Source organism: Eretmochelys imbricata, chromosome 2 (assembly GCF_965152235.1).
Source record: "Eretmochelys imbricata isolate rEreImb1 chromosome 2, rEreImb1.hap1, whole genome shotgun sequence".
Lineage (NCBI taxonomy): Eukaryota > Metazoa > Chordata > Testudines > Cheloniidae > Eretmochelys > Eretmochelys imbricata.
The window spans coordinates 181,005,778-181,127,673 of NC_135573.1; the positions used below are offsets into that span (position 1 = coordinate 181,005,778).

Here is a 121,896-nt window from a genome sequence, read left to right on the forward strand (position 1 = left end):
TGTGGTGCACCGATGCTGGGGCCTTGCCTCCCCACCCCAAGCCGTCTGGTGCTGGGGCTGGGGTGGGGGGGCGCAGTGGGGTTGCTTGGGGCTCTTGTGGGGGAGGGGGAGGGAGGAAAGCGGGCAGAAGGGGAGGGGCCGGGGGTTAGGTTCCCCAGGCGGCGGGGTCACCAGCTGCCCATGGAAGAGGGCAATAATTGAGTGATCCATCCTATGTTGTCCAGTCCTGGCTTCTAGCATTCAGAGTTTTAGGGACACCCAGAGCATGAGGTTGCGTGTCTCACCATCTTGGCTAGTCGCCATTGATGAACCTATCCTCCATAAATGTATCTAATGCTTTTTTGAACTCAGTTATGCTTTTGCTCTTCACAGCATGTTTGGCAACATGTTTCACAGGTTGACTCTGCATTGTGTGAAGAGATTTTTGTTTTGTTTTAAACTTGCTGTCTATTCATTTCTTTGGGTGATCCCTGGTCCTTGTGCTATGTAAATGGGTAAATAACACTCTCCAATTCATGTTCTGCACATCATGGCAGGGATACCCACCTGGGAGTCGACCTCCTTACCTTTCTCTCCTATGCCACATACAAAGTTCCTATTGGAGATTCTGGCTGAATGGTTAGGAGATAATGTTGAGGTGTCCAGACCATGGATGCTTTGAAAACCCACACCTAACCCCTACAATGGAAGGTGCCAGCTAACATGACCAGCAACAAGGAAATATGAATAGGAGCAACTTTTCCCCAAATTTTATGAAATTTTCCGTGTTTCACAAGAAGCTTCTCATGTTTCTTCCTGCAGCAAAACTACTACAAGATTTTGTTAGCCTCAGCAGGAGATACACACCACCTTTGTGTCACGTAACCCAGCCCCATAGAGGATCCCATGCAGGCATTCAACAGCTATTTGAGGACCTGGGTAGGCAAGTGGCTGTGCCCGTGGACCTATTATTGCATTTGGAGAGCTCCTGTGCAGCTGAGCTTCAGTGGAAAGAGCAGGCTTTGCCCTTAATGCAAAGAATCAGCATATAGTCCAGACACTGAAGATTATTTTAATTATTCTTTGGTTCTTTGGGCCATTTCATAATTTCTATCTGAGGTTTCTAGAGTCAGCTAGATACTCACCAAAATCACCTTCATGTACCAGGGCATCTGTGGATTTTCAGGTTGGTTTATTTTTTTAAGACACCATTTGCATCTGACTCACCAAAGTACAGCTATAGAAAAAATATTTAATAACTACACGTAGTAACATTTTAAAAAAAGGAATGAAGTGAACTCTATATTCAAGTCCTGAGTCAGTGAATCACTTAATCATGCCTCAGGGCTTAATGTGAGCCATACTCCTTCCTCAGACAAAACTCACACTGAAGATATGGGAAGAGTTTCAATCATATTGGTTGTTTTTTAAAATCTAAACTTCAGAGCAAATTTGTTAAAACAATATTTCACAAAAAGGGAAGTCTTGTTTGTAAAAGAAGATGTGAAAAAATGAATTGAGAGTTTTTTAAACTTGAGTTACTGGAAAAATGAGTCACCAATGTGAATCTCACGAATGGAGACTTTCACCAAAATGGAAAAAATAGGCAAAAGTCCCCAACTGAGAGAAGGAAAAACCCAGATTTTTACCATACCACTATGGAAATAAATCAGAAACACAGCATCAGAGCCAGTGTTTAGTGTGAATGTAGGTGTAGATACTAAATTAAGCAAATAACATGCCATTCCCACAGGAATACTTTTGCATGCCAACAGCACATAAATGTGTACTCAGGGAAACTGGAAGGCAATGGAGACATTTATGTAACAGAGTCATAAGAAAACAGTGGGAAGAAGAAAAATTACAGAAGCCACATGATTATAAACAAATTGTAAGTTGTCTAAAGAAGACAACAGTAGCCCAGCAAGAAGACTTTTATAATAATGTAACCTGAGAAGAACCAGGGCATGCAACAAAATTTTAGTTGCACCAGTTATCATGGCTCTGATTCAGCAAAGTACTTAGGTTCATGCTTAAGCTGACTCAAGACTCAAAGGCAGGAAAAACTAACCTTTACGAACCTGATTCTGAAAGTTACAGTGTGCTGGTGGATCCCTATTGATTTCATTGGGATGCTGCACAGATGCAGGGGTCTGCCTGCATGGAGTTATTTGCAGGACTGCAGCCGAAATCAATGATTCAAACACACAAAGATAATTAATGGGGCCAAAATAATGGCTTTCTATCACATCCATGTTTCACAACATGAGATGAGCACGCATCCAGTGGAGAGATCATTCATACAGACAGAAATACAAAGAGCCCCAGAAAAGGAAGTAGAGAACTGTATATCATCTTAGTTTAAATAATGAAAACCATAAGAATTAATAAGTGCAACAAGATGTTGCAGATATGCAGAGAAAAGAAACAGACCCCTGCAAAACATCCACTAGCAGAGTACATGAAATAAATAAGTTTAAAACAAATAATGACTTCACTTTTGTTCTGTTCTAAATGTCACTGATGTTGAATTAATGGCATATTTTTGTAAATAGATTTCTCACGTGAAATGACTTTGCAAACACAGTGCTTACAAGAGCATATGGAAGTAGTGAGGAGATTCTAAGTGTTTTGTAAAAATCTTACAGACCATGCTGCACTTAATTAGGGAAAATAATTCTTAAAGAATAAAGACACTTTGACAGAGAAGACAGCAACCTGATTCTCAATGAAGAAATTGTTCTTTGTTTATGTAAGACAAAAGTACAGCTTAAAAGGTCTCTCAGTGTCTTTTCTGCAGCAAGGAAACCTGTTCATGAAAAGTAAGTGTAGCTTCAGCTCTTCTTACTGGGCTTCCAGCATAACAATTCAAAGAGCATATGAGTTGGTTGATTTACTTTGCTTGACCCATGGTCACATGACTCTGTGATCCTCTATAGTTCTGAACTGTTGTGACACAGGAAGCTAATTTTAAATCTGAATTTGAGATGGCTACAATAATCTAAATCTAATCTATAAACCAAAACGTTTCATTTCAGAATTAAAGCAACATTTTCAAAAGCACCCAGTGTTTCCAACTCTTGTGATTTTTTTCCCAAGTCTTGTGATATTTGGTATGTTTTCTTAAAGCTGCAGCTGCTGGAACCAAGACTTTCAGTTTTCATTAAAAACTAAATTTCTAGCCTCACAGGTGCAGAGAAAGCTGGAAAATGTGGACCACATGCACCCTAAATGTTCAGAAATGAGAAGGCAAATAAAAGTACCCCCAATTTATTATTTTTTAAATCTTGTAATTAAGATAATCTCATGATTTTTGGAGGGCCCTGACTCATAAGTTTTGAATGCTTGGGATGCCAGTGCTGAAGTAGAAAGGGTTTGCTGATATAGTTCAAACCAGTTTCCTGAACAAAATAAGCTATATCAGCAAAAGAATTTTTTCTCTTACATGTCTACATCACTTTTGAAAATGGGGTGGTAAGCTCCTAAGTCACTTAGCCAAGTTTGAAAAATTTGCGTGTAGTCTGCATAGTAACAGTTTCTTTATAATATTGCGATATACAATATAATACAAAAATTATACTAAACTACAATTTTGTTTTTTGCAATATGTGTCACAATAAATGACTGTTTTAGTGTTCTTGTTTGTAATTCTAAAACTTATAAACAGTAGGAAATAAAATCTTGGTATGGCATTTTTCCTTGCCTACTAATGTTTTCAAATTAACAAGTGCCCCCTGAAAAAGAATGAATACATCCTTTTAAATTACTATATTGTGTTTATGCAGTGTAATTGTAGCTGTGTCAGTCCCTGGATATTAGAGAGACAAGCTGGATGAGGTAGTAGTAGCTTTTATTGGACTAACTTCTGTTGGTGAGAGAGAGAAGCTTAGAGCTCTTCTTCAGGACTATTTATTTAACAGACTCCCAGTGCCATCTGCTGGTTGCATAATGCCATTTTCACATGTAATGATTACTGACAGACCTACAGAGGCAGTGGAGCATATATTATGTGAGCTCCATCCACAGGGGATTAGGTGTGCAACTCCTATTTTTATTTTAAATTTTATTGTACACTGTTCAAGGAGGAGAGTGGGTAAAATGTGTGCAAATAGGGGTGTTCCTGCACCTGAGCTCACCAGTTTATTACTTTAAAGACTAACAGATTTATTTGGGCATAAGATTTTGTGAGTAAAAAACCCACTGCTTCAGATGTATGGTACCATGCAAGGCACTGAATTTAGCCGTATGAAGTGGAAATCCATCAACTTCATGAAAAAACTCACACAGATACAGACAGACATGTTTTGGAGACTGTAAACAAGCAAAGAAGGCAAAACATTTTTTTCCAGACAAAGGGGAAGGCAAAGACCACTTTGACTCAGGTGTAAACCGAGCCAGGTGTGACCAGACACAGAAAATGGGCTATTCAATTGTATCAGAGACTTCAGGATGATCATTTGCATCGAAGACTGCAGGACAATCATTTGCAATGTAAATCACAGGAGACTGCAATATTAACATGGCGTCAGCTCCCTGGTGGGCAGAGCAAGCTGAGCTGAGCTGAGTCCCCAGGAGAGCGTCCTGATTTTGAAGTCAAAGATAAACTTTGGGCGTATAAGGAACTTTGGGGCTCCATCTCCTGAGGGAACAAAGAAATCAGCTCTTTGATTTTGTGATGGCTGGATCCTGGCTGGAATAGCCAGTCATGCTGGAGAATGCTAGTGACTTGGTATGAGAAAGCAGTTATGTTAGGTAAAGCTATATCGTGCTATAATTGTTTTAGGCTCTGGAAAGTGTGTTTGATGCTGGTGATCAGGTGCCAGCTCATGTGCTTCTAAGCCCCCTGAGTTTAGGTAGTGACTGATCACTGTTCCTAGCTCTAAGGGTCTCAGGCTCACTCCCAGCTGCAGGCCCCATGCCTGACACCTTTGTTGGGCAGGGGGACCATGCAGTCCAGCCAGCTAGACCTGGTACCCATGCCTCAGCCTTCCTAAGACCCCCAGTTGATTAAAGCCATTCTCCCAGAGTGATGGAAAGTGGGTCAAGTTGTTTTCAATAATGAATGTAATAAATGGGGGCAAGAAAACCAGACAAAGAAACTAAATTAGTCCACCGGGGGGAGGGATAGCCCAGTGGTTTGAGCATTGGCCTGCTAAACCTAGGGTTGTGAGTTCAATCCTTGAGGGGGGCGATTTAGCGATCTGGGCCAAAAATTGGGGCTTGGTCCTGCTTTGAGCAGGGGGTTGGACTAGATGACCTCCTGAGGTCCCTTCCAACCCTGATGATCTATGAATCTAGTCTCACAAACAAAAAGACACATTGATATAATTCAAGGACTATGCTGAAATCATGCTTAGCAAAAACAGAAGATGTGGAACCAGCAATTAATGAATGAAAATTAGTGTGTCAAATATGAGGCCTAATTGATGAACAAAATAATAAGAGAATGGGCTATTGAAACCATCACTCCCATTTTTGGGTCCTTACAGAAGGAGACTTTGGGGGGATTATTCAGAAGAACACATGGAGACTAGTAGAGCGAGTTTTACCCTCAGGGCTGCCACCCTCACCATTTCCTGGGACTCCAGACCTTCTTCTTCTTAATCCAGAGAGATATCCTGACCAGATCAAGCTAGAAAGAGGGACCCAGATGACATCACCACCCTTATCAGCTCCCGCTGAATCCCAAACAGCACCTGAAATGAACTGGGATCAGACTTTAACAGCAGCAGCAACAACAGCTTCAGCTCATCTCAACTAACTTCTCTTTTACCCAAAAGGAGAGTTATTACCATCTTTGACACCATCTAAGAGACTGTCTAACAAGGGGGCTTTTTCCTTCTAAAATTCTCTGAGCAGTGTAGTTAAGCCAACTTAAGTCCCTGTGCAGACAGTGGTAGGCTGACAGAAGAATTCTTCTGTAGGCCTAGCTACTGCCTCTCAGGGAGATGGATTACCTACATCAACAGGAGAATCCCTTCTGTCAGCATAGGTAGTGTCTATACTGAAGTGCTGTAGCATTTTAAGTGTAGATAACACCTAAGTAAATGAGATGTAGGTCTGACATATTTGAGATCTGACTTCTATCCCAGCAGTGCTTTATATAATGTCTCAGCTATTTTCTTTATAAAAGCTGTACAATGTTAATTCCCTGCCATTGAAGTTGAGGTATGAAGTTTAGTCAATTATAATTGCTATGAGTGAGGTGCGTACAAATACTCAAAGAAGTCAGATGAGTATTTTCCTTAAATATTTTCCTTTGTTGGTTTAATTTAAAGTAGCTGCAATTCTGGCAAAGCATTCTTACTAGGTAGCAAATAATCTCCCCCCCAACATCCCATTTTCTGGACAGTAAAAAATTGATAATGCTCTTCAAGTCAGGTACATAGTCGCATGTAAATGTGTCTTGAGACAGATATGGATGTTTTGTCCTAGAAAATTTTGTATGCTCCTACCTAATTTTCTTTATTGAGTACATTGTCTCAAAAGCTGCAGCACTCTGTTTTACTTGTAAAATGATGTATAACACAGTCTCAGAAATAAAGAGGATGCCTTTATCAGGAAAGGGCACTCTAACTTCAAAAGAGCCCCTAGAAAGCAGCCAAAAGGCTCTTTGTGATAGTTTAACAGTTCTGTCTGTCAGAGCTCATCTGCTGAGGCATTGACAGAGATTATCTCTGCTAAAAGAAAACAATAGATGTTTGGTTCCCTGTGGTTCAAGAAATTGCTTTATTGGTGGGAGAAAAAGAGAAAAGGCTGAATAGGCAGTAAATTGGCAGACATTTGGACTTCATAAGGATAATAAGTAAGCTAATTGTTCCATTTAGATACCATAATGAAAGTGACAAAAGTGAAAATAGAAATGTTGTTCAGACAGCTTTTTAAGTATATGGGCATAATAATTTTTGCAACCTGGCTCTAAGGGTTTGAATTTTTCAGGTCATGGGACCCATAATGAAATAATCAGCAAGACAATCCAGACACAGACTACCAGACTAGTGAAAAAGATAGAGGGTATTTGTGGTGATGATGGATGAAACTGCTGACATTAATCATCAAGAACAAGAGTTCAATGTGTGTTTGATTTGCAAATAATGAATGGAAGGTAGAAAAAGTATTGTCTGTAGTCATAGTAACTGAGGCAAAAGCAGCTGCACTTTGCAATGCCTGGATCAATGTTCTTGGAAGGCCAAGATTATGATAGAATCATAGAAATATAGGGCTGGAAGGGAGATTGAGGGGTCATCTCATCCTTCTCCCCATGCTGAGGCAGGACCAAGTATACCCAGAGCATCCCTAACAGGTGTTTGTCTAACCTAGTCTTAAAACCCTCCAATGCCACAGGGATGCCACAGTCTCCCTTACTAACCTATTTTAGTAATTAAGTATCCTTATAGTTAGAAAGTTTTTCTTAATATCAAACCTCAATCTCCTTTGTTGCAGATTATGATGATTACTTCTTATCCTACCTTCAGTGGACATAAAGATCATTAGACCATGGTTCTCTGTATAACAGCCCTTAACATAGTCAAAGACTGTTATCAGTCCCACTTCAGTCTTCTCTTCTCAAGACTGAAAATGTCCAGATTTTTTAACCTTTCCTCATTGGTCAGGTTTTTAAATTTTTTTAAATCATTTTTGTTGCTCTCCATTGGACTCTCTCCAATTTGTCCACATCTTTCCTAAAGTGTGTTGCCCAGAACTGGACACAATATTTCATCTGAGGCCTCACAAGTGCTGCGTAGAGTGAAATAATTACTGCTTACTTATGACATTCCTGTTGATATACCCCAGAATGATGATAACCTTTTTTGCAACTGTATCACATTGTGCTGCAATGAAAGAACAATGTGCAACTTTTAAAAGTTGCATATACAGCATAGAAAATAAGAATACATAACAAATGTATATAACAGTTGTACAGATTTAGATTGTTTCCCCCTACTCTGTCCTTAATTTGTTGATTGTCTTAGCTGCCACTCAGTTCTCCCCCACAAACAAATGGAATTGAGAGTACTGGTGCCTATTCATCTCCCTGTGATGGTCTGACAATATCCTGAATAAATTTTACTGAATTAAGTTAAACCTTATTGAATTAAGTTTAATACCTTTGGGGTCCATTGTATTAAAAATGTAATTGTGTATGTGTTATCGTATGTACCTTCTCTAGCAAGCGGGGATGCTAATATAATTTCTCCAGTGTGAACACTTTGAGGCTACTCCCCACCCATGGAGAGGTGTGCATATATTAGTTCAAACTGGATTCTCCATGGACCAACAGATAAAGAAAGGATATTTGGATAAATAGCATGGTATTAAACTGGTTCAGAGCTGCCTTCTTGACCCAGCAAATGGACAAGACCCCTAATCCTTAGAGAAGGATTGGAAGGATTTGCCCTACAGAGGCCCATAAGACTGCGTGTTTTTTCTGAGCTGTGGCTATGATGAACTTGTGACCACAAAAGAAACCTCTTGAAAGGGGTTTGGAAGGACTGTTCCAGCCAGAGCCCATGTTAGGGTTGGCGTGATCTCTGGTAGGCTTATTAGCATGTAGGTCTTTTACTGTTTTTAATATGTTTTCTCTGGAGAGCTTTTACCTTAATAAAATAGGCTTGTATAGAAGAACTGTGTGGTATTTATAACTGTTGACAATCCCTCTGTTACCAGTTTATGAAGAGAAAGCAAGCAGGTGTGCTTGCTTAGCCTGTCTCTCTGCTGGGAATGACACGATGAAGACCGGGAACTGTGCAGGATGGAAATACTCTGGCCGGAAGGGAGTGAGGTGCCAAGAAAGGTAACAGTTGAGGAGCTGGAAGCCTGGAGCGGGTGCCCTTGCTGGCCCACCAAGGGGAAATACAGGTGCAGTTGCCCTGAACTGTGATACTCCCAGACTACTTTACTTGTGTGTTGTATCCTACTCTGCATCTTTTTGTTGATTCCTTGTTCGTTGTAGATTGTAAACCCTTTGGGGTATGGACTATGCCTTATGATGTACTGTGCCTAGCACATTGGAGCCCCAATCTTAATTAGGGTCACCAGTAACCCCCACAGTTCAGATAAATAATATCTTCTTATCTTTTGTATCCATGGAGCTTCAATGAAGCTCAGTGAAGCTACTCGATGACTTAAATGAAGTTCCTCCTGATTTGTACTGGTGTATGTGAGTGAAGGGACAAGTGTGTTCCCCCTTATTCTAGGTATGTTGTTGGATTTTTATAGTTTAAATTGTTTTGAAATCAGCTTAGCTAAAGGACCATGTGGCTCTTATTAGCCTTTTGGACCATTTGTATTTGCTGGAATCACTATTTTTAAAAAATCAACTTTGGATTAAAAAAAAAAAAAGAGGTTCCGTCCAACATTACTTCTTGGGAATCCCAGAAAAAACATGTAATGATTGGTAAGCCGTTTCAAGACAATAAGATGCAGCAGGCATTGGATCAGGTACAGGAGCAGTACAGTACAGGTGCTGCTCAATTTCGACTGTATAGAAGAATGACAAAAATGTCATCTTGCTCAGATCTCTAGAGTCTAGCTGTTGTAACTTGCACAGTTCCCCACTGTAGATTATTATATACAATGGCCTTGAGTCTGCTGGTTATATCTGCTTAATGTGAATACAATTTTAGCAAGCTGACTATTACTAAGACCAGGTTTTAATGGTGTCAGTCGAGCATTAGAAAGACAAAGTGGGTGAGGTAATAAATTTTATTGGACCAACTTCTGTTGGCGAAAGAGATAAGCTTTAGAGCTACACAGAGCTCTTCTTTAGGCTAGTAGAGCATGACATTTCTACAAATTTGGATACTTAATGCACTCACAGATCCATTCAAACCCTGAAAACCTGACGCTAAATAATATTTTAATATATAAAGAGCTTAAATGTAGAAAATTCATTGACACGTATTTCAGTCAGTTTCATTTCCAGCTTTCATCCATTAGACTTGATTTACTACTGCAGGTTAGGGTGCAAATTACACCTGCAGTAGTAAATCAAGAGGGGGATTCACCCTCCAGGGAAAGATGCTAATACAGGGAAATACAGTAAGTGGTATTTTCCCCAGTTACTCTTTTCTTGACTACAATGGGCTGAATTCATTCCTGGTATAACTCTCTATTGATCAGTGTGGTTGCACCTGGGAAGAATTTGACCTAAATTCTATAATAGCTGGAAAATCTGTGACTCAGTGGATTTTCATGCTAAAGGTTAAGCCTGTTTTATTTACTCATTAATTGAGAAAAACATCAGCTGCAACCCACAGATGAATTGTTCTTGCAGCTCCGGTTTCAAAAAGGTTGGAAGTCTGGATCAGGAAGAGCACAGCTGGGTGGAGGATCCCCACACAGAAGAACTAGGGACCACTCAACTTCTAAGCCAGGTAAAATCGGTACAGCCATCTTTGTTATTATTATTAAGGATATTACAAGATAATTGGGTAGGTTTAGCCTATCACTCATAGATTCATAGAATTTAAGGCCAGAAGGGACTATCAGATCATCTGGTCTGATCACCTGTATATCACAGGCAATTAAATTTCACCCTGTTACTCCTGTATTAAGCCCAAGAACTTGTATGACTAAAGCAAATTTTCCAGAAAGGCATCCAGTTTTGATATGAAGACATCAAGATATGGAGAATCCACCATTTCCCTTGGTAGTTTCTTCCAGTGGTTAATCACCCTCACTGTTAACATTTAGTGCAGTGATATGCAAACTGAGGCTCAGGAGTTGCAAGTGATTCTTAAATGTGTCTCCTGCAGCTCATGATATTAAAACACTGATTTAATTATTAGCTAATCTAAGTTATTAACCATCTACTATGTTATTAAGCAACTGTAGAATTTTTGGTCTGTCATTTTGCTGTGAGAATATATATATGTATGTAAATGAAGCAATGAATTCCTGAGACTATGGCTCTTTTAGGTAATGTTGATAGCTAGTTTGGCTCCTGAACCACTGAGGTCTGAGTATCACTGATTTAGTGCCTTATTTTCAATTTGAATTTGTCTGGCTTCAGCTTCCAGTGATAGGCTCTTGTTATGCCTTTCTCTGCTAGGTTAAAGAGACCCTATAGTACCTGGTATTTTCACTTTGTTAAGGTACTTATACACTGTAATTAAGTCACCTACAAATTTTCTTTTTGATAAGCTAAACAGATCAAACTCATGAAGTCTCCTTTCTCCAACTCTCATTTGTGACTCTTTCCTGCACCTTCTCCAATTTTCAACATTGCTCCTTAAACCATAGACAACAGAACTGTAAATCATGTGCCAGTATCAGTCTCTCCAAAGCTGGATATAGAAGTAAAATTACCTCCCTCCACCTGCCCTTTTTGCCACAGCATTGGATTGGGAGCACATATTGATTTACTTGTCCACTATGATCCTGTGGGACAGTGCATCAGTGCAATGACTCTTCCTCTGGACAAGCATGGCACAGCCCTTAGGCTCACATAGCCTAGCAGGACTGTCAGTCTATTCGTGGTTCTCAGGAATCTAAAAACTCGTTCTTCACTCCCAAGTCCATCAGGGGGTTAGATGAAGAACTCAGGCCCACCCACTCCATTGCCTTCCAGCTCAAGACCCTCAAGCTAGATAAGTAGGTTCAGTGTTCTTCGACTCTGACAGTGCCCTAAGCATCTTTCTACATTCCCCTGAGTTTCTGCAGACTCTCCAGCCTGTCTGTCAGTTCACTCCCTTCTGGGCAGCTCTTTAGTAGCTTGCTGGCAGGGGCTCCTTTCTCAAACCTGCTCACTCCTCTGGTAGCCACCCATAGATGGCCGGTGACCCAGCGGTTGAGGGAGGCTAGCCCCTGTCCCCACTCCTTGTGTCCGATGCCCTGCCCCTTCCCCTCCCATTCTGTCCCCCTCACCCGCAGGAGCCCAGAGCACCCTCCAACCCCAGTCCAGCACTGGGCAGCCAGGTAGTGCGGTGTAGCACCCCCAGCCCTGGTGCACCGGGTGGCCAGCTCCAGAGCACCGGGCAGTAGCCCCGGAGTGCCGGGTGTCAGCGCCCCCACCCCCAAAGCACCGGGCAGCATGGTACGAGTGCTGGGCAGGCAGTGCGGCCCCAGCGCCAGCAGCCCCGAGTTCCTGAGGGAGGCAGCCCAGCCAGCCCAGCCCCAGCCAGCCTGGGCCAGGGCAGAACGCCAGGAACTACAGGAGGAGGTCTGGGGGCGGAGTGTGGGCAGGGCCACACCAGGCTGTTTGGGGAGGCACAGCTTCCCCCAGCCTATGATACCCGCTGCCCACGTAGCCACCCCATCTGTCTGCTTCCCAGCCCTTTTTTTCCCCTCCCAGCTGCTGTGAGACTGCCAATCGGCAGTGTCTCACAATGTCTGTATTAACTCTTTGGTTGCTGGGCTAATGTAGGGTACATACACCCCCTGACAGACCCCTTAAAAGCTTTTTAGAATCGCTGCTTTCTGGATACACTCCCCCTACTCTGTAGATGTATAATTTTGTAATTTGTCTATATTAAACACATTTTGTTTGAATTGGTCCAACTTAACAAATGATCCAGATTGCTCTGTGTAACTCATCCTCATCATTATTTATCATTCTGACAATCTTTGTGTCATTTACAAAATTTATTAGCGGTGATTTTATCTTTATTTCCAGATAATGTTGTACAGTGTGAGGCCTGGTACTGATCCCTGTGAAACCCCATTAGAAACAGCCCCATCTTATAAGGATTCCCTAATGACAGCTACTTTGGGATGTCATTTAATGTTTGCTTTATTGCTATTGTATAGTGCTAATTTTAAAATCAGAATATTGTGCATTGCTAAGACAAACACCTTACAAAAGTCTATTGCATCTAAGTAATTTCCTTTATCATCCAAACTTGTAACCTCAAAGAATGAAATCAGTAATTGACAAGACCTATTTTCCATAAAATTATATTGACCAAAATTAATTATATACCGTTCTTTTAATTCTTTATCAACTGAATCCTATATCAGCATTTGAGTACTTTGATGTCAGGACTGATTTGAGACTGATGTCAGGCTAACCAGCTCATAGTTACTTGGGTCATCCTACTCTTCCTTTTTGAATATTTGCACATTACATGCTTCCAGTCTACTGGAATTTCCCCCAGTATTCAAAGATTTATTAACAATTAACACCAGCAGGCCAGCGATCTCTTCAGCCAACTCTTAGGTCTTGCATGTAAGCAGAGGTGATGGATTCTTCCTAAAAGTGTGTGTGTGGGGGGGGGATGTATCCTGCTCCCTCTGTGGCCCCACACCTGTCCTGCCTCTTCCATGGAGGCCCATCCCCCAGCCAAGCCAGAAGGCGGACCTGGAGCCAGGTCATGCAGTCCAGGCCCCTCCACCTGCCTGGGGGGCCAAAGACCAGCCCCCACCCCTCCCAGGACAGGTGAAGTGTCTGCAGCTCCCCACAGCTGCCTGCACGGCTCTTACCTTGACCTGGCTCCAGCTTCTGGCCTGGGAGTGGGGCCTTGGGGGCCAAAGAGCCATAGCTGGGCCATGGTAAGAGCTGCCAGAGCAACTGTGTGGAGCTGCAGATCTCCACCTGCCCTGTGTGGGGACTTGGGGGGTGGAGACATGGGCTGGGGGGCTGCTTTTGGGCCATTTCACTCCCTTCAGGATATGAACAATTCCAATTGATTTAAAGAGGAGTTATTTGTATCCTGAAGGGGAGAATTGAACCCCAGGTGAATATGTAAGAGTGTTCTGATCTCTGCTGTCACAAATATACATAAAAATTGCATCTCTCTCCTATCACTTTTTAAATAATAATTGTGGTTAGATCTATCGACAGATGGCTATTACTTTATTTAAAAAAAATCTGGCTCCCATTAGAAGCTGATGGAATAGTGAGAGTGAGTGTATGCCAGCAGGCTGACTCAGAACACCCTCCAGCTAGAGGATTCCAGTCCTCTTTTTATCATGACTTCAATTTTAATTCTTCAGAATAGCACAATGTCAATTGTATCAGACATGTCCTTTTCCCTTTGACCTAGTCAGTCTTATATAAACTGGGCTCTATCCCCTGACCTAGGAACTCCCGCAGGAGTTTGCTCCTCCCTACAGTTCAACTGAGCTACTTGCTGGTTTTTATGAGGACCAGGTGATCTGGTCAATAGACAAACATAGCTATGGTTTAAGGCAAACCAGGATGACAAAAATCAGATGACAGGAAGAGTAGAATAGAATTTCACAATATTCTTTTTAGCTGTTTGGTCTCATAAATAGCCTTGTTTTTATTTCAGACAAATCAAAATGCTTTAATTATTTTTCTTTTGTATAAGCTTCATATCTAATAAGATGCAGCCAAAGGGCAGAGAAATCTATCTTTTGTGTTTGATTACCACAAGTACAATTTGGAGAAGAGTTTATTTAAAATCTTAGGCTTTAAATAAGAGAAATCATTTAAAAGTCCTGGATTCCCATTTCTTGTTCCCCATCTCCTATGGTATACACTGCATAGCATATAACCCATATTAGTAGTTATCAATGGACAGATAAATGCATGTGCGCAGAGCTAAGACTACTAGAACAAACAAGAAGTGGACAGAGATATAGGGAAGAAAGGACACAAGGATTGCTGCAATCGTCCAGGAGGATTTTTACCCCCTCTTCGGATACCCCTTACGGCACAAGAAACGTAAGTCCTTAGCACTATCTAGGTACAAATTTAAGAATAAAGAGCCAGGTTGTTATTCTGGGATCTACTATGGCCCCATAGACTGCTGTGGCAGTGCATAGGAGCTGTAAAGGGCCTGGAGCGAGCAAACAGAGAGTTACCCCAGGACAGACATTGCATACGGAAGCTGCAGATTCTCTATGTTGCCTTTCCCGTAAGCTCCAGTGATGGGTTTGTTGGGGGCCACAACTCTAAGGTAATTCTGGGTCGTACTGTTGCTCCTAGGCTGGGCTGCTTAAGTTACATTGTGGGCCTAGAGCAGTCCAGAATTGGATGTGCATATATCCGCCTTTGCTGCCTCTTCCCTTTGGGCAGGAAAGTTCATGTTGTGCCTCTAAATGCTGCAGCAGAAAACTGCACTCCCAGCTGGTAAGTAAACTGGTGGTCTCCAATGGTAGGGTCTGACATAGTGTATGGCTGGAATTGGGGTGAGGGTGTGAAAACAGGTTGCATGGGAGAATGGAATGATGGGAGGGAGGGAATGGAGTGGAGCTGAGGCTGGAGGCCCAGGTGTGGGGGACTGAAGCAGACAAGAGAGCTAGAAACACCACAGAGCTAGGCAGGAGGTCCAGAGTCTGACATGGAGAGGCATGGGTTAGATCAAAGAGTTGCAGAGCAGAGTGAATTACTGCACCCCTTTGATGTTCAGATGAGCGAGGGGTCCAGGAGGGCCCAACACAGGGAAGACTCCAGTTGGCATTTGCCCACTATTAAATCTGCTGCTGCCCATACTCCATCTTTTCCTTCTCTTTGAGTCAGACCCACTGTCTTTTCAATTGTCATGGAAACCTCTGGTCCCATGTTCCTTTACTTATTAAAAAAACATTGCTACCCTCCCTCTCCCAAATATTTACCTGCTATACAAGAAAAGAGTTGTTCAAAGTGTGGATGCAGGGAGTGTGTGATTTTGAAATTGACACACAGGACTACGAACCAGGAGAGCTGGAGTTCTGGCTCTGTGATGGATTTCCTGTTTGACCTTGTGTAAATCACATAACTTCCTGAGGCCTCACTTCACCCAGCTTCTCATCTTAATCTTTTTACTATTTTTATTGTCTTATATATTTTTTTAACTTACATTATCATTGTATCTTTTATAATTTACCCTTTACCTTGGTAGCTGAGCCTGAGATGCAATTGTTTACTCATGCTGCTGATATTATCATGCATTGATGGAACTTATTGATGAACAATATGATGTTGAAACTCTGAATTCCAACATTAAGATTCCTAAAAGATACTCAGGAAACAGGAGAAGCACATGAAAATTGCAACTGTTTTGTAAGTTTTAGGTTGCAAAGCTGCTGATGTGGAAGGAGAGAAGTGCAGGAACCCATGAACAATGTAGGAAGAGAATCAAGAGGAAAGACAAATGCAGAGAAAATTTAGAAAACCCAGAAGCAGAAGGATACAGTAGAGAGAGAAAGAGGGGACTGGAAGATAGACTGAACAGAGATAACATACAGAACAGGACCAAGGAGTGTAAGTGGTTGGAGTAGACGTAAGTTACAGGACAGACAATAATCAGGGACCAGAGAAAAACAATGAAAGGAATCTGGGGGAGAAGCTACAGTAAAGGGATATGTATTCGTGGGTGGGGGCCCTGCCCTGTGTTCTAATTAATTATTCTAAAAATGTAAATTAAACAATATAGATTTTAACATTGTTTTCAGATCTGATACAATTTGGCCTCAGTAGTCCCCTGGTCAGATAAGCACAGTTGGGATGTAGAAGGAGAGTTATGCTGCAACACAGTCTCCTATGACAGTGGTGTCGTATTTGCGCCTCTAGAGAAAGAGGAATTGTAATTCTTCCTAATTGTAATTATTGGTGTAGGAGGTGCAGTGCTAGCTGTTGTGATTTACTTAAGAAGACTGATTTAGAAAGCTGTGAATTAGTATTTCAGGTTCCAGAGGTACACATACACAACAACCAGACAGACATTATGTGGGATTATCCCTGTTTCCATGCAATCAGTTATACTGTGTGCCGCTGTTATGCTACTCTCGCCATCCCCTACAAAATGAAGGAGTCAGACTGCTTAGTAAAAAAGCCTAGAACTCAGATATTCTTTAATACAGTCTTCTGGTACCCCAACAAGTGTCCCAGTCCTACAGCACAGTACAGGCTATAAAGCGTTCTCTAGATGTGACAATTTGCATGAGTGAGATTTTTTTTTTAAGAGAGTGAAGCTTAAAATGACTCACTGAAACCCATTTGAAAAAAAAAAATCCTTTGCCATGAAAGCCAGAGACTTTAAATCCTGGTCCAAACTCTTAGCTGGTGTAGCTCTACTGATTTCTTTGGAGCTGTGCATATTTACACCAGTTGAGCCTTTGGCCCTCAGAAACCGCACAAAGATCTCAAAGCTGTGGGAGGACATAACTAGGCTGTTGCAATCGCTGTAACAAATGATCACGTAAACCACAGCCAGCCCCGCAGCGGAGGGCCAGGGGAGCCATCTCCGTTGGCTGGGGAGCAATTGACAATTTAGCTCCAGGGAACAAAGCGAGACTGCCCGCCCCCAGGTGACATTTAAAAGCAACCTAAAGCCTAAACCGTCCCAGTTTATTGAATCAAAGAAAAGGGTTTAACGAAATCCACCAAGCAAGAGGGAGCCAGGAAGAGGGGTGGGGCAGGAGGAGAGGGGCAGCCCCGAGGAGGGGCTCATGGCAGCCAGGGGACCTGGAGAAGCTTCCCAGCAGCCCGAGTGAGGCAGGAGGCTCAGGGGAGCAGAAGGGGCAAAGGCAGGAAGAGCCGCACGGGCTGGGGGAGGGGGGCTGTCAGGGTCAGAGCAGCGGGGGGTGGAGCGAGAGGAAGGCGGGGCAGAGCCGTTGGCCTCGAGGGCGGCGCGCGGGCGGGCCCGGCGTCCGGCCGTTGCGGTGACAGTTCCCCGCAGAACGCCCGGTGCCCGTTGCCTGGGAGGGAGCGAGACTCGGCCCCGGCGCCCCGCCTGCTCCACGTGGCCTCCGGGGCGGAGCCGGCGGCGCGGCCCGGGCCAGCGCCAGCGATTGCGATTCGGCAGGGCAGGAGCGGCGGGTGACCGCCCCGGGGCGTCGCCCGTAGCCCGTCCCGCCCCCGCTCGCGGGGACTATGCGGAGATGGTCGTGCAAACCCGAGGCAGACACAAAGAGTCGCCGCTCAAGCCGACCGGCGCTCAGCCGCCCCCGCCCCAAGCCGCTGGGGCGCCCCAGCCCGGAGCGAGCCCCGGGAGCGGCCGCGGGCTGCAGCAAAAGCAGCCAGGCAGGCAGCTGTCCTACGGGGCCGGCGCTATGCGGAAGGGAGGAGCCGGGAGGAAAGGGGCCAAGAGCGAGCCCCAGAAGCCCAGCCGCCCCCTGGCCCAGAGGGTGAGGGCGATGCTGGGCCTGGGCCAAGAGGGGTCGCTCCGGGACTGGAGACACGGGCTCCAAGGTGAGCGGGATCGCGGGTGGGGTGGGGCGGGGGGGGCTGTGCACAAAGCCGCTTCCATCTTGTGCCCCCGTTGGGAAGCGGGGTTAACGGGATTTGCTCCCCTCAGGGGGCATCAGCCTCGGGGCCCCTCTCCCAGCCACGTCTCCGTGCTCCTGTCCCCAGCACACTGGGGTGCTGCTGGGCCGCTGCTGCCACAGCCACCCTCCCCGACAGGCAGCGCAGCCCCTGGGGCAGGAGAGGCTTTCACCCCCCCCCCCCACATGCCCTGCTCGGGGAGTGCTCCCCGCTGCCCAGGGGCCGCTGGCAGGGTGGAAACCAGTTTGCCTGAAAATTGTGTTTCAGGGTAACCCTCTAATTGAAAAAGTAGGGGGGAAACGTTTCTATCCCCCCCCCCCCGTATATTTAACGGGAGTTGACAGCAGTCAGAGGTGTGTGGTCAGTTTCACTGTTCCAGCTCTAGATAGAGTCAATTGCCCAAGGAGAAAGGACCCTGAAAGTAGTCGTGAGGAAGCAGGAGAAAAAAACCTTATAAAGTTGAAGGTTTTTATGAAAACAATACAGGACATCACACACCATTTATACAGCATCAGAAACTACATCTTTTTTTTAAAAAAACGTTAATTTTATTTAGCCTCATTGCTGTTGGGATAATCTACCTGGCACTTGACTGTGCCTTGATGAAGGACTGGGGGGTTGGTTGGTTCAAAAGAAAAAAAGTCAAAACTTTATGCTAGAAAGTTGTACAATTCAAATGTAAAGCTATTTTGTTAAGTATTCTCTCTTTTGTCCAAAGTGTTTTTAAGGCACTCTATAGAAATAAAATATTTATTGTAGTCTTGATTTTTGTTTTTAAATAGGTTTGGTCACTCTGTATCCAGTTTATCTCAGCTGTTTTGAAGCTAAGTCAAGGTGGCTGTAGAATATTAATGGTGCAGCCTGAGAACAGTCTCTTTAAATGAGATTGCTTTTCATTGTTTGAAGTTTAAAACTAAATACTGCTAAGACAGTTATTTTCTTTTTACAGTATTTATTGAAGGAAAAGGGGCCTTCATCATGAGAGCAGATAGCAAGATATGGTTCACTTTTATCCTAGGTAAGGAGACAAACATACCAGTTCTTAAGGTCTCACTGCTTTATAAAAATGTACTATATCAGAGTTTGTCTGGAATGTAATTTAGGGGGGAAACCCTCATGCTTCTTTGCATGTTAGTTATCATTCCTATTGCATTGTGTGTGTGTGTATCTCTGGTGCCTGTGCACGCACAACCGCTCACTCTCACAAATAAACATCTAGGATGGGATTTGCAATAATGTTTAGTGGTAAAGAGTCCTGTGGCACCTTATAGACTAACAGATGTATTGGAGCATAAGCTTTCGTGGGTGAATACGCGCTTCGTAGGATGCCACAGGACTCTTTACCGCTTCTGCAGATCCAGACTAACACAGCTACCTCTCTGATGCTTGACAGTAATGTTTAGTGTTGACTTAAATGAGAGCACAGTTAAGCCAATAATAAAATCCTTTATGCAAGCTAAAATACAAATAAAAAAAAAATGTATTTGTATTTGACTGATACTTGTTACTTTTTATTAGGTGTGCATATGTGTGTACACTTCTGATTTTTCATAATTCCCTAGAAATGCACCTGGAACTTGTAATATATTACTAATTATTCAGTCAGTTAGATCTTTTGATTCTTAACATACAAACATTCTCTTCCCCTAACAACTTACACAAATTATTACTCTGTTAGTGTACGAGTTCAGTATGTAACTTTGGAAAAGGAGGGGGAAATAGCCCCATATTTTTCAAATTTTTTAATTTACTTTATTTATAACGCCATTGTCCCAGGACACTTGTGGGAGAAATTAATAACTGGCTGAGGTTAATGGTCTAAGATGGAAGTTTAGGGTGATCAGCTTTCTTTTAGCCAGTCATTATTTTCCAAGAAATGCCCTGGCTTGTGACCTTTATTGCTTCAATACCGTAATCTGTGGAACACTTTGTTAGTTAGCATTATTAGCTTAAGAGCATTTAAATATATGTGGATATAATATCAAACTTCTTATATTTTGGGGGAGGAGAGGAAGATGATTCCTTGACATACTATGCTTATGAGACAAAAATTAAATTTATTGCCACACTACTGGAAATCATTGTAAAATACCTGTTTGCTATGTTAAATGAAAATGCTGGATCTTAAAGTTAAAGTAAAATCAACAAACATCAAATTATTTATCTGTTAAATATCTTTAATCTTATTTTAAATAACTTCAGTGTATTGTAAAATTTTGGGTGATATTTACTGATATCTCCTAAACCTGGCTAGATTCTAGAAGAAATTGTATCAGAGAAATAGGAAGAAATTTGCTATTTTTATAAGTTATTACGATGTAATTGATAAGTAAATTGTCAATAAATCGTTTCATTCACCAGTGACATACAGCATCCTCTTAGACTGAAACACAACTGTTGTTTAAAAGGCTAAACAACACTAAACAACCAGTTTCAGGCAGGAATCGAATACTTTGTTCAGCTGAAATTTCAGAGGGGATTTAGGTAGGCAGAATATTATTTCCAGAGCTGAAATTTGGCCGTGACGCCAGGGCTAACAAGTGAATGGGTCCAAGTATAAATGTCATACCCATTTATTCCTACAGAATATAAATCCATACTAATGTAAATATGTGAGGTCTACTTCAAAATCTGATTTAAAATGTGAACATTTGACAAAAGCTTGGTTTACAGTTTTGTTGCTTTAATTTTGTAATCTTAATCTTGAAAGGGCCAGACTTTCAAAAGTACTGAGCACCGACTATTGGAGTGAGATTTTTCACAAGAGCTCAGCTCCTATTTAGGCACCTAAATGAAGTTGCAGGACTTCTAAAAGTGCTCAGCATCCTGCAGCTTCAATTGTCCTTTCTTTGGAAAATCTGGTCATTTCATTTAGATGCCTCACTGGGAGCTGAACTCTTGGAAAACCTCACCCAGTTGAATTTTCAATAAATCTTTATATAGTGAGCCTGAAAAATAGTTCACCCTTATTCTTTTGTCATAATTAAGTTTCAAGACAGAATATAACAAATTACAATATGATTGCTATTCCTTCTTGAGTTCTTGAAAGCATAAGTCATTTACCAGTACATTTTGACACTTGTATGAAGAAATCTCAGCCTCTGTTCTGGAGGCAGATCTGTGCCAAATGTTGTGACTTAAGAATGGCTTCCCTTTTCAATAGTACTTCATTCCCAAATCATATTTATGCTTGGATGCTAACATGTTTATGCTTGAATGCTAGTATGCCATTCAAGTTCTGCTGCAATAGAGTCCTTTTACATAATTATTTCTAAATCTTGAAAAAATGTGTATATGTGCTTACCGTTAAGTATGGATGTTGTCCCATTAAGCAACCAAATAGTTCTGTTGGGCTCAAAGATTTAGTATGTGCATAAATCTTTGAAGAATGGAGCATGGGGTGTTTTTTTAATATTCCAAATAAGAGCATTAAAAGCACTACAACAGGAGAACATAAAAATGGCCATACTGGGTCAGACCAAAGTCCATCTAGCCCAGTATCCGGTCTTCCAACAGTGGCCCATGCCAGGTGCTTCAGAGGGAATGAACAGAACAGGTAATCATTAATGGTTTACCCCTGTCACCTATTCGCAGCTTCTGGCAAAACAGAAACTAGGGACAGCATCCCTGCCCATCCTGGCTGGTACCCATTGATGGACCTATCCCCCATGAACTTCTTTCTTTTTTTTAACCCAATTATAGTTTTGGCCTTCACAACATCCTCTGGCAAAGAGTTCCACAAGTTGACTGCATTGTGTGAACAAATACTTTCTTTTGTTTGTTTAACCTGCAGCTTTTTAATTTCATTTGGTGACCCCTAGTTCTTGTGTTATGAGAAGGAATAAATAACACTTCCTTATTTACTTTCTCCACACAATTCACTATTTTATAGATCTCTATCTTATCCCCCCTTAGTCGTCTCTTTTCCAAGCTGAAAAGTCCCAGTCTTAAATCTCTTCTCATATGGAAGCTGTTCCATATCCCTAATATTTTTGTTGCCCTTTTCTTATCCCATGACAGCTTACTTTGCTTAAGAGCCTTTGATGAGGGACCTTGTCAAAGGCTTTCTGAAAATCCCCACACACTATATCCAGTGGATCACCCTTGTCCATATGCTTGTTGACTCACTCAAAGAATTCTGGTAGATTGATGGGGCACTATTTCTCTTTACAAAAACCATATTAACTCTTCACCCACAAATAGTATCAGAGCGGTAGCTGTGTTAGTCTGGATCTGTAAAAGCGGCAGAGTCCTGTGGCACCTTATAGACTAACAGACGTATTGGAGCGTAAGCTTTTGTGGGTGAATACCCACTTCGTCAAATGCAACAAATAGTGTTCATCTATGTGTCTGATAATTCTGTTCTTTACTATAGTTTCAACAAGTTTTCCTGGTATTGAAGTTAGGCTTACTGGCCTGTAATGGCAGGGATTGCCTCTAGAGCTTTTTTTAAAAAAAATTGGCATCACATTAGCTATGCTCCGCTGATCTGCTACAGAAGCAGATTTAAATGATAGGTTACATACCACAATTAGTAGTTCTGAAGGAACTCAAATGTGAAATTGTAGAACTCTTAGGTGAATACCATCTGATATTGGTCACTTATTACTGTTTAATTTATCCAATTGTTCCAAAACCACCTCTAATGACACCTCAATCTTGGACAGTTCCTCATATTTGTCACCTAAAAAGAATGGCTCAGGTTGAGGAATCTCCCTTACATCTTCAGCTGTGAAGACCAATGCAAAAAATTCCTTTAGTTTCTCCGTAATGGCTTTTCAGTGCTCCTTTAGCATCTCGATCGTCCAGTGGCCCCACTGGTTGTTTAGCAGGCTTCCTGCTTCTGATGTATTTAATTTTTTTGCTGTTACTTTTTGAGTCTTCGGCTAACTGTTCTTCAAATTCTTTTTTGGCCTTCTTAATTATATATTTACACTTCATTTGTTAGAGTTTATGCTCCTTTCTATTTTCCTCGAGAGGATTTAACTTCCACTTTTTAAAGGATGCCTTTTTGCCTCTAACTACTTCTTTTACTTCATTGTTTAGCCACAGTGACACTTTTTTTGGTCCTCATATTCTGCTTTTTAATTTGAGGTATACATTTAATTTCAGCCTCTATTAGGGTGTGTAGAGAGGTTAGTCGGGGCTTGTCTCTCTCCGGGGCGGCAGGGAACCCCACCGCCTCACCAAATTGGGGAATAGGTCTTGCCGGGAATTAGTCCGACTACATGAGCCTTCCTCCGTGGCCTTTGTGAAGGTGGAAATACAACAGTAAGCCCAGGCCCTGGGTCAGGGCAGGGCACTGGTGAGTCAGGCGCTCAGGCAGGGCTGAGCAACAACAGTATATAAACAGTAGGCCCAGGCCCTACGTTCCAAAGGGCCTGGGAGAAGGGGAGACTGCCACCCACGATTTGGGTGGCCGGGGGACACAGGCCCTCCCAGTCCACTGCATCCCAGCCCGGTGCCCTAGCAGCGGCAGAAGACCCGCTGGTGTGTCACTGGGGATCCTGGCCGCAACACGCTGACATGGGTTCTGGCAGTGCTGCAGCCAGACTAGGGTCGGCTGCCCCCAGGCTACTTCCAGACTCCCCCTCTTGAGGTACCTGGGTCAGGATGAGGTCCTCAGGGGGGTCCAGCACCATGGGATCCTCGGGATAGCTGGCCAGGGGTAGACTTGGCAACTCCTCTGGGTAGCTGGCGTGGGGCAGGTTGGGCCAGTCCTTGGGCTTTCTGCAGGCCGCTGGGCTTTCCCATTTGCGAGCTAGGCTGGAGGTGTCTGGCCTCCCTGCCAGCTGCCTCCCCAGTGAGCCCTGAGGTTGGGCTTTTATCTTTCCGGGGCAACGCCTGACCCTCTGGGGTGTGGGTTCAGAGCTCCCTGGCTCCACCCACTCTGGTGTCCGGAGGGGCTTGTTTCTCTCCGGGGCGGCAGGGAACCACACCGCCTCACCACATGGTGTCTTTAAAAAGTTTCCGTGCAGCTTCCAGGGATTTCACTTTTGGCACTGTACCTTTTAATTTCTGTTGAGCTAGCTTCCTCATTTTTGTGTAGTTCCCTTTTCTGAAGTTAAACGCTACCATGGTGGACTGGTGTGGTGTTTCCCCCCTCGACAGGTATGGTAAATTTTATTATGTTATGGTCACTATTACCAAGTGGTTCAGCTATATTCACCTCTTGGGTCAGATCCTGTGCTCCACTTAGGACTAAATCAAGAATTGCTTCTCATCTTGTGGGTTCCAGGACAAGCTGCTTCAAGAAGCAGTCATTTAAGGCATCAAGAAACTTGTCTCTATATCCTGCCCTGAGCCTGAGGTGACATGTACCCAGTCAATATGGGGATAGTTGAAATCTCCCATTGTTGAGTTTTTTATTTTTATAGCCTCTCTAATCTCCTTGAACTTCTCACAAGTTACACTAAGGTGACCTTTTTTATAAATATACTAAGTATATATTTCTGATGTAATTTAAAATATCCTGGGCCAGATCTGTAAATGGAAAACATTTGTGTAAATCTGGAATAATTCCACTAAAGTCAAGGAAGCTACTCAAGTTACAATGGTGTAAGAGAGCAAAATTGCTCTCACCATCTTTTGAAATGCAGATATGGAGGTAATGACTGCAAGCAAGCATGATATTATTGACATAGTTTCATCATAAACACACAATAAAGAATGGCATTTGTGAAGTTGAAAAAAAGAGCTATAAGAAATTATTGTAAAACCTAATGTGAGTGAATGTATTTTTTCTGCTGAATTAAAGAATATGCTTCTGTATGAAATATATGTAGTACCTTTGATGGAAGTGAAACACAAGTTCAGTGCTTTGTTTTAATATGTAATTAATTTCAGTTTTAAAATTGAAATACTGTAAAATTGGCTTTAATGCATTGTGAAAAACAATTACAGGATGTATGTAACTATGTGAATCTTTTCTCTTTACACTGCTCATTGTAGATGTATGTAAGGTTAAGTTAGTGGGTCTAATTATATTCAAAAACCTTTGCATTCTGCAGCGTCACGGAATCTACTCTTTGTAATAGCTTAGATTCTGAAACAAAATTTTCTTGCCATCGTGGTTGAGGAGAAAACATGTTAAGGTTAACTGAATATACAATAATGCAGTGTTGTCTTACTGAGTTTGCAAACAGACTGATGTAGTAGCTTGTGGAGTTTTGAACTGCCCCATTCCTCTTAGCATAATTAACTCTAAAACATACTGTTGGTGATTTAAATATTAGCTGTTACATTGCTGACACACCTTATGTATAGCTTCCCTTGCAATCAAAACTTCCAGTTTTCCACTAGAATGCATGTAAACATTGTCAGTACAAAAATCTGTGACAAGCTGAAACTGTAAAATTGAATTTAATTCAAAAATAAGACCGGGACTACTAGATTACCCTTATATGTAATTTATTCCAGAAATATTTGTAAAAATATTCTAAATTTAAGGATGGAGTGTAAATTTTATATGAGCAAACATTTAAGTTTTTATTAAAAGCTGCATGTAACGTCATTGTCAGATAAATGTTTTTTCAGCTGCATTTTGTTTGCTGGGGAAGGATTTTTTTTCTGTGACATTTATATTACAGATTTTCATAGTAATTGTAAGTAACATTTTTCTTCAACATAAAACAAGCACAATGTATATGTATTTTCCTTTAGTCATACAGCCTGTTTTGCCTCTAGTTTTTGTTCAATGCAAGATATTTTGTGACATACAAGATGCTAACAGTAGAATATATTACTTTAAAAAAATCTGACTAGTATTGCTGTTTTAGATGTATAAAGTGTACTGTGTCAGCAAGTTAGATGTGACATTTGGCTTTTACAGCTTATTATTTTTCTTTCTTGCCTTTTGAAGTAAATGGCTTGAATTCTAATTGGTCCATTTGAATGATCCATGGTATGTATTGAAGTATTATGTATTAATACTGTCCATTTAATTCCAGATGCTTAAGTGTTGGCCAAAAAAGTTCATCTCAAAAGCAGCACAGGTTACTCCTATCCTTCCTTCTCCTAGAAGCCGAGTTGAGCACAGTCTGCAGGCCCATGATAACTGTTCTGTAATTATTTTAAAGAACATTTTTTAAGTTTAAATGTTTGATAATGAAGACACTTACCTCCTTTTTTTTTTTTTTTTAAACAGCTGCTTTAGCAGGAGTTTTACACTGGTAAGATTATTTTTATTGGCTTAAGGTTGATATAAGTAATTAGAAATATTACCGTTTTAAAACAACGGGAAGCATCATATATATGGATGAATGGATAGATAAATAAGCCACTGGGGTGACTAATTTATCCATTATCTTCATATCTTTCAGTGAAAGTCATCATCTTTAACATAGAGTTGTTCTGTTTTTGTGATTCTGGACTTGAAAGATTTCCCCCTAAACTTTTTGCCCAAGGGCAAAGTCTACTGTCTGGGTGAAAAATACCTATATGGCTGTGACCCTCAAAGCCATGCATATTTTCACTGGTACTCCTTCCTATCCTCCAGTCAGTTATGAGGGCCCCCAAATAAATCTGTTCCCTATTTAATTCTGCCCATTAATAAATGTACTAATTCTGTATCCCATTTTGCCTCTTGTCAGGGCTTCTCTGGTTCTTCTTGCTCTCTTGTGTGCACAGTAGGCTCTTGGCCTCCCAGTTACTACTGTTTTTCCTAAGACCTCAGCTCCAGGTCTCACTCCCCACTTTTAAAAGGAGCAATATCTGTGAAAGGATCAATGACTGCTTTTCTACGTATCTGTGGAAAAAAATTTAGCAACTCCAGCCATTCTGCTCCCCTAGCCCTCCTTCTTCCCTCCTCCAAAAAAAAAACCAAAACAAAAAACAAAAAAAACCAGTCCACCAAAACCCATAACAACCCCCCCGAAACTAAAAGTATCTAATGCTGTGTTTCTTGCAACCCCCCTCCTCCTAATAAAGGGATAGAGTCACTTGGCTGTTCTGTTCCTTTTTTCTCCCCTCTCTTCCAGAGAAGGAGCCAACCCTACTCAGCATGCTTGCAGAGGCAAAATATATATTTCGTCTGGCAAGTGGTTTTTTTTTTTTTTTCCCCCTCACGATCTGTATCCTTTTTTAAGATTAAAATCACCATTTGATATCCTCATACTGGTACATAATTGTACTTTAGTAAAAAGCATTGAGCAGGGAAAACTTCCCTGGGCAAATATAAAGTACTTCCATTTAATTGCAGCATTTGCTCCACTTTTTTAATCTTTCACTGATTTGGTAGGCATACATCAGAATTTCCTTCCCTGAAGTCAGATTTGCTCATTCTAAGAGCACTTAGCTTTCAATCCACGTGTCTCTTGCACTTTATTATAAAATATTTTTTATATATGCATTTGATTTTTTTAAAAAAATCCCTTTTTAATGGTATTGCAAGAGACCCTTGTAGATTCACATTCTCTTTATTTTAGTTAACTCACTTAAAATGGATAGTGTGAAGAGAGGAGAGTGGAAAGTAATCATCAGTACAACAGCAGACTGAATTACAGTAGCTGCATTAGGTCTGCTGTGTTTTCTGATGTGAAAATATTTACTAAAAGTTTCCTAGTGTGTATAAATCAGTACTGGTTTCAAAACCTGAAAATTGAAACTGAATAGGTTTTGTTCATGCAGGTGTCATATTACAACTCTTTTTGAAAATGACCGTCATTTTTCTCACCTTTCAACGCTGGAAAGAGAGATGGCTTTTCGCACTGAAATGGTTAGATCTTTTTTTCTTCTAAATAATTTAAATAAAAAGCGACACTGTAGTCTTTAAAACTTGTCTGGAATAATTGATCTTATAATTTCCAAAATTCCACAGCAAGAAAAAATAACACATACAAATACTTTATAAGTAACATATATTTATATGTTAATTTTGAGGTACCAATTTCATATATAAATTGAGTTCCCTTTCAAATGGGTTTCAAATATATTTTATTTTAAACATGATATTGTGACCTAATGTACAAAAATATATGTAAAATTTTAAATACCCTATTTCATAACTTTATAAAGTTACTAATTTAATGAAGCACACATTTAAAAAGTGAACATTTACCCCCATTTACCAGTTTCTCTGTCACTTTGTTAATGAAACATATGTCCTAACTGCATGGAATATTTTTAACTACCTTTCTCTATAGTATTTCATGCTTCTTTTGAGACAAAATGGAAGTTCTCTGGGTGTTTTGCCCAACTGAGTTTCGAAATGGTACTAACATGAAGAAACTTGGAAAATTGTGTAGTTGTGCTGACTAGCTTTGTCTGAGTCTTATAATAATGAATTCTGCTTAAAAGAAGGAATCTTATGTAGGACAATACAAATGGTACTACCTGATTAATTTCTGCTAAATTATGCATCCTTTTAGGGCCTTTATTATTCCTATTTCAAGACGATTGTTGAAGCACCATCATTTTGGAATGGAATGTGGATGATTATGAATGATAAACTAACTGAATATCCTCTGGTGATTAACACGTTAAAAAGGTTCAATCTTTATCCAGAGGTAAGCCATATTTTGAAAGGAGTAGCTATTTCTGTGAAAACTCTGGTTAATGTCCTAGTGATCAGCAACCTTTGGCATGCGGCCTGCCAGGGCAAGCCCCTGGCGAGCCGGGCCGGTTTGCCAAAGGTTGCCGCATGCCAAAGGTTGCCGATCCCTGTCCTAGTGTTTTATTTAGAAAGTAAAAATTGTGCTGAAAAGAGTGATACTGCTATAGGGCAGAAAGAAATCTTCCCTGAACTATACAGTTAATTATATTGTAACTGAATTTAAGTATTGTATGGTAACTTCTTCGTTTAAATTAGGTAGCTATTATATGTTTCTATGATTTGGTTTCCTCTGGGGTGTACCCCCTAACTGATTTCAAGCAGGCAGCAGTCAATCAAACTGTAGGCATTTTTCACACCTTAATTTTCCACTCTTCAGTTGCAATCTGTTTTCATTCTTCCCTTGTTTTCTTCCCTCTCCTGAAGACTGGCAGGTTGGTGATGCTGCTTAACTTCAGGGTAACCTGTTTCTTTCACATCACCAACAGTTTCTTTAAGAAACCGTTTAGGAGGCACTGTTGGTGAGCAGGTTGTGCATGTGAACAACATATCTCAAAGGACCACAGTTACTGTAGAGTAAATAACAATTCTTTATTGGCTTGATGCAGAGATCACCGAGTGAGGATTTTTGGCTGGTGGTACGCAGGAGGTTAGATTAGATTCTGACCTTGATCTATGAATCATAGTTTGACTTCTGTGTTGAGAAATAAATGCAAAACATGGATCTCTTAGGGCATACTGCCTGCTATTACTTTGTATTTACTAATATTTGAGACTATTTCATCAGCTGACTAAATCAAGTTTTTTATGAATCTAGCTTATATACAGAATAGGAACCTTATTCCTCATACATTTTTTCCCCTCCTTTGAAAATATGCCAGTGTATAACATTTATACACTGTTCTGCTTGAGTGATACAAAGTTCCTTTCATTCTGAAGCAGTAGAGAATTTTGAATTCAGCTAAAGAGTGACCTAGCAAAGTTGAGCCTACCCGATCAAATGTGTATACTTAATCTGCAATTAGTGGTTAAAATGAAAGATGGCAAATAAGTATCATAAATGAGGACATCAAGACCAGGGTCAATCAGATACACGGTGGCCATGCTATAAGAGCATGAATAGGCTACAGTTCAAGAAATGTAGATCCTTTTGGAATCTTGTTGGCATAACCCAGATTCCAAGCTTTCATTGACGAAGTATTTGAATGTGGTCCAGGTAGCTAAGAGGCTATAGATGTGTGATTGACACAGCAGTTTTCCTGCATCTAATTTTCCTCCATTTACATCAATCATAAGTAATGCTGCGAGTTTGTCACAGATTCCGTGACCTCCATGACTTTTGCAGCAGCCAATGTGCCTGGCTCAGGGGCAGTTCAGGCAGTACCTGCGTCAGTCACACCAGTCTTGCCCCCCTCCCCCCAGTAGCAGAGTTTGGGTGTGGGAGGGGGTTGGGGCACGGGACGGTGTGAGGTGGGCTCTGAACGGCCCCCCCAGGTAAGCGCCACCCAGAGTGCGCCTCACCCTGTCCCGTGCCCCAACCCCCTGCTCTCTTCCCACACCCAAACTCTGCTGCTGTTGGGAGGGGAGAGGCACAGAGCCAGGTACGGAGCCTGCAGGCCCCGCCAGCCCCCACCCCACTCCCAGCACCAGTTGGGGTCCCAGGCCGAGCACCACTGCGCCCCCTCTCCCTCCAGCACCAGCAAGGGTCCCGGCCATGCGCCGCCTGATCTCCCCCCCCCCCCCCAGCACCTGGGCTGCCCTCCCGTGGCACCCATGGGAAGCCTCTTGCTGCCCCCCCCCCCCCCCCCCCAAAAAAAAAAAAGTTCTAGTCAGGGGTGTATAGTGAAAGTCATGGACAGGTCATGGGCCGTGAATTTTTGTTTATTGCCCATGACCTGTCCATGACTTTTACTAAAAATACCAGTGACTAAAATGTAGCCTTAATCATTCGGCATGTCATCTAAGGAAGCCTTTGACAAGAATATTGTTAGTGTTTAGTACCAGGTACATGAGTAGCTGTGTCTAATAATTAAAACTAGTGCAGCCCTTGAATGGACTCAAGAGTTTATTCCTGATAAAGGTCACTTACAACTTAAATAGAATTTCTTGTGAAGTATTGATGAAACAGCAGGGTCTGTCAGACAGAATTTTCAAAGGAGCCTAACTAAGATACTTACCTCACCAAGGGTGTTTGAGAATCTCCTCTGTAGTATTTATTGAGTGTGCAGTGGCACTCAGTAACATTAGCGGATGACGTGCTTCATGACAAAAGTATATCAGTGGCTCTTTAAGGTCTGGTCGACCATTTAGTCCTTTGAGAGACATTAGAGTTGGTAGCTAAGGAATCTAATTCCCACAAGCCTCAGGTTTCTGCAAGGAGGGCTGAAAAAGAGAAATGTCCTTTTTAAGAATGTAAGTTGATTTGTTTCTTCTGGTGCATACAAAGGAGATACAAAAGGGGAACCTGTGCTAAAATCCTATCTCCTCTAAAGTCAGTGGCAGAACTCCTCTTCACGTCAGTGGGGCCAGGATTCATCCCTGAAGTGCAACTTTCTTTCAACTACCTCTTATGTTAGGTCACAGTTCTCATTGTTTGGAACTTTAATTATGAGTGTGCCTGACATTCTTGAACTTCAGAATTTGCTTTTCCTCTAGTCAGTTTAGATGTTCTTTGTGATGGCAATTGGATAAATGATAGCCTTGTGATTAAAGGTCACTTGTAATTAAAGCACAGATCTCAGTGATGAGTAGCCTAGGTTCTATTCTCAGTTCAGCCAGACTTTCTGTCTTGCCTTGACTTTTGTGCCTTAGTATTATCCCCATTTTACAGATAGGAAATCTATTTCCTATCTCTCAGGAGTGTTGAGGCTTAATTCATTCTTGGTTGTAAAATGCATTAAGATCTTTGAATGGAAGGCAGCACTATGGAAGTGTGGTGGTATTGCAAATTCTGAGGTCCTTAGTAAGATAAATTCCAATTCACTCTATAGGAATTAGCTTGAGTAAGAAGGGAGTAAAAACTAATACAAAACTTAGGATTTGTCCATTACTGTTATTCTGGCCATGCCAAGAGGTAGCCTTATCGTGTTCTCCTTACTTAGTATCCATAAAGAACATTATGCAGTTCTTCATGTCTGTGTGATTATTTTTCCTAAAGAGATGTCTCAGTTTCATGTTAACCATCTCTCTGTATCAGATATCTAGAGGTATCCTGGTCAGATGAATTTGATCTTGTATTAGAGGGGTGTAAATAGGGTATTTGGATACTTTGTTGTTTGACAGCTTGCTCTATGCGTACTTTGCCAACTTTGTGGGAAAAATTTGGGACCATCTGAGAGACATCTGCTAAGCAAAGTTGGCTCATAGAGCTCCTTCCATAAAATGTTCAAATATACCAATTCCTACATGGTTCTGAATACAGTGGTTCCCAACCAGGGGTATGTAAAGATCTTCCCGGAGATGTATCCACTCATCTCGATATTTGCCTAGTTTTACTACAGCCTACATAGAAAGCACTAGCGAAATCGGTATAAACTAAAATGTCATACATACAGACAATGGCTTGTTTATACTGCTCTGTATGCTGTGCACTGAAATGTAAGTACAATATTTATACTCCAACTGATTTTTATAGTTACGTGGTACAAATGAGAAAGTAAGCAATTATTCAGCAATAGTGTGCTGCGACACTTGCGTATTTTTAATTGAGGTGAAACTTTGGGGTACGGAAGACAAATCAGACTCCTGAAAGGGGTACAGTAGTCTGGAAAAGTTGAGAAGCACTGCCTTAGGTTGATGGGGTATATAGACTTCTGATGTTAAGCAGGTATAGTGTTAAGACTAATGCTGAGCAATAGAGCTATGTTGGGTATTCAGAGTGAATCATCTCAAAAATCCTTAGTTTTGTAGAAATTAAAAATGTAGAGTCTTGGAAACACTTTCATGGCATTTTACTAGTTCCTGGCTGTTTGAAAGGCTGCCGTAGGTATTGAGATAATCTGTAAATCTAAGTTCCTACTTAGAAACTTCAAATCCTATTTTCTACACAGGTGGTCCTCGCCAGCTGGTACCGCATATACACAGGGGTAATGGATTTTATTGGTCTTCAGACCAAGACATGCTGGACTGTAAACAGAGGAGAAGGGCTTAGTCCTGTTGAAAGCTGTGAAGGCAAGTTTTTTTCCCCTAGTATATTCTTGTGGTTTTGCATGTGTTTTGGTTAATGTGTGTTCATCATTGGCTCATTTTCATTTAGTTAAGCCTGTGTTTTAGCTAATTTTGCAACACAGTATGTGAAATACATGGAAAAGGAGGGATTTTGTGCTGTGCCTCGTAGAGGTATAGCACAGAACTTGTAATCCAGGTGGTGAGGACTAGGGGCTTGTCTTCACTGCAGCACTAGCTTGAGCTATAACTTGAGTTTTGCCCCTAACCCAACTCTCGTCCATGTGCAAAAATGTCTAGCTTGAGCGAATTGCCTGTTGAAGAGGATGAGTTGAAGCTGCAATGCTGCGGACATGGGAGTTGGTAATATAGTGGTCATGCAGCAGCTCGAATTGTAATTCCTCAGCTGCTAACCAAATTAGATTGTGTAAATGGAATGTGTCGCATTTCGGTCCATCTCACTTGAGCTAGGCTAGCTTGAGTGCAGTAAATCAAGTGTACTAACTCAAGCAACTGTTGTAGTGGCAAGCCTAAATTGGTTTTAAGCCATCTTTGAGCCCTCCCAATCCTGGGTTGCTCTGAGGGCCACAGTGGCCCCTGGCATAATTTAGACAAGCCCTTGGGGCTGTGTAAGTTTGGCAGCCTCCCTGGGTTGCCGTCTGAATGACAGTGCTACTCAAATATCTGCAGTGCTGCGGCCCTGCCCTCTACATGTTCCATACACCAGAGCTTGTGAGGGAATTTCAGAAGGCAGCCTTCCATAGTGTCTTCCATAGTGATTGCACTGGGGGAATCCTCCCCTGGGGTAATCTGGATCTTTCACCCAGTTTAAATGGGCTGGAATGGATGTGAGGATCTTGTATCTGATCTTTAGTTCCCAGAGCTCAGGCATGACCAAGTGCTATTTCAGATGTGGAGGAACGTGCTTGATAATGTGTGATAAAGCTTTTTATAATACCTTAAGTATAAAAGGTGTCTTGTAAAACAACCTTTTCATTTTGTCTTTTGAAATTTAGAAATATGCTATAATTTAACTGAGCTGTATAAATCAGATTCACATTTAATTAAAAAAATCTTTAAAAACTTTTATGGAACAGACTTTAAATCCAATTTTACCTTAAGAGGTGTATTCTTTGTTTTTAAAATAAATGTAAAGGTTAAAACTACTGGTAATGGAATAAAAAGTTAATGGATTAGTTTGAATTGTAAATATATATTATGGGATTTGTGCACGTATGAACTGCCCTATATTAAGAGAAACCTAATTCACTTTTGCTGTAACTGTTTTAATGCTTCATTATTCTTAAGCTACCCAAAAAATAAGGGCTCTGTTCAGAGTCTGCACAGTTCACTTTTTATCTAACTTAATCAAAAGCAAGATATTTTGAATTATTCTCCTAACTTCTTTAAGAGGCAGTATATTGATGCTTATCAGGGCTTCCATACATGCCAGCCAATTCATCCTCAGTTTTGAAGAAATTCCCTCCTATGTTTTCAGCATGTAGGGAATAATGTCTGCAGACCCGAGTGTCATCTTTTCCTTGCCACCCCTTATGGATTGAACATGGCTCTTTTTTAAATTGCCTTTATTGTGGGAGAAAAGAGCTCACTTTTTATTTTTGAATGCCTGGAGATTGCATCTGATTCACACGTTTTCTGGTGGTGCATTACTCTTCCCTACTCCCTGTGTTAGCTTGGATATATCAAAAGATAAATTATTTTTATTTTTCTCGATATACATGTAGTAAGGTTACATGCTATATAACGTGTTATTCTGACTTTTTGTTGCTAGAATATACACATATAAAATCTGTCCTATTAGTATATTTTTGTCAATATCTGTATGTTAATTGCTGTTTGTTAGGATTGGGAGACCCTGCTTCCTTTTATGTTGCTGTGATCTTTCTTTTAAATGGAGTAATGATGTCATTGTTCTTCATATATGGCACATACCTCAGGTAAGACAGTTGAGCAGCAAGTAATTTCAATGGTAACAAGTTTTTTTGTAAAATTATAGTGTTTGTAAACATTTTAATAACTCTTTAAAGTAAAAATGTGTTTTTTGGGATACTCAGTGAAGCAATTATATTGGGGCATTATTTACATGTTAGTATTAAACATATACTGTTTTTGTAGAGGAGCTTGTTAATCCCTTAATTTGGATGACAACTAAGCAAATATGAGAAGATAAAAATATCAAGGAGGTAGCATTTGGAAATCAGTAAGCAGGATAGTATACATTTTTAATAATATTTAACATCATGACCTCAGTTACTAATGTAACACATTTTCTTTTAAAATGTAGTTGTTCAGTTATGCCTCTAACCAAACCCAGAGTTTTATAGTGCTTTGGCTGCAGCTATACCTTGCTCCTTTGATTTAGGCTTCTTATCTAAAAACCTTAAGACTGAGGTTTCTTTCCTTCTCAGTTGGTGCAATCTTACAGAAACAAAGAGTTGCATACATTTCCTCTTGTTGTGAATTTCTGTATTTATTTACAGTATCTGTACTCAATTCAGGAACCAAAATGGACTTGGTTTTGCTTCTGTTTTTTCTGTTGAAAATGATGTTCTTCCCTTTATTCTTATAAGACTGTGGTGCAAAAACAAATAATTGAGCGGGAGATGGATGAATTGGTCTCTTACTTCACAGATACCATACTTCTCTGCTCTTTGCTTCCCTCCTCCTCTCCTTCTGTACTCTTCTGAATATGGGATGGTGGTATAGAGATAATGACTTGTTACACTCTGGGCACTCCCAACTACAAGTAGCTGCAATGAAGAACAACATTGGGATAAAACCGAACATAGTAGTGAAAATGGGAAGTTGCCTAGTTCAGCTAACAAATTTCAGGAGTGATATTGTGTCTCCTCTGCTACAGTGGGTTCATCTGATTTTTGGTGTGTATATTTGATATTGTAATGGATGAATGCAGCATGTTCTAAGACAACAGATAACCTTTACGTACAGGGGAGGCCTGTCAGGTTGAGGATACTGCAGGCAGTTTAAAGTGAAATCCACATTTTATGTTAATGTCACTCAAAGCTCATTATTGTCTTTTAAGTTCTCAATATTTTGTCTCCTGAGTTGGACTGTGCTGGATGTAAATTCTCAAATTAGAGATTTAGTAGTGAAATTAAATAGTTTAATTTAAACACAAGCCATCTGCAGTTCAAGTTGTATAGAAGTTTATATTTCTGAAGTGTTTTCTATTGAGACACAAGATAGGGCAGGTAATATCTTTTATTGGACCAAGTGCTGCTTTTGAGCTTCAAAAAGCTGATCCTCTAGACTTTCCATTGTCATCTGTAAAGGAAGGTGGTATATCATCAGTGTTAAAATAATGCAAGAGAGAAAATACGATGCTCCTATTTTCCCTCTCCCATAATATAAGAACAGGAGATCATCCAATGAAATAAAAAAGCAACACACTTAAAACTGGTGAAAGGATTTTTTAAAACCTTCCCCTTTCCCTAATCAACCAACCAATTGAATTCATTGCTACAAGATATAGAAGCTAATAACTTGGTAGGATTCAACATTTTTATTGAGTATGAGAGCATTCATACTCTCATATATACATTTACACATACAAATAAAAAAAATTAAAGGTAAAGATGAATAAGGAAATTAAACCCTTGTTTCAAGGCATAAGCCAACCAGTAGCTGCTAGGGATTATGAAAAAAAATTCCCCATGGCAAATGATTTCATAAATGTCCATTAGGGGTTTCTTGTTTTTTTTCCCTGAACCATTTGTTGTTGCCCATTCTCAGAGATAGTATACTGGACTAGAAAAACCATTGGTAATCTAGTATGGCTATAATTTTTGACTACCTGGAGATTGAGGGGGCTTAGACATCTGCATGAGACATGAAAAAACAAAGGGAATCATGACCATTTTGAAGTGATTAGACTAGGTTGGATGAGGTAATATCTTTTATTGGACCAGCTTCTGTTGGTGAGAGACACAAGCTTTCATGCCCCACAAAACTCTTCTTCAGGTCTGTGTGGCATGAAAGCTTGTCTCTCTCACCAACAGAAGTTGGTTCAGTAAAAGATATTACCTCACCCACCTTGTCGTCCTAATATCCTAGGACTAGGGATGGCTACAACTACACTGCATAGAATTAGCAGTTTTGGCTAATCAGTGATGGAGGAAGTGAGAGCAGAAGATCACTTAATCACCAGAAAAAGCTTATCAATCTTCCTCCATGCTAAGTTCTGTTCATGAAATAGTTCGCAGGAATCTTCTGGTTGTAGGATGCAAATGATTCTATTTGTAGGGTGTTCCAGAACATGAAGAACCTGGAAGAAACCTGTTGATTTTGTTCCCGCTGCCCCAGCAGTGAGGTCTTGGCTGTCTATCTTTGCCGCTCTTTCAGTTGACTGAAGAGTTGCTTTAGGATAATAAAAAGTATCTACTCTAGTGCCTGTGCAGTTTGTGGGGGTTTCAGTCCATCTACACCTCTAGCCAAAGTGCTGAAGAACAATAAATTTAGGCCTTGTGTTGTACCTCGGAGAGCTACCACTGTTTGCTCTACTCCCTCCGCTACCTCTAAACTACAGCTTATCTTTATGTTCTTTATGTACCTTGAATAATTAAATAATTTTTCTTTAATTAAATGTGTCTGTACTTCAGCGTAATGTATCTAGGAAGTCAAAATAGCAATCCCTTCATTGCTTTAGTGCTGGCTCTGCCAGCAAGTGGCCAGTTGAAACTTACCTAATTAGGTCTTCATTATTTCAGTACAGAACACTCATAAATATGACTTACTTAATTAAACTAAAATTTCTAGGTTTCAGAAGCCTGGAGTATGCAGCTTCCAGCTGAAGGGCCTATTTTTAAAAGTCAGAAAAAACTTAATTTTGTGTCTCTGCTCCTTCAACACTAGCCCAGTGTTTGGTCAAGAGATCCACAGTGTGTATAGTTCCTACCCTTTTCTATGTGCATGTGTGTGCTGTTCCCCTTCTGCAACTTGTGTGTAGTAGTATGACATCGTTATCATCAAACCACCAAGTTAGCAAAGTCTTTAGTATAAACTTCCTTCTCTTCCTCCAATAAACACCCCCAACGCTCTCCCCAAACAAACCCTGTAGTAACTTTTTCCAGGAAATGATTATGCTTACCAGCAGTTCAATAGTATTCTGTGCTTCAGTATTCTAAACTGTCTTCTCATGTGTTAAGCTAATGCTCCCTTTAGGCATATATAATGCTACAGCATGCATAATGCAATTAGGAGTTGGTACTTACACTGCAGTATTATATCATGGATTGTTTACCTTCAGTATATTCCTTAAACTATATTTATCTTTACTTTGCATAGTTCTTACTTTTAATTTGTTTTTTGAAGGCAGCACAATTGTTTCTTTGTTAACCATGTGTTTTTGATCTTGAAATTTTTAGTATTAATGTAACAGAAAGGTTACATCTTAGATGCAGCATTGTGTAGTTCTGTAAGAGATTTATTTTTGTGACTGTTTCAGCACCCCGTTGATTTGTTTAATCCTCCTCACAGAGTTGTACCCGGAACTCATTGACTCTGCATGACTTGTGGTTTTTGGTGGCTGCAGGATCTTTGAATATTTATCTGATTTTTTTTTTTTAACCCCTAACTGCTTCTACAGAAGTTTTTTTTTTTTTAACTGCATTATTTTATTGATTTTTATTGTAAAAGAAAATAAACTAGGATTTATCCTTTGGTCAGCATAATTAGTTTTTGTATTTTAAAAATGTATATTGCATAACTTAAGAGCTAGTTAACAATTGGACAGAAAGTATGCAAACTGAAAACACAAAGGAACATACTTTTACAGTTCTTGACCACAGTTCATGCTTTAAATGTTTAATATCCTGACCATTTTTACAATAATTTCCCAAGACATAAGTCCATGTTGTGGACCAATTTTGCAGTTTGCAAAATTTCATTTTTAAAATCCGCAATTTTTTGAGCTGTTTAAAGACAAAATGATTTCAAAATAACCACAGTTTATTCTTGGGCAGGTTTTATACTCTTGTAACTTCAAAACTCCCAAACTAATATAAATAGTACTGGTTTAAAAAAACATTACTCCAGAGCTAAACCTTCCTGTCTCTCTTTTGACCCACAACACAATTATATTTCTGAATTATAACGCAGTAAACCCTATTTTTTAGCATAATGAAGACCTTATTACTGTACGGCCCCACAAGAGGGCACTGCTGTAGTACTTCCATAATTTCCGGAAAAACAGATCGTACTATCTAGCTGCTTAACACTGTTTTTGTCCACATCAGATTATTTTTTAGTCAGTCTGTTTCAGTACTAGATTTAGTACTAAAGTTTTGGTGTAACAGTGTCCTACTTTAAAACAAATTTGTTTGGTCTTTAGGTTTGTTCAAGTGGTTTAATGTGAAGATGATTTTTGACAAACAATACCAAGCTAACAGAGTAATCAAAAATGAGCAATGTTAGTATGGTGTTTATTTGCAACAACTTTGGTTTTTTGGGGGGGAAATAATAGAGGGAGTATAGAGTAACAAAATTATAACATAAAAGCAACAAGTATGGGGACCATTCGTGGTCCAGATGAAGATACTGGCAACAACTCACATTGACCTCAATGAAGGAGGCCTGGGCTTCTGTCACCAAAAAGTTTGATCTAGGCATTACGACGCTACTGTAACTCACTGTTCATATTAATATAATACATTCACATATTAGTCAATTTATGAGGAAATTCAGTGATCTGTGTGAGAAATTTCTTTGTTTTTCAGCTCAACTTTGTGACACTGAAAGTATTGGTATCAGGAGTCCATTTCAACACCCAGAAGGAAGTTTCCATCTTAGTTGAAACATTGTTCATGTTTGGAGACACAATACTCCTTTCCTTTCTGACTATTCTGCATTAGCAATTTTCTTTTGAAATATTAGTGTTCTGTTGGACCCTGGCAGTTCTCTGGGATATAGCAGATAGGAGATACATTGTTCTTGGTGCATCAGTGAACTGGGTGTTGCTCTGTGAGTACAGTTTCACTTCAGTTAAACGCTGCTGTTACTCCAAATAAACCACTGGATTTTATTTCAATCGAGTTACTTTGATGTAAAACTGGAGTAGTGAATCAGGCCCTTAAGTTCTTCTGTTGAACAAATGAAACTCTAGAGCCAACAAAAGTCAGTTCAGTCAGTTATAGGCCCCTTCTAAATGGTTAATCACAAAATGTAACTTCCATCTTAGCCTCAAGTTTTCAAGATGCAACATCTAAGAATTCCAAATGTACGTTGTGTACAAGAAATGTAAAAACTAATATGTCAAGACCTTAATTATAATATTGGCTATTTCTCCTTAAGAGTGAAAATTAGGTACCAGAATCCTAGATTAGGTATAAGAAATCATTGACACAAAAATGCTAATATTGAAATGTAGTTGGTTGTGTTAAACAGAGAAGTTTAATTTTTTTATTATTGTTCCTTTTACCTCCTAGAAGGCAATGTTTGAAAATTATTTGGTGGCTTACTTTCAGATAAGTACTCAGAAAAACTGTGGCCTTTCAAATTTTTTTGCTTTCCCTTTCAAATTGGTAATTCATCAGTTCAATTTAGAACACAAAACTAATATTTCAGTTTCTATCCCAGTTTTATAGGATATAAAATAAGGTATCAGATATTTGTCAAAACATTTAAAAGCTGAACTTGCATACACTTATTCCCCATAGATAGTTTGTACCCTTCCCCTTAAATTTTTCTAATGTTTGCCTTGTAAGAATAGAATATTAAGGATAGGAAAGTGGTGGTGGTGGGGTGGAAAGGAAGAAGGGTTTTTTCTGTTGTATGCATGTTCTAGCAATATTCAGTTGTGGATATGACAAAATCTGAAGAGCACACACTCAGGTGTTGCATGAGAAGAAAGTGAAGGGTGAACATTTAAAATATTGTAGAAAAAGCATATTTAAGTAGCTCAAATGCCATTTTGTGTTTGGACATTCCATTACCAAATTTAAAAGAAAAATACACTTTCAGACAGCCTTTAATATTTTGGTTATAGTCTTTTTATATTTTATTAATTGATTTGTTTTCATTTACTTAAACTTCACATTATAACAGCAAGTACCCCCAGGTGTTAGGATATGTCAGACTAATGCTGATGGGATTGAAAAATTCACTCACCTATTCACAGCTGGTTAATAGAAGGCTTTTCTGAATGAAGAGGAGGATCATTGCCACCCCCTTTGCAGATTTATGTAAAGCTTTCATTAAAAATAATGTCTTTGCCTTCTGGTTGCAAAGATAACTTTGGAAATATTAACTGACTGAATATATACTTTATCATGCATCTGCAGCCTCCATACTTCTGCTACTGCTCATAGTTCTACTAAGTGAAACCTAATCAAAACCTTATGTGCAGCGCTAGCAGTGATAATCATGTCAGTTTCACTCTGCTGCTTATCCTTGGCAGAGCAATGACGAAAGGCAGGTGCTGGAGCTGTTCTTTGGTGAGAAAGATGCAAAATGGGGATTGGAAAAGTCCTGTATAGTGATGTGGACATGCCCCTTGTAACTGCCAGGCTGCTGTGGAAGAAAGGGTAGAGTTGTAAGACAGTGCCTTGGAGAAGTTGGGAATCTCTGATGTGGAGAACAGAAATGGAGTTTATTCTCTCAATCAGAAGCAGCTGTGCTCCCCCACCATATTTGTCCTACTTACTAGGCAGAGGCTGATATCAGAGATAGACAGCATCCTCCTCCTTCCCAAGAGGTAGGGAGAAGGCGTGTGTGTGAGAGGGGGAGACTGACAGATTTACTATTTTTTTGTATGTGTATTCATAAATGTTTCTTTTCTATTTTCATATAGAGAAGCCCAACAGTCTAGAGAAGAGTGTCATGATTTCATTAACCATCTTTCCCTGTGACAAGGTGCTCCACTCGCTACTAGGCTTGAATGCCTTTGTCCTAGCACCTCTGGGAATTAGCTCATGTGTTCGATGACCCTTCCTACAGTTTCACACTGTCACTCCATCTCTCTCTCTGGTCTGTAGCTCGTTCCTGGAACCACAGTGTCCTGTTCATGACTTGGCCCTCCTGCCAGCTCACTCAGTGTTTTCCCCCCTTCTTGGATATAGTCCTTCATAGTCTCTGTCACTCCAACAATGACTGAGGGAGTCTTCCAGTTCGCTGCCACACCAGTGCCGCTTCCCTAGCAGAGGGTAAGGGAACCCAGGCCTGCCCTCTGCACCAGGTTACAGCCCAGGGTCCCTACAACACACAGCCAAGGTCTGCTCAGTCCCCAACCATGCTGTTTAGTCCCTGGTCTGAATCCTTACCTCCAGGCCCTCCCCACTCTTCTGGGTTTACTTGCTTCTCGACACCCTCCTCCCAGGGAGCAACCATGGGCTACTTCTCTCTCTAGCCCCCAAACCTACCTCCCTTCTCCCAGGCAGTGACTGCTGACTACCTCCCTGTTGCCTCCTTCCTGCTATCAGCTTCCTGGTTTTATAGAAGCCCTGCCTGTTCCCTCACAGGTGACCTTCCCCTAATTAGGGCTTTCCTCTCAACCTTCAGCCTAATAGGTTAATTGGCTCATCTGGCCTCCATTAACCCCTTCAGGGTGAGTGTGGGGTGGATACCCCATCACATTCCCCAAAAACTTACACACACACGAATGTACAGTGTAGTATGTACTTAAAATATTGTATACAGGGTGTTACTTCTGTGCCCAGTATAGAGTTGTGGAAAACTTAGATTTTCCTATTTATATTAAATACGTATGGGAATATGCAAAAACAAAAGGAGTACTTGTGGCACCTTAGAGACTAGCAAATGTATTTGAGCATAAGCTTTCGTGAGCTACAGCTCACTTCATCGGATGCATTCATATTGGAATATGGTGACTTAAGTATCCTCAGATGCCACTGCTTTCTCTTGTTTGTCTTGTTTCCTTTAATCTTCTTTCATTATTCCTTTAACTGGTGAGAGAGAATTTAGCACTAATGAAAAGTACAGAAATGATGGTCCTGAAAACTGAATCCTCTATATAAGAGGTACAGCTAAAGCATTAACAGTACAAGATCCTTAACTGCCCTGTCAGCTTGCTTCAACTCTGATTGGGACAGATTGCCTTGTGATTGAGAGGGTTATTCTGTCTCCATGACCATTCAAACTTTAATCTTTCAGTTGAGACTAGTATCAAGGAGGTTTTTTTGTTTTTTTTATTGTGGTGGTATTTTCTGAAACTGATACATTTGTGTCAGAATAGGTTGTGACCACAAAATAAGTTTTGTGAAGGCCAATAAACAGGTCTTGGTGAAGTGGCAACATACAGCTGGTGTGTTGCAAAGTTCCTATCTCCCATTAACGTTCCTCAGAACCATGCATTGCTTCATCCCATCACTACTGGCTATGCTATAAAATGTGAATGTCTGTGCACATGGCTCAGTTACAAAATCCTAGGATTATTCTTTGCTTCAGTGCTATTGCTAGTTTTTCCTTTGTTTTAATCTTTTACTCATGCTCTATATATCACGAATGACAACACACTTTCTTTCTCATTTCTGCTTGTATACCTTGTTTCACAGAAAACCATATGGTTTAGTTAACTTTGGAAAGCCAGAATTCAGTGTTAATATCTCCTGAATTACACAATTTTTCCACAAGAAGTTTGCAAAAAAAACATATATTTTTTCATAGTGTTGGTAAAGTGCACATTCTAATTTCCATTTCTGCTAATTTAGAAATTGTAAACATGTTACTCAGGTTCTCGTTAAAGCAGTTTTTATTATGAATGGAAAATTACTCACCATTTTCAACCAGTTAGCTAGGAAAGTGGGGCCAGATCCTTCAGCTGGTATAAATCATCATAACTCCGCTGAAGTCAATGGAGCCACACCACTTGTACCTACTCAGCTGGACACTGCTTTCAGTCATAAATCCTGATGGCAAATCTTGTTGGTTTTTCAGATGAAGTCTTTGCTTTTTAGCGTCTGACTTAAAATATTAAGCAATTGACAGGTTTTGACTAGTATTCTTTCTCAAAATATATCCAGATGCCTTTACAAAGACATGCTATTATTAACTGTAGCACAAATTTAGTGTGGAAGATATTAATGTAATTTATAGATATTCAGCACTGTTAATGTTGTCTTTGTGCTGACTTCTATACCTTTTTAGTGTTTTGTTTGGATACATGTTTGTGAATGAAACTTTGAAGTCATTTAGGTCTTCTGTGAGCATTTATCATGTTCTATGAACTCTCAAATCTGTCTTCAAAGGAAAACTGTTTCCACTTTGCTCAGTTTAGCAGTCTCAATTTTCAGAAGGTAAGCAATGCTTTGTACCATGAATGAACCTGTGAAATAATTTTCAATATAATTTCAATTGGCAGGTGTTCCAGAACCTATGACTGGTGGGTGGGCATCAAGCTAAAAATGTGGTCTTATTTTTGACAATAGCATTTGGGGTCTTATTTTTGACAGTAGCACAATAGCTCCATTTTCTCTTCTCTCTCCTCTTCAATATTTGTTTATAACAGTCCCAGAAATAATTTTGTTTAAAAGTAAGATTTTATTTTCAATACAAGTTTAAACTTAATTTTTGGCAAGTAGGAGAACTTGTGCACCTACTTTGCATGTATGGTTGCAAATACAAATAGTATGTAGGTATATTTACACATGCCAATCCCTGATTTGTGGTAAATGAACATGCAAAGTAGCCACAAATATTTGTGGACCTTAGATCTCAGACTTCTGAGTTTGACATATTAGGCTAGTGTCATATCACTCTGTTATCAAAATGATGACTAACTGAAGCAGGTATAATTATTTATATTATAACTAGAAACTTTTAAAAAAATAAATACATTGTTTATTTATGCAGGCAAGACTTTTCTTATTACCTGAATTTTGACTACTGGATTGTGCAAAACAGTGCAATTTTTAAGGCATCTGCATTTCTTCAAGAGCCTCTGTGCATTACCATGTGGGATTTGGTAACCCTCCTCTGGAGCTGCTTCCAAGTGCTGTGTCTGAGTGGTTTGGAAATGTTCTCATGAAAGGATGACAGTAGCACGCTACTGTGTATGAGGAAGCACCCCCCTGCCCCCCACCCATCTGCCTCATTTTCTTTGCTGCTGCTGTAGGATTAATCCTCCTGATCCTAGTGACCAGATCTTTAATCTTTTTTTGGAAATAATAGTTTAGTGTAGATAGTTTAGGTAGTTAACAGATAAATGTCATTCCCCTTTTCCCTTGGGAGCCTCCAGGTTCCTTTCCTGGGACTGTGCTGGTCCTTGAGCCCCATAAGGTCTTCCAGAGGGTACCTCATGCCTTCCTATTTTACTGGAATCTGACTCCCATGTCTGATACCTGTTGTACCTGCATGAATTGCAGTCTGCTGTGCCTTTATTGCCCAAACTAGTAAGCAAGGGATGAGGCTCCGGGCTCTTTTGACATCAATGGCTGTAGCCTGGGACTCTGACAGTTCCATTGCTGGCAATGAGACCATTTCAGTGCTGAGATCCTCAACAATGGGACCCAAGACATACCCCCCTGCTTTGGTTTAGCACCACTTCTATCAATGGCTCCAGTCCTGAATCCCTCAGCTGTGTACAAGCTGTTGGTTGTGTGCCTCAGTAAATCTCCCTGAAAGAGACATGAGATTGAGCACTGGAGCAGAAACTGTTGCCACTTGAAGTTGCCATCTCAGTACCAAACTAACAACAATTGACATGGCCACCCTCTGGACAGGTTGCAGGGCCCACAACTGCAGTCTGGAAGACCCATCAAAGGTTTGGCCAGGCAAGAAGAAGAGGAAACAAGGTCTTCCCAAAAAGGGACCCAAACAAAAGAGAGAACACTATCTATTCCCTCTCTACTACTGCTCAAATCCTCTGTCAATGGAATATTGACAGTTTTAAAGAATTGTTCATCCTGGATATCTTTTGAGGCTTCAAGTGTTGTATTTTGTTGAACCTTCTCTTGCTACTTTAAGAACTTGCAAATAAAAAAAGGAGGGACTTAATGTAGGATGATGTTGCTGCAACCCCATAAACATTCTTCACCCGTATTTAGTAAGACTCTCGTTCTACTATATAACACACTAGTTGGGTCATTTAGTAATTTTGAATGCTAAAATGTAAAAGTATACTACTGATTTCAAGTAAGGAATGTGGGTGAAGCTAAGCAGCAACAATTAAGATGTTTGTACACCAATGCAAAGAGCCTGGGTAACAAAGTGGAGGAACTAGATCTACTGTTGCAGGAAGTGAAACTAGATGTTATAGGTATAACAGAAACATTGTGGAATAGTAGTCATGACTGGAGTACAGATATTGAAGGGTATATGCTGTTCAGGAAAGACAGAAATAAAGGTAAAGGTGGTAGAGTAGCATTGTATGTTAATGATGAGATAGACTGTAAAGAAAATAGAAGTGATGGAATGGATAAGACAGAGTCTGTTTGGGCCAAAATCATGTTGGGGAAGAAAGCTAGTAGAGGTTCCCCTGATGTAGTGCTTGGGGTATATTAAAGATCACAAGGATCTGATTTGGTTATGGATAGAGACCTCTTTAATGTTTTTAATGAAATAAATACTACTGGGAATTGTGTGATTATGGGAGACTTTAACTTGGCAGATACAGATTGGAGGACAAATGCTAATAATAAGAGTAGGGCCCAGATTTTCCTGGATGTGATAGCTGACAGATTTCTTCACCAAACAGTTGCTGAACCAACAAGAGTTGATACCATTTTAGATTTGGTATTGGTGAGTAGTGAAGACCTCCAAGAAGAACTGGTTGTAGAGGACAGCCAAAAGCAAGGAGTGTGCTAATAAAATGTGGATAACACGAAGTTGGGAGGTATTGCCAATACAGAGGAGGTCTGGAATATCCTACAAGAAGGTCTGGATGACCTTGTAAACTGGAGTAATAGAAATAGGATGAAATTTAATAGTGCAAAGTGTAAGGTCATGAATTTAGGAACTAACAACAATAATTTTTGCTATAAGCTGGGGACGTATCAATTGGAAGTGACAGAGGAGGAGAAAGACCTGGGTGTTTTGATTGATCACAGGATGACTGAGCCATCAGTGTGATGTGGCCAAGAAAAAGGCTAATGCAGTCCTAGAATGCATCAGGCAAAGTATTTCCAGTAGAGAGAGAGGAGTGTTAGTACCATTTTATAGGGTACTGATGAGACCACATCTGGAATAATGTGTGCAATTCTTGTCTCCTAGTTAGACATAATCTTTCTTAAACATGGAACAGGTGCAGAGAAGGGAACAGATATGATCCAAGGAAAGGAAAACCTACATTATGAGAGAAGACTCAAAGAGCTTGGTTTGTTTAACCTAAACAAAAGAAGGCTGAGGGGAGATATGATTGCTCTCTATAAATACATCAGAGGGACAAATACCAGGGAGGGAGAGAAATTATTTAACATAAGTGCTCATGTGAACACAAGAACAAATGGATATAAACTGGCCATTGAGCAAGTGTAGGCTCGAAATTAGGTGAAGATTTCTAACCAATAGAGGAGTGAAGTTCTGAAACAGTCCTCCAAGAGGAGCAGTGGGGGCAAAAATCCTAACTTGCTTCAAGACTGACCTTGATAAGTTTATGGAGGGCATGGTCTGATGGGACTGCTTACAATGGCATGTGGCCCATCGGCGACTGCCAGTAGCAAAAATCCCCAACAGCTGGAGATGGGACACTAAATGTGGAGGGCTCTGAGTTACTACACAGAATTCTTTTCTAGGTGTCTGGCTGGTGAGTCTTGCCTACGTGCTCGGCAGTCTAACTGATCGCCATATTTGTGGTTGGGAAGGAATTTTCCCCCAGGTCAGATTGGCAGAGACCCTGGGTTTTTTGGCCTTCCACTGCAGCGTGGGACTAGGATCCCCTACGGACGAATGGCTAGGCAGCAGTTCTGCAGAAAAGGACCTAGGGGTTACAGTGGACGAGAAGCTGGACATGAGTCAACAGTGTGCCCTTGTTGCCAAGAGGGCCAATGGCATTTTGGGATGTATAAGTAGGGGCATTGCCAGCAGATCGTGATCATTCCCCTCTATTCGACATTGGTGAGGCCTCCTCTGGAGCACCGTGTCCAGTTTTGGGCCCCACACTACAAGAAGGATGTGAAAAAATTGGAAAATGTCCAGCGGAGGGCAACAAAAATGATTAGGTGACTGGAACACATGGCTTATGAGGAGAGGCTGTGGGAACTGGGATTGTTTAGTCTGTGGAAAAGAAGAATGAGGGGGGATTTGATAGCTGCTTTCAACTACCTGAAAGGGGGTTCCAAAGAGGATGGATCTAGACTGTTCTCAGTGGTAGCAGATGACAGAACAAGGAGTAATGGTCTCAAGTTGCAGTGGGGGAGGTTTAGGTTGAATATTAGGAAAAACTTTTTCACTAGGAGGGTGGTGAAGCACTGGAATGGGTTACCTAGGGAGGTGGTGGAATCTCCTTCCTTAGAAGTTTTTAAGGCCAGGCTTGACAAAGCCCTGGGTGGGATGATTTAGTTGGGGATTGGTCCTGCTTTGAGCAGCGGGTTAGACTAGATGACCTCCTGAGGTCCCTTCCAACCCTGATATTCTATGGGGCGCAGGACACTTGCACGTTTAAAATAGTGTAGATGGTGAATTCTCTGTAACTTGACGTCTTTAAATCATGATTTCAGGACTTCAGTAACTCAGCCAGAGGTCAGGGGTCTTTTACAGGAGTGAGTGGGTGAGGTTCTGTGCTCTGCAAAGGAGGTCAGACTAGATGATCATGATGGCCTGACTGAGCTTTTGGTACAGTAATTTCTCGCTTAACTTCGTAATTATGTTCCTGAAAAATGCTACTTAAGTGAAATGATGTTAAGCAAATCCAATTTTCCCATAAGAATTAATGTAAATGTTGGGGTTAGGTTACAGGGAATGTTTTTTCTCCAGACGAAATACTTATATATATATATACACACACACAGTATAAGTTTTAAACAATTTAATACTGTACACATCAATGGTGATTGTGAAGCTTGGCTGAGGTGGTGGAGTTAGAGGGTGGGATATTTCCCAGGGAATGCCTTACTGCTAAATGATGAACTAGCACTGGGCTGAGCCCTCAATAGTTAGCACATTCTTGTTAATGTAGCCTCACGCTCTACAAGGCAGCACGAATGGAGGGAGGAGACACAGCATGGCAGAGCAAGATGGAGACGCAGCAAGATGGAGACACCGTGTGTGTGTGTGTGTGTGTGTGTGAGAAAGAAAGAGAGAGATGCACATTGTCCCTTCAAGTTGAGACAGCAGCTGCTGCCAGAAAGTTCCCTCTGTCCTGAGCCCTGTCGAGTTTCCCCCTGCCGCCCCCGCTCTGTGGAGATGGGATATAGGAGCGGAAGGAGGGGGACACCCTGTCAATAGCACCCCTCTTACCATCCTCCTCTGCACAGCAAGCAGGAGGCTCCTTGGAGCAGCTCCAAGGCAGAGGGCAGGAGCAGCAGACGGCAGTGGGGGATGGGACAGCTGAACTGCCAGGCAATTGATAGCCTGCTGGGTGGCTGCCGCACAGGGAACTTAGGGGAGCTGATGTCCACTCTGGTTCCAAGCCCCCACCAGCTAGCTCCAACGGGCTGCTCTTTCTGCAAGCAGTGGACAAAGCAGGTGGCTGCCAAATAACGTTATAAGGGAGCATTGAACAACTTTAAACAAGCATGTTCTCTAATGGATCAGCAACGTAACAACTAAACAACATTAACCGGGAGGACATTAAGTGAGGAGTTACCGTACAGGTTTTCAGTTAGGTTTTCCTACAATCTGTCATTGCTGAGGAAAGATGTAATTTAGCTTATAGGCTGATGGTTTTCACATGACTCCACTCCCATGGAGCTCTGTGTGTAGTATATTCCATTTTGAAAAAATGTGAAAGAATGATGGGAAGGCTGCAAAGTCAAGCACTCAAAAGTTAGAAAATATCAGTTTTCATGTAGTCAGTGCAATCTTAATTCTGCCCCTTGTTCATTGTGGCAATCTAATTACATCATGAGACCCCTGTCTCTTTCAAGGCACAGGATGTACTGTGCTTAGCAAAGGAGGCAGCTGTTAACGATTTATCCTCAACATTCAGTGTGTGGATCCCATGCCTTATTTACTTCACACCATCCAAATGCTGCAATGAATCTGACATCGATTTTTTTTCATGAACTTTTCTGTGGTGCCCATTAGCGTGGCCACCTGAGTGCCTCCTACACATTAATGAATTTATCATCTTAATACCTCTGAAGTAGGGGAAGTATTATCCCTCATTTTACAAATGGGAAAATGAGGCATGTGATGTCCTAGCAAGTGCCACTCATGAGGGCTGCTGTGAGTGAAATCCAAGCCTCTGCTGCTCTGGATTCTTAACAGGTGTTTCAGGCTTCCCTCAATCTCAATAGGCTGCAGCCCTGTTTCCTCCTTTGGCTCCTCTGGCACATTTCCTGGGCACAGGCTCAGTCTGCTATGCTTTCATGGAAAGGGAGCATCTCAGCTCATCTGCCCTAGACCCCCCAGGATGAATGCTGGCCCCTGAGATAATCCAGTTACTTAAACATACCTTTCTCCAAGGACTCCACCCAAAAGATGTGAAGCTTCTAGTTACATTTTAACTCTCAGGAACGTGCAGCAGTTGTGAAACAGTGAACACACACACACATACACTGCACAGGGTGTAATACATTTATGCTCTTTACTTAATCATGTAAAGCACCAGAGAATACAGATCATACAAAATAATAAACATCTGAAACCACAATATTCCTCACTAGCTCTCCCTTCCTTTGTGAGCCCTTGGGGAACCATGCGGGTCCAGAAGGCAGCAGGCTTTCTAGAAGGGCCCTCCACAGACTATCCATATGCAACAGCCTGCATTTCTCTTGTATACCCAGCCTGTGCAACCGTCCTCATTCCCCAGGCTTCCTCTTCCTGTCACGCTCTTTGTTCCTGTGTGTGTATGTTTAAACCTTCCTGGTCATCTGGCCTGTTCTACTCCTGGTAAGTTTGCACTGCTTCTCCCTTCCCCTTCCCTTCTGAGGAGTCAGCTAACATGTTTTTTCTAAGGGTGCAGCTTTCCCATTGTCCCAGGTGTTTGCACCTGAATAGGGTCATTGATAAGGCTAAGATTTAGTCATGGGTGGGTATATGTAGCAAAAGTCATGAACAGGTCACGGGCAATAAACAAAAATTCACAACCTGTGACCTGTCCATGACTTGTACTATATACCCCTGACTAAATCTTGGGTGCCCTGGAGAGGGGGCGCTGCAGGTCATCGGGGACAGGGGGTAGCCTAGGGGCACCGTGGGTGCTCAGCGGTGGCCCAGGGACACTGCAGATGCTCCGGGGTAGGGGGGCAGCCTGTGCTGGGGGGTGGGAGAGGAGGGAAGCGTGGCCTGAGCCTGCCCCAGTAGTGGCTAGTTAGTCACACTGGTCACTGCAGAAGTCATGGAGGTCCAGGAAAGCCACAGAATCCATGACTTCTGTGAATGACTCGCAGCCTTAGTCATTGAGTCCTAAGCACTCTTCATGGAATCTGTCTTGTGTGTACCTGCTGCAGGACCTGTCAGCAATGGTAGATCTACATACATATAGGTACTAATAATACATCAGTTTTTTGTAACAGAACTTCACAATATCAACCGGTTTCAGAGTAACAGCCGTGTTAGTCTGTATTCGCAAAAAGAAAATGAGTACTTGTGGCACCTTAGAGACTAACCAATTTATTTTGAGCATAAGCTTTCATGCATTCGATGAAGTGAGCTGTAGTTCACGAAAGCTTATGCTCAAATAAATTGGTTAGTCTCTAAGGTGCCCCAAGTACTCCTTTTCTTTTTACAATATCAACCAGAATTCATAAGTTGTACAGAGAGAGCCCCAATTCATCACAAGGCACAGATTCAGACCAAAATTTGCAAAAGTGTCCACCAACTTTGAGTGCCCATTTTTTGGGTGCCCAAACTCAGACACCTAGGACCTAATTTTTTTTTCCAGAGGTGCTGAGAATCTGCAGCTCCTATTGACATCAGCTGAAGTTGCAAATGCCCAGCAGTTCTGAAAAGCAGGCTCTGGCTGGATCAAGTTTTGGGCACTCAGAAAATGAGGAACACCTAATTAGTTGCTGCCTCTAAAAATGTTGGTCTAAGAGGGAAGCCTGCAGCAGAGCTAGGTAACCAGATTATTCCACTGGATGTATATTAAAGGAAAATTCAGAGGAGTTCTGCAGGGAAGACATACAATACAAGGGTGCAGAAGAAGGGCGGACTGTTCTAAAACTAATATTGTTTGCCTATCTAGACTCTTAACTGGTTTACATTGTAATTCTCTCTTCTACCTCCTCCCCTCAAAATAAATAAACAAATAAAAATGTCTGTCACAATGTCTGTTTAAAAGTGAAAGATTAAATATTCTGGGGTGTGGACAAATCTTGTGAATTTGGGTTTCAGAAGATATTACTTGAATATTATGAAATTCTGTTGCACTCACTTTTCTTTTTCTTTTCACAGTGGGAGCCGTCTAGGAGGCCTAGTTACGGTATCATGCTACTTTTTCAATCATGGGGAGGTAGGTCTTTTAGACTTCGAAATTTTTGATTGTTTTAGACTAAATCAGGTGTGTGACTTTTCTCTTAAAAATAGAGAATGCCTGTAGTTTACATCTCAACATGTGCTTAAAGGTAAGAAAACATTATTGAAAAGAAAAAAATGTAGTATTTTGAAAGTACCTCTGAATGTAAACTTTTTGTGGTATTTAAGATGCCATTATAGATAGAGCTTTTTTTCACTGAATTTCAGTTTTCATTTCCCATATACCTACTTGTGGATGAACTCTTAATAGAAATCCCCTACTTTAAACTCCTTCGTTACGAAACATCAATCTCAGTAACTAATATTGTGCACTGATGTCATTTATCTTTCAGCTAACTATTTTTAATGAGGGAAGGTAGAACATATAAGAAATGTTGGAACCTACAAACATAAATACTATTTAGTCATTTCTTGTTTTCTTGGCTTAGCATTCTTGGTTGGTTTTGTTCTACTAATGCCCTTAGACTGAATTTAGATGAACAGCATTCTTATTGTCTAATAATATAATCCAAGGTTTCAGAGTGGCAGCCGTGTTAGTCTGTATTCGCAAAAAGAAAAGGAGTACTTGTGGCACCTTAGAGACTAACCAATTTATTTGAGCATAAGCTTTCGTGAGCTACAGCTCACTTCATTGGATGCATAAAGTGAAAAGTACAGTGAGCAGATTTTATATATACACACAGACCATGAAAAAATATACATTGTAAGGAGAGTGATCACTGAAGATGAGCTATTACTAATATAATCCAAGTTTATTTGAATATAATTATGAGAGCTTTCCATCAAAGTGTAGTTGGTGGTTTTTATTTGAATAATAATCTTCTGGCTTCGCTTTTCTTCCCCTTAAATATAAAAGAGATGGTATTGGAAGTGGATTGTGGAGAAACGTAGTCTGATGTATATGTCAGGTTGAGATTTTAATTGCACAAAAATCAGGAAATTAAAAACTGATTTCCATCTCCACCCAAGAAGTAAATTGGTTACTGTATATACACTGTATATTATGCATAACTCTGTATTCAGAAGACAATACTATGTGTGAAATCCTAGCCCCAGTGAAGTCAGTGGGAAAATTCCCACTTCTCAGGGGCCAGGATTTCAAACTATGTTTGCATAGTTATTGTTGCTGTAAGAATGAAAACTGTAGCTTTGAACACCATCACTGGCGCTATTAAAATGTGTCCCTAATGTTGCATTAACTTTCTTGTGCCGAACATAGTTGTTTAATGTATATTCATACGGTTGTATTATTCTATAAGGCACTTAGACCACATTTTCAAAGGTATTTAGGTGCCTAAGGATGCAGGTAGGCACCTGGTAGAATTTTCAAAAGCGTGTGAGTAGGTGAGGTGCCTCACCAGCATAGGTGCTTTTGAAAATTTCACTAGGAACCTGCATCTTTAGGTACCTTAACACCTTGGAAATGTGGCTTTGACCCCTCTGGTCAGTAGACATTTCACAAATAAATGTGTTCATTCTGATGTCTAGAATATTTATTTCTCCAATTTGTAAAACTGCACCTTTCAATCTCGAGGTGCATGTACAAACCTCTAAAAATCACACTATCCCTGACACAATGAGAGTGAGTTTGTTTGACAGCCACCACTGTTGCTCATCAGTATCCTTTCAGATTCCTCTTCTAACAATCCCTCATAGTTTTAGAAAACACAATATATCGTTCTTAAGAAACACACAAATGGAGCAAGTTTTATATAGATTACAATATCATTTTAGTTTTTGAAAGTAGATAATGAATACTTAATAGATAATTCAGGTTCAGATAGCCACAGTTGAACTGTATTTTCTGTCAGTATACTGATGTTTAGTCTACTATAGCCTCTATCAGGCTACACATCATGTAGAAACTGTCTACGTCTATGCAGAAAAATAATGCTAAGCTTTTGAAAAAAAGCTTTATTCCTTTAGAAAATAAACATGGGATTTTTTTTCCACCACTATTGTCATCTCTCTTGTGTTTTGAAAGAATAAATGATTTGAAGTGCCCTTTGGCTGTGTGTTCTGGTTTTTTACTGAGAAATGTGTGTTCTTCTTCGAGTGATTGCACGTATGCGTACCGCTGTAGGTGTGTGCACCCTGAGCACAGTCACCAGAGATTTTTCCCTTAGTGGTACCCATCAGGGCAGCTCAAGTGTCCTCTGGTGCCGTGCGCACATAGTGCAGGTATAAAGCGGCCAGCCGATCTTACGCCCCCTCAGATCCTTCTTACTGGCCATGACAATCGCTGGGGCTATTCTTGCTTCGGCAAGCTTTCTCAGTGGTCTTCCTTTTCCTATAGTTGTATATAGTTGTAAATAGTCAGTTTTTAGTCAGTTTAGTGTAGTTTGTGTATCTCATTTAGGTAGCAGAGTTTGGTCTGTTACCTGGTGCCGAGGCATGTCTGGTCGCTGGGCTTCAAGCCCTGTGCTTCCTGCAACAATGCTATATCTCCAACTGATTTGTACGCTACTTGCCTGAAGTGCTGGGGAGAGGCTCGCATCAGGGACCACTGCCAGATCTGCTGGGACTTTGTGTGAGACAAAGAAGGACCAGGAGGCCAGGGTGAAGTTTTTACTCATGGAGACAGTGTTGAGACCTTCCTCCAAACTGAGGAAGTCAGATTTGGCACTGAGTACCTTTTTGAACCTGTGGGGGTTTCCTCTCAATTACGGGATTGTATTCAAGATCCTGCTATTTGGTGGCCTCCGAAAGAAGAGCACTACCTCCCCGTCAGGCAATACCCAATCCAGACTTGGATGCTGAACCCAGTGCTGAGTTCCACAAACTGGTTCTGCAGGACCCTCCAATGTGGAAAGGGAGGAAGAGTGTCCTCAGCCGGTGCTGGCCGCCTCCTCCTCTGTGAGGCTGTGTCAGGAGCGGGCATGTCACCTCTCCAGGATGACTATAGGGCTCACCAAGAGGTAGTGAAGGAGTCCTCCCATAATCTGGTTGACATTTTAGTGGTGGCAGGCCCATCAGAAGTAGCCCTGCCTCTTAATGAGGCCATTTTGGACCCTGTTAAAGCCCTGTGGCAGACTCCTGCTTCCCTTCCCCCTACATTAAAAAGAGCTGAATAGAAATATTTGTGCCTGCCCATAGCTATGAGTTCTTGTGCACTCATCTTCCCCCTCCGCACCCGGCTCCCTGGTGGTACCCGCTGCCAATGGAAGAGAAAGGCAGGGTCATCAAGGTACAACACCAAAAGCAAAGGACCCCAAGAAATTGGATTTATTTGGTAAGAAAGGTTTATTCTACTGGGGGGGTTGCAGCTCTAGGATTGCAAACCAGGAGGCCTGCTGGCCAGATATGACTTCAAGATGTGCAACACATCTTGAAGAACAGCAGGTACGGAAGGTTAGTAATTGTTTTTTGCCTGACTTACCTTTGTGTCTTGTTGTTCAGATTGAATCTAGTTGCCATATGGCTCCATCCTGAGTTGAAACTAGTTTTGCCTTTTCCAGTTTGCTCAGCTGAGCTTGGTAAAGGTCTTTGAATATGTTCAACTACATTTAATTTCATTAGCGCTTCTTTAACTACTTGATAATGGATGTCAGATCTTATTGAAACAGTCTTGGTTTTTAAGATTAATTAAAAACCTGATGAGCTAAATGGCTAATACAATATCTTTCAAATGGAAGTTCAAAAATAATTATTCTCTGAAGATACCATTTGTGCAGGATTCTCACTTGTGTGGGACAGGCACAACTTCTCAAGTTCTAAAAATGTCTGATTCCTAAGGGTAGCAGACAGGTATAAATGTGCTGCACCCCACCATGCAAGTTAACCATTGTCCTTTGATTTTTCCAATTAGTTCCTTCTACAGAGGTGCACACAGAAATTTTTCACATAGTTCATAAAACCAAACCCCTTTGTGTCTGCCCCATCCAGGCCTCCCCACCACTCTTCTCCTGGCCAGCTCTCCTATGTGGGCACTCACCACATCTCCCTGTACTAGCAGATCTTGAGGCTGTCACTAGTGAGTCCTGCAGGCAGAGCAGAGGGGACACAGCTGCTGGAAGTGGGACAAGGCTAAGCAGGCCCCTGGCGAGGGAGCCCTGATCAGGAGCCAGCCCCATGGCTGTAGTGAGGAGGAGCAGTGCTGATTGCTCCACTGCCCACTCAGTTTTGGCCCTGAGGCCCGTCTGTCATGACAGAGGAGCCATGGGTCAAACCTCAGTGGCACTGTAACCCCCATGCACCAGATTGCAATGCTGCTCACTCAGTATTGGTCTGATAGTCTGCCTCCCTGTCATGACAGGGGCTGCAGGGCCAAACCTGAGTGGGCATTGAGACAGCCAACACTGCTCCTTCTTGCTGCTGCAGTGGGCCTGGCTTCGGTGCCAGGGCTCCCCACTGGCACCTTGCCCAGCCGCACCTTCCAGCAGCCTGAGCCCTGGGTGCCCTGCCAATGGTATGCACCGTGTGTGACATGCATACAGCTGTGGGCATCACTGTCCTTGACCACAGATTAACACTGTTATAGCTTCAACAAAATGCTAAAGGAGTCACATACGTGTGTGTGTGGTGTCTGCGTGTTATATCAAATAACTTTTGGCATAAAATAAAATATTAATATGCTGCTTTGGGCTATCTTGAAAAAGAAACATTTACCTTACAGCGATATTACATTTCAAGCATTGGAAAATGGCATAACTCATGGTAAAGTCAATATAGCAATAAGGTAAATGCTCCCTTTTTTTGGTTGCTCATCCTATGTATCGCTTTTTGCTTTTACAGCTTTTTTCCTTTTTCCTTTCTATATCTTGCAGGTTAGGTACATTTTAAGTGTGGCTGTACTCTGAAAAATAACTAAAAAATGAAAGCACTTAACAGTATTTGTGCTTTTAACATAATATCTACTTACTTCACCAAAAAATAAGCATTTACATGTTTGTGCTGCAGAGCCAATACAGCTGAGCATGAGCGTGATTCAGTTCCTGCTTGCTAATTCTTAAAAGAATTGTTTACTAAGTTCCAGTTGATTACACCTGTTAAAAATCATTTGAAGACTAATGGGGTTATACAGATATTACTGAGGGTTTAATTTGAAGATAATCTGGATGAATAGTTGTAAACTGGGGAAATAATTTGCTCTAAAGATCCTTTTTATTACTTTGGTGATACAAGAGTAAGAGAAAATCCAGGCTGACCCTGATCAGGAGTTGTTTGCATGGCTGACAGTTAAAATAAATAAAAGGGCGAGAAAAAAATAAATCTGTCAATTGAACACATTTGATTTGGAAATTAAGGACAAACATGGAGCAGCACAGTATTGTGTTTAGTCGCTATGCTGAGTGAAACTGCACTTTAAAATGTTTTTCTTTTCTTCATATCTTTTCAATAAACTGTTTCTTATTTTCTAGTTTTGCCTCCGTTTCAACAGCTTGTTCCTATCGCTCCATCTGTGTGTGGTTCCTTTTTTCAGCTGATGTTTTAATATTTCATAATCATTTTCATTCCTTAAATCTGGGTTTTGTTCTCTTCCCTTGATTAAACCACTTCCTCTGTTTAAATTCTCTACCTCTCTCCTTCCTCCTTTGTACAGCATCTGTCCCTTGAACTCTGTGTCTTCCTGTCTTGCGTGTTAGCAGGGGACATCTAACAACTTAAATTTGTTCCTCCACATTCTGCCAAGTTTGAGCTGCCTTTGGGCTCGTACTCTGTTTCACTGTTTTCTCTGATATTGGGAATTGCTGCTGTGTGAGAGCACAGCATATTCAGCACTAATTGGCCTCTTAAGTATGATTGGAAAGTAATATGTCAAATTTAGGCGGGAGCTTAGGCCCTTGTTGGTTGCGATACACATGCTCTTGCTGCAGATTAAATACTACCATAATCTGTGCAGTCTAATCAGTTATTAATCAAGACAGACATAGGTGGGGGTAGAGAGAAAATGTTGCTGATACCTAAGTTAACGTGAGAATAAAATTCCATAGAAGCCCTTTGATTGCTACCAGCAGTTCCTCAGTAAAAGTCTCGGTACTAGTAAAAGTCCAGCAAAGTCATTCCCCTTCCATTGCCACAGTAAATGCATACAAAGGAGAAATGTTTGTCTGTTCAAGATTACTTTTAAAAATGTTGGATGGGAAAATACATACCTGATAGGTTTAATTACCGACAGACAGCTTTCTTCTAGCTTTGCTTGTATATTTCATGTAGTTATTAAAAGGTTTTATATTTAGATACTGTATTGAATTTGTAGTACATCTTACAGCAGGTTCTTTTCAAACAAAATTTTCTCACACAGTTAAATTGCTAATGTATAGGAAGGAACATCTTTCAAAAGTTAAAGTAATGTGAAGCCTGTTGTGTATAATCGCACAATAACATTAATTTGAAATGGAAAAATGCTGCAAAGAAATATTCAAGTTATATAAAGTTTTAGTTAACTCCTGGGTGGAATTGAATTTTGAAAACCAAGGATCTCATTTCTGCAAATCCTTGTGTAGGACTGAGCCTAAAGGCTCAACCTAGCCCATATGCGGTGGCACAGCTACATGCTTTGCTACCCCAAAAGCATTCTGGGAAGAAATTGTGGTTCAATCACAATTGGTTTGCCTTCTCATCATTTGCTCAGCGATGTGGGGGAGTAATTTACAGCAGCCATGTAACAGGTACACTTAGTTTCAGCTGCTCAATGTTACTGGCTTGTGTGTTGGTGAACAGAGCCAAGTTTCTGTACATTCCACACAGCTGTTGGGTGCACAGTCTCTGCTTTCTTCTCTCCATGCTTAAACCACAGTGTGGGAGACCTAACAAAGGCACACAAGTGTGTTGGCTTTTCCCTCACGCTGCTCGCCTTATGTGTACTCTTATGTGTAACTGCATTAGCTAGTCACAATCTTGCTGTTTGAGTAGTCCTTATTCACATGCATAATTCATTGATTTCAGCGAAGACTGTTTTTGTAAATAAGGGATTGCAAGATAGGAGAACCTGTGCTACTTTGGCATCTTTGTTCTTGGTGGACAAAACTGCTCCCAAGCTGTCAGATTTTTGTTATTGCAAGAGTAAGATATTGTTCTTGCTTTAGTTCTCTCATGTCAAGAGGAGGAGCCAGTAGTAGTGGTTAAACCCCCCAAACCCTCGCCCCCAACTGTTAGAGACCCGAAGCTGCATCTTCACTCAAGCATGCATGCTCCTTCCTTCCATCTCTTGTGTTTTGTCTTGTGACACACTATTTTATTGACTTATGACTGAGTCTTCATCTAGTTTGTTTTTGTACAATTTCAGTTTCCGTAGTTGATCATTTTAAATCATAAATGCATTGCTTTGTGGGGAAAAAATGAAAATGTAGCAGAACATACTATGAACTAATTTAATTCTTATTTTCAGTGCACACGTGTGATGTGGACTCCACCCCTCCGTGAAAGTTTCTCATACCCATTCCTTGTGCTTCAGATGTTGCTTTTGACCTACATTCTCAGGTACCAAGTATCAGAGGGGTAGCCGTGTTAGTCTGTATCTACAAAAACAACGCGGAGTCTGGTGGCACCTTAAAGACTAACAGATTTATTTGGGCATAAGATTTTATGGGTATAAAAACCCACTTCTTCAGATGCACGGAGTGAAAATTACAGATACAGGCATAAATATATATTGGCACATGAAGAGAAGGGAATTACCTTACAAGTGGAGAACCAATGTTGAAGGCCAATTTAGTCAGGGTGGATGTAGTCCACTCCCAATAATTGATGAGGAGGACCCAACCACACCAGCCACACCATCAGAGGCTCATTCATTTGTACATCTACTAATGTGATATATGACATTGTGTGCCAGCAATGCCGCTCTGCCGTGTACATTGGCCAGATTGGACAGTCTCTACGTAAAAGGATAAATGGACACAAATCAGACATCAGGAATGGTAACATACACAAGCCAGTAGGAGGACACTTCAATCTCCCTAGACACTCAATAACAGATTTAAAAGTAGCCATACTTCAACAAAAAAAACCCCTTCAAAACCAGATTTCAAAGAGAAACTGCTGAGCTACCATTCATTTGCAAACTTAACACCATCAATTTGGGCTTGAATATGGACTGGGAGTGGTTGGCTCACTACAAAAGCAATTTTCACTCTCTTCATATTGACACCTCCTCATCAATTATTGGGAGTGGACTACATCCATCCTGACTAAGGGCTTGTCTACCTTGGCAATTTACAGCACTGAAACTTTCTCGCTGAGGGGTGTGAAAAAATACTCCCCTGAGTGCAGCAAGTTGCAGCGCTGCAAAGCGCCAATGTAGACAGTGCACCAGCGCTGGGAGCCACACCTCGCGTGTGTGTGTGTGGTTTTTTTTAGAGCGCTGGGAGAGCTCTCTCCCAGTGCTGCACCGTGACCACACAAGGCATGTTAAAGTGCTGCCAGTGTAGACTAGCCATGCATTGGCCTTCAGCACTGGTTCTCCACTTGTAACTCCCTTCTCTTCATGTGCCAATATACATTTATGCCTGTATCTGTAATTTTCTCTCCATTCATCTGAAGAAGTGGGTTTTTTTTTACCCACGAAAGCTTATGCCCAAATAAATCTGTTAGTCTTTAAGGTGCCACCGGACTCCTCGTTATTCTCAGGTAGCTTCCAATTTATGTGTGGTTATTAAGAGCGAAGAGTTAAAAAACAAAATCCCTGAGACAGTGCATTCATTTATAGGCTATGGTCTTGTACGTACTAGTTTTTTCCCCTCAGACATTACCCATTATTGCTAACACTAATGGGTCTCCACCATTGGTAGCAGAGGTGATACTACTGGTGTAGACCAGGCTCCCATAATCACAACATTTTTAACACTGGGCTAGTGGAGCTACATTGGTGTTAGCAACATTGGCAATGAAATAAACTCATAGTTTAGACACAGCCTTACTGTACAAACAAGAAATCATATATATGATTCTTTCAGTGATTGCCCTTGTCATTCCACACTAGATGTGTGGGCACCAGTGCATCAGAGTTGGATAACTTTTTCCCATAGCAATACCCTTTGTGGGGGCTCATGAGCCTGCCATGTGCTTTTGCTAATCACAAGAGCATAAAGGGGCCGGGGGGGGGGCAGAGCTGCCCTGCCCCCCCGCCTTCTCCGCCCATCATCAGTAGTCATAACAAGTCTGAATGCCTCACACTTCCCCTTTGTGCTTTAGAGACCTAAATTTCAGAACAAGTGGATAAAGTGAACAAGGAATTTAAGGTTTTTATAGTGAGAGTTGTTTGCCCACTCCTCTTCGGGGGCTGTGGTGGATGAAACAGACTCAGCGACTCGTGACAGCTATCACTATGCACCCTGTTTCATGGCTGCAGGTATCGAGCATACCAGCTGAAGTCCCACACCCTCTGAAGGTTCATATTTGTTTTGGGGAAAAACAGAGGAAGCTCTGAACACTAAAAGATTCCAGGATAACCCTGAAATCAATTGGTATTTATACCCCTGCTATAATAAAGAAGCAGTTTTGGCCTCAGGCCCAGCAGAGGTATCCATACTACCCAGTGAGACAGCCCAAAAGCTCTAGAAGGCATTCTAGGTCTCAAAAGAAGAGACCCCTGTCTTCACCTCCTTCAACTTCTGCGACCTTGAGACAACTTTAAACTTCCAAGCAGTCTTTTTGATTCTTTGGTCGAGGGCAGAAAACCACTCCCAGAGATCTTCTCTCCCTTTGGCAACAGGTTGTCCCACTTCCTAAATGCCTGGACCCACATTACATCAGATACCCTAAGCATGCTGGAACTGGGATATGCCCTGCAATTCATGAATATTCCTCCATTCCTCCTGCCCCCTTCCCTGACCCTTTTCACAGACCACTCTCACAAGGTTATACTAATTCACTAAAAGATGCTGACATCCGATTCCCCAGATGTACATGGGCAGTGGTTCCATTATGCAGCTCTCTAATCAAGTCCAGCAGAGTGGTTGTGACATCTATGCCCTTTAAGGCCTTCTATAGTGCTGCTTGGTCAACTGAATCAAATGCAGCCGTAAGGTTGACATACGCTACGTGCAGGGGTTTTTGAACTCATAGTGTATCTCTGACTACAAGCGGAGAGCTGGTGGCATCTAGTGTGGAACTGTTCCTCGTAAAGCCTGACTGTTGGGAGCAACACAGAGCAGGGGCTCCAAACGTGCCAGCAGAACATTTGCAAACACCTTCCCTGGCCTGGACAATAAAGTGATTGGCCTATAGCTCTTACATTCACTGCTCAGTCCCTTTTCCTTATAAAGTGAGATCACAATACTGTCCTTCCAGCTGGTTGGCAAGGTTCCAGTTCTCCACAACAGATGAAATATGGCCAGAAGATGGCTCTTCCATGAAACTTTAATTGGTGGTCCCTGTCACTCAGACAGAAATCCATAGGGGCATTTTGAAACTTTGACACTTTTTCATTATGAAATATTTATTTGGTGACTGAGGTAACTGAAAAATGGTGTCAGAGGACACCATGGGTCAGTGCAAATTCAGGTGAGAGTATTAGAATGTTTCAACTAGATACAGTTATTGCCTCACCTGCCTCATAGCCTCATATATAGTTTTTGTCCCCAATTGTCTTCTTTTGGAGGAGTGGAAACATGGCAGCCATTCGTGGGCTACAGGGCTCTGCTCTCAGGCGTCACTGGCATCACAAAGGGGCATGTCTGTCGGAGAAGGAGTAGAAAACTTTCCTGCTGACTTGCAGCAGTTTGGGAAAACGGGCAACCATCCAAGAGGCTCAAACTTCCAAGGAAGGACATGTAGGTCAATTCACACAAGTGATTATAACTATAATCCTCCTAATAGATGAAATTAAAAATTTTTGTGACATTAGACCCCAATAGAAAGTATGGCTGCAGCTGAGTTATCTAGTTTCTTTGCTGTCTTCTAGCAGATGGAACAGTTTAGTCTGAATGAGCTGGGCATTCTTCTCTTTTTAGCATTATATCCCATGGAAACAGTTTTCTTCTTTTATGGAACTGATTGTCCTTCCTTGGAAGTTCTTGAACCTCATAGGTGGCTGCCTCCATTTTCCCAGACTGCTACAAATTGGCAAGAAAGTTTCTACTCCTTTTCCCATAGATATGCCTTGTTGTGATGCCAGTGACCCTTGAGTACAGAACCCTATATACTCCCAAGTAATTGCCATATTTTCACTCCCCCATAGGTAGGTAGACAAGTGGAGATTAAATAATTATATATGGTGAGGTCAAATTCTGAACTCTTGTCCTCAAATACCATTGATATCCCTAGTGTTTATAATACGGTACTAGAAGTATTGCACAAAATATTTGCCTGTCACTTGAGTAGTGCATCATTCTGGCTGTCATGTTGTCAATGAGACTGAGGCAGTCTGGGCATCTTCAGAGAAACCTGAAGAGTTGGAACACTTCATAAAGCCTGAAAGGAATTCTAAACGAAATACTGCAGTTTTGAGATGAATGTTGAGATGAATCATGACTTACTTAGTGGGGCCACTCAGCACATTTTTTGTTTACTTCAACTTCTACTTTTATTTCAAAAGGTGAGCTATGAAATAACGAGGGTCAGAATTAATTATTTTAATTATTCTTATATTCTATATTCTTATGGAATTAATACAAAAGTTACTTAGATTGTTTTGTTCACAGTTGTCAATTTATATTGCAAGTCCAGTTACAAAGCAATTTTTAATTTTTTGATACTATTTTCTGCTGCTCTTTTGGATGAAATGCAAAGGCCTATTATAGTTTAACTTACTGGTATCTGTTCTATTTCTTTTTTCCCAAGGACTCCGAATATTAATAGAGGAAGCTTGATTGCACTGTGTGTTTCTAATGTCTTTTTCATGCTTCCCTGGCAGTTTGCTCAGTTTGTCCTTCTGACACAAGTAAGACCATTTTTATTGAATATCAGTGTATTAAACACACCTCTGTTCCTGTTCACCAGACAATAGCTTAGTGTGTATGTAGATTCAGAATAATAAGTTCAAGCTTTATAGTGGGACACTATACACAGTATGTTTAGACAAGTGTGTAGTTCATTGCAAAATTAGATTCAGGTAGAATCTTTACCTTATTTAGATAAATTGATTGCTTTGTACAGGCAAGTGAATTCATAGGACTTCTGATGTTTTTTTAGCAACCATCGTCATTCTGTAGCACAGTAACCAAAATTAGATTTTATGTTCATTCTTAATATCTGTTCTCTAAACAGAGTCCAGAATTCAGCAGCCAGACTTCTCTTGCTCTCAGGTTCATATTGCACCATCACATTCACTGCTTGTCCTAACATCTCCAAAGTTATTTCAAAATTGTCTCCTTCTTGTCCCACAATCTTAACTGTGGGGTTTTCTCTAAGGTGATTGAAAGTATACCAGAATGTTTGTCCTTATTAGAACATAGGTCTGCCCCTTTTAAGCCCTTCCCAGATTTCTCTGCCTCCAGAGAAATAGAAATAGTCCAAATGTAGTTTTGCAAAACCATACGTGAAAACAAATACTTTTGTGATACTAAATCAAATATTTCAGTTACAAAAATTTTGTAGGCATGGAAATTCAAGTAATTTGCCTTTTAATCCAAGAAATGCATATATTAAGAAAAAACCCTCCATCGTTAGACCCAGAAAGTGAAATTAAAATGTTTAGTTTCACTGCCCAAATTGTTTGAAGTCTAAAAAGTAAAAATAAAAATATCTGAGTACAATAACTTATTAAAATTAAAAAAATATTTTAATAAACTAAGGTGATTAATACAAATAGGGAATTATTTTAAAATGTCTTGGAAAATTTTTTTATGTTTAACATATATTCCAGCATTAATTTTATATGGATAGTGTTGACTTTTGGTGTACCTACTGCTACCAGGTACAGTAACAACTGTCTGAGAGCAGCAAAGAGCTCATCTGATTTAATTGGCTTCAGAGTAGCAGCCATGTTAGTCTGTAGTCGCAAAAAGAAAAGGAGACCTTAGAGACTAGCAAATTTAAGTACTCCTCAGGGAATTCTGTGCCAAAAAAGAAAAATTCTGTGAACTATATTTTAAAACTCTGCCAGTTTTATATGTCAATAAATAAATGTGGAGACTCCAACATGGCAGTGGGAGCACAGGCCACTGGATGCACAGAAGACGGAGATCACCCTGGAGCAGTCCCATCCTCCCCACAGGACAGGGACTCGGTGGTGAGGGTGCACCTGACCCTGACACAGCTCAAGGGCTGTCCTGCCCCTCTGTACCAGGTACTCCAGGGATGGGCGGGCAGGCAGGCTCAGCCTGCCAGGATACAAGTGTGGTGGGGCTTAGTGTGGAGGGACCCAGGTGTGGGGTGAGAGTTCTGTGTGGGTCAATCTGGGTGTGGATGGCTCAGTGGGGGATCTGGATGCACAGGAGTTTGTTTGTGGGGGGCTGGGGTTGGGTGCAGGGGAAATGGGACTCTGCAGGGGATCCAAGGGAAGGTGATTGGGGCTCAGCAGGGGTGGTCTGGGTGTGGCAGGATTGTGCTTGCAGGGGTGGTTTCAGTGTGGGGGGCTCAGCGAGGGGGTCTGGGTGCTGGGGGAGCGGGGCTCGTTGGGGTGGGAGTCCGGGTGTGTGGGGCTCATCAGGGTGATCCAGGTACAGGAAGGATGGGGCTCGATGGGGTGGGGGTTTGATGGGCCTGCTTAATGGGGGAGCCCCAATGCTGCTCCTGAGCGAATACTGCATGCCGGGCTCTCCCTCTCCCCACAGGCCTCCCCCACTCCTCCATCCCCCTTTCTTCCCCACTGCCTCTTCCCACCCCCCTTCTCCCATTTTTCCTGCCCCAACCCACCTCTCTTGCCCTGCCCTGCGGGCACTCACCATTGTACAGAAAACAGGATGGCTTCCAGCACACAGACAGGGAGCCTGACCAGCACTATAACTCAGAAGATGGTATCCAGCCGCAGAGTCAGCTAGCTGTAGCAGAACCCTCCTTCATCCAGGCAGCTCTGTGCTCACAGAAATGGGGTGCTGGGGGCAGTGGCATGTGACCCCGCATACCCTCATGCCTTGTCTCTGAGGGGCTATGCCCCCCAAACTATGCCCAGGGGCATCCCCACCCCGACTCCCTTGGAGATTCACCTCTCTGCCAGCTGTTCCGGGCTCTGGAAACCATGCTGACATGTGACCGCTCTTGTGGCTTCCTTTTGCCTTCCCATCATTTTCTGTGGGGAAGCAAAGAAATCTGTGGGGGGAATGAATTCTGCACCTATGCAGTGGCACAGAATTCCCCCAGGAGCATATAATGTAGTTTAAAAGAGTCTGTTAAATATATCTCTAGGCAGCACATACTCATCTTTATGCATTTGTATTAGAGAAAAATGTAAGCCCAGAAGTGCTAATTAGCACAAATTTTAAAAAAAAGTTCTGTAATCAGGGGCTTTTAAGAATTTTTCAGTCAATAGAAGGTAGATAAGCACTTACCTCTGTTTAGGAAAAGTAAGGGCTTGGATTTCACAACACAAAGCATTGGTCATCATATCTAACTTCCCCACTGAAAAATTACTCTTTATGTGTAGCTTCTAAGCACAAGTGCTCTGATTACCTGATTCAAAGGGTTGCTGCAATCACTGACCTCATTCTTAAAAATAAATAAATAAATGAAAATGGGGATATGGTGAATTAATTACTAACCCATGTCAGGTTTTTTGTTTTAAACTACCTGTGACTTTTAATGCATTCTGGACTCTTCAGATAATTGTCCCTTTTGGAAACAGAAGTCTTGCTCCCTATTTGGGTCTGCAGAAAACAAGCTGCTGCTTTAAATATCATCCTGAAGGGGTGCAGAATGAGAGGCATAGAAAAAGCACTCATACCTTCCTAAGCATCTGATATCCTGAGCTAGGGTGCAAAACACTCATGACTCTTAAATTAAAAGCTGGGAAATGAATGAATAACTGGTTAAAACGATAATATGGAGAAGTAATTGGCAGAATTATCCCCGAGGCTCTTCCGCACAAGTATTTGTGTCCTCAGCTCTTCTTGTATTTTTGAGGAGCAAGGATGCCCTTCTCTCTCTCCTCTCCTTGTCAACCCAAGGTGCCTGGAATACAGGACCTTCTCTTCTTCTTCTCTCCCATCTACTTTGGGCTGCTGTATTTTGAAGTAGCAGGTGTTGCTTTTGAACAAAACAGTCTGGGCAGGGGTGGATGGGTCTCATAACCACAACAAAGAAAATGAGTTGCAGGTGGCCACCAAAAGTGTAAACTACAGGAAAATGTTTATTTTAAAAATGTTTGATAACATGACCCTCATTTTTCAGAAAATCAAGGCAGAGACGACAGGGGTGCTCTCCTGGTTAAGACAGTGGACAGGAACTTTGGAGAGCTGAATTTGGTTCCTAGCATCACCATAAACTTCATGCATAACTTTGGGCAGTCACTTAATTTCTATGCCTCATTTTCCTCATCAGTAAAGTGGAGATAATATTTCCTGATTTTTACACAGTTAAGACTAATAATAATGAATGCTTTTTTATCTGAAAATGGGAGGTGCTAGCCAGGAGCAAATTATTAATACAAGTGGGGGGTCATTTAAAATTAGTAAAGCAACATTTTAAATCTTATTCTTGAAATGTTTTATATTTTGTATTCTTTGGTTGTTATACACAGCCCCACCTTCTTTCAAAATAAGCCATTGCAAAAATTCATAAGCCATTAGCCATTAAAAGGAGCTACAGATGCTGAATAATGTATTTATGCTGTATGAATGTATACTTTTCAATTAGTTTAATCTTCTCTCTTTAATTCCAGATAGCCTCGTTATTTGCTGTGTATGTTGTTGGTTACATTGACTTTCTCAAGTTACAGAAGATACTTTGTGTACATATGGTAATACTTCCTTTTAAAAAATCTAGTCAAATCAGCTAGTCAAGAGAAGTTAGTTTTAGATATTTTGATTAGTTGTGTAGTGAGTATAAAGAGTTACTGTAAGTAAGACTAAGAGTGAAGGGAAAAAAGGAATAGAACCCTGTCCATATATAGACCTTGAGATGCACAAAAATGACATTTTAAAATACACCACTGAGTATTTTCTGCCTTTACTAATTGTGTATTGGAAAAAAAAGAAAAAATTACTGGTTTTAAAAGAATACTATCAAACTTGGTAGACCAACATTTTAATCTGTCGTAGAAGTAGATATTTTAGAGATGCCTTGCTAATAAATAAATCTTTTTATGATTTAGACAAATATGTAAATGTAAACCAAGTATTTTAATATCCTAAATCATTAACAGTGCACGGATTTGTTTTCCCTTTAATGTAAAAGCTAAGTTCACTTCTGCTACAATATCATGGCCAGTTCAAAGATGTTAATTGGAACAAGTCATGAACAGGGCCGGATTAAAGCGGGGCTTTAGGGGCTGCATCCCAGGGCCTCTGACTAAGGGGGGCTCCGCAAAAATATATCCATAGTGATATACAATTCAGTGGTCACCAGCCCGCCAATTGCGATCGTCTGGTTTTTCATGAAGCCTCTGCCAGTTGATGACGGTCTCTGGGCCGCTAGAAGTCCGGTGGCACAGCAAGCTCAGGCAGGCTGCCTGCATGCCTTGGCCCCACACTGCTCTCGGAAGCAGCAAGCTGCTGGCACGTCTCTGTGGCCCCTCGTGGTGGTGGTGGGGAGGCTCTGCGCGCTGTCCCCGCCCACAGCGCCGTCCTCGCAGCTCCCATTGGCGGGGATGGCACTTGCAGGTGCGTGCAGGGCATGGAGACAAGCTGTCCCCCTCCCCGCAGGGGTGCGCCGCTCTGGACCCCGCATTCCCCTGAAGCGCAGGGCCCCCCCAAAGCGTGGAGCCTGTGGTGGTTGCCCTGGTCTGTCCTATGGACAGGACAGCTCTGCTTGGACCTGTTCTGGGCATCACCAAAAATTATACAAACCTGGCACCCATGGATATTGGTCATGCATTTACAGGTTTCTGTATTTGTGTATTTTGAGAAACATCTGCTACCACATTATTTTCTGGATTTTTCCATGGTGTTCAGGATCTTCCTGAAGAGTCTAATTGCTGTAATACGCTTCATTGTCTGGGCATACCAAAAGGACAGGAGACACTTGATATGGATTTTAATCAGGCTGCAATTTTATTATATAGAGATCTGGGACTACCAGGCAGATAAAGTGTACAGTGCAGGCAAATAGATGTTTATTCAAATCATTATCTGGGGCTTTCTCCAGCCCCACTTCATTTTCCATCCAGGTCCCTCCAGCCAACCCATGGTTTGGACCTTAACCCTCATAGGAGGGTTAAGGTAGCTATGAGACCAGGGGAGTGGGGATTGGCTCCCTGTTGTACCAATCATAGGAGTCCCCAAACCTCCTCCCCCGTTCTGTTCCTTTACCCAGCACCTCCTTATGAGTCCTTTACCAGGCCATTTATTTGGTCACTGGATGCCTTCCCTATGGAGTACCCGCACTGGACATCCACCACACACTTACAAAATAAGGTGCTACATATAGCCTACCACCTTCTCTTATCAGAAAAGGTCATCCCTGACACCCACTCTGGGGAAGGCAAAAAAACCTCATTCGACCGAAGCCAATCTGGTGGTGCAGGAAAAATTCCTTCCCAGCCCCCCTTAAAAAGGAGTGACTAGCACAATGCCCACAGCAGGTCCTAACCCGACTTGAAATTTGCCTCCACTAGGGGTGGGAGGGTGGGTGCTGCCTTGCCTGCTGCATGGAAAAAAGGGGCTTCCCACGCCAGAGCTTGCACCTTTATGGCCGTCAGACCTCACATTCCTGGGGGATGAGTCAGCGCCGCAAAGCTGACCACCGTTCACCTTTTGTAGCAGTCTCGGACCGCCTTCACCACCCCCCCCAGCCATAAAGCACAGCTGCCCTCCCTCGGCAAGCCCAGCCAACGTTTGCCTCGCTTTAAATGCGGTGCAGTCATTAAGACTTAAGAAATATCCTATTATGCATTGTTGAACAATATACTGGTTAGGAGGAGATTATTGAGAATCCAAAGATCTATAGTTCACCTACTAGAAGAAACAACTTAATATAGGCGTATGATTATCTTTCCCCCATTGGTTCTTTCTGTCCTTCTCTTGAATTCTTTTCTCTCTTCCCAGGAATTGATTCTCAATCTCCATCCTCCACTTCTCCCCATTCCAATGTGTTATAGTGCCTCCCCATCTCTTCTATAGATTTAGCGCTTTACTTCGTTATGCCATCCCGTGGGTTTTCATTTATTCTTACAGATTCTTCCCTTGCTGATTATGGTCTCTCACAGTGGGTTCAACTGATTCTTAAAGAGTAGTCTCCTCATGGATTTTGTCCTTTTACCTTCTAATGGATTTTGGAAGCACATCCCCGGGCTATTCAATATCAGCTTCTGAGACATTGGCTGGGCCTGTGAATCCATATGTTTTTGTAAAATCCAGAGTAATTCTTGCCAGAACAGCATAGTGACAGCTACAACTGAATAAAAAAAAATATTGGAGAAAACTATGATACGGTTAAGTATGCCTATGACCAAAGTGCTGCATCAAATTTTTGGTTTACCAGTTTTTATGGTGTTATTTATTTGAAATGTACAGCTTTCTGTATGACAAAAATATTAAGTTGTTGTTTGAGTAGTGTCCCTCTGGGTGCTTCAGTTCAGGTGCACATGCATCCTGTGCCTTTGATCAGAGATTTTTGGTAGTGTTGCTTGTCCGGCCTGCTCATGCACCCTACACATACTCCTGCCCCATACCCAGGTTATTTAGGGCTGTGTGGGCAAACAGCCTTCAGTTCCTTCTAGTGGTGCTGGAACTAGGGGTACTGCTACACCCCCTGCTTGAAGTAGTAATAAACACCAAATACATGGTTTTCATCAGCAGCACCGCTACTATAAAAATTGTTCCAGCATGCTTGGTTCCTTCTCAGGTGCCTTTGGCCAGAATTGGAATTTAGTGTGTTCTTGTTTTCTCTTTAGAGTTATTATAGTAAGTAGTAGTTTAGTTTATAGTAGTTTAGTAGTTTATAGTTATTGGAACTGTTGTTCTCATTTTCTTTCTCCCCTCCAAAAAAATTTTTTTTTTCTGGTTCTGAGGAGTCCAGTATTTTTTCATGAATATGGGATGCTGGGCTACATGGGTTTTAAAAGGTGCCTCTCCTTTTGAGGAGCCATTCCTGTCAGTGAGGATTTTTTCCCTAAATTGCTAATGAGAATTGGACTCTCAAGTCTCCAACAAAATAGTCCTAGCTTTGAAACCTTTTGCCACTGCAGGCAACATGGAGTGCAGAAAATTCTGCTCCAGAGGAGGACTCAGGCATCTCCTAGAGATTGAGGATTTTCTCGTTACATAGACAAAGGGTCTTTCTCTATGGGTCTCCACCAATTCCATTGCTTTTAAAAAGAAAAGGAGTACTTGTGGCACCTTAGAGACTAACAAATTTATTTGAGCATAAGCTTTCGTGAGCTACAGCTGGTGAAGTGAGCTGTAGCTCACGAAAGCTTATGCTCAAATAAATTTGTTAGTCTCTAAGGTGCCACAAGTACTCCTTTTCTTTTGCGAATACAGACTAACACGGCTGCTACTCTGAAACCTGTCATTCCTTTTAAAGGTTCTCAACAAGATCAAGCACAACCAAGCCAGGGTCATTTTGATTATATCAACTTGGCCAAGACAAGTTTTGTATCCGTACCTTGTCAGACTCACCTTCTGCTCTCTGTGGCAACTCCCCATCTATTCTTGACTGTCTCAGGATGTGAGTCAAACACTTCACCCCAATCTGAACATTCTGCAACGCAAAGCATGGCTCCTCAATGGCTCTCAGGATTAGAGGCATCCTGTTCATTGGGAGTACAACATGTGCTGTTAAATAGCAGGGAGAAATCTACAAGACACACTTACTTCCAGAAATGAAGATGTTGTCATCTTTGGTGTAACCTCTGTTATTTTTCACCTGTCCAGTCATCTCTTTCCACAATCTTGGATTACCTATTGGAATTGAAAACATCAGGTCTCTGAATTCCATCAAGGTTCCCTTAGCATTAATAACAGCTTTCCACACACGTTTAGGTGGTTTCTTAATTTTCATACATCTGATCAAAATGAGGTTCTTAAAGTCTTACAAACCTTTTCCTGCAGATTAGTGATCCTACTCTGCTTTGGGATTTCAACCTTGTTTTTAACCATCCCATGAAACAGCCTTTTGAACTACTAGCTACATGCTCTGTTACATTTGTCCATGAAGACAAGTCTTTTTGGTGACCTTCACTTCTGCACAAAGGGTTGGAGAGATTGGGGCTCTAATGGCAGGTCCTCCATTGACTGTGTTCTCCAAGGAAAATGTATCATTACAACCCCCTGCAAAATTTTTACCTAAGGCGGCTTCTGTTTCATATTAACCAGACTGTTCACTTTCCAGTTTTCTTTCCTAAGCTACATTAGTTTCCTGCGTAGAATATCTTCCATATGCTAGATGTTGAGAGGGCATTGGCCTTTTACTTGAACAGAACCAGAACATCCAAAAGTCCCCATGACTTTTTGTTTCTATTGAGGATAGGTCTGAGGAATACATTATCTCCCAAAGAGACTCTCTGGATGTATTATTGCATGTAATGGTTTGGTTGATGCTCAAACGCCCCTGCAAGTGACTGCATGTTCTATTTGATTGCAGTCTGTCTGTCTAGCCCTACTCAAGAATGTTCCAGTTGCTGAGAGATCTGCAAAGCTGCAACATGGAGTTCAGTGCATACTTTTTCCAGCCGTTATGCTTTGGTTCATGCTGCTAGATCAGATGCTGCAGTAGACAGTGCAGTTCTCTCTTCAGCGCTGGACTCTGTTCTAAACCTCCCGTCTCCTTGACCTAAGGAGTCACTTTGAAGTGGAGCACCCACAGGGACACAACTCAAGGAAAGAGCAGTTACTCACTTTATGCAGAAACTGGAGTTCAAGATGTGTCCCCCTTTGGGTGCTCCACTACCTGCCCTCCTTCCCCTTTGCTTTGGAGTTCCCTATGTGGGGCTTTGCAGTAGAGAAGGAACTGAAGGTGGGTTACCTGTACAGTCCTATACAGCCTCTCTTCGAGGCATAAGCATGTTGAGTGCGCATGTGAAGGCCAAACAGGCACTGCTGCCAAAAATCTCTGATCAAAGGTACAGGGTGCATGCGCATCTGAAGTAGAGTACCGAAAGGAACACATATCACAAAGAACTCCAGTTACTGGACAAGGTGAGTAACCTCTCCTTTTTTTTCCTCCTCAAAATTTCTTTACTACTTTGTCCACGGGACTCTGAGAGTCTCTATCAGCATATGTAAGCATATGTAATCATATGTAAGCATATGATCTAGCAAAATAACTTGACAGAATGAATAAAACATCAGAAGAAGCTTTTAAGAAAATGAAAAAAGAATATAATAGGGGTTGAAATATATTCTGTTGTTAAATCTTTTATTCCATGTTACTTGCATCATCATAGTAGTTCACATTTGCTACATTGCCATCATTTAAAATCTTTATTACTAACCTGTCTCAATACAGTTCTGTAAACTGGGTCTCTAGCTTAGAGAGTTGCTGCATAGTATGTAGATATTGATATATTTAAAGAAAACCATGGTATTGCTGTCAGTTATTAATTATTTTATTTATACTATATGTTGTATTTGAGAGAATTACTTGATGGTTTAGATATTCTGAGATTTTTGTATTTTCTTATTTCAGGCATCTCTTGCACTGTGTTTCGTTTTGATGTTTGGCAACTCAATGTTATTGACATCATATTATGCTGCCTCTTTAGCAGTTATCTGGGTAAGTTTTAGAAGAACTCATTTCAGATGCTTAGGAATGTACTTCTGCACTATTATCTATGGATTGGCGCATTAAATGGAGAATTGTTAACTTCTCTAAATAGTTAGAAAAGATTATACTTCCATGAGATCGATAAGGTTAGTCTTGGGCAATGTTCCCTCTAATTTTTGACAGGCCGTGTGCGCAAAAAATTTCTTCTGGGCAAATTGTTGTGCTTCTGTGCAAATTTTTATGTGTGCGGTGTTTCACCATATGTGCAGGGTTTAGGGTCTGTGTGCGCGTGCACAGCTTAGAGGAAACAGTGGTCTTGGGAGATGTTTGGGGAATGGGGAAGGGTTAATAAAGTCAGTAAAATGTTGACACATCAAAGCTTTGACACAAGAGAAACTGAACATGGACTTATGCTTTTTCATGTGTAAGGCTAGAACAATCACGTTTTACAAGGTACTAAAAGTTATTTATATGCTGGCAAATTTTGTAGAACATCTGACACACAAGGTATACGTGATTAACTGATTGGACTTTAAAGTAAAAGCTGTGGCTTCTGTTTCTGTTTGAAGCTTAAGCAGTATTAAAAAAAAAATCTTAAAACGTATACTTTTTCCAAAACTGCAAATAGTACAGAACAGTATGACCAATAACAGAAGCAACAATAATCAGAAATTATGCGTCAATATGAAAACAGTCTTGGAAGGCCCACTCACTCAGGAACACACTACAAGCATTATTTAAACCATTAAAGGTTTGCAAAAAGAAAAGGAGTACTTGTGGCACCTTAGAGACTAACCAGTTTATTTGAGCTGTAGCTCACGAAAGCTTATGCTCAAATAAATTGGTTAGTCCAAGTACTCCTTTTCTTTTTGCGAATACAGACAACACGGCTGTTACTCTGAAACCTGTCATTAAAGGTTTGTCATCCAGTATATTCCTCACCACTATTTTTTACAGAGAAAACTTACCTAAGCAAATCATGTACTTACTCCAGGAAGGAAGAAGACAAAATTATCAATCAAGGCTAGTAGGAGGACACTAAAGAGAGCCTATTTCCACCCCAGTCTCTCTTGATGTTCCATCCTGGAGGCATGGAGGGTAGCCCAATGTCTCAGTCTTTTTATTTTAACTTTTTGTCTCTTAGATCTTTTCTGAGAAAAAGGGATGCTGAGCCACCCCATGGCTCCTTTGTTAGCTAAAATGTCCTTAGTTACAAAAAAAACTTCGTTGTTTAATCATTTGTAATGAAATCTTGATGTCATATGGCCATTAGTCTGGTGTAGAGTAGGCTTCTTACAGCTCTTCAGTTAATGCCCCATTTCTGATTTTTATTGCTCATAACATCCACTGATGGTAAGAGTTCTTGCTATCATAAGATGGTGAAGAGGGCATACAAGAGGAAAATTTAGAACTTAGTAACAAATTTGTAACTTAGTAACAAAATGCAGGGAAACCTAGTGATTCTGTGTTTAGTAATGTTTTTCTGTCATTCTACCTCATCTTCCCTTGGGGATTCTTCGTGTACATTTTTTTATGCTGTAATTAGTAATTATTCCTTACTTTGAAGTTTCTTTTTGCTGGTGAAAATAGGCACGCTTTCTGTGCTTGTATTGCCTTTGATGTTTTTTCAAGAAAACCTGAAACTATATAAAATAGATTCTCGCCCGGAAGAGAGAAGAGTGGTTCTAATTCAGTGTATGGAAACTGCAATAATAAGAGTATCAGTTCTTATGATATTCAGTCATGTGATCGACAGGTTACATGGGTTTGAACTATACTTTTTAAGGACGTTCATTTGGTGACATGTCAAGCTCTGTAGAAAAAATACATAGTTTTTTCATGCGTTACTAGAATATGATTGGAAATATCATAAAATAGGTGCATTAATTTTTAATTATTATTTTAGGGTATTCTTGAATTGAGTCCAAAATTGCTGAAAAGGAGTAGAAGAGAAGTCAGTTTATGGGTAAGGATTGATAATCCAATTGAATTTATCAGAAAAGAACTACCACTTATTGGTCAGCCAAATCAGGAAATTATCCATGTATTTCTAATGCAGTGAATATGTGAGAATTGATAGTTTGAAGTAATATTTTGAATATCAATATCTCAAAGTTGACTAATATCCCACAAGGAAAACTGACACAAAAAGGAATAAAATGGATAAGTAATTTGACAAAATTGAACTAAAAGCTTTCACACTGTAAGAGTTGTTAGAAGTTAAAAATACAGGAATTTTCTAATTAGTTACAATATTTACAAAATCATAAGAATTGGACCACTTAAACTAGGTTTATCTCCAAGACAGAACTGTGGAAGGAAATTGAAAAATAATCCAATAAAAGAGCAAATTGTATGCACTCTTACTTGAGGGCAATACTGACAAAATGATTTAGTTTGAGAAACAGATATGAACAGCAAATTTCTCCAGAGGATTGAAAGAATATGATGATAGTACAAGTTGACCATCATGGAGAGAATACCAGTGGAAAAGTATGATTAAATATTGGCTCCCACCAGACTTGCAAAACAAAATGAACACAGTAAAATTCTGGAGGGGATACTATGATAAAGGGGATCATTTCCAAATCGTAATCCTAATTTTAAAGGAAGCTAGTTAGATTAAAAAATAATGGATGTAAATTCCTTTTACTTTGAGGCTAGAAAAATGTCCCAATTTGTGGAAATTAAACAACTCTGTAATTAAACAACTCTGTTTAATTTCTTATAACTGCAGCCAATAAATGTGATGGGTTCTCCCAGGGTGCCACCTGGAACTGGGATACCACTGAGCCCCACTGACCCACCATCTGGGTGCTCTTTACACCGTATGGCTGTGACCAGCCTACCAAACTTTCTCCCAGGCTTCAGCACACATACAGGTAGGGGCACAAGCAGCTGCAGTACATACAGACTGCTGTGATCAGCTCTGCATGGGGAGGCTACAGCTTAGGAGCTACTCAAGTGCCCACCCCCCTCTGAAGTGTAAACCCAAAATTATAGCGTCTTGTGCTGCACAGGGATCTGTAGAGCGTAAGCTCATGAAATTCGCCCTCTCCCTCAATGTGGAGAGGAAATATACAACAGCTTTTGCCCCAACTTAAGACTCCCACACACTGGTTTGTGATAAAGCAAAAACAAATTTATTAACTACAAAAGATAGATTTTAAGTGATTATAAGGGATAGCAAGCAGATCAAAGCAGGTTACCTTGCAAATAAACAAAAACTCAATCTAAGCTTAACATACTAAAGAGGTTGGATATGAGTAGCAAATTCTCACCCTAAATGATGTTTCCAGGAGGTTGCAGAGATTCTTAAGGGGCCAGTTGCACTTGCTTCCAGCTTAAAAACCCCAGGTGTTTCTTTTTCAGGCTAAAAATTCCTTCAGCCTGGATCCAGCACTTCCCCCCAGTTCAGTCGTTGTTCCTTAGGTGTTTTCAGGAGTCATCTTTGGGCGGGAAGTCAGTGAAGAACCTCGATGATGTCACTCCCCTGCCTTAAATAGCTTTTGCATAGGGCAGGACCCCTTTGACTCCAAGCATCTTTCCCACACTAGTCAGTGGAAAAACACTGGTATTCCCAAGATGGAGTCCAGTACCAGGTGACCTGGCACATGATCCTGAAGGGTCCTAGCAGCCATGAGTCAGAGATTGTTTACAGCACCCTCAGGAGGGACTTCCTGTGGTAGATTAGCCTCTTCTAAGACCTATTGTTTTCTTCTAATGGCCCATCAACCTGAATGGGCCCTTCCCAGCCAGCCATCTAGACTGAGAATCTTTTGCCTAGTGGGTGTTCCCCAGGTGTAAACACATTTGTAATACAGATATATATATAGTCAATATTCCAAACTTCAGATACAAAAATGATACTTGCATACAAGTAGGATAATCATATTCAGTAAATCATAACCTTTCCAATGATATCTCTGATGACCTATCTTGCATAGAATACATTATGATTGTCATAATATCTCTAAGAAGAATATGGGATGCAGTGTCACAAATATATTTCACCCTTTTGCTTGAAAAAAGAAATACCATCTCTAGAAAGGTGATTAGCAAGAATAAAATAATTTTTAAAAATGGAAAGACATGCTACCTACATTAGATTAACTGAACTATTTCAGGAAAGGAACAAAATGGGATATATATCAATTTTTAAAATTACCATATGTATGCCTCAACTTGTAACTAGTCTGCCTCAGTTCTTCTGTTTTCCATTAGCTTGTTTTTATTCATCCTCTTTTAATACTTACACTGTTAACCATTATGTTAATTTTTTATTAAAAGGAGCTAAAAATAAGATTCTGGAAACCTCATTTCTGCTGACTGCACTCTTGCTGTGATACTGTTTCAATGCACTAGGAAAGAAGAGGGAGTCTTAACTGTAGTGCTTGGAGCAATGTGCATAAAGCAGTACTAGATCTTTCAGTTTCAATAGGAAAAGATTTAATATTACTACTGTGTTCTCTAATTATTGGAATGTACTTTGAGTTACAAATCAAACACTTCTTGTGATTGTCAGTTGCTTTATTCTTGACACTTTCCTAACACACGAGAGAACTTTTTCCACTAACTGTACAACTCCAGTATGCTTTTTTTCTTCTGTTGTCCTCCTTCAGTCTGAATGTATCCTTTATTTTGTAGGCCATTGAAGGATTTGCTTGGTTATTTGGGACAGTCACCTTGAAATATTTGACTTCTCGAATATTTGGAGTAGCTGATGATGTAAGTGCTGCTTTTTTAATGTTAGTCATTGTTAAAGGTTTTATTTTAGACAGTTATGTTGCTTCATATCTTATTTAATCCTTTAAACATTTTCTTCTTTTCTGAGAAATTAAATATTTAAACTGCACAATATTTAAGATGATCGCTAATTTATTATTCCATTTTCTTCCTAAATGACATGGACTTAAACATTAAACCAAGCCAATAAATGAATGCTGTTACTTTTTGGTAAGCCAATGTAATGTTCCAAGAAATTGAGTTAGCATGGAAAAGTGAAATTTTGTTCAGCTCTTAGCTGACCACTATTCTCGTAGGACTATGCATTTGCTAAGTAAAACTTTGACACATGGCAAACAACTTAGTAAAACTGTCTTCGGAGTTTTAAAAAATTTTAGTGACTTATTTTTAAAGACCTATTCATGCTTTATGGGAAACCCTGGGAAACACTGAATTTATAAATTTTACATTTAGATGACATTGTTCTGCATTACTACTTTATCATTAAGGGGTTTTGCATGAAAACAGAATCTAAACATTTACATTTTATCTATTTGGCATGTTTTGATCAGAAGCATTGAAGAAGGAAAACAGAACAATGCTGTAATAAATATTACTGTAATACAGTAAAATAATCAACAAGTAACAAATTGGCAAATGTTATCCAGAACTAGAATAAATTGTTAACAATACAAAGAAGAGAGATGATAGTAAGATCTTCAAAAATAATGTTGAAGTTTTGGTTAAGATAATTGTTTCTATTTTGCTTTATTATCCTTTATTATATTATATATTTGGTATTGTATTATCATGAGATTTCTAGGATTACTTGCACAGAAGTGAGAGAGGAATTATCACTCCAGGGTTTCATGATTTCCATAGCTATCCTCCAGGCATTTGGTACAGAAGCTGATTTAAATGATAGGTTACAAACCACAGTCAGTAGTTCTGCAATTTCACATTTGAGTTCCTTCAGAACTCTTGGGTGAATACCAGCTGGTCCTGGTGTTTAGTTTATCAGTTTGTTCCAAAACCTCTTCTAATGGCCCTCAATCTGCAACAGTGCCTCAGATTTGTCACCTAAAAAGAATGGCTTGTGTTTGGGAATTTCCTTCATATCCTCAGCCATGAAGACCGATGCAAAGAATTCATTTAGTTTCTCTGCAATGGTCTTATCGTCCTTGAGTGCTCCTTTAGCACCTCGATCATCCAGTGGCCCCACGAGTTGTTTAGCAGGCTTCCTGATTCTGATGTACTCAAAAAAATTTTTTGCTATTACTTTTTGAGTCTTTGGCTAACTTTTCTTCAAATTCTTTCTTGGCCTTCCTAATTATATTTTTACACTTCATTTGTCAGAGTTTATGCTCCTCTCTATTTTCCTCAGTAGGATTTAACTTCCACTTTTTACAGGATGCCTTTTTGTCTCTCACTGCTTCTTTTACTTCATTGTTTAACCACGATGGCACTTTTTTGGTTCTCTTACTGTGTTCTTTAATTTGGGATATACATTTAAGTTGAGCCTCTATTATGTTGTCTTTAAAAAGTTTCCATGCAGCTTGCAGGGATTGCACTTTTGGCACTTCACCTTTTAATTTTTGTTGAGCTAGTTTTCTCATTTTTATGTAGTCCCCCTTTCTGAAATTAAATGCTACAGTGTTGGGCTGCTGTGGTGTTTTCCCTGCCACAAGGATGTTAAATTTAATTACATTATGGTCACTATTACCAAGCGGTCCAGCTGTATTCACCTCTTGGACCACATCCTGTGCTGCACTTAGGACTAAATCAAGAATTACCTCTCCTCTTGTGGGTTCTAGGACTAGCTGCTTCAAGAAGCAGTCATGTAAGGTGTCAACAAGCTTTATTTCTACATCCCGTCCTGAGGTGACATGTACCCAGTCAATATGGGGATAGTTGAAATCCCGCATTATTATTGAATTTTAAAATTTTTATAGCCTCTCTAATCTCCCTGAGCATTTCACAGTCACTATCAATGTCCTGGTCAGGTTGTCGGTAATATATCCCTACAGCTATATTCTTATTATTAGAGCATGGAATTACTATTCATAGAGATTCTGTGGTTCAGTTTGGTTCATTTAAGATTTTTATTTCATTTGATTCTACGCTTCCTTTCATATATAGTGCCATTCCCCCACCAGCACGACCTGTTCTGTCCTTCGATATATTTTGTACCCTGGCATTACTGTGTCCCATTGATTATCCTCATTCCACCAAGTTTCTGTGATGCCTATTATATCAATATCCTCATTTAATACAAGGCACTCTAGTTCACCCATCTTATCATTTAGAGTTCTAGCATTTGTATATAAGCACTTTAAAAACTTGTCAATTTTTAGCTGTCTGCCATTACATGATGTAATTGAATGGGACTCTTTTCCATTTGATTGTTTCTCCTCAGATCCTACCCGTATTTTATCATCTTCCATCCTCTCCTCTTTACTAGGATACAGAGAATCACCATTAATAGATCCTCCCCTAAGGAATGCCTGTGTCCAAGCCACGTGCTCCTCCGCACCTGTCGGCTTTCCCCCAGCCCTTAGTTTAAAAACTGCTCTATGACCTTTTTAATTTTAAGTGCCAGCATTTTGGTTTAGGTGGAGCCCCTCGTTCCTGTATAGGCTTCCCCTTTCCCAAAAGTTTCCCAAGTTTCTAATAAATTTAAACCCCTCCTCCCTACGCCATTGTCTCAACCACACATTGAGACCCTGCAGTTCAGCCTGTCAAACTGGCCCTGCGCATGGAACTGGAAACATTTCAGAAAATGCTACCATGGAGGTCCTGGACTTCAATCTCTTACCTAGCAGCCTAAATTTGGCCTCCAGGACCTCTCTCCTATCCTTCCCTATGTCATTGGTACCTACGTGTACCATGACCACCAGCTCCTCCCTGGCACTACACATAAGTCTATCTAGATATCTTGAGCGATCTGCAACCTACGCACTAGTTGGGCAAGTCACCATGTGGTTCTCCTGGTCATCACAAACCCAGCTAACTATGTTTCTAATGATTGAATCCCCCGTAACTATTACCTGTGAATTCCTAATAACTGGAGTTCCCTCCCCCAGAGAGGTATCCTCAGTGCAAGAAGGTACCACATCATCATCTGGAAGGAGGGTCCCAACTATGGGATCATTTTCCTCTGTCATGTTGGATGTTCTCCTTCCCTGCAGCTTTCATCCTCTTCAATACACAGGGGCTGTCAGACCGGGGGTGGGACCATTCTACTGTGTCCCAGAAAGTCTCATCTATGTACCTCAGTGTCCCTTAGCTCCTCTAGTTCAGTTACTCTGGTTTCCAAAGCTCGTACATGGTCTCTGGGGGCCAGGAGCTCCTTGCACCGAATGCACGCATACGCCATCTGCCCATAGGGCAGGCAATCATACATGCTGCATTGGGTGCAATAAACTGGATAGCTCCCACTCTGTTGCTGGACTTCTGCCTGCATTCTCTTTTTACTCCTGCAACTCGTTCCTTTGTTAATGTTTTGTTTTTATTAGGGGGTGTTTTTGGCTTTAAGTTTAAAGAATGTTAAGTGTCTCTCACCCTTCCTCACACTTCCTCCTCTAAACTCCCTTGCAAAACTCCCCTGTTAGCTGCTCCTGTTTCCTAGCTCCTCTGGTTACTTAGGAGCAGGCTTTTTAAAACCTTGGTCTTCCTGAGTAGCCTTACCCTCTGGTTAAGGGTTGATAGGTGCTAAAGGGCTTAGTGATCAAAACCTCTTTAAGAAGCTCTCAGCCTTGCCACTAGGTTCAGCAAATGGTCCCCCAAACAAACATACCATGTGGTATATTTCAGCCAAGCAACAAGCACACCACAAACACACACACTACAGATAACAAACCTACCCCAAACATCACGTAATTGTCCTTCCTTCACCTGGAGAACTCCCTTGCAAAGCTCCCCTGTTAGCCGCTGCTGTTTGCTAGCTAGATATTCCAAGATGTTCCCAAAGTTCATGGGTATTAGATGGGGACAGAAGATAGGAAGCATGCATCCCCTAAGTATGAATATGCAAAGTTCTTGATGAACCACAGTTACTTGGTAATCAACTTTTTTCTTGTAATCTTCTGCTGTATGTATTTTGGCAAACCTAACAATTTTGTACCTGAAAATCTCATTTAATCTATCCAAATAATGACTTGGTGCATTTACGCTTGTACTATAAATAAAGGGTTTTTGTTGAACTAAATAGGAAAATGTTTAACGAAAAAAGAACTTTGTTACAGCATATGAGATCAATTTCTTATTTACTGATGGTTTTTGCTTTATATTTCTTACCAGGCTCATATAAGTAACCTGCTAAAATCAAAATTTATTGGCTACAAGGATTTTGACACATTAATGTACACCTGTGCTGCAGAGTTTGACTTCATGGAAAAAGAGGTAACTTATTGAAAATTGATTTACAAAAGAGGTAACTCGTTTATATTTTACCTCAACTGTGATTGCTTCTGCCAACAAATCTGAGAGCTATTTGCTGTCATTGTAAGACTTTTGTTTCCACATTCATGAGGAGCTGCAGGGTCCAATGAAAGTGTTTGTGTGTGTGTTTGTTTTTAAGTCCGCTTAACTTCATTGTAGATTTTTGTGAGGGTAGAAATAGATACAGTACGATTTCAGACTTGAAAGCTCTTAGATTTGGATGAGAGAGTAAGTACTGTATAAGGAGAGATTCTTTAAATTTTGTAATACTGCTTGTTTTATATAATTAGAACTACGTAACAAAAATGTTGAGGGGACGAAAAGTAGGTGAGAACCATATCTTGAGGTCCAATGTCTTGTGGTTTGTCTGTGCAGAGAATCACTTTGGCTGGATGAATAAAAATGCTTTTAGGGCCAGTAAACTTGTCTTGGCGCAATCATAAATTATGAATGCTAAAAAATGAATTGGTGAGTGTTTGAGATGATCCACTGTTTAGTTCTAGTCTTATGACCGATAACTAAAGAAAATAAGCTGGAGATAAGATTGAAGCCTCCAGAAAGATTCTAAAGGCAATTGTAAAATGGAAAAGAACTTTATGTAATGTTAATGTCTAGCCTTACTTAAACATAGGGGGACTAATTTATAAATGCTGTATCAGTATTATGAGTATTAATTTGGTAGCTAGATAGGGCTTGATGTCTTGTATCTCCTTTCAGCTCACTTTGTTTTTGCTATATGTTGAAATTTAAATCTACCCTCAGGAAAAATATTTCAGGACTAAAGCATGGTAGCTTTCAAAGTGAGACTGGTAGTAAATAAAACTAAATTTGAAGGAAATAAAAATTTCTTTGCATTTCAGACTCCAATAAGATACACAAAGACGCTACTACTTCCCATTGTTCTTGTGGTTTTTGGAGTAATCATCATGAAGGTAAGTTATTCATTTAGTGAGTTAACTATTTCCTCTTTTGGTGGTGTACTAAAGAGGGCAGTACATTCATCCAAATAAGGAAGAGCTAGGTAAATTACAGTAGAAATGATAGCCAGATTTTTTTTGGAAGAAATGGTGCACCATCTTCTGTATGATATAATCCACTGACCCAATCCTACACCACCTGAAGTGAATTCCAAAACTTCCATTTTGCCTTATAAAAATCATGCCTGTAAAAACAGCCATTTAAAAATTAATGGGTAGTTTTAAACGTTTAATATACATTTAGGACTAATTTGCTCTCCCTTATGTACCCTTTTATTTTGGGGGCTAGTAGGACCTTTGTAGTTGCTTGGGGCCAGAGTTGTTCCTAATTATCCTGTTCAACTTGAATATTTTTATTCTAAACAATTTAAAAATGAAATTTTATTAAAAATATACTGTAGTTTTATTTTGCACGTATTCTGTACCTGATTGACAGACTATATAACTAACTGTTTTTTGTTATTGTATATTGCATTATGTGTAAAACATTGCAGTTTAATCTACTCAGGAACAGACAGGCTAGATGCAGGCTGCTTGTCTAGTAAGAATTCTTTGTTGGCGTGTGTATCTAAAACATATTGAATGAAAACTGCCTTTACTAATGTTTTAACCGTACCATCTCAAGCCCTCTTAATTTAATTTTAGAATTTTAAAATGTTCAGAAATGCTTTAGAATTATGCTAATTTGTCCATATTTTGTTAACTTTCATTGTGTTCACAGGCAATTAAATATACTGTGTGGGTTTTATCTCAGAAAGACCTCTGTGAAAGGTAAGTATTGCCTTTAAGATGTTAAACTTAATGATGATCTTCGAGTGGCTCTGCATATTCCCTCTTATAGGTATTGTGGTGCCTAATGGTAGAACCTTCTCCCAGTAGTGTCCACTAGTATCCCTTCTACCTCTTCCCCCACCCCCCACATCTCTGAGGGCGAGGCCATGTAGGGATGCACAGCGCCCTCTATCACTTCAGTTCCTTCTAACCATGTGCCTGGATGAAAATGAACCTTTCCGGTCCCTTCAGATCTGGCATTTTACTCCATGTGTTTATTGTGAGTTATTTAGTGATTTGTATAGGTAAGTAGTTAATTTGTTAGTATCTTGGTTCCATGTTATGGTGGAACTGAAGAGGATAAAGCCAAGAATGAAGAGGTGTGTTTCATGCCCTGCTGTTTTCCCAGCATCAGACATTAGGTGCCTGAAGTATCTGGGAGAGAGCCATTCTCCTTCTGGGTGTTCCATCTGCCAGACTTTTACACTCTGAGATTGCCAGGAGAGGCAGAATAGATTCCAGATGCTTCTCCGTGAGGCTAAGCCCTGTGGACCTGGACAGTGATTGGATCTAGGGTCCAAGAGGCCAGTTTCGTCTCCTGTGACTTCCATCAAAGCAGTTGAAGGGTTCCAGGAAGTCAGAACCAGTATTGGGTCTGGCTTTGGTTCCCACTGCTTCATCCATCAGGCCCTCAGAACCGCCTGTGTCAGAACCAAGGATCATGCTTTCAGTTCTGGGTGTCTTGGTTCCAAAGAGGAAGAGGTCTACAGAAAAGATGGACACTGTTAGCAGTGCCGGATGATTTGCCTCATCATCAGATCCATCTGATTCCAACAGAGTCTCTATGGCTCCAAAATCAGTCTGTTCCGGTCTCAGCTTCAGGATCCAAAAGGATGGATTTGAGGATTGTGTCAGATTGGTCCCATTTAAGTGTTTGGGCCTGGCCTTAGTCCCAGTTCCAGGTCCATTTTCAGTTCCAAAGAATACTTTGGTGGTGGTAGCTGATGTGTATTGTACAGCAGTGGTTCTCAAAGCTGGTCAACCGCTTGTTCAGGGAAAGCCCCTGGCGGGCCGGACTGGTTTGTCTACCTGCCACGTCCGCAGGTTGGGCCGATTGTGGCTCCCACTGGCCGCGGTTCGACGCTCCAGGCCAATGGTGCTGCACCCCATTTTATGGCCTTGCCTTTAGAATGTGTTCAGAAACACTGAGCGGTGCAGCGGAAGGTGGTGTTGGAGGAGATGAGAGAGCACTCTAAGGGACACTGCTTGGAGAAGGTTTTACCGCTAGCTGGCCTAATACCAGTAAGTGTGAATATGCAGAGCCATCTCAAAGAACTGTGGTTACCAATAAGTAGCCTTCATTTTTGCTACAAAAGAAATGTTAGGATTCTTTCTTTTCATTTGAATTGATATATGTCAGATACTTTAGATCCAAAATAGCATATTGACATGTTTTTGGACAGCTGTTTGCTATTCACTAAATGGAACTGGTTTTCCCTTCACTGTATAGCATTCAAAAATATTATTTGTATTTGTGCTTATTGATAAGTTAAATTACCATAGTTTGTTTGTTTGCTGTACAATCTTAGGCTAACATTTCTACTCCTTTTCCCTTCCCTTTCTCTCCCGCAAATAGTGAATGTAAACATCATCTTCATCCTTCCTTCTGGAGTATCAGGTTCAAGTTAGAAACCCCAGGATATTTGGGTTTAATCTGTAGGAAGTGCTCCTATAAAATGTTCATCATATTTCCTAAACTGTCTTCATTTATGGTTGGACGGTTCTCCTGTGATCTGGCTCTCAGAATAAAGAATGAGCAGCATCTACAGATACAAACTTCCCCTGCTGAAGAGCTTCTTAACACAAAGTCCTTTTCTGATCGCAAAATATGAACCTTTGTTCTGTCAGCGTCTGCACTCTTAACTTTCTCTTCTGGATAGATAATAAATTTAACATGGGGTTGAGAGGATAGTCAAATCCTCATTTTTTGTTGTGTTGCTGAAACGCTTTGGAGTGCTTCTTAAAGTACTGAGTGCCTGGTGTTTCGCTCCAAAGGAGTCATTGTCTTCCTATCCAGAACCAAGATTAATAATCTATGTCTATTACTATCTGCTCTTTTCCATTAAATCCATTTTGGAACCGTATTTGATACTAACGTATGACAGTGGTGAATTGGGCAACGAGATTTTTGTCACTTCATCCTACACATTCAGCTACACTGAGAGTTTTTGTCTTTTTTCCATAGATCATTACTGGGACTTGTTTATGTTTGCTCATGTGGTCTTTATCAGATTTTTAACAAATATGAAACTCATGAGCTTGAGGATTTTTTTCTCACAAGTATCCTGCAAGAACATTAGGCATACGTGCATCAGTTTATGGAAACAGATTTACAATAATTCAATAGCAAAGTTAAGGTTCTCTGGAAGTATCTTTTTTAAGGTCTCAACAAGCTTCATAAGTTGCTGTAACAACGTTTCGTTTACACGGTTTCCTCCTAAGGAGCCAGAAACCATGCTTGTCATAACTAAGTAAATAGTTGACTTGTTTTAACAATACATAGTAGGACATGTTCTGTGTATTTATATTTTGATAGGGAGTTTCTATCTCTGTGTCCAAATAGCTAATCTGCTGTAAAGATTGTTTGTAGAAGTAATTAAAGTATTAAAGCGCATTTTCAGCATTGGAGATACGCCAAAACATAAATATGGGACAAAGATATTTATCCAACTTGTAAAGAGCTTTGAAATCTGTGGCTGAAAAGGGCTATATAAGTGATGTATATATTTATCAGATTATTTCATAAATGAAACTAGTGCACTTCTATAGGACATATTAATGATTCTGTGCTATGAACAAATAATGTATTTGTGGGGTATTTCTTTTTTATCCAGAGAGGATCATTTTAACCATGGTGAGGTAAGACTTTCATCTTTATGATTTCATGTGTGACTCCTTAATTTGAGTAAGTACTGGTACATTTTTAATATAATTTAAATGAGAATTATCTTTGTATGATGTTTCTCAAAAGTTTAGTTTTTTTGGTCTAATTCCCTACTCCTTGGTTAGTGTCACCAGAATAACTTCTTTAAAATAACAAATACAAAAGACCTCCTATTTGTAATGGGGAAAAATATTATGCTTTATTTTAATGATATAAATAGAATATCCTGGATTCCAACTTCCATTTTTTTCTTGACGTGTTTGAAGACTATGTGTCTGTAGTCTTGTTTGTAGGCTTAACTACTACACACAAATCCTATTACTTTACTTTCTGCTCTTTGTCAGTTACGCCTAATATTTTATTAATGCAAGTAATTCAGTTTTTCAGTATTTGGTTGATTTTGTTATTCTTAAGTGATGGCTTTTCTTTGAGGTTTTTTTCCATTTTAAGTTCAAAAAGTCAGCCCCACTTAATATGACATCTGTGTGATGATGGGTGGAGCCATCAAAGTTTAGGTAGACAGGCTTATATCCCATCTTGGCATTCAAATCCCTAAATTCAAATTCGTTTGTCCAGGAGGCCAATTGAAAGACTAGGTTAAAATGAGGGGTAAGATCACTAGAAATTAAGCATTCACTCAGTGCAATTTGCACTCAGGAAGCCTAGACTGAAGTGCAAAATCCTTCCATATTTACTACAGTTAGAAAACTAATTGGAATCTAGGGGCTAGCATGTAGAAAATAGCTTCCAATAAGCCTACGCCCCTTAGACAATTGCTTCCAATTTGGAGGAAGGAATCTCTTTCAATGCAAAAAAAAAAAAAAAAAAGTGGGGGGGGAGTGGAAGGGGGAAGCTTCCTAAAGAGCTGCCTGGCATCCAATTATTTATTTTTCCTGATTTATTTAGGGACACTGTGCTGTTTTGCTCTTTAGAAACATCTTAATTCATCCAAAAATATTTAAATGATTCAAATAGGTAGAGATATTGATTGGAGTGGCTGCATTTTTATCACAAGTTCTCCTCAGGTAATGTGTGTCTGAGGTTAGCTGTGTCAAGAGATAAGAGTCTGGCACTGGTACTCTGAGTTGAACTTATTGATATTTGATTTTAAGAGTATCAGAGCACTATGTTACAAATAACTGGCCTTGTCACTAGATGCACAATTTAGTAATGGTGACAACTGTATTTGTCACATCTTTCATCTCTGGATCACTAATTATTTTAGATATGTTAATAAATAACCGTCTCTTCCAGCCTGTGAGGTAGGAGACGGCCATGCAGGGAATATTGCATCTATCATTGCCTGCCTGCCTGCCTGCCTTCCTTGTAGCTTGCCCTCCTGATTATCCAGCCATCTCTCCAGCTAGCCCTTCTATGCTGCTTTTCCTCTTTCCTTTCTCCTTTCTACCCGCATATAAGCATACTTAAAAAAACAAAAAACCTCACAATCCTCAGGGAGGACGAGTAACAAAACCTACTTCTCCATTGCTGTTGCTTAAATTTGGAAGATTCTTTTACTTTGGCAGTACATAAAAACTCTTATTTAAGTTTTGCATTTTTCAAAATGTATTTTGAATATTAAATGAAAATGTATCAAAATGTTAGCTTATGCTTTTGTGTATATGTTTTTTTGTTTGGCAGCTGGTATACCATGCATTGCAGCTATTGGCATATACTGTACTTGGTATTTTAATTATGAGACTGAAACTGTTTCTGACACCTCACTTATGCGTTATGGCTTCCTTGATTTGTTCAAAACAGGTAAGATGTTCTTTAACACTGCAATTCTCTCAACCCTTAATGTTACCGTAACACATTGTTCTCTGAACTGTTATCCAAAATTATATAAACTGCTCTATTGTTCATAACTGCTGAATCTTTTAACTGTAATATTTATTAGTTAAAAGGAAAACACAAGTTAATTTTAAAAAATCAGCATTCCACTTATAGTATTAAAATTAAAACAAACACTTGGAATTGTGTAACTACAGCATAAGTCTGTCTTATTGTGCCTTGTACTGAGCTTAGTTATAGGACAGCACGTGTTACATTTTGTTTTTAACTATACATTTCATTGCTAGTGCTGGTTTTGTATCACTCTAATTTTATCAGAAATTAATGTTGGTGTATAATCACATTCCATTTTTCCCTGTTAGATTCATTGTCTACATATCAATTCTCAGTGGAAGTTTAGTTTTAGATAGGCTTGAATGTTGAATGCATATTCTTGCTTTGAAGTTGAACTGGGATGCAAAACAAAGATAAGATTTTTCTAGTTTTAAATCACCTATAATGGAAAAGCAGACCAGATTTCTCCAGTTGTGGAATATTTGTTGGAACTGGCTATTCATACAAGTATTCTACATTTTTGAAGGGTGATCCTCACACCCAAAATACAGATTGAGTCTTTAGAACCACAGCTAAATATCTGTTAAATGCATTCTGCCTGATTGTCATTATGTACAGTACACACAGTACTGTAGTATACAACAATATTGTTTTTAAAGGTGTGGTCTAGCAATTTCCAGTGTACACCCTGTTTTCACTTGCTTATAACTTTGCCAAATTTTAACTGTTGAGATGAAATCTTCCATGCCCGAGTGTCTGTCTCAGGCTGAGTTTTGAACATTTTCGACCAAAAGAGTTCAGCTGTTTACAAGAAAAAGGCTGGGGAAAATACATTTTGCCCATGTTCAAAAATTCTGGCAAGTTGTAGCACCGCCATGCATTGAAGCAGGGTATTGAAACGTGTCCATTTTGGGGCAGAGTTTGGGGATAAGCCTTTGTATCTGGGATAAGCCTTTTGCCATCTGTCACTGAGGGGCTGCCGCTGCACCCTATCTTCAAGCATGCACTGCCACACCCAGTCTCAGTTAAGGAGATTTATTCTTTTATAACAAAGGTTAACAAACAAACAGAAGGCAGTCTTGAGTCAATACCTGGTCCACAGACTTCAGGGCCACCCCTTCCAGGGGTCTCTGGCTCTCTAGTTCCTGGCAACTTCTTTGCCTCCTCCAGCTCCTCTTGTTGCTGCAGCTATTGGGTTGCTCCTTAGATTTTAGCAGCAAATCTCCAAAGATTTCATCTTCACTGAGCATGCTTGAGCCTCTGTCAGTTCTTTGTGCTGACCAGAGTGCACACTCCCTCCCTCACAACTCGTGTGTGTGACTGGACTGCACGTGTGCCATTTCCACAGAACAGCTAGACATGCCCCAGCTCCTCAAAGCTTCTGTATGTAACAGGATTGCACATACGCCAGCCCCACAGAGTGACAGAATATATTTCAGTGCGTGGTAGCCGGGGCAAAGCCAGACTTTCCCAGTAATGGCTGCTCCCAGTGCTCTGGGCTGGGCACTGGAACTAAGAATGGAGTGTCTGTGCACCTGTCCTATCAATGACCCCCTGTGGGCACTCAGGCAGTGTGGAGAAGGAAGCTGATCTGATTCAAATGCAGAAGGGACAAAAGCCGGACTGGGGGTGGAAAGGAATAGGAGTCTGGGACTAAGGGTGGTGGAGGAAGAGCAACTATGACTGGGGGTTGGAAGGGAGAGACTGGGACTAAACCATTGTGGGTGTGTGGCGGGGGGGGTAATGGGCAGAGGTGATGGATCTGAAAGAGTGTTGGGGTGGAGGGGGAGAACTGGGATTTGCTGGGTGAAGAAACTGGGACTTGGATGTGAACCCTGAGTAATGGGGACAAGGACTAGGATAGACAAAGAGAATAGGACTAGAGCAAGGAGGTGGGGTGGGAAAGGGAAAGGTTGGAGCAGGTAGGGCAGGAAAAGCATCAAGCTTGAGGGAAACAGGTAGAAGAGTCTGTGCCTATTAAAGCGCACACACTTCCAGAGCCTGGAATGGAACCCAGGTTTCCTGAATCTCACCATTCCACTGCTGTAAGCAAATCTATGTGAAACGTACTGGCAAAGTGTGTGTCTCCTCCCGCTCTAGTGCTGGTCTACATAGTGATTAACAACCTAACTATTTTTATCAGTTCCTCTCTTAGCTTAAGGGCCAGAGGTCTGTGTAGTGGATCTACATGTTCCAACCCTGCTGATGAACCACGTGGGTGTCAGTATGGTATCACATTTGGAATATTTTTCAGTTTGTTTTTTTTTAGGAAACCTAGGAAATTAAACAGTAAAAACTGTTAAAAGAACATAATTCAGGTTTCAAAGTCAGTCGCTCCATTAGGAAGTGCCAGTATTAAGGTTACTTATCATTTTAATTCAGCCCCGTTGTGCACATGCATTATGATAGTCTTTTCTTTTTTGAGTGATTGCGCATGTCCATTCCACTTCAGGTGCGTGCGTGTCCAGTGCAGTTGTCAGAGATTTTTTCCCTCAGCAGTGCCTGTCAGGGCAGCACAGGTGGCTTCTGTTCCCTCATGCTGCTGTGCAATGGTATAAAGGGCGGCGCCATGCCCAACCCCATGAGACTTCTTACCATCTATGACGGTTGTTGGAGAGTGTGGTCTTACTATCACAAGTCTTTTCCTGGTTTTAGTAGTTTATAGTGTTAGGTAGTTATAGAATTACCTATTCTTGGGTACTGCTACCTCAGCCGGGGCATGACTCAGTCACTGGGTTTTAAGCCCTGTCATTCCAGTGAGTGACCCACACTCCAGTTGCCTGAAGTGTCTTGGGAAGACTTAGGTCCATGTTTTGGTGCCTACCTTGCAGGGATTTTGAGCCAAGAAGGACAGGGAGGCCAAGTTTCTGCTGATGGAGGTAGCCCTACATTCATCCTCGGAGCCGTCTCGCTCATAGTGGGTACCAAACACATCTGCATGCATCAGAAGTGCTTCTCGTCATCTTGCTAATTCTTGGGTCCATACTCCTTCTCCAGTACTGAGAAAGAGTCACAGGAAGATGGCCTCTAATATCAACAGGGCTGGTGCCAGAGTCAATGGTCTTGCCTGAGCAGATGACTGCTTTGGAGAGTGCAGTGTCTCAGCGTCTCGAGATGATGCCAAGTTTGAACATGTGGTCCTTCAATCTGAGGGTGGGATCGGAGTCTTCCTGAATAAAGATTGAACTGTATGTGAGTCACCAGAAGTGGAATGCACAAGTGCAATCGCTCAAAGAAGAAACAAGTTACTAACCTGTTCCATAACTGTTGTTCTTCGAGATGTGTTGAATGTGTCCATTCCACCACCAGCCCTTCTGTATCGGAGTCTGACTGGGAAGGACTTGGGGAGAGTTTGGAGCAGTTCCACACTTTATACCATCACGCAGCAGCATGAGAGTAGCAGAGGGCGTGTGTGCCACCCCAACAGATACCGCTGAGGGAAAAATCTCTAACCGCTGTGCACTGGGCATGCATGCAGCTGAAGTGGAATGGGCATGTGCCACACATCTCAAAGAACAACAGTTATGGAAGAGGTTAGTAAATGTTCCTTATTATGTGACCACTTTTTGTGTTCTTTCCCTTCCTGCATTCCCTTTCCTTGTTCCTTAAACAGGATAGATCTGTTCTGGGGGTTGTGTAGAAAAGGAGGTTGTTGTCTGTAAGACCCTTGCCTTGTTTGTTGCCAAAGTTGGAAGGTGTGTAGTAAATGAGTCAAGGAAGATAAAAGATGATCTCATGATTACCAGTTTCATGGAGCCCTGGAGAATTGGCTTCTTTTCTTGCCTCTCTCACAGAGTTCCCATGTGATGCTGGGCAAGTCACATAAATCATATTTTTCACAGGTGGTCACTAATTGTGTCTTTATTTTCTGGGTGCCTGTCTTGATATCCTGGGGTCTGATTTGCTTAACTGCTGCACTCTTTCAGCTGGAACTGAAGTTGGTGGGAGCTGTGATATGAACATAGAAAGTGCTATATAATGCTAAGTACCCTGAAAAACTAGGTCCTAGTCTCAAATTGGGCACCCAAAATGAGTGCAAAGTTTTGATCTTAATCTCTCTGTGCCTCTGTTCTGCATCTGTAAAGTGCACTGGCAACATAATTTTTTTAAGTTTTTTTGTGAGTAATAGTATTTTAACAAAACTTCCATTAAGATTCTCAAAATAGACATTCTAAAGCTGTATCTTCAGGGGTCTGTAAATTAGCAAAACAAATGTCAGTGTATTGTAATTTGAAATAAAAGTTGCCCTTTGAACCAGAAAAGCAATAAAATAAATATTTAGTCTTTTTTTTTCTGTCTCTTCCTACTTCTAATGTGCCCATCACTGTGATATGTCTGTGGTGGTTAAAGCATTGATTCATAGTGAATTCTGTACAAAATAGGCCTACATTCTTCTTCATTCTTCCCTTATTTTAGTTGTTGATTTCTGTTACCCAGGAGAATGCTGTTGGGCTCTTTTGCTGCTTTGTTATTGTTGGAAAGCCTGTGTAAACGGATGGATCTTTATATCTTGCTCAAATCTTGACAAGACTAGAAGTCTTCCATTACAGCATAGGAAATGTGTGCCACAGTTTAGGACCTTCTGCTACACCTTAACCCAGAGTGCAACTCAGGGGCTAGTCTGCTGTAGCCCTCTGGTCAATCATAACTACTCTGGTAAGTCATGAAGGGAGAAGTGGTCTCAGAGAGAAAAAACAGTACTTTGAAATGGATGAAGAGTTGAAGAGGAGCTATTTAGCATGCAAAGTACTGGTGATATGTAGACTCTTTAGCCTTTTTGATTTAGTAGGTGAGTTGATTTAGTAGCTGAAGTTTTCATATGATAGTTGCCCTCAGTACTAGAGCGAGAGAACTACAGTAATTCAGCCCGGATCATTGTGGGTTACGTTACTTCACCAGAGCAAAGATCTCCTTGTCAGTTGAAAATGAAAGATAGTATTTCTGATGCCATTTGACTATTCAGGAGCAATGAGTCCAGCAGGAACACCCCCACGCCTTCACTTGTTTGAACACTGGGGGGATGAGCTTAATAGTATCTTATTAATATCAACAGCTTTCGTGATTTAGTTTATGCCGGTGGTATTCATCCAATTCCAACTTCCTTTGAACACTGAGACAGCTGGGAGCTAGCATTATTTGCACTAGATAAGATGTGCCTGTAGAGATGTCATCAGTTTATTGATGTAGTCACTTACTGTTTCCTTCACTGGTAATAGTAAGAATGAAGCCTGCAATGCTCCACAGGTGGTGAGAACCATCAAGCAGCTACCCATCATGACCATCTGAGATCTGTTGGAGAAGAATGAATGAAGCCAGCAATGCAACCCTATCAGCTTTTTAAGTTTTTCTTTTTCTTTTTTTACAAATTTCATGGTTGGAGAAAAGACCAAGGTTATTTATATTCATACGAGTACAAAAACATTTCTGTAGAATCATCTTCCCCCATTTTCCCAAAAACTTGAAAATGGAGACAAAATTCATGACATGATATTTTTTCATATTTTTTTAAACTCTGTAAGTGCCTAATATATTACGTTCTGCCCTTTCCTTTCCTTGTATTTTGCTCATACATTTGATAAAATTATGAACAACCTCTTAAAAAAAATAGCATAAGAAAAAAGAGTTCAGATACATAAAGGAGACCAAGAGAAATTGGAGTTGGGGCTGCGGGAGGAATAGCTATTAAAGCCATGAAAATAGGGTACATATTGTTTTCTTGGAATGTAGTATTTCATTTTACACTTAAACAATGTCCAGTCAGTTAGGACTTCCTTTTTCTTAAATCCACACTCTATTTCTTAAATCTAACACTCTAAGAGTGCTATTTTTCTTTGTCAGATTCACAGGAATAGTTGTTTGGTCTTACTGTTCCACATCTTTAAGAAATTATTAACAGATCTGTTTAAATTAGGGCTGTCAAGATATTAAAAATATTTACCGCGATTAATCGCACGATTAAAAAAATTAATCGCATTAAACAATAATGGAATACAATTTATTTAAATATTTTTGGATGTTTTTTACCTTTTCAAATATATTGATTTCAATTACAACACAGAATACAGAGAGTATAGTGTTCACTTTATATTTATTTTTGATTACAAATATTTGCACTGTAAAAACAAAAAAAATAGTATTTTTCAATTCACCTCATACAAGTACTGTAGTGCAATCTCTTTATTGTGAAAGTTGAACTTACAAATGTAGAATTATGTACAAAAAATAACTGCATTGAAAAATAAAACAATGTAAAATTTTAGAGCCTACAAGTCCACTCAGTCCTACTTCAGTCAATCGCTCAGACAGACAAACTTGGTTACAATTTGCAGGGGATAATGCTGCCTGCTTCTTGTTTACGATGTCACCTGAAAGTGAGAACAGGCATTTTCCTGGAACTGTTGTAGCCAGCGTAGCAAGATATTTACATGCCAGATGTGCTAAAGATTCATATGTCCTTTCATCTTCAACCACCATTCCATAGGACATGCGTCCATGCTGATGATGTGTTCTGCTCGATAAAGATCCAAAGCAGTGCGGACCCATGCATGTTAATTTTCATCAACTGAGTCAGATGCCACCAGCAGAAGGTTGATTTTCTTTTTTGGTGGTTCGGGTTCTGTAGCTTCCACATCTGAGTGTTGTTCTTTTAAGACTTCTGAAAGCATGCTCCACATCTCATCCCTCTCAGATTTTGGAAGGCACTTCTGATTCTTAAACCTTGGTTTGAGTTCTGTAGCTATTTTTAGAAATCTCACGTTGCTATCTTCTTTGCATTTTGTCAAATCTGCTGTGAAAGTGTTCTTAAAACAAACGTACTGGGTCATCATCCAAGACTGCTGTAGCATGAAATATATGGCAGAATGTGGGTAAAACAGAACCGAAGACATATAGGTCTCTCCCAAGGAGTTCAGTCGCAAATTTAATGAATGTATTATTTTTTAACGAGCATAATCAGCATGGAAGCATGTCCTCTGGAATGGTGGCCAAAGCATGAAAGGACATACGAATGTTTAGCATATCTGGCATGTAATACCTGCAACGATGGCTACAGAAGTGCCATGCAAATGCCTGTTCTTACTTTCAGGTGACATTGTAAATAAGAAGCAGGCAGCAGCACCTCCTGTAAATGTAAACAAACTTGTTTGTCTTAGTGATTGGCTGAACAAGAATTAGGACTGAGTGGACTTGTAGGCTCTAAAGTTCTACATTGTTTTGTTTTTGAGAGCAGTTATGTAACACAAAAACTACATTTGTACGTTGCACTTCCATGATAGAGATTGCACTACAGTACTTATATGAGGTGAATTGAAAATACTGTTTCTTTTATTTATCATTTTTACAGCGCAAATATTTGTAATAAAAATAATAATATAAAGTGAGCACTGTGCACTTTGTATTCTGTGTTGTAATAGAAATCAATATGTTTTAAAATGTAGAAAAACATCCAAAAATATTTAATAAATTTCAATTGGTATTCTGTTGTTTTAACAGTGCGATTAAAAAAAAATCGTGAAAAATCGTGAAAAGATCACGATTAATTTTTTTGAGTTAATTGCATGAGTGAACTGCGATTAACTGACAGCCCTAGTTTAAATCAAATATTCTCTTTCCTGCAGCAGTTAGCTAAATGTTTGTTCTCTGCAAATTTAATTGAACTGTAGCAAAACAGATTTTTTTTTGGACAAACTTGTGCATGGGTTTCAATTTTCTGTAATTTCCAATTCACTCCTAAGCCTTGCTCTCACACAGTATGCTCATGTCTGTCTTATTTAAAGTAGATGTGAACACAGCAAAGTTGAAAGCTTAGGTACTGCTGTTTGTAACTGGTAACTAATATTGCAGTGTGTTACAATTTAATTACCAAGCAAGTATTCCTGAATTTTAAACCTGGGTAAAACTTTGGTTTCATAATACTAAAAGTATGTACTCTTCAATGAACATTATCTATAAATTCAAAGTGACCTCTGTTGCATAGAATGTTTATCATCATGGGATATGAAACTTGGTAATTGAGTCTTATTTTTCAGTGCTTAACTGAAATATGTTTATATTGCTTACAGCATCCAAACTAGAAATTTGCAGAGAATTCTAAGAGTATATCATTAGGTGTAATATCTTTTAAGTTAACAAAAACACTAGATGCATAATCCTGCATATACCATATAGCTTTATGTCCTGGCCTTTCCTTTTTAAATGGTGGAAGTTGAGATTCTTAAACTAACTGTTTCGTAATGTAATATATTTTGCTTTAACTATACATTGCTCATCTGCATTATCCAGTTTTGAGCATAAGAACAATGATCCTGATCTGACCCCATCAGATTGCATATATTGCTTCTCTGATTGTTTTCTGATTGACTAATTGAATAATTTAGCTATTTGCATATTAATTTGAGGTCCAAATACTACTCTCTATAATGTTCTGGATAAGTGAGCAGTTGAAATAATCAAAATTTTATCCACTCATCAATTTAATTTGAAACCAGTGTTGCAACATGTGGGGGGAAAGCGTTATGACAAACCTTCATTTTTATAGTCAGTATGCATAAAATGTTAACTTTTGCAGAGTAAGTATAAAACCTTCAATTAATTAAAAGGTCTAAAGTACCTACATATTCCATTTACTGTATTTACACATTCAGGATAGGGTACTGGGGCTTAGTACTTAAGGCTGACAGATGGAGTCTAGCTTCTTCCTAGAGCATTTTTCTCATGCATCTAGAGGAGGCTTATGATTATGATAATCTTATAAAAGATAAGACATAATCTTATAAAAGATTATGGCTGACATGTTTTACACTGACTGGAATGGCCCTAGGAGCTCTTGTATCCATCATAGATTAGAGCAGACATGAGGTTGCCCTACCTTACACAAAGGGGATGAGAAGACCTCGCACTACCTCCAAGACCAAGGAAGTGTAAAAGTGGCTTTCAGCCTCCCCTATTGGGTTCTCAGCCAAGAATAGCTCAGGCAAACTCAAGAATCTGGCTGTATATGTATAAAAAGAACTGGACGGAATAACTGCTTTTTGGTCCGACTAGGATTAGAGGGGAGTCAGGACTAAATGATTGTCCAGCCTTGTCTAGAATAAGGTTCTGGGAGGATTTGATATCTGTGGGATGGATGTCAGGATTAAGCAATTATGAGAGTGGTAAGGGTGAAAACAGTTTACAAAGATTTAGGAACATAAGACAGAACAGCAAGCGATCTGGACCATCTAATCTAGTCCCCAAGATAAGTAGGAGGGAGATTGTCAGTGAAGATAAAACCTCAAAGGTGGGGGGTTTTTTACAGTGAGATAACTAATGCATGATAGTTATCTTGCTGTAAACTCCTAAGCAGAAACAAGGCAGTTGTTTTTGCTGTGAAATAGCTAGGCGAGGTCAGCACTATAACACCATCCATGGTTGACCTCATCTAGGCTGCCTCCTGGTAAAGCTACAATGCCTTGTCACCACTAAGAGTTTTACAGCATGATAGCTAACACACACTAGTTATCCTTACAGTAAAAACACCTTTTTTTGTCCGAGAATACATAGTCTGAGACTGGGCATCTGTGGAATGGGATTAGTTCTGCTGCTGGTTGTTTTTCTTTCAGGGCATCACATGGATGATTATACCCTTCATTATCAAACTGAGCACAGTTTGCTCACTGCAGCATCTTGCAACGTGGGGGACACGCTGATGATAAAGCTGACGTTGTTTGTGTGTGTTTGCTCTCTAAATTAGGAGGAATTACTCCATCCTAAGTGGAATTTTAAAAAGCAGCAGAAAACGTTCTGATGGACTTGCAAATTAAGAAAATATTCCTTGCAAACATTTAAAGATTTATTTGGCAGAGCATATTTATGAATCATGTACCACATGAGAATCCTCCTAATCTAGTCACAACTTCATATAAAAGGAGATTCTTTTGTTGTATTTTATGTATGTTCAATCACTTTGGGTTCTGCATATATACAAAATACTGTTACTTTTATCAGGTTTTTATAGAACCATTATGGGAGTGTAGTTTTTCTTCACCTGAAAAGCAGCAAACTGACTAAGGAGTTTAAATGTTCTAACACGTTCTCACTTAAACTGAGATTGCAATGTAGCTGTTAGTACATCTGCCAAAGAGCTACCAACTACTAAAAACAGATCAGCAGTCAAATTAATTGGTCAGCATCATATTATATTTATATAAAATGACATTTTAATTTTTAGAGATGAGTAGGATTATAAATGTCCATAAAACGGGTTTGTGGTATTCTGGCATCTACACATCTACTTTTGTTCTCTGTTGTAAGCACTTTCCCCAAGAAAGTAACATAAGTTATGACCATCTAAATGTGGTTATAAAGTTTTTTTTCACCCTTCCAAATAAAAGTTGTTATCAAAACAATCATTGCAAGCCCATATAAGAAGCTCCTTCTGCTTCATTCATTCAGCAGACTGCAGGTTGCTCCCTTTGGGTTATGTAAACTAGTGTTCTCATTAATGCCCAGATCTGTAGAGAAGCACTCAGGTGGAAAGAAGAAACAAGAAGCTTTGACTGACACTGGGGCCATGTACACTGTGTACAGTGAATGCTCCAGACTAGTGCAGCTGCTTGCGCTAGATCCTCAGCGGGGAAGGAGCTGGGCTCTTCTGGGAGAAACAGTGGAGTGTATGTTGTACCCTGTAGAACGATGGTGCTTTGGCCATGTTCCCTCTCTGCTGCCAGAGGCAGTGTATTATATAAAAAATAAAATACTGTTATGTGGCACATGTTTAATTGATACTGCTGGCTTATTGGGAGGTCTTAATTGGAAATTAAATAATTTAGCCTAACAGTGATTGGTAATTCCTGCTGCTTTAATAGTACAGTAATTACATAAATTCTGATTAATGGGAATGCATTTAGCTAGCGCCAAGTTGTTAAACAGTGTGTAACCAGGTGTAATAAGCATGAAGTGTAAACCCTTGCTTTTTTAATTCAGAAGTTGCCAATAAAAATTAAGGGATATGTTTTGTGGGTACTTGGGGGGTTAGGGAAAGTGTGGCAGGGATTGGTTGTCCTTGATCAAGCAAAACAATAGAGCAGTAAAACAGAATTCCTTTTTCCCTGCACAATACTCATTTTACTGAGATGTGCACTTCAAAGTCTGCTTCAAACCATTTGCACTGTTGTTCAAACAAAGCTTATCTCTTTCAGTGTGGGAGAGGGAGAGAATAGATGTGATGTAACAGTAAATTTCTACCATTAACTCTTTCCTTTCTGATTTGCTTCTGGGTTCTTAAAAAAAGTTGACCTTTCCTGTATCTTTTTATGAAATACATTTAAAATGATCAGAAATATACTGAATTGTTCATTTGACAAGAATATAAAATACTACATATGTGAGATTTAGATGACATTGCTGAATGAACCTTAACTGCTGCATTCCCTGACTTTATGATCACTGAAAATTTAAAGTTGCATTAATGCATATTTTCTTATTTTATAGTATAAGAAAAGTAGGAGCAGCATACTCCAGTGGAGTCAACTTAAGTGAATACTTAAGGTCTTAATCCTACTCTCACTGAAGTTAATGGCAGAATTTCCATTGACGTCACTAGGAGCAGGACTGGGCCCTAAAAGAACATCTGTGATTGATTGTAATATGTGTGACAGGTTCTACTGGAGAAATTAAAATCATAAGACATGAATATTGTATAATACTGTAGGTATTTTGGAATTAACTGGCTTTTATATTTCAGTTGTTTGGATGGCTCTTTGGCAAAATTCAGCCCAAAACATTGGTCTTTGCTATTTTAGCAATAATGGCAATAGAGGGATCAGCAAACCTTCAGAATCAGTGGAACATAATGGGAGAATTTAGCAATTTGCCACAGGAAGAACTTTTAGAATGGATAAAATCCAGTACCAGACAAGGTAAACTATTTAGTTGTGTGTGATGATGTCCTTATTTGAGCTGAAACTGAAGGAATTTTTAGCAATAATCTGTCAAAATGCAGTCAGTCAGGAGCAGTTAAACCTTATTAGATGCTGGAATTGAATCAAGATTAAGCCAATTAAAATGCTAACTGCATTTTTCAAAATACTATTGTGCTATTACACACATGGTTTTTGACACAGATTAAATTAAACAATTTTTTTAACTAACATATTTGGAATGCTGGGATACGTTCCTTGTATTTCACTTATGTTTAAGTGAGAATCCTCTGTTCTGCAAGTGGCAGACATGTATTCCACTCAGGTGCACCAAAGCCAGAGAATTTTTCTTACAGGTAACTGTAGGTGCTGCACTTGTGTCCTCTGACCCCTTAGCTCCTCCTCAGGTTATTTAAAGGTGGTGCTACCCTGACCACCATCAGTTCCTTCTTGCCATGCATGGCTAGAGTTGGAGCAATCGGTGTGAAAGTTTACTTCAAGCTTCTTTATCTCAGTCTTTCTGGGATTTTATTGTTGATATCCAGCTCCAATCAGTCGACATCTCACCGCATGGATGCTGCATGGTTAGATCAGAAGGAGCACTGTTCCACAGCTGTTCAACAGGTTCAACTTAGTAGTAGAAAGTCCTTTACTAGGACTACATATTTGGCTAAGTGGAAATGTATTTCAACTTAGTTCTTGTCCCCAGGGAGTTCAGTTGAGGCAAGCCCGCATTCAGGACATTTCGGAGTTCCTATTATACCTTCAGTCCTGTGGTCTGTCTTATCAGTTTGTTGAGGGTCCTCTGGGCAGCAATTTCAGCATTTCATCCTCTATCCAAGGGAAATCAGTTTTTCAAATGCCATTGTAGCCAGGTTCATGAAAGGGGTCACTCGTTTCTTTCCATTGGTAAAGGAAGTGATTCCTCAATGGGACCTTAGCACTCTGTTGGCTGCCCTCATGGGTTTTCCATTTGAGCCCCAGGCAATTTGTTCTTTGTCTTTTCTACGCCAAAAGACAGTGTTTTTCTTGTGGCCGTGACTACTTCAATGAGGTCCCAAGTGACATCCGTTGCATTTCTCAGTGATATTTTAATACTGGACATTTGCAGGGCTGTTGTTTGGTCTTCCGTACATAATTTTACAAAGCATGATGATATTCTGCAAATTTTGGGAAGGCAGTCTTGCAGTTGCTCTCAGAATAGACTGTGAGCCACATGTCCTGATAGTGCTTGTCAGTCACCTAAGTGAAATACATGTCTGCACTCACTCAAAGAAGAAAGGACAGTTATTTTAATGTGCTGTTACTGTTCCTTTTGATGTGGGTGCAGATGTGTATTCTATGACACACCCTCTGTCCCCTCTACATAGGAATTTCAATTCTTGATGTTTGGTGTGCTCAGAGGGAGGTTGAGGCAGCACTGCCCCTAAATAACCTGGGGGGGGGTCTAAGGAGCTATAGCATGTGTGCACCGCCTCTACGTGTACTGCTAGGCAAAGTTCTCTGGCTTTGGAATACTGGGTGCATGTCTGTACCCACATCTCAAAGAACAACAGTTAGTATAAGTTAGTAACATCTTGTATGCCTTTTTTCTTGAAGACAATCACATTTTGGCTAAAACCTCAGTATAATTCTATTCAGAAGAAAAAAATTCCTAAAGGAAAGTTCATTATTTGTCTCAAAAGTTTCTCCTGAAATATGATGAACATACTTTTTGAAAATGCTTGTGTTCTTAAGTGCAACAGCGTTCACATACTTGGGTATCGTTCATGCAGTTGGAGCCATGTTTGTGGACCTTTGTACATATACAGTGCTCAGTTGACTGACGCATCATGATCTAGTGGATAAAATACTGAGCTGGGACTGAGGAGACCTTCATTTCAGTCCTAGCTCTCAGTGATGTGCTGCATGACGTTGTACAAGTCACTTGGTTCTGTTTCCCCTCTCTATTAGTTTTATAAGCTCTTCTGGACAGAGGCTGTTTTTTACTATAATTTTGTACAGAGCCTAATACTGTTGGGCTTCAAACTTGTTTGGGACCCCTAGGCACTGTTGTAGTATCACTAATAGACTTAAATGGACTCAACATAAATTGTAGGGTTCTATCCGCATGGATCCATATGCAGACTTGGGCTTTGCTCTTCATTTCATCAGTAGAGCACGCCCTATTCATTCTAGGGCATGTCCCTGTTTGTTCCTCTCCTGTTGTTCAAAGGTAGACGGATAAATCAGAAAATGAGCTGCTTCTCCGTAAATAGATAGTGCATGCAGATACTTTCACTTTTATAACTAAGGACTTATATCACAGTCAGGTGGGAAATATTTGGGTGTACATGCATCAGAAATCAAGTAAAAATCGACACTGGCATGAATGTGTCAATATACAGATTCACGACCAAAAAAACTTAATAAAATATATTAAGTCCACAAATTTAATAGTTTAATTCCTTAAGACTGATACAGTACTCAAGACTTTCCAAAATGACCAGTGATTTTTGCATGCCTTGTTTTGGGTGCTCAACTTGAGTTGCTTTAAAAAGTCAGATTTTTTTTTTTCGAGAGGGTGCTTATCATCCCAAATAAATAGTTAGTTTTGAAAATCCTTGGCCTTTGTCTTTTGAGCATCTCTTCACAGGCTATTTGAACCAAGCTTTCAGAGCAATTAAATTTAAGGATTTATTTATTTATTTATTTTATTTTTAAAGTGCAACAGATCTCTCCATCCTTACATTTATTCTGTTGTATTGTCCTGGTTTAACTATTTGAAACTGAATCTCTTCTCCCCTTTTCTTAATTATACCTGCTTTAAATAAGTCTTTCATTATATATTACAGATGCTGTTTTTGCAGGAGCGATGCCTACAATGGCAAGTGTCAAGTTGTCTGCCCTTCGACCGATTGTAAATCATCCCCATTATGAAGATGCAGGGCTGAGGTAAATTTCAAAGTTCAGTTTTATTCCTCTAACATTAATTATTTTAGCCTTGTGATGTACAACAGGAATGATCATCATGTTGTCTAGTACAATCTTTTAAAAACCCATGAAGTTCTAGGTCATATTTTTATTTGACTAATCAACATTGTTTTAAAATAGTCATCAACAAGTTGAAGGACCATAGTCCATTGTGGGATAGAAGTAGTAGAGACACTGTAATGGTTCAGACTTAAGACTGGTCTATGCTAAAAAGTTAGATCGACTCAGCTGTGTCGCTCAGGAGTATGAAAAATCCACACCACTATATGGCATAATTAAACCAACCTAGTCCCCAGTGTAGACAGCTCTAGATCAACAGAAGAATTCTGCCGTTGACTGAGTTACCGCCCTTTGGGAAGGTGGATTACCTACACTAACAGGAGAAGTCCACTCGTCAGCATAGGTAGTCTCTACACTGAAGTGCTACAGTAATGCAGCTGCAGTTGTGCCACCGTAGCATTTAAAGTATAAATATAGACTTAGTAATCAAAAATATTGTGTAATTATGAAGTCTGAAGCAACATGCTGCTACTAAATCTACCTCTTGTTGCTCTGTTTTCCCATGGCCCAGTGAACAGACAAGTTCTCAAGATTGCAGCTTTATTTACTTAGTTATTACTGGAAGCAAGGGTTGTGTTTTCTTGAAATCTTAAATCCATATTATTTAAATGTTGATTATTAAGTTAGGAACTTCTTTTATTAAGACTGATTGAAATTCAAATTTTGCACAGACTTTTTTGATCAGTTCATTTCATATGGCATTTGACGGCTTAATTTGTTTTCCTTGCAGTTTTCGGAACCTGAACTTTTTGTGTAAATTGGCTTCTGAAATTCATTTATTTAGAAGGTTTTAACATCTTATCCACAAGTATCATTGCAACAGTCTTCAGCAACTCAAGTTTGTGGAAAGAGGGTAGGGGAAGGGGAGCACACAGATAGTGCCACATGTTTATCGTATATTTCTAGTCACATGTAAGATCCAAATATAATCATGTTGCTCTCTGTCTCCAGACAATCCCCTTCAACTGTACTTGGTATCAGAGCCTTAATATTTTCGAACAAGACTGCAAAACAGCTATTTGCCTTACTTCCCCATCCCACAATCATATGAGCACTAGACTGACAGGATTTTGCAGAGAATATTCTAAATGATTCACTGCATGTCTTCAGACTTTCACCAACCTTCTCTTTTACAGGACAAATAGAATTCTATTAAGGTTATTACATGATTATGTACATTGCTTCAGTGCATTAACAGTAGATCACAATGCCAGGCTTTCCTTTTTAGTGATTCTGCTCACCCTTTCTTGTCTTTAAACTAAAATCATGTTTTGTTCAGGCTAGTGGGAAATGGAAAGAAACAAGTTCTGTTTTTGAAGTTTCTCTCTTTACAAATCGAAGGAAGTTCACTTTCCTGGGAGGGCAAACGGGTCCACCAGGAAATTCATCTTGTTTCTCATTAAACCAGAAGAAACATCACTCAGATTCATTCCACAGATTTTGACTGAAGTGGGTTAAGTTAGAACAAAATGTCTGGAACTGAATCATCTAAAATAGAAATGTGTCTTAAAGACCAATTCAGTAGAAAGTCGTTGCTTCTCTCCCACAAGTGATACACAGTCGATATGAAATAAGAAGCTGCAGTGTTTCCTGGTGCCATGTCTTAAATAGGAGGGCAAATAACTTAAGAAATGTTAAACCCAAGTACTCTAACATAAATATAACTTTATTACATGCTTTTCTTACAAAGCGGTCTGCCTTTTTTATACAATCCCCCTCATTATGGTATCTCAGGCTGGCTATTTTATCCATCCTAAATAATTTGGTTCTCCCCACCCTCCCATCCTATTTCCTAACAGCTTTTATGGATTTTTTTATTTTCAAAGGGCCAGAACTAAAATAGTGTATTCCATGTATAGTCGAAAACCAGCAAAAGAAGTGAAAAAAGATTTGTTAAAACTAGGAGTGAATTATTACATCTTAGAAGAGTCATGGTGCATAAGAAGAACTAAGTAAGTATTAGTATTCAGCATCAATATTCTGTCCAAAGTATAGCTGAGGATATACTGGATCTTGTCTTTGGATTGTGGAGATTGATGAGAGAATTATGGTAACTGTGTCATTAGAACTTGCAGATTTATTTCACATTTAGCACAAGTTCTTAAACTGTATGAATTGAATTAATACAGACAGAGCCAGGCTCTCTATCCACACAAACAAAATTAGGATGTGTGAATAGAAAGATAGACTTTACAACCTTTACAGTCACTGAGCCTCTTTATGTCGGGGTATGTTGTTCAAATATACCCACAGGTATATGAACATTAGGTATTAGATAATTTGTGTTTGATATGCAGTTTGAATTTACATTTATCCTTAACCATAATTAAGTACCTGAAACAAATTTGGGCCCAGATCCTTCAAATACACAAGTAACTCTACACACAGTAGTTCTGTTGACTTCATTCATATGTGTAAAGTTAAGCTTGTGTGTGAACCTTTTAGGATTATAACCTTAAACATAATTGTAGAACACAATTAAAGTTAATGCAGAGCAAGCAGAGTGCTATGCTGTGAAGGCAGTTGCAGATGTGTATGTGTAAGGAGGTCCAAAGATGTTGAATTTTTTCTGCAAAATGCTAATTAGGCATGGAAATGAAATAGATGTTACAAAACCCAAACAAGACTTTTTCTGACTCTACACTTTTTTCTTTGATTTGGTAATATAATTTCTTCTTTGAATGCTTGCTCATGTCTGTTCCATTCTAGGTGTGCGCACGGTTGTCGGATGTTTTTGCCTTACCGGTATCCATAGGGTCGGCTGTGGCGCTGTCTTGAGTGCCGTGCTTATGCGTCGGTATATTAGGCACCGCCAGCCCTACACCCTCTCAGTTCCTTCTTACCACTCATGGTGGTTCGTCAGAGTGCCTTTTCCTTGCCTAGCAAGAGCTATCTGTTTCGTTTCTACTGTCTTCAAGCCTTAGGGCCTTGTAAGCAGTTTGTTCATAGTAATCAGTGTTTAAGTGGTTGTTACGTAGTGTAGTTAGAAGTTAGAGTCCCAACGGGGACTTCGCCCCAAGTGGGGCGTGCCCCGGTCTCCAGATTTTATACCCTGCTCTGACTGCAACAGGCCTATGCTTCTAAGTGACCTCCCATAGCAGCTGCTTGAAGTGCTTGGGGGAATCGCATGTGTCACAGCTGTAAGAACTTTCGACCCAGGACGCAGAAACAGCATGACATCCATTGGATGGCCCTCCTCATGGAGGCTGCTCTCCGCCCGGCGTCGGAGCCTTCCTGGCCAGACTCTGCCCCTAGCACTTCGGCCTTGGTGCGTAGTGCATGCCCGGCACTGGGTTCTGCCCGGCATTGCTCTCCATCACCGGTGCCCAAAAAGAAGTCCAAGAAAGACGGCTCCCCAGTACTGAGCAAGAAAGGCCATGGGGTATTGTGCAAAGGACCCAGTTCGGGCCACCCGCCCACACCAGAGCCACATGGATGTGCCTCCCCAATGGGGGGCCCTAGCCCCCCAAGGGATCTGCCACCAACTCCCAGGAGCGGTTGGGGACCCAGGTCTATGGTACCTTCCAAAGCTCTCCTGGCACCCAGAGAGCAGAGGCCTCTACCAGCATCGCTGGCACCATGTGCATGGATGTCATGCTGTTTCTGCGTCCTGGGTCAAAAGTTCTTACAGCTGTGGCCACAGTAAGCCCTCTGTCAAGCCCCCCAGAGGGCAAGTGAGTGTCGCCAATCGCCAGAGCCAAGACAATGCGCTCTGTCTCCACGCTGCAGATCTCCAGCTTTGCAACGCAGGTGCTTTGCAGGTCGCCCTAGATCACCGGCACCATGATTGCGGTCTCTGCCCTCTCCACGCAGATCCCCTATAGGGAGGCACCTGTCACCGTATCGCTGGCATCGTTCATCCTCTCACCGGTCATCTTCTTGGCACAGATCCCCGTCCCCTGCACCTTGGGAACAGTCTCCATCGTAGTACCAGTCCCCCCATCCCCGGTCCTCATATTCAAAATGCAGGCATCGACAGCCCCACTGTGGTCACCGGAAGGGGATTCCTCTGGCACAGAGAGGGAATTCAGTCCCTCACCGAGGCATCACTGGCGTGATTGGGCACCCGAGGCTTCATCGACCTCTGCGATGCCATCTTGGCCACACAGCCAGTGGCCAGCACAGTGGCCCTACTGGAGTGCGTGGGGCATGCCTGTGATGCCTATGCCCCCTTCGCACCATTAATTGGCTGCCACCTCGGAGCAACAGCTGGCGGCACCAGGCTTGGTGCGCAAAGTGCACTGAGAGGGCAGGGGAGAGGAGCGAGTGCCCACCCCAAAACCCTCTTCCCCCATGGAGGATGATGTTCTGGAGCCTCCCTGGTGGTCCAGTCATCATCGTCATTCCCGGATGAGGTGGTGCAGGGTCCTCAAGTGCCAGGCTGCCGGACAACTTCAAAGAGCACCAGGCCCTGCTTCAATGGGTGGCCGAGAACTTGGGCCTAGAGGTAGAGGAGATGCTGAACAGGTGGACATCCTATTCAGTGTGCTCTCGGCATCTACCCTTGCCCGTGTTACATGACCAGTGCCCCATGGGGTCTTAAAAATAGCCCAGGTCCTCTGGCAAACCCTGTCATGCATCCCTCCCACCTCCAAGGGGGCTGAGAAAAAGCACTTTGTGCCAGCCATGGGATTCGAGTACTTGTATACCTACCTGCCTCCAGGCTCGCTGGTCGTCGCTGACCCTGGCCTCCGATGCTTCGGATCTGGGCTGGGGAGCCCACCTGGGCAAGCTCAGCATGCAAGGCCACTGGTTGCAGGATGATCTGGCCTTCCATGTAAAAGTCAGGGAGATCAGAGCGGTTCACCTGGGCTTTCAGGCTTTCTTGTCCCACCTGAAGGGCAAGGTGTTGCAGGTCCTGACTAACAATACCGCTGCAATGTATTACATCAACAGGCAGGGTGGAGCTATGTCGTTGGCCCTTTGCCAAGAAGCTCTCTGCCTTTGGGACTTTTGTGTGTGGCATGGCATTCATCTGGTAGCCACATATCTGCCCGGGACCAGGAACGTGTTAGCAGATCACCTCAGCAGGACCTTCTCATCTCGCCACAAGTGGTCACTCCATCTGGAGGCGATCAGTATGATCTTCTGGAAGTGGAGGACTTCCCAGGTGGACTTGTTCAGAACAGGAAATGCCACGTATTCTGTTCAATCCAGGGGATGGATAGGGGCTCCCTGTCAGACACCTTTCTGTTCCCATGGTGATGTATGCCTTCCTGCCAGTGCCGTTGATTCACAGAGTCCTTGTGAAGATCAAACAGGACAGGGCGAAGGTTATCCTGATAGCCTCCACATGGCCTCGATAGCACTGGTTCGGCACACTGCTGGATCTTTTGGTAGCTGCCCCGCTGCAGCTACCTCTCTGGCCGAACCTGCTATCCCAGAACCATGGCAGTCTTCTGCACCCAAACCTGGTGGTGTTGCACTTGACAGCATGGCTACTGCATGGCTGAATGCGGAAGAACGGGAATGCTCGGCCCGGCTTCAACAGGTCTTGTTGGGTAGCAGAAAACCCTCCACCACACCGACTTACCTGGCCAAGTGGAAAAGGTTCACATGCTGGGCCTCGGAATGATTTATCCAGGCCTCGCTGGATTATCTTCTGCACCTCAAGCTCCGAGGGTTGTCCCTGTTGTCGATCAGGGTCCACCTGGCCGCTATTTCAGCCTTCCACCCTCCACTCCAGGGCAGGTTGGTCTTCGCTCACAACATGATGGCCCAGTTTTTGAAAGGTCTGCAGCATGTCTACCCTCACGTCTGGGATCCTGTCCCTCCCTGGGACTTGAATCTGGTGCTGTCGCGGCTCGTGGGGCCTCCCTTTCAGCCTCTGGCTTCCTGCTCTCCTCTTCTCTCCTGGAAGGTTTTGTTCCTGGTTGTGATGATGTCTGCCTGCAGGGTGTCTGAGATCAGGGCACTTACTTCAGAGCAACCCTATGCAGTATTCTGTAAGGATAAGGTCCAGCTGTGGCTGCACCCAGCATTCCTACCCAAGGTAGTTTCCCAATTTTATACCAGCCAGGACATATACTTACCTGTCTTCTTCCCAAAGCCTCATAAATTGGAAGAGGAACGCAGGTTGCACACCTTGGCTGTCAGGAGGGCGCTGGCCTTCTACATCAGCAGGACAAAGCTGTTCCGCAGGTCAATACAGCTGTTGGTTGCGGTGGCAGATAGGATGAAAGGTCACCCAGTGTCTGCTCAGAGGATTTCATCCTGGATCATGGCCTGTATCCGCTACTGCTGTGAGCTGGCAAAAGTGCCTCTGCCAGCAGCTGTGACCGCACACTCGACTAGAGCGCAAGTGTCATCCGCGGCTTTCTTGGCACAGGTGCCAATCCAAGAGATCTGCAGGGCCGCTCTCTGATCATCTGTCCACACGTTCACGTCTCATTGTGCACTTACCTAGCAAACTCGAGAGGACGCTGGCTTTGGCAGAGCAGTGCTGCAAGCTGCAAGCCCGTGAACTCCAAGCCCACTTCCATGGATCCTGCTTGTGAGTCACCTAGAATGGAATTGACATGAGCGAGCACTTGAAGAAGAGAAATGGTTACCTGCCTTTCGTAACTGTTGTTCTTCGAGATGTTGCTCAGGTCCATTCCATTATCCGCCCTCCCGCCCCTCTGTCGGAGTTGCTGATAGAAGAAACAGAGGGCGTAGGGCCAGCGGCGCCTAATATACAGACACGTGAGCACCGCACTTGAGGGCGCCGCAGCCAACCCTATGGATACCGCTAAGGGAAAAATCTCCGACCGCACATGTGAGTGCGTGCACACCCAGAATTGAATGGACGTGAGCAACACATCTTGAAGAACAACAGTTACGAAAGGTAGGTAACCATTTTTTCACTAATTCTCCAATACGACCTGTATTTCCAATATAAAGACAAATGAAAAAAACCTTTAAAGAAGACCTAAGTGCTTTCCGTAATTCATCATAAAGGAGCAAGAGTTCAGAAACCCTTTTTTCCCCTTTGTAGGTCAGTCATTTTTAACCCTTAGTTTATAAAACAAACTTGCCATATGTTTCTTTCATTACATTTCCTTACTTGTCCTTCTTTATTTTTGTTTACATATTCAAATATTTTCTAGGCCCGGTTGCAGTATGCCTGAAATTTGGGATGTGGAAGAACCTGCCAATGCTGGCAAAATTCCTTTATGTAACCGTATGAGTAAGGACCCCAGGCCATATTTCAACACAGTATTCCAGAACAGTATTTACAGAGTCTTGAAGGTTACTAGGGAATAACACTTCAGTGCAAAGAACTGTCAATCTTTTTCAACTTTTTAACTGGTAACTGTATAAAAATTCTAAATCAGAAACACCTTTTATACTAAACTTAAAATTAGGAAATGTGTATTTTTAAATATTTGTCGTTTTAAAGGAATTCTGATTATAGAAGTACCTTAACCTGACAGTTTGGATTTCTATTTCAGAGTCAGTCTCTTGAGGTTTGCTATGCAAATGATTATATGTTTGCACACTCTTTAATAAATACTGCTCCAAACAAAAGTTAAGTGGCTGTAGAAAGTAACTACAGTTCTCAAAACCAATCAAATTGTTAAAAAATGCTGTCAGTCTGTCTTAGCAAAGCAAGGTTATTTAAACCATTGGTGCTAGTAATTAGGAACTAATGGATGGTGCTATAGCACCTAGCAGCAGACTTCTTAAATCACCATCACAGTATAATGATCCTCCCAGTATTCCTCTTTGGATAATGTGATACGGTTCACACATTTCTGAAGAAGTGTCACAATTTCTTTAGCCATACCTGTCTGAAGGATGGTTTTATGAGAAACTGAAGAAGGGTTGCTGATAAATTTTGGATCACTTTAAAAACATGTCAGGCCTTTAAGTTTGTCTTTTAAATGGAAATAATTTTTAAACAGTCTTGAAACTGCACATTTTAGATGATGTGCACTTTGCATGTGCAGTAACTTCAGTATTAATTTTCAAAAATAATTAAACCAATGAGAGGAATATTTGCAACTGAGCGGTAGCTTAGCCTCTGATTGCCCAAGGATTTTTAACATTCTAGTACATTCAAAACAACCAGACATGCACATGTGAAGTTTAATAAGGGAAAAAATATTTTATTCAGGCAAAATCCATCATTTATTCTTGTTGTTGTGTAGCTTTAGTAAGGTAATAGAATAAACTCTGCACTGCCAGATGTGCTAAAGCTACATCTTAACTCTGTAGGAGATGCTATTAAAGCCCGTTTAAGGATTCTGTTGTACTTTGGACATCTAGCTTTATTTAACCAATGCTGGTTTTTAAAAATATCCAAATAATACTGAAAAAAACCCTTGTAACAAAATTAACCTGACCTTACTATGATTATGGTCAAAAGTTTGTTTAAATGTAATCACTAAACCAAATGTTAGATATACTTTCCTTGAATTGTCTGACCATGTAGAGTGCAATTATCCTTCCTGCTTTGAAGTTTTTTCTTATTTCTATCACCATAATGTGGCCCTGACATTGTGGATGGTACAGGACTTAATTTCACAGAGGAATTCACTTCCCAGTGTACTGGAGCAAGGATATTGTACAGACTATTAACAAACAAGATGTTATAAATTCTATATGTTACAGCCACTGGAAAACATCACAAGTAATCTAGATTTGTAACTGTTGAGACTATATAAATGTTCAGTCAGCAGCCTAATGACATGACAGTGGTCTAGGTGGCTGTACTGGATATTCAGCCCAGACTGCATCTAGCAGTAATAGATGCTGTAGGAATAAACCTCTTTTACAGTAGTAATAAAATGTTGAACATATGTGAAGACTGTGGAATAAAAGCTGATCAGTATTTTATGTATTTGATTTTTTTAAAAATTTGCTTTTTGGGAGGGTTCAGATAAAGGGTTGAAAATACATATTAACTTTTTAACTTTTACAAAAACACATTTTGGTAAAGTTTCTATAAGGAAACAATCACTAAAAAGGGCTTAAGAGAAGAGATAATTTTTTAAAAATATGGTGATGAGTTTCAAGAAAGCAGTAAAATGGATATCTTTCTATATAAACATTGTGACTAAATAGTGTTACAGCTCAAAAAAGTACTGTATTTTTATGGGGTTTATTTCAATTGTTCACATGTACTTATATGTAGTTAAATAAAAAAATTCATGGAATGTGTTTTTGTATTTTTACTCATTATAAACATCACATTTTACAGAATTTATTATAATGATTATGTCGGGTACAGGTATGACGACTACATAGATTAATAATCTTTGCCAAATGATGTGGAACAGATCAGGAGTCTCTAATGCTTTAAAAAAATTCTGTCAACCTCCATTTTCCTTTCCTTACAAATGTCACTTAGTAATGTAGGTACAAAACATAATCATGAGCCTAACCCCCAAATGTTGATTGGAGTGGAAATTCTTTCCTAAATTTCAAGTTTCAATTAGTCAATTTACTGAGATTTGTTCTTAATAAAAAAAAATATTGTAAACATTAGTCTTCAAAGAGGAACCTGTAGAGTGTCAGTGGCTATACCCCCAGCCATTATTTTGAGACTGATTGAGGCACATCTCTCTTTGAAAGTGAGTAATGCATCTTGAAGGTTACGCTATCTTGTCCCCTTGACCTTTCTTGAGTGGCAAAGGGATTTTCAATTTCAAAGCCAAAAACATCTTTTAATCTAATACTAACAAAATATTAGTGTAAAAGTATAATAATGGTTTTGGGGTGCAGGAGGGGATGGAGGAGGTGCTGAGAAGCATCGCAGATTGTCAGCCCCCCAGAGAGCCTGTGCCAGTACGGACTGGGGCTCTACATCAGGACTTAGATTTTTCACCCAAGAGGAAGAGGGATTGTTCCCCTTCCTCTGCTCCCCCAAGGAAAAGTAACCTCACTGGATGCAGTGGATGCCTTGTCCATCAGCTGTGAGAATGAGGAGGGCCTCGTGGTTACAGAATTCTGGCACAGCTCCTGAGGTTCAACAGATCATAGAGGATCAGTTTTTGTTTTCTGAGAAAACTGATGAGACATTGCATTCTTTTAAGGACTCCCAGGCTACTTTACAATCTTTGGGGGATTACACTTGGGCCTCAGAGAGACATCATTTTGAGGGTCAGCAGCAACACCAGCAAGATCACCCCCAGCAATACTTCTGTCAGCCATACTTCCTTGATAGGCAACAGAACTTCCCTAGAAAAAGGCATAGATCACAGAGATCTTCTGGTTCTAGTTTTACCCAACCAGCCCGTCTTCCTCCATCTTCAGGCAGGCATCCTATTTGACATTCATATCAAGAGCAGCTTCCCAGTTGTGAATGTTTCAACCCTGTCTCCTCAGTTCCAGGAGAGGCTTGCTCACTTCTACAGTGCTTGGGATACTATAACAATGGACAGATGTATCCTAAGCACTGTGGGATCAAGTTACGCCATACACTTTCTCTCCATCCGACGCCCTTCCACGTTGCTTTTCAAGGGCCCCTCTCACAAGTCACTGCTCCTTCACTAGGTCCAGATCCTGTGTGCTTTGGAGCTATAGAGGAGATTCCTCATCAGGGAAAGGGATTTTACTCCTAGTACTTCCTGATCCCCAAGTTTCAGGGATGGATGAGACCTATCCTCAATCTCTGCAATCTCAGAAAGTTTATCAAGTACATGAGATTCCACATGCTTACCCTGGCAACTGTTGTTCCCATATTGAATCACAGCAACTGGTTTGCTGCTCTGTCTTCACGATGCCTATCTCCACATGGCAATTTTCCTAGGTCACAGGAAGTTCCTGAGATTTTTTTTTTGTCGCTGGCCAGCACTATCAATATACTGTTGTCCCCTTTTGGCCTGTCATCAGCCCCGTGTTTCTTTTAACAAATGCATGACAGTGGTAGTACTGTGTCTCAGAAGAAGGGGAATTCATGTCTTTCTGTACCCAGACAACTGCCAACTCAGAGGCACATGCAAGGAACAACTCTTCAGTCACACTGGACTTTTTCGATTGACTGGGGCTGGTTTTGAATGGAGCAGTCAATTTTGAATCCAACTCAAAAAATCAAATTCTCTGGGGCCCTATTAGAATCTACAAATTCACGGGCCTTTTTTCTGTTCAAGTCATTCCAAACAATTCGGCACCTTTGTCTAGACATCCTTTGACCATGTCCATCTATGCCTGAAGCTACTGAGCCATATGGCCACATGCCCTTATATGAGTCAACACACAAGATTGTATCTTTGTTCTTTTTAGTCATGACTGAAGTTGGTCTATTGCCCAAGTTACCAGTCATTGGACAGATATGTCCAAGTGCCTCCAGAAATATTGCACTTGTTACAATGGTGGGCAGAACAAAACAACGTGTGCAAGAGTTTCCCCTTTGCCTGTTTTTCTGCTGACCAGAACAGTAGTCACCAATGCCTCCACGGTAGGTTGGGAAGCACATCTAGGGTCCGTGGTCAGAGCAGGAAGTATCCTGTCATATCAGCATATTGGAGCTTTGGACCATTTACAATGTGTATCATGCCTTAAAGAATCAGATCAGGGAGCAACAGTTCACATACTCACTGACAGTGCCATCACAATGTAATATCAGAGGAGGAGGGAGGAACCCATTCCAAACACCATTGTCAGGAGGCAATGGAGTTTTAGAACAAGGAAGATATGCCCACAGCGGCATACTTATTGGAATCTCAAAACCTGTTGGCCAACCAACTCAGCAGGACTTTCTCAAACAACAGCAAATGATCTTTAAAGAGCACCATAATGAGGTCCATTTTCAGGGAATGGGACATTCCATTGGTTGACTTGTTCTTAACAAAGGATAAGAAATGTTATCAGTTTTGTTCCTGAGCAAGACTCAGTTCTGGGTCCCGAACTCGATGCCTCCCATCTGAACTGGGGAGTTGACCTAATGTATGCCTTTTCTCCTTATTCCTCTCATCCCTCAGGTTATCATCAAACTCAGGTTGGACTGTGCCAACCTGATACTTATTGCACCAACCTGGCCAAGACAGTGTGGGTTCTCTGACCTTCTCAGTTTGTCTGCTTGACCTCCCAAACCTCATTCTCTCCTTTCTAATTCGCTGACTGAGCGCCACAGCAAGTTGTTCATCTGGTGTTGCACAGTCTGCCCCTCACAGCATGGATGGTACGTGGTTAGATGAGGAGGAAGGGCAATGCTCAAAGCAGTTCAGAAAACCCTGCGTAATTGTAGAAAACCATCTACTAGGTCTATTTGGCTAAGTGGAAACATTTTTCAATTTTGTCATCATTTGAAGAGTATAGGCCATGGGGGGGACAAATGTTATGAACAATTGAGGATATGGGAATAATCAAGAATCACTTCTGGGATCTATCTGGAAGGGGTATTAAACACTGAGTTGATACTCATGCTCTTCTCTAAGATCTTTGCGGATCTAGTGTAAGCAAAGAATCTGGTACTGGAGACTAGCTGGGTGAGTACTGTATTCAGTTCTGATACTTTATTAACACATAGGTAGTATGGGGAAGAGCAACAAAAATGGTTATGGGACTGGAAAGCTTGATTTAGAAGCAAAAACTAAAAGGCCTAAGTATAGCCAGCTTTAGAGATGACTAATAAGATTGCAGGGGCGGAGGAAGGTGTAAAGATAGAAATATATGAATAGTGTAAACATTAAGGAAGGATAATTATTTTTATGGTGATAATCGGAGCAATGGGATAGAATGAAATGGAAAATTATGCTACATTTATTTAAAATCTCCCCACAATGAGAGCTAGTAACTGTGGAATAATCTTCCAAATAGTGGAGGGTCCTTCTGCATTTCATTAAACCCAAGCCTGAATAAAGGACCAAAATGGACACTGTGTAGAGTCAAGCACAGGAGTTTATTATGCACTGCACTGGCAGAGTGTCACCTTGTTTATCAGGCTCAGAGACACTGCAGAACAATTAATTACAATAGATTATATAGAGCACTCATTGGGCGGAGAGAAGCCACGAGGATGGGTTTTCCCAATTCCCTGGATAGGTTCCAGCAGCAAGACAAGATAAGTACAGTAAGCCAATGATCTAAAAGATTACATAATGTCTCTGTCCAAAGACCGAATTAACATATTGCTGACACACAGGTAATTACCCCCAAACTATGTCTATTAAAGTATACAGGTTAAATCCTAATTTTGGGGTCCAGGGGAATGAGGTAGCAGCTCTTTCGGTTGACCAACAGGTACATTCCTAGAGATTTAAAGCAAAAAAAGCAGTAATTAGTACTTAACAATAACAATTGTTTAGAAGTTTACCCTTGCATTTCTCTGGGCTAGGATTAGCATACATCTGTGAGGGGAGGGTGTCATAACTCATGTCAATCATATTAGGCCTCTTCCCAAACTCTGTCTGGGATCTGAGGGGTATTGTACCACTATCTCCCCCCTGCATTAGGGTGTAACCATGAGGCCTTTCTCAGTGCTTCATGTGGCTATAACTCACAATAAGGACACCCAATTACATTTGGAGTTATGCTGACTCTGCTCACTGACTTGAAACACACAAGGTTATCTGATGACCCCAGCTTTCTCTTAGCTATGTATTGTTCTTTGTCAGCTAGTCCTCATCCAGGCCTATATAAAAGTTCTTAGCAGAAACTGTAGTTAAGATCTTACATCCACAACAAATGGATTTGGGCCCTTCACTGAACTAAGGACTCGGAATTATATTGCAACGTACAAAGTTGCATTGGCAGAGAATGACACTAAATGGCCAAAAGTTCTTTTTCATCTCTATTATGGCTATTTAAAAGCTTTTCTACAGTATCCTAAAACATCACAGAGGAGGTATAGATTGTACTTTGGACACCATTTTTATGTGATATGAAATATAATTCATGGGGAAGTGTGATCAGAGAACATTTTATGACTTTAGGCAATGGTGATGGGAAATGTTAGCATCTTATTGACTTAAGTTTGAATATGCAGTAACTTTTTTGTCTCCACAAAATCATGTGATGTAGACATGAGGGACTAAACTCCTGCTTTTATAATGCAGGAAGAGGTGGTAGTGTTGTGTTGGTCCTGGATATTGGAAAGACTGGGCAAGGTAATATCTTTTATTGGACCAACTTCTGTTGGAGAGAAAGACAAACTTTTGAGCTTATACAGAACTGCTCTTCTGAATAATACCCAATGGGTATTATTTGTTTGTATTACAGTAGTGCCTAGATGCCCAACCTGAGTGTACAAATACATGAGACCATCCCTACCCTGAATAGTTTACAGTGTAAACAGACCAAGGATTGGGGAGACAGAAGGACAGAGAGATTAAATAACTTGCCCATTTTATCTAACAAATCATTGGTGTGGTCAGATGTTGCTAGATGTTCGGCTGCGCGTGTGTGTTCTCTATGTGTGCCGTCTCAGCTCTGCGCAGACAGCTGGTGCAGCAGACCTCGAGCGAACTGCCCAATAACCACAAGATCAGTTAAGGTACGAAAGCATCCAGCCAGGTTTATTGCCGATGAAACACAGCCCTAGCTCCCTGGATCAATGACTGCAGTTACACTAGCATATGTATGCCCGTGACAATGGATGCAGCTCTGTCAGTGGCAGGACTTTCCACTGCTCCCTAGGCTGGCCAAAGATACTCCCTCTGAGACTCCATTTCATACATGAATGCAAACAAGTTAGGTACTGCCCCTCTGACGTAGTGAGTTGATACTCTCTGACCTAGCCAGTTACCACTCATCCCCTTGTACATCTCTATCCATCACACTGTTATTCTGACTTCATCTTTAGGATGCATCACTGTGTTCCTGTTATCTTTAGGGACTGTGTTGGTATTGAGATGTTCTGGTATCACCCTTCTGGAATGTGCCTAGCACCTCTTAGAAATGTGTTTCTGCAATATCAGCCCTGTTCTTGCAAGATTCTGAGAGCTTGTAAGCAGGCAGAGCCTGACTTCTTCTCATTTTGCTTTATATCAGCAAAGCTTCAGTATTACTTTAGTTCAGGCCTTAGGCCTCACACCAGGCCTCTGATACAAGGCCTTATGTTTCAGGCTCTCTTTCTACTATACCAGAAATAGAATCCGAACCTTCCAGTCCTAGTCTAGAACTCTACCCACTGGACTATGCTGCTGGGGAGGCCCTAAATTCTAGCCCTTCTTAAAGTTCCATAGGCTAGATCAGGTTCCTCTTATTCCCCCTGGTAAACTCAACAGGAGGAAAACTGGTTCTGTTTATGGAGTGTCCTCCAAATTCTTATGCTGGAGAGCAGGCAACTTCCATTTGTCAGAAATAAACCACTAACTTGGCCCCCTGATTCTTCCCCTGCCCCTTTGCCCACTTGAGATCTATAGGAGATTAGGACATCTGTGCCAACTCTGAAACAACCTATAAGTCTGATCTGTTCTTCACATTATTTTTTCCTGTATTCTACGTTGATTCAGCTACACTTTGATTTATATCATGGCTATTGTGTTTGATATACTGTCTATTCATCTTATATTGTTAAAAGCCTGGCATGTTATGTTTAATAGGACACATGCTCACTGTATTTGATCATATAGAAATATACTTCATGGCTCCTTGAAAATGAAAGGCTTACACATAAGATTGGGAGGTTTTGTGTGTTTTAATACCAAAATATCAGAGTTTAATTTTGTTTCTTGGTTGAAAAACTCTTGCTGATCCAGCTCTGTTTTCTCTCTGGGGGGGAGGGGGAGGGAAGGAACATTATGTTGAGTAATTCTGAAAGAAAAAACCTTATCAAAATAATTCTCAAAATACATCTGCCACTTTCAAAGACTTCATCTTCCCTCTGAGCAAATTGGCAACTTTTTCAAAACCAGCTCTTTGTGTTTTTAATTCTAGATAAGATTCAAGAAATGTGCAAAACAGACAGACCAGCTATTTGAGAGGGTTCATAATTTAGCAGTTAAGCAGCTTTGTTACCTTCTATTAAAATATGTGTCTCTGCCAAGAGCTCCTCTGCTGAGTAACAAGTAGAAAAACATGCTGCAGAAATTGTGGCTGATTTTATATATGATTTAAAAAGAGAGTGGCTAAAGCCTGGAGACTGGCTAACCTGCCTCCGAGCTGTTGAAGTCAGGCCCTAGGAGCAGGTTTCTTCTAACAAAAGCTTATTGAAGTCTATAAAAAGGCTATCCTGGATTTTAATGAGTTTTGGATTAGCCCTCTAGTGCTGCAGCTGTAGCTTTTGAGCTTGACCTCACTGACCAGCCATTGTATGGCAGTTCCCTCTCCTTTTGCTGTTAAGAGACTAGAGGTGGTTAGATTAATGGATACATTTCTGCAACTATGGAACTGTTGGTCTAAAGTTTCAGTAAAACCTTTTCCTTCAAGATAACTGAAGCAAGATTTTGTCCTTTTAAGTCTAATTTGTATGTTACTGCTCAGTTGAGGTACAAGGGAGATAAGATTGAAAAAAAATCTTAAAAATAAAAGGGGAAATCTAGCTTTTGTCATCATATACATTTTCACCGTTAAAAGTCCGCTAGACACCTATATTTCACTAGCTGAGAATGTACACAGCTGCTTGAGTTCTGATACCACCCAGTAATGCAGTGCCTAACTGATGCCCAAACCTCATCAGGATTCACAAACTAGGTGTTCCCTCACCTACCTTATCTTCAGGGCCCAGACCAATGAATGCATTCAAAACAAAACAGGTGGTAGTAGTTAATTTTCATCCTAATGCTTAGAGCACTCCCCCGAGACATGGGACACCCAGGTTTAATTCCCCATTCTGCCTGATGTGGAGAAGGGATTTGAACTTGGGGTTCTATTCTCCCAGGAGAGGTCCCTAACCACTGAGCTAGGTCTCAATCACTTCTGTTTGAAGCTGTTCCACTGTGTATAAACAAATACTCATTGGAGCAGGGGGACTAGAACCTCAGACTTCATCTGGGATGCTGTGTGCAATTCTTGTCTCCCACATTTAAGAAAAATGAATTCAAACTGGAACAGGTGCAGAGAAGGGGTACAAGGATGATCGGAGGAATGGAAAGCCTACCTTATGAGAGGAGACTCAAAGAGCTTGGCTTGTTTAGGCTAAACAAACAAAGGCTGAGGGGAGATATGATTGCTCTCCATAAATACATCAGAGGGATAAATACCAGGGAAGGAGAGGAGTTATTTAAGTTATGCACCAATGTGGACACAGCCCTCCAAGTGGGGGCAAAAAACTGAACTGGCCTCAAGACTGAGTT

The 121,896-nt window shown here is 40.8% G+C and overlaps 1 protein-coding gene across 1 annotated transcript; it reads left to right on the forward strand.

Moving 5' to 3' along the window:
* Positions 1–17,748: 17,748 nt before the first annotated feature.
* DPY19L1 (dpy-19 like C-mannosyltransferase 1) lies at positions 17,749–113,828 on the forward strand. The gene is made up of 23 exons (XM_077811038.1): positions 17,749–18,058; positions 19,083–19,151; positions 26,280–26,304; positions 27,761–27,848; positions 28,501–28,638; positions 32,732–32,852; positions 34,711–34,804; positions 52,335–52,392; positions 59,746–59,837; positions 64,140–64,239; positions 68,116–68,193; positions 74,022–74,108; positions 76,006–76,065; positions 78,747–78,827; positions 83,124–83,225; positions 84,125–84,196; positions 84,963–85,012; positions 87,907–87,931; positions 89,598–89,717; positions 101,527–101,701; positions 104,536–104,635; positions 106,561–106,686; positions 111,823–113,828. Exons 1-23 carry the CDS (start codon positions 17,749–17,751, stop codon positions 111,977–111,979), a joined length of 2,328 nt encoding a protein of 775 aa, XP_077667164.1. The 3' UTR covers positions 111,980–113,828.
* Positions 113,829–121,896: the final 8,068 nt, after the last annotated feature.

Coding starts and splice junctions, on each gene's coding strand:
- DPY19L1 (XM_077811038.1), top strand. CDS start 17,749: ATGGTCGTGCAAACCCGAGGCAGACACAAAGAGTCGCCGCTCAAGCCG. Junction 27,849..28,500: donor TGGCTTTTCGCACTGAAATG/GTTAGATCTTTT, acceptor GCATCCTTTTAG/GGCCTTTATTATTCCTATTT. Junction 106,687..111,822: donor TGGTGCATAAGAAGAACTAA/GTAAGTATTAGT, acceptor AATATTTTCTAG/GCCCGGTTGCAGTATGCCTG.